The sequence below is a fragment of the Amaranthus tricolor genome, chromosome 1, assembly GCF_026212465.1.
Source record: "Amaranthus tricolor cultivar Red isolate AtriRed21 chromosome 1, ASM2621246v1, whole genome shotgun sequence".
Classification (NCBI taxonomy): Eukaryota; Viridiplantae; Streptophyta; class Magnoliopsida; order Caryophyllales; family Amaranthaceae; genus Amaranthus; species Amaranthus tricolor.
The window spans coordinates 8178450-8322628 of NC_080047.1; the positions used below are offsets into that span (position 1 = coordinate 8178450).

General features: G+C 31.6%; 12 protein-coding genes across 15 annotated transcripts; 7 read left to right on the forward strand and 5 right to left on the reverse strand.

The window, feature by feature from the left end:
* Positions 1–9415: 9415 nt before the first annotated feature.
* LOC130815602 (bifunctional dihydrofolate reductase-thymidylate synthase 1-like) lies at positions 9416–16917 on the reverse strand. Of its 2 annotated transcripts, XM_057682095.1 has the most exons (12): positions 16235–16917; positions 15887–16003; positions 15190–15641; positions 14284–14671; positions 14161–14205; positions 12738–12803; positions 12037–12098; positions 11879–11953; positions 11620–11785; positions 11429–11552; positions 11087–11193; positions 9416–10967 (listed from the first exon to the last, which is right to left on the reverse strand). In XM_057682095.1, the coding sequence occupies exons 3-12, from the start codon at positions 15612–15614 to the stop codon at positions 10857–10859; spliced, it is 1569 nt and encodes a 522-aa protein (XP_057538078.1). In that variant the 5' UTR covers positions 15615–15641; positions 15887–16003; positions 16235–16917; the 3' UTR covers positions 9416–10856. The 2 variants fall into 2 exon arrangements, with proteins under 2 accessions (XP_057538078.1, XP_057538082.1); XM_057682099.1 differs by having other exon boundaries at positions 15887–16917.
* An 835-nt stretch (positions 16918–17752) lies between these two features.
* LOC130815611 (diaminopimelate decarboxylase 2, chloroplastic-like) lies at positions 17753–22695 on the reverse strand. Its single transcript, XM_057682104.1, has 8 exons — positions 22096–22695; positions 20861–21035; positions 20543–20692; positions 20166–20327; positions 19518–19703; positions 19281–19403; positions 19099–19188; positions 17753–18118 (listed from the first exon to the last, which is right to left on the reverse strand). The coding sequence occupies exons 1-8, from the start codon at positions 22602–22604 to the stop codon at positions 18038–18040; spliced, it is 1476 nt and encodes a 491-aa protein (XP_057538087.1). The 5' UTR covers positions 22605–22695; the 3' UTR covers positions 17753–18037.
* A 17704-nt stretch (positions 22696–40399) lies between these two features.
* Positions 40400–47679, forward strand: LOC130814698 (phosphatidylinositol/phosphatidylcholine transfer protein SFH12-like). Its single transcript, XM_057681227.1, has 15 exons — positions 40400–40731; positions 41430–41511; positions 41942–42203; positions 42395–42494; positions 42881–43147; positions 43651–43728; positions 44224–44325; positions 44407–44456; positions 45122–45221; positions 45313–45408; positions 45502–45540; positions 45880–45994; positions 46323–46705; positions 47137–47211; positions 47305–47679. Exons 2-15 carry the CDS (start codon positions 41445–41447, stop codon positions 47314–47316), a joined length of 1746 nt encoding a protein of 581 aa, XP_057537210.1. The 5' UTR covers positions 40400–40731; positions 41430–41444; the 3' UTR covers positions 47317–47679.
* A 1887-nt stretch (positions 47680–49566) lies between these two features.
* On the reverse strand, positions 49567–56642 carry LOC130813413 (phosphatidylinositol/phosphatidylcholine transfer protein SFH6-like). 2 transcript variants are annotated; one of them, XM_057680178.1, is made up of 15 exons: positions 56105–56642; positions 55883–56014; positions 54174–54477; positions 53977–54076; positions 53573–53839; positions 53367–53444; positions 53182–53283; positions 53035–53084; positions 52804–52903; positions 52599–52697; positions 52405–52518; positions 51901–52033; positions 50946–51343; positions 49933–50007; positions 49567–49833 (listed from the first exon to the last, which is right to left on the reverse strand). In XM_057680178.1, the coding sequence occupies exons 2-15, from the start codon at positions 55914–55916 to the stop codon at positions 49813–49815; spliced, it is 1875 nt and encodes a 624-aa protein (XP_057536161.1). In that variant the 5' UTR covers positions 55917–56014; positions 56105–56642; the 3' UTR covers positions 49567–49812. The 2 variants fall into 2 exon arrangements, with proteins under 2 accessions (XP_057536161.1, XP_057535438.1); XM_057679455.1 differs by having other exon boundaries at positions 51883–52033; positions 56105–56470.
* Positions 56643–65643: 9001 nt separating this feature from the next.
* LOC130821751 (chaperone protein dnaJ 10-like) lies at positions 65644–72914 on the forward strand. The gene is made up of 10 exons (XM_057687535.1): positions 65644–65911; positions 66145–66246; positions 67899–67958; positions 68233–68315; positions 68460–68628; positions 68717–68846; positions 70575–70733; positions 70832–71004; positions 71818–71898; positions 72606–72914. The coding sequence occupies exons 2-10, from the start codon at positions 66160–66162 to the stop codon at positions 72690–72692; spliced, it is 1029 nt and encodes a 342-aa protein (XP_057543518.1). The 5' UTR covers positions 65644–65911; positions 66145–66159; the 3' UTR covers positions 72693–72914.
* Positions 72915–80485: 7571 nt separating this feature from the next.
* LOC130821111 (protein CASPARIAN STRIP INTEGRITY FACTOR 1) lies at positions 80486–84176 on the forward strand. The gene is made up of 3 exons (XM_057686753.1): positions 80486–80885; positions 81209–81267; positions 83760–84176. Exons 1-3 carry the CDS (start codon positions 80801–80803, stop codon positions 83898–83900), a joined length of 285 nt encoding a protein of 94 aa, XP_057542736.1. The 5' UTR covers positions 80486–80800; the 3' UTR covers positions 83901–84176.
* Positions 84177–98107: 13931 nt separating this feature from the next.
* Positions 98108–104280, forward strand: LOC130818888 (uncharacterized). 2 transcript variants are annotated; one of them, XM_057685141.1, is made up of 5 exons: positions 98108–98195; positions 99568–100015; positions 102125–102156; positions 102259–103254; positions 103723–104280. In XM_057685141.1, the coding sequence occupies exons 2-4, from the start codon at positions 99691–99693 to the stop codon at positions 103219–103221; spliced, it is 1320 nt and encodes a 439-aa protein (XP_057541124.1). In that variant the 5' UTR covers positions 98108–98195; positions 99568–99690; the 3' UTR covers positions 103222–103254; positions 103723–104280. The 2 variants fall into 2 exon arrangements, with proteins under 2 accessions (XP_057541124.1, XP_057541132.1); XM_057685149.1 differs by lacking the exon at positions 98108–98195 and adding an exon at positions 98263–98287.
* Positions 104281–104425: 145 nt separating this feature from the next.
* On the forward strand, positions 104426–107307 carry LOC130818901 (late embryogenesis abundant protein). Its single transcript, XM_057685162.1, has 2 exons — positions 104426–106098; positions 106385–107307. Exons 1-2 carry the CDS (start codon positions 105739–105741, stop codon positions 106637–106639), a joined length of 615 nt encoding a protein of 204 aa, XP_057541145.1. The 5' UTR covers positions 104426–105738; the 3' UTR covers positions 106640–107307.
* Positions 106974–113281, forward strand: LOC130823150 (bifunctional phosphatase IMPL2, chloroplastic). Its single transcript, XM_057687810.1, has 10 exons — positions 106974–106988; positions 107758–108214; positions 110791–110869; positions 111044–111138; positions 111222–111271; positions 111509–111633; positions 111714–111780; positions 112477–112566; positions 112657–112768; positions 112867–113281. Exons 1-10 carry the CDS (start codon positions 106974–106976, stop codon positions 112935–112937), a joined length of 1161 nt encoding a protein of 386 aa, XP_057543793.1. The 3' UTR covers positions 112938–113281.
* A 684-nt stretch (positions 113282–113965) lies between these two features.
* On the reverse strand, positions 113966–118971 carry LOC130818782 (26S proteasome regulatory subunit 10B homolog A-like). Its single transcript, XM_057684988.1, has 10 exons — positions 118641–118971; positions 117500–117619; positions 117188–117324; positions 116091–116252; positions 115882–115968; positions 115702–115788; positions 115463–115600; positions 115062–115253; positions 114878–114976; positions 113966–114227 (listed from the first exon to the last, which is right to left on the reverse strand). The coding sequence occupies exons 1-10, from the start codon at positions 118735–118737 to the stop codon at positions 114153–114155; spliced, it is 1194 nt and encodes a 397-aa protein (XP_057540971.1). The 5' UTR covers positions 118738–118971; the 3' UTR covers positions 113966–114152.
* A 4970-nt stretch (positions 118972–123941) lies between these two features.
* On the forward strand, positions 123942–127675 carry LOC130813297 (probable receptor-like protein kinase At4g39110). The gene is made up of 2 exons (XM_057679106.1): positions 123942–125844; positions 126427–127675. Exons 1-2 carry the CDS (start codon positions 124207–124209, stop codon positions 127378–127380), a joined length of 2592 nt encoding a protein of 863 aa, XP_057535089.1. The 5' UTR covers positions 123942–124206; the 3' UTR covers positions 127381–127675.
* Positions 127676–129124: 1449 nt separating this feature from the next.
* Positions 129125–140342, reverse strand: LOC130813306 (SUMO-activating enzyme subunit 2). The gene is made up of 11 exons (XM_057679116.1): positions 140074–140342; positions 139866–139955; positions 137952–138035; positions 137658–137876; positions 136123–136224; positions 135559–136008; positions 135246–135475; positions 134376–134469; positions 134098–134280; positions 133914–134011; positions 129125–129704 (listed from the first exon to the last, which is right to left on the reverse strand). The coding sequence occupies exons 1-11, from the start codon at positions 140104–140106 to the stop codon at positions 129410–129412; spliced, it is 1878 nt and encodes a 625-aa protein (XP_057535099.1). The 5' UTR covers positions 140107–140342; the 3' UTR covers positions 129125–129409.
* Between the last annotated feature and the right edge of the window lie 3837 nt (positions 140343–144179).

Genomic DNA, 144179 nt, shown 5'->3' on the forward strand with positions numbered 1-144179 from the left:
AACAAATTTTTGTTTTTAGGAGGTGATGGAGTTTATAATAAATTTTTGTAGTTAATATTTAGTTTTAGGTATGTGTTCTATTTACCATTATAGGTCAACAAATTTTTGTTTTAGTTGAAATCATTAATTTAATTTTTTAGTTGAGTTTTGATGTTTTAACATTAAATTTTGTTTATTAATTACAATATTTCTCTTTAAAGAACAATTTTAATAAAGACATTGAAAATATATAGCAAAAAGTTTAACTTTGTGTGAATTTTTATGTGTCAATCAAAACCTTATATTTAACCTTTTCTATTCTCATAAACAACCAATATTACAAGCCTTGTTATTTTGTTGTGGGATAAGAAAAGTTGTAATAGATATATTATTAAAAATTCCAATAAAAAAAATATAAAAGGACTTGGTGAAGATTGCATAAAAAATTTAAAAGCAAGTGATCCACTCGATCATAGATATGAGATTTAATGAGATATTAGAAATGTAGTACATGTTCTTCATTTTTTAGTTAAAAGGGTACATGTTCCTTATTCTATTCTAGTTTCTCTTAACAATTTAAGAAAAAATAAACAATTTAATAGAACATCTGCAGGTAAAGGAAGAACAAATTAATATTTCTTATAGGGATAATTAAACTCTTATTACAAACATATAAAGAAAAATCCTCCACCATTAGACAACTAACCCAAAATTCTGAAATTAATGTTTATTATAATGTAATATAGCATACATTCGACCTTTCAGTTTTTCTTTATGGTAATATCGAATATCTCCAATCACTCATATTCTACCAATTTAAAGCCCACTTAACATTAGACTAATTATGTGTAGTCAGAGATGAATTCAAATTACTAATATACTATGTGCATAGAATCAATTCGATTATCATTTTTTTTATTTTATTATAATTATACAATTCAACAATACATTAAAAAAATTTTAATCAAATAACTCATATCATAATCTAATCAGACCAGAACTCAAATTCCCCCGCAATATAGTAGTGTTTACACTTAAAATAATGAAAGTACTTTACAACCTTTATTTGCCTTTATATAGTGGATCACTCACTCCTTGAAGAAGCCAAGAAAAAAAGATTTTCTCATTTTTCTTCCCTCCTCTAACATCCAAACAATATCAAAAACTCAATGCTTTAATCAAAGTTTCAAAAACCCAATAATCTCTTTCAATTTTATTATAAAAAAATAAAGATCAAATTCTTGAATTACCCTTTTTCTTAACCAAATGAATCCATTAAACATAAACCACATCAAAGCAGAAAAAGCTAATACAATCAAACAAAGGTACAAAAACCTAAGAAAAATCACAAATTTTTTTAGAATATTTGAAATATTCCTAATATTTGCAGTAATTTCAAGGGTTTCCTTTGAATTACCGTTTTTAGAAATATTAAAATCATCAAATGAATATATCCACCATTTATCAATCTTCTTGGTTAGTCCAAGGTTCGTTTTCATACTCGGAAATGCCATCATAATCACTCTTTTCATGAATTCTAAACAATTTAACACCATTGAAAACACCATTGAAACACCAAAAACTCCTCCAAAAAGTGTAAAGAAAAGGAAAAATATTGAAGAAAATGTGATAATTTCGATGATATTTTCAACCCCAGAAGAACAAATTGGGAAAATTTATGAAAGAAGTAAATCTGAAAAGATGAAAAGATCAGAGAAAATTGGGTGTGATTTAAGAAGGTCAAAAACAGAAATTAAGAGTTTAAAAAGTTATTGTGAGTTCCCTGAAGATCATATGAGTGGTGAAGAGTTTAGGAAAACTGTTGAAGATTTTATTGCTAAGCAACAAAAGTTTTCGAGAGAAGAAGAATTTTGTGTATTTGAAGAGTATTAATTTTGAAGCATTAAACAAGTTACACAAATTCGTATTATGGTGAGACCGTCTCATACATAGGTTGAATGGTCCGGCTGATAAAATTATAAATTATTAGTATCAAACAAGTTTTTGTCACAAAGTTAATTCGATAATTATCTTTATGTGGATATTTAGGGAAGAAAATAATGAAGCTTAAATATTGTGAAATGAAAAGTCTACCATGACTAAGTCAACTGGTCAACCATGATTCTCTTAGCTTCTATAGTTTTTATATCAGGAAATTAAGTTTACTTGTTGTTTGCTATATTTAGCCTTTAAAGGTTAAAAATTTATATTTTAGTTTTACAAGTTTTTACTTTGAGAAATTTCCTGTATCATTTTTCAGCATTAAGATAAATATAAGTAATAAGTACATTCTCTGTTTTTTAAGTTGATATACTTCTATATTTTCACGTTATTTAATGTAAGATTTTAATTTTTAATATCTTTAATTTTATAACATTGTTATATCTCACTTGACTATGTTTATACATGAAGAAATATAAATAAAACAAGATTAGTTGATGAATAATAGTTGCTACGGAAACTTTAGCAACTATTAAAATTCAGAGGAAGAATGTTGCTTTAAAGTTTGGTTTTTCTTTTCACTGTTTAACTTATTAATTAATGATAAAAGTATTAAAAAAATAACAGACATCATCAAATTGTATGAATTCGATTAAAAGTGAAAAATAATAATATATATGTATGAATTCGAATTAAAAAAGTGATAAAGAGATTATTCAAAATAAAAATATTTTAAAAATAAAAATAGAGGAAGATAAAACAGAAAAATGATGGGTCAAACAAATGACAATTAGAAAAAATAAAGAAAATGGAGTATCTAAATATAAACAAATTTTATTACTTGGTATGAGGTCTAGAGGTGTTTAACTGGGCGGGTTGAGTTACATTTTAACGGGTTATTAGCGGGTCGGGTCAATAACAGGCCTTTGTGTGAGGGGTCGGGCCTAGCCGGATAATTATTGGAATTGGTTGTTAAAAATATTTTATAAATTTTTTTAATATATTTTTATGTGATATTATTATATACATAATTGAATTAACCCAACGGGTCATATAGTATAATAAAAAAAACTATTTTATGAACTTTTAAAAAATGGGTCAAAGTGGGTCGTATTTAAACGGGTTTGACCCGCCCTAACCCGTTTAACATTTGACATGACCCGTCCCGCCCGACCCGTTGAACACATGAAATAATATTCTCTTAAGGACAAGAGGTGAGGGAAATTGATCATATTTTAATTGGTTTGAAATTAAAATCAAACGTTTATGAATTATCATAAAGGTGAGAAGAAAAACATACAATTATTATCACAGTTTATGATTCTTTAACATAACTATTATTGAAAATATTATATCGGTAAAAATCAAAATTTTATCTCAATTGAAGCAATCGATTAAGCATCACTTTATCTAGTCTCAGATCAACTCTATGATAAATATATATAGTATATCACATAAGTTATAATTATCAATTTTTTCAAAAAACTATTTAGGATTTTGTAGATCTACTTAATTGATATGTGTGCATAGACAACAATTTAAATAGAAAACAATCAAAATTGCCCTTAGTTAATTAAGTTCGCACTGGTATAATGTCACTTTTTTGTCCTATTCAATTAGTTATATTTGAATTTTTATATTGCAATTTAAATAGAAAACAATTTAAATATTGCAAAATAAATAGAATAGAGTAGGTGGAATAAATCGCCCTTGGGCCATAAAAATATTATCAATTGAAACAGATAACATCTAAAAGAATATGTTTATACATGGATTAACAAAGGCCAATAATATTGAGTGTATGTACTTGCAATTGTTAATAATCTAAAAGTCATTAAGGAAATTTAACCAATCATCTTTGTAAGCCAATAATACTCACATTCTTTAAAAGATTGATAAGGCCTCGGATTACTATTCTGTTAATAATGACTGAGGGTCATTAGCAAAACAATTATCACTAAATCTTTGATTTAGTAGTTGTATTAATGATTGGTTGAAGTCCAAATCAATAAATTTCAATTTATTATGAGCTATGTCGGTGAGACCGTATCAACAACAATTTGTGTTTTATTATTCAAGTTAAGACTCGAATCTTACTCAGTGGCAACAAATATCATATTCTACATGCGAAATTTAAATTCGATTTTCATTAATCCCTTTTTGATCTACTCTATAATAAAACTAAATTATTCAAGTTGGCTTCATAAACTAATTATATTCACTTTCTAAGCTAGCATTATTTTCTTTTGTCTCACCTATCTAATTGATGTGTGAAAGGATGAGGCCATAAGAATCAAATGGTCCTAACGATTAAAGTGACAAACAAACGTTCATTTGTACCGTTTAAAACTTTGAATAAAGTGCAAGTAAAAGTCATAAACAATTCAAGACAATATCACTACACTATAGTCAATTAGTCGTTTAGGCTCATTTGTTTTTGACACAGAAACTAAGAAATTCAATGTTTATTTTTGGTTGAGTTACTACTTTAACATAATATCAGAAGTCAGTGTAACAGAAAGTCATGAATTCAAATCTTATTCACCTCATTTCATAGTGGAATACTGAGATAGCGTGTTAGAATATATAACATACTATAGTACCTCAGCCATTAAGAAATGTATAGATGCAAAACAACCCCGTCATATCTTACCCTTCTATCACATTGGCTCTAATATCATGGTAAGTAATCAATTAAACCAAAAATTTTAACTGATAGTTAAGACGCCATAATACATTATGTACTCTAACACTTATCCCGAATTCAAAAAAAAAATTAAGCATATATAATTGCTCTCATGAATGATATTTTCATAAAAGTCTATACTCCCTCAATTCCAGGGAAAAAATAAAGATACTTTGCATTGAGGTGTATGTGTTATGGGGCTAAAAATCTAAAATCTTAGGGAGAAGCGTGGAATTTGTGCTTATATTCTATTGCATATATGAATAATTGAATATATGATGCAATAATTATATTCTTTGAAGTTGAAAATTGTTCGGATTTTTGGTATCCAGCCAAATGATGCTGTAAAAGTAACAGACAATGAGAACTTAAACTGAAGAATATGAACATTTTTCTCATCCCCTGCTCAATGGTGGATGTTTGTTCATCATCTACTTGGCATTGAAAGAATTATTCTGGATGTTTCTAAAACGCAAACTCAAAAACACATATAATCTCAAAGATATAGAAAGAGTAGATTTTTATTGGACTGATTCATATATTAAAACTTCAACTAAGTTCAATTTTATATATCATTTCACTCTAAACATTTCTATTGTATAATAAATTTAATTCGAATAAACTTTAATTCAATTTTATTTTGTTCCGATAAATTAGAAAGAAAAACCCTAGTCTATACTTTATATAGTGAGTAGTTCCGTTATATGATATGATCACTCAATTCAAATGCACTTATGCTATGTTTGAGAAGACAATTTCATTTAGAAATTTAAAACTTGTTCAAATTTAGTGTTTGGCAAATTAAAAAACTTCAAAATTTAGATTTGAGTTAGTTTTATAATTGTTTCAAAACTAGTAGAAGTGGAGAATTTACAAACAACGTCCCGAATCTTTTCACTTTTAAATTGTTCATTCATAATTTCATAATTGAAATCTAAATTTTAAATGAAATACATATTTTCAAATACAATCTTAATAAATTGACTTCGTAACAAATACTCTTTATATGCCTTTGGATTTGCTACTGTACACCCATAAATTTTCACAATGTAGTAAAATCCAAAGAATGTAGAAGTATTTTTTATTGGTTGAAACTAAACTTTTATTTTTTACATCTACAGGCAAGAGGTTAAAGGTGGTGGAAATCAAAGTCAATCACAAAGTTATCTTGGAAAAATAATTTCGAATCACACTCGTGGTATACTAGTTAGAAATGTAATTTATTACGACTTATAAGAAGAAAAATTTATAATTTAGAGGATACACTCAACACAATTATTTTAGGACATTTACACTTAGATTACAACTTACACACTCAGTGACTAATACTCTCACTTTGCGTTTGTAACTCAATCTTAGTTGTGCCTCACTTAGACACACTACACACTAATTGACACTTCCTATTTATACTAGAGCTACGTGGGCTAAACTATGTTATCTAGACTACTCTACAAGCTCCTACATACATTTAACTAGAATAGTCCATAGCTCTAGAAAACTCTCTACATCAATTTGACTTCTAGAACTCATATTATACAAATGAACTTTTTAATTCATCTATTACTCTAGAACTTTCCTTATCATACTCCAAGTTTATATGTAGAATATTATCTTTAATAGATAAAAAGGAAAATATTTAACTTAGAGTCGCCTATAATTCTCAATTCATTGTACTTAAAAAAAGAGACTTAATATTCTTTTAGACATTACATTAGCTATGAAAATACATGACCCAAGGGACAACACCAGTCATAATCAATTTAGGATTTAGTAAAAGCAGCTTGATTACAATAGAAAGCAGTAATGTGAACTTCATGGAACCTTTGCACCTTCTTTTGTTCCTTATGAAGAGTGCCATAAGAGTTTGATACTTTTTTTGATAGGAAGAATTAGATACTTAGATGTAACTATGTGGTATGTTTATACTCATCCAGTGGAAGTATCTTGATAAAATGATTCTTTGATGTTAATTTCATCATAAATATGACTTTGATTCGAGCTATTGGTTGGATTTGATCAACTAATAATATTAATTGATGAATCAATTATTTAACCTAGAAATTTAGATCAGTTTTTACAAAAATGTTTGGTAAAAATTGATTATTGATTATTGGTTTTTGGCTATTTATTAGAAAAAAAATGTGGGTTAAAAAGAAAAAAATCAATGGAAAAAAAAACTTCATATAACTTTTTTGTTTTGATTACAAAATTAGTTTTTCAAATGGCTTAAAATCATTTACTAAACACTTTTTAAGTTATTTGATCAACTAAACAATAAAAAATCTACAAAAAAAAAAAAAATCAATAAAAAAGCTAATTGCCAAACATCCCGTCACAAATACTAAAATTGTTAAGACAGGAGTAGAATAGGTAGATTGCTAAATTTAATGGCTTAAGCTGAGTCCAAGATATGCAAGCTAGATTCAACCTCAAATGGGTTAGACCCATGAAACCTGAAAATTTGAAAAAATAAGATTATTTAACAACTTAATTTCAAAAATAAACTCCGTGAAAACTTATTTCCCAAAATAAGCGTCCGTACATCCAAGCCTAGCCTCGGAAAGAGTTCCTGTTAGTAACAGCGAAAGTGAAAAAAAAAAAATTAAAAGCCCAAAGTCACTGTTAGTAACAGCGACTTAAAAAAAAAAATTTAAAAACCTAAAGTCGTTGTTACTAACAGCGACTTAAAAAAAAAAAAATTCCAAATATTTTCATGGGCCAAGACTCACATAACAGCAAGCCCAAAGCCCATTCACTTTAACCTTCAAACAGTTATCTAATATCAGATGAACTAACTTTAAAAATTGTTATTGTTTGATTAATCTTCCGAAGTGGGTCGAAAAAATAGTACATCTTCATCAGTTGGGTCAGGCAAAAGTGCATCTTCCTCAGCCTCTGCAACCTCCTCAGCTTCTGGGTGGTGGCATAAGCTGCAAGGAAGTTACTGAGATAGGTTTCTCCTTCCCGAACTTATATGCATGGACAACAATACTAAAAAAAAACCATTTTTTTTCGATACTGCATTCTCTTTTTTTTTTCTTGTATCCAAGGTGAACTTAAATTGCTGAATTTTTAACTCTTTCTGAAGTTTAGGTGGAATACCTGGAATTGGGAAAACACAATTTGGGTATGAGGCTATATGTTTTTAGAATTTTGTTTTATAGTCTATTTAATTAGTACGCTTCATATTTATGGGATGCAAAAATCACAGGATTCAACTTGCTATAAATGTCCAAATTCCTGTTGACTTTGGTGGTCTTGGACGAAAAGCGGTGTATGTAGGTGAGTGATTTCTGTTTTCTGGATTACATATGTTTGTATCTAAGCTGTGTACATGCATGTTTAGATACAGAAGGCAGCTTCATGATCGAGCGTGCTTTACAAATGGCTGAAGGATGCATTGAGAATATAGAGAACGTTGATTACGCCAGGCCAAGAAATACTCGAGCATTTAAAGAGAAACTGCATCCAGAGGATTTCTTGGCTAACATATTCCATTTTAGGATCTGCAGTTACACAGAGCAAATTGCTATGATAAATCATCTGGATAAATGGGTTACTGAACATAAAGATGTAGGTATTAAATTTATGCACACTACTAGAATATTGAGTACGTCACTACTAGAATATTTGAAGTAGCGGTAATGGCAACGGAGGTACTGGTGGAGGGGTGTGCAAATTTTGAGTGTGAACTATGATGACGATTAATGTTTTGGAGAGGCTGAGGAAGATGCACTTTTGCCTGACCCAACTGATGAAGATGTACTATTTTTTCGACCCACAGTCCCACATTGGAATATTAATCAAACAATAACAAGTTTTTAAAGTTAGTTCATGTGATATTAGATAATTGTTTGAAGGTTAAAGTGAATGGGCAAAGGCTTGTTGTTATGTGAGTCTTAGCCCAGGAAAATATTTGGAATTTTTTTTTTTTTTAAGTCGCTGTTAGTAACAGCGACTTTGGGCTTTTAAATTTTTTTTTTAAGTCGCTGTTACTAACAGCGACTTTGGGCTTTTAATTTTTTTTTTTTTCACTTTCGCTGTTACTAACAGCGACTCTTCCCGAGGCTAGGCTTGAATGTACGGACGCTTATTTTGGGAAATAAGTTTCACGGAGCTTATTTTGGAATTAAGTTGTTAAATAATCTTATTTTTTTCAAAAATTTTCCATGAAACCTAGCTACTCCCTCTAACCATAGGGCCACAACGCATTGTGCTTCTTATGGTATTGACTCACATTCTTCGGACATAGGAAATGGCGTCTGGTGGTAATAGTTGTGCAACGGGCTGATGGCCTATTAGAGCCCTTATTCGACCTATTGTACAGGCCTACTTGTGGTTGTATGGTCTTGGCAATTGGTAAGGTAGTGTCAACTGTCAAATATGGTTTTCTGATGTAGCTAATAGCTATATAGTTTTTCGTCAACTTAAAAATTTAATATCTAGATTAATTTTCTTCTAAATAAGAAAGAAAAAAACAGCTTAAAAGCACAATCTGAAAATCTTTGAATTTTCGTCATCAACAATTATGGCATTATCAAATTATCACTACCGCTTCGATTTAGATGGGGTTTAAAAGTTGGGTGTACCAAGTAGCACAAACTTACTCTTGTAAAGAATAAAGAGGTTACTGATTCACCATTGATAGCATATGAAGGGTACATGATTGATAAGTCGTTATACTATAGTGCATTGCAATTTGTAACAAATAATTACAAATATTCAGTTCCATCAAGAATGAACACAAATTACTGTCATACTAACAAATTCAAATAAAGAAAGCACGGCCAAAAAATCACATACTCAAAAAGTAGCCAAGTAATTAAACATTTAATTGTATATAGATTGTGATGGAACAGATAAAATTGAACAGAGTCAATTTATGCTCTCACAGTTTGAAGAAATGAAAAAAATGGTGGAAGCAAAAAAGATCATTTTCTCTTAATTAACTCGTAGCCTTTTCATTTATTTAAGTGTTAAAACTAAACATAACCTAAGCAGACAAGCCGAACTCATTGCTAACTCTATCGGAGCTGTTAAAAATCATCTATCTACAGCATTTAGTGAAGCGACCATGGAAGATTTGTATCATAGGTTAAAGGTCGAGGAACATGGCTCACAAAGGAAGTGAATGCATAGATTTAGTTATCTCGGTGATTTAAGAGATGTTCCAGTAAGCAGTTACTTTGCTATAACCTTAAAAGGCAAGTGGTTTCAACCAAAGGCTGAATATCACATAATTTAAACCTACTCATGTTAGACCCTCAACACTTGAAAATACGTAGGACACTTGCATACTTCATTTTGAATCAAAAAACTAAACACGTACCCGTCTCAAATACAAATTACTAAGTTCGAGTAACATGTATTTGTACTATTAACAAATACAATTTAATTTGTGTTGCTCCAAGCTGATTTTTGGTATCTAAATGATATGATAGATCCTTAAAATGAGAGATTGCACACTGACACTAGACATCAAGACTGATAGAGGCACTGATGCTCAAGTATAGTGATCTTAAGAGAGCCTAAAGTGGGCAATTACTCTTATCCTCAACCTTGGAATAGCAGTTGTATTGGTAAAAGGCATAAATTTGCACCATGTTTGACATGATGCAGGTTTCTTACACATTCAAGACTATGTAATAATTTGTGCTAGCAAACAAATAGTTTGTGTGCATGACTATTCAGCAAGTGCAGCAGCAGATCAATGTGCACAAAATAGTACAGCAACAGCAGAACATTAAGGAAAGAACAGAAACAGAATTCAGAAGATTTGGCCTGCCAGCCTACCTTGCACGACACTTGGAGACCAAACCTGTGCACCAAGGACCAGGAAAACCCAAGGGATGGCATCTTTGTACATGGAACAAGAAGTCAAGGTCCAAAGGTAGTCCTAATAATCCATAGAGAACCCACAGGACCAGCATCAAGATCCCCTGGTCAATTTTTGTGCTACATTTGAGTTCTGTTCGTGTCTATTCCATTCCATTACATAATCAGTACTTGGGGGCAAATTAAGGTGTAAAAGCAACCCCTTAATTTGGTGCATAAAGTGTTGCAGAAAAGAATTGGGCTGGAAGGGAGAAATCACATAATCTATTCTATAAACCCAAAGGGACAATTTTCTAGTAAAAATTATCTATGTCAGTATAAAACCAAAGGCTCCAAGAAAAACTCTTGTGTACCAAATACAAATTTTTCTATTCTATAAACACTGCAGGATAACTTTCTACTAAGAGAAAGAGCTTTAAACAGCCATCTTCATTTCAATTTTCTGGTGAGGATCATAACCCACAAGCATAAAATCACTTACTACAAAAGAATCTATGTTCTTCTTGTCGGGGTTGATCTTCAAAACCTGTATAAGAACCAATTTAAATTTATTGGTGAAGATAAATCAAATACTGCTAAACAAGAAAAGATGAATTTCCTGCTTCCAGATCAAAGATAATCAGATCAAATTCATTTATTGCTTACAGGAAAAGGCTTAGGCAAATTCTGTAGTTGTTTTTCCAATGGCTCAATATGGTTGCGATAAACATGACTATCCCCAATGACATGAATAAAATCTCCAGGATGAAGATCTGCAAGAAGGAAAAATATTGTGAAGACATACAACTATATACAGAAATAACCTTTGAAAGAAAAAGGAGAAAACTCATGCCACAAAATGTAATCTATTGCAACTGAAAGCATAACCAATCAAGAGAAAAACCCATGTATCAAATATGACCCCATTGATCTCGCAAGGTGCAATAACCAGATGTTCATATATATTACAAAAAAATTAGTATTTTCAGAGATTCAAGAAATGCTTACCACAGACATGAGCAATCATGCGAGTCAAGAGAGCATAAGAAGCAATATTAAAAGGAACCCCTAACCCCATGTCTGCTGAACGCTGGTACATTTGACAGGATAACTCGCCATTTGCTACATAGAACTGTAACAGAGAAATTAAGCACCGAAAGAAAAATTACAGAAAAGACAATGTGTACCTCGAGATAAACCTGTGCAAACATATGGCATGGAGGCAGTGCCATTAACTTAAGATCAGAAGGATTCCAAGCTGAGAGGATAATACGTCTGTCATCTGGCTTATTTTTAATCTTGTGGATAACATCTAATAACTGATCAAATCCTTGCCCAGTGTAGTCAGCATGCATGTCAGTATATCTGTAGAAGTAACAAGTCGAATAACTAATAAGAACCTGCATCTGGCTTTTTTCATGCCAGCCAATAAAAAAATTCTCAGATATGTGAATTAACCTCGCCCCAAAGTGCCTCCACTGGAACCCATAAACAGGTCCCAAGTCGCCCTCTTCCCTATCTGACAGCCCAATGCTGTTCAAAGAACAAATTCATATTAAAATCTGTCAACATTCATTTATCAAAACAAAAAAGTTGAGCTGCAATCAATGGCTTACCTATCAAGATATATTCTAGATGCATTTCCATCCCATATATGTATACCTTTCTCCTGCAAGACCTAAAAATTTGGAAAAATGTGCCATTAAAATTACAAGTCAAGGAGCCAAAGGCCAAATCTCAGCAAAATCAAGACCTTTGAACACTGGTTGGAAAAAAAAATTCTTAATCCACAAATAAGTTAATTAAAATTAATATGCAACAGTATGTTCCTCTCATAAACACCAGATAGGGGTATATTATTACATATAAATACAGACTAACACATCTTGCTTGAGCGAGCATTCCCCCTTTAACTCTGGCAGGATAGCTTGCCTTACTGTTTTTACTGTTCTGCATACATTCCAATACTGAAAAAAGTGACCCTATTAATTCACCTTACCAGGCAAAAATATGTCTATAACAGCACTCAGAATTGTCCCTCATCAAATGGATCCCCCATTGGGAATATCAGTTTGAAGAGGTTGCAGAAAGAAGACTCAAAAGGCTAACTCATAGAAGTAATATACATAATAAGAAGTATCCACCAAATAAAAAGCATCATATTTCAAATCCCTTTCAGATTTCATGTTAATCCTACAGAGAAGCAACAACCTCATTCAGATAGAAACAATAAGAAAGCCAACTACAGATAAGGATGCTTAGAGTGATAATACTTTAAAAAGAAAAGCCATACAGTTAGATTTGTATAATTTAATACCTTAGCATTTGTTGAGCCACTGATAAACCAAAGTAATTCCTCTACAACACCTCGCCAAAATACCTTCTGAGAATTCATATAATAAAGCCACAAGTCAGCAAACACAATACCAGAATTGCAATCATTTTAAAACAGTAGTATCCATACTCTCAGGTTCAACTTCAATTGAAAATCTGAAATCTATGCCACCTGACTTGTCTTTGTTAGAAATATAGGTCTATTAAAGGTTTTCTCAAACTCTTCTTATGGCAACAATCATCGACACATATTAGTAATAATAATAAAACATTTGTATATGAGAAATGTGTTTAGAGTTGTGTTTAGCATGTGTTGGATATGAAAATGTAGTGTGACACAAACTTGTCGTTGCATTAAGAAAGCTATTTCCCGACTATCCTAATTGTAAATAGACGGGACTTTCCCAAGGTTAATACACCCACCAATAGCAATGTACACCCACTACTAAAGGTAAGGAGCAAATATCACTGTTGCACAAGTAAATAGAAGATGAAGAGAATATAAAACTCAAAAGTGTATATATCCAAAAGAATAAGAAACACCTATTTATAGGCCAATCTCAACAACTATATTTCCGCCCTCATAAACCATAGTCTAAGAGGTTAAAAGCACTTTAATATGATAAAATCACTACATGAATGAGAATAATTATGAATGGATTAAGAATTAATGACACAAAATTAAAGCTCCAATGGTAACTATGAGGAGTTCCCAACCTTTAACGGCCCGTTTGGTACATGGTATTAGAGGGCGGTAATGGTAATAAAATTAAGTAATAAAAAATTTGGTTATTTGGATGCCTTCAATGGTAATGGATGGTAATGAAATTACTAAAAAGTACCATTTTTATTACCATCAAACAACCTGGTATTAGGCTGTAATGGTAATGAAGTATTACTGTGGTAATAAAATAAGGTAATGTTGTTTCGAGCTGAAGAAAAAAAGGTAATGTATGTAATTATCCAAACAAATATTATTAAAAAAAGAATCATTAAATAGAATAATTTAGATACAATAATGCTTTTAGATACAAATATACAATAATAAAACTAAAAGTCATTACCATTTTTTATTACTAACAACCAAATGCAATCAATGGAATATTATCTTTCATTACCATTCTTTAGTCATGCACACCAAACAAAAGAATCTTCATCACCAATTCTCATATCCATTCCTTCATTACTATTGCCATTATAACATTTCATCCTCATTACTTCATTACCATCAACCAAACGGGCGTAAAGGTCCATTTATCCAACAGTCTTAGTCAACTCAGCAAACCAATTCACATTTACATAAATAGCTAAAATCCTCTAAAAAATCTTAAAGAGAATAGATGTAACGAAAAGTTGAAAAATAGTTAAGTATACTGTACGAGTAATCATAATCAGTCATCTCTTACCTTGGTTGTAAGAAGTGGGAAAGTTTTGCGTAAATTGAACCGCATCTGTGGACAACCAATCATCAGTAATTACAAACCCAAAAAATGTCAATTTTTTTAGTACAATCAGACTACTTGATGTACCTGACAACCAAATTTTGACAAGGTCCCAGTTCCGGTCCTATCATCCTTAAGATTCCCGCTCAATAAGATCTCATGAATAAGCTTAAGGTACAAATGCTCCTCATGTCTATCAAACACCTTCTGGGGCAAAAAGGAGAAATCTTGTACCTTGAACTTATCAGAATTTGACTTGGTAGCGTTCATCAGAGTACCAACATCATCGGCATTCCTCCTCACACGAGTGTATGTAACAAAAGAGAATCGTATATCATTCTCAACTACAGGGAAAGATGAATACCAAGGATGAAACAAGGAAGTGTCCACAGGAGGGATAAATGTATCACATTCTATATTGGTCTCAATCTCAGTGAGATGAATCGCATCACAATCTTGAGCATTAAGAGTTTCCCTGAATCCAAAAAAATTAAAAAAAAAAAGCTAAGCAACAAAATGAGGCTTTCACATTTTCCTTATGGATTAGGGGATACCTACAAACATGTCTTATTAAGGTTCAAAGGAATAACAAAATCAATTATACAGGGGCGTTTGATTCAAGGAAAAAACATTGTACTCAAGAACAAGTTTCCATTGTTTAATTTGACAAATAAATTAACATGGAATTTTGAAATGGAAAAAGATTTTCCCATCACTTTGCTAACATTTATAGAACAAAATTGGAAAGAAACAGAATTTCATCCAGTATTCCACTCCCAACACCTTCATTTCTCTACAGGTTTTCCATCAAACCAAACAATATAAATTAAAAATCATTTGAGTTTTCATGAAAAATTTATTTTACAAGAAAAACCTTTTCCAGTCAAATCAAATATCTCTATAGTAAACTACTGATAACAGTTCCTATCTACGCGATATAAAGATATTATGTGATTGCCATTTAAAATTCATAATATCAAAATGAATACCCACCTCAAAATTTGTCCGCCACCAATAACAAACACCTTTTCAATCAAAACATCATAAGGTGCCGTCGCTAACGATTCCAATGCCAAATCCATACTTCCATAAGTAACAACATCATCCACATTTCCAACACTAAACTTCGGTGAACGGGTGAGAATCACATTAAGCCTACCGGGTAAAGGCCGATACTTAAGGGGAATACTTTCCCATGTCTTTCTCCCCATAATTACAGCATTCTTTTTCTCAGAATGAGATGTTTGTAAAGTAACATCTTTGAAGAATTTAAGGTCAGTTGGTAATTTCCAAGGTAATTTCCCATCTTTACCAATACCCATTTCTTTAGTTGCAGCAACTACAACTTGGTAAGTTCTTTTCACCTCACTTTTCTCATCTATTTTTCCATTCGAAACGCTTCGAATTTCACTAGCCATGAAAACGGCAGAAATATTTATAAATGCCTGCGATTAATTCGACATCTTTCAGCAATTGAAGATAATTTTTTGAATAAATAAATAACAAAAAATTGACTTTAAATTAAGCAGAATTCGACATGTTCAGAACCATAAGTGTTAACTAATAATTTAATTAATTGAAAACAATTGCAAAAAAATTGAAATTTTAGGGTTTTGAGGATAAAAACTGTAATAAGCGATTAGTTACTGAAAAATTAAACTACAATTAGATAGAAAGAAACAACACTTACCGATCGTAGTTTGAAGGAAAAGATTGACTTGATTTGCTTTATATTTGCAGCAATTTTTGGGAGATTGAGTCGATTTGATGCGTCAAGAGAGTGGAGAAGAAAGCAGTCTAATTTACACTGAAACAAAGAAAGAGAAAGAGAGAATGTTTATATAAGTAAATGGCGCGCAAACTGGCGCCAAAATCTATGATAGTGTTTTTTTACCTTTTTGGTTGCGACTTTTCGACCATTTTGATGACCATTAAATAAATACAATTTTTTTAAGGTAAAATTATAAAAAACTATTAATTTCTCATTTCGTAAAATATTACCTTATCTTATATAATACAATTGTTTGCAAAACACTACCTTATAACGGTTTGTGACCTTTGACCGTTAAGTATAACCGTTGACCCTCATGTGACAGTCACGTGATTCATTAAACCCATCTTCTTGAGCTTCAACTTATCCAGAATCTTCAATGCGTCTTCATCTTCCCCAATTTCAAGCTTTTTCTGTAATAATTTCCACAGATTGTCCACAAACTCAGAATTTGATTCCATTAAGCGAGATAGTGGTGATTTTTCTTCATACCCAGCCTGAATTTCATTGGAGTTTTCAACTTTGTCTTCTTCTATTGTTGATTCTTACATAGTTGGTGTCAAAGGTTCCGCCTTTACGGCCATTTCCTTAAACTTGGAGGCAATTAAGGTAGCTTCCATTTGAGGGATTAATGTCGAAATTGCAGGAACTTTTAGCAGAAATGGAAATTCTGGAAGAGGGTTTTAGTTGGGTTTTTGAGGAGAAAGAAAATGAAGCAGTGGGAGGATGAATATTGTGGTTGGATTTGCGGGATAGAAGGGAAGCAGAGGAAATGGTCAAAGCAGAATCCATTTGAGGAATAAATTGAAGATTTCAAGAGATAAATGAAGAGAACAGAGAAAGATGAAGGTGAATGTGTAGAAGTTTCAAACTCTGAAGGTGTGATGGGAGCCAAAGAGGGCTATTAGCAGCAAGAAATGAACCCAAACACGCTGAAATGTAGAAGAAGATTTTTAGCCAGTTTAATGAATCACGTCACTGTCACATGAGGGTCAACGGTTATACTTAACGATCAAAGGTCATAAACCGTTATAAGTTAGTGTTTTGCAAACAATTGTATTATATAAGGTAGTTTTTTGCAAAAATTTTTACACAAGGTAGTTTTTTACAAAATGGAATATAAATTAGGTAGTTTTTTATAATTTTGCCTTTTCTTAATTTCAGGATAAAGTGAGAAAAGGGGAAGATCAAATGAAACTTGAATTTAAGATTTTACTTGAAAATAAATACTCTCCAATTAAGATAAAATCCACAAATAAATTTAACATAAACAAGATGATAAACTATTACTTAAAAAAGGTGATTCTAAGTACGCTAAAGCTAAAAAAAAATACTAATATTGTTAAACTTAGTGTATAAAATATTTTTTTAAAGACACATTAGACAACAAAATAAAGATAAACAATATCCATAACTTTAATAATGTAAAAATCTTTTTATAAAAAAAACGTCACTAAATTTCTTGCTTGTTGAAATTACAATCATAAATAATCTTTGTCTTTTACGAATTATATCCTTCAAAAATCAAAACACATTAGCATTGTTGTCGTGTAGTTAGATTCCACCAAAGATTCATCTGGACTCGAAACAAATCTGAAAATATGAATAAACTAAAACCGACTATGACCCAAGTGGATTTCAAAAAACACGAAACACGAAATACTTTGAGATACAATTTGACCCGACATATAAGAAAACCGAGAATCTATTAGCCAACCTGTAAGGGTGTAATTCATTTGAACTCGTCATGCAACTATCTATATTTCTGCTTAAAATGTGCATGTATTGGTGCAATCAGCAATACTAATTTTATTCGCCTTAAAGTAGACATCCAAATACGAGACTGGCAAAAGCCTTCGAATTACACAAGAATGCAGAAGAAGTGATCTGAAGAAGCTATCGACGAGGAAACAAGACTAAACACTTAAGAATAATTATACAAACCGCGCAACACACGTACGACGTGTAAACTCTAAGCGGCTTGCCTAAAATACATCATTTTCACTACATTAAGGCAAGTTCCTGAACTTCCTCGGGTTGGATGACAGCAACCTCATTTGCTGCGTACAATTACAGACCAGCAAAATATCTCAAATGGTCTTCGAATGTCTCACCATGTCGGATTTTGGCAACTGATCCATCTTCCTCGACCTAACAATAATATATATAAACAGTCACTGAGAGATTCATAAAAAAGGAAACTCAACTAAAATATGATGAACATCCCATTGAATTTCTCTGATATACACATCCATCAAATAGTCCTTGTAATTTAGTCTCTCGGTCAAGATTTTTACTAAGTGTACTGATTTCAAGACCTCGAGAAAGATGTCACATTGTCCAAACACACTGAGAAGTTTAAGTAGGGAGATAATATCTATGAACTATCTTATCTTACATCAAATAATTATAGGGGTATTTGGCAATTGGTTGTTGGCTTTTTTAGTTGGCTAGCTGAAAATGTTAGGCTGTTTTTGTTGGCATTTAAGCTAGCTGAAAAAGTTCCCTGTTTATGGAGATGTTTGGTGAGTTTAAGTATTGGATGTTGGTTGTTTATTTGGAAAAAAAAGGGGCCAACAACTCAAAAGCCAACAAAAAAAGCTAACTAAAGTAGCTTTTTTATTTTAGCTTAAAAGCCATTTACCAAACACTTTTATTGGCTATTTACCAACCAACAAGCCAAAAGTCAACCAAAAAGCCAATGTAAAAGCTAAGTACGAAACACCCTCATAGTCTTTATTATAGAGGGTTGGATGGTGTATGCGATGGCTATTTCTGAACAAAGGAAGATGAGGCAATACATTGGTCCGCTGCACATATATTAGTATGCCGTTATGCACTAAACCTAAGCAACAAGAACATGAATGAGTAAATGATATTTTCCTTGGATTATTTTTTCGGGGGTAGGCTAGAGAAGTTATACAGGCAAAAGGGATAGAGAATTAATCTGAGAGAATAGAATCAAACCCCTATAAGGGTGAAAGGGAAAAGCCTCAACTACTGGACTAATCCAAGATTCTCGATATTCCTTAGATTTGTTCACAAGCAAATAAGTAAAAATGACACTCCAGAACCAGATATTTGTCTGAAAATCAGGAAATTACGGAAACAGTTTATTAAAATTTTCATACCCAGTATTCGGGTGGGCGCATCTTAAGGTTGTAGGTGGAGGCCATGCTCATGCAGTAGGCACCTGCATCATGGACTACTAATCCAGCTCCCTACAAACCACAAACCTAGAGTTAATACCTGAATTGTTATTATCGTCACTAATAAAGCGTGAAATTAGCAGGAGGAATGACATTTTCATTACCCTCTGTGGTGTAGGGAGCTCACGCTCCTTGCCCAAGAAATCAGCGGACTCACAGACAGGGCCCACGACATCGAAAGTGGATATCTCTGCATCTGATGGGGCTGGAGAAACTAGCTCTATATGCTGCAGTTGTCATACGAGATAGTCAGTAAGCCATCCTGACAGGCGTGCGGTCTCAAAAGGAAAATGAGAAACTTTGTGGTTCAATTGATAAGAACTCCTAGGAAATTTACTTACTTGGTAAGCATCATAAAGACTCGGACGGATAAGTTCTGCCATGCTCCCATCAATAACGATGAAATTTTTTGTACCGTTAGTTTTAACACCCGTAACACGATTAACTAGGCAACAAGTATTTGCGATAAGTGATCTTCCGGGTTCAATGATAAGGTTGAGATCTCGTGACAGGACCAGCTCACGAACCTGCAATAAGATTAGATGGGTATAATACATAAGTGTAAGTCAGTTACCAGAGATCATTATTCAAATGCCATTAGGTGAATAAGCGTCAAAAAATGCTCTTGCTAGAACGACTAAAACACACCAGACTTGCATGTAGCACAAAACGTGACTAGATCCAAAGAACTCAATTCAAAGGACAATTATAAGTGAAAAGCTATTTTGACAAAGACATGTCATTGTCACGAGACCTTTACATCACAAATTCTAATGATAAGATCTAAACAATTCATATTATACTAATTTTCCGACCAATCATGTATTGATAACATTTTAAAACTTCTTAGCGTCAAAATCCAAGGATATATAACAGGCAAGCAGACCTGAATATGAAGTCCAATTCAGAACATAATACAAAATAATTTGCTTCCTCCAAAGGGATTGTCAATTATCATAGAACATGCCAGTAATTAGATAGGGGCTCACCGTATCAATAAGATCTCTGGGTGTGGGTAAAACAGCGCCAGTGTGATAGTAGTCTATTCCCAAACCACCTCCAATGTTCAAGTAACTAATCTCGAAACCTTGATCACGAATTTGGTCTACGAATTCGACCATAAGAACTGCAGCATCTCTGAATATATCAACCTGATCATGGATAAAGAAAAAGTGATAAGTTTTAAACTACTGAATGTCATGAACTGCCAGGCAAATTTAACATGCCGCACAAAAAAGTCTTGTAGATCAGTAAATCGCAGCAACTGCTTTGTTCAAATCTTCAGGAAGACATTATTGAACCAAAAGCAAAAGAAATGTAGAAACGACAAACCCATGAAATCAATTTTCGAAAATCCAGTAAGTACCTTGGTAATTGTCGACCCAAGATGGCAATGAGCTCCAACCAACTTCAGCTCATTAGGATGTGCTTTTACAGCATCTAGAAACCACTGCAATTTCTCATTTCTGATGCCAAATTTGGAGTTCTTGTTCCCTGTTGCAACATAAGGATGTACCTAGAAATGACGGACAAAAGATAAAGCATATCCATATACAAGAAAAACAAGATATGAACCAATACTTAGAAAGGATATCTATACAATCATTAACCATCCAACTTTAAAGTTGAGCTAATAAGTTTCAAAGAGTAACAACAAGAAAGGATATCGATTGAACAGACATACTTGAGGATCAACATCAGGGTTTATGCGAAGCAAAACGTTCACCCTTTTCCCAGTAATTCTAGAAGCAGATACAATGTTTTCCAAGTCAAACTCACTGTCAATGTTCACAAATACACCGCTCTCAGCGGCAAGAACCAAATCCTCCAATATCTTCCCGTTTCCGTTGAAGACACACCTACCAACAAGACATCAATTCAGTAAACAAGCTACATTTCAATAGTCTAATCAATTGAGAGATTTCGAATTTCACAAGTACCAGAGATAGAATTTCCTTTAAGCTTCACATCATACACAAGATGAGTTGCAGAGTTATTAGTTTTCTTCAAATTCAAATATTAAATATTATAAATTTTACAAGCATACAAATACATTCTTCAATCAAGAAAACGAAATGATTCATAACAGACAAAGATTAACACAACACAGATCTCGTCATCAGAGAGATTGTAAGGCATGAAGCTCAATTATATCATTCAAATACAAGTAAACCATTCAGAGCAACTACACAACTAAATTACTTACCAAAATAATTTTATTAATACCCATCAACAGGAATGACACATCAATAAACTTTTCAATGCCAGCATCTACTGATAAATGTGAATTCGCATAACTTAATCAATGAGTATCCTCTTGCTACTAACACTAGAACAAGCAAATTATACTCAATTGTTTATTATGCATTCTTTCTCGATTAGGAAATAGTGCAAGTATAGGTCATGGTCATGAGCACAATATCCCACACAAAGTAAGGGTCTGGGGGAGAAGTAGTGCAAGCATATGAAGTATAAACCCTTCATATCCCTATAATTCTACCAAACATCAAAAAGCCAGAACCCCATATTTTGCATTTCACCCCCCCCCCCCCCACACACACACACACACACAAAATACACTTCCACAAATAGCAAAAGGGACGGAAAATGCAGCAAATCAAGAATATAATCCATGTCCATACATTAGAGAAAAATATGTTGACAATTCCACCATGTATATCATCAAAATTTCAACTTCATACTACACAACCCAATTTTTATTCATCAAATGACCCTAAACTAATGATATGATCATCTCCAAGCATACAAAGGTCACAAAAATTTCAAACATCATTCTGCACACAACTTTGCAAACAAGTGACATTGAAATTAAAGCACAATGACATAAAACTAACCATTTCCTAGCAATTCTACATTCATCTAATTCACCAAAAGAAAAGGAAAACACAAAAGCCTTACTTGGTAGGATCAAAACCAGCAGCCAAAGCAAGCCTAAGCTCATTACCACTAACAAGAACAGCCCCACAACCCAACTTCCTTAAATGCTCCAAAATCTTCAAATTATTATTAGCCTTAATAGCATAACCAATAATTGATCTCAACCCTTGAAGAGCATCTAAATAAGCTTCAACATTCCTTGTAATTTGGGGTTTACTATACAAATAAAATGGTCGTTTCTCAACATTTTCCATAACTTCTTGCACTTTGAGCCCTTCACAATACAAATACCCATCTTTCGCTTTTGTGAAACAATGCTTGAAATCGGTGGTTACAGGCTCTAATGTTGCAGCCTTTGTTTTAAATTTGTTTTGCGAAAGAACTGATTTGAGGGTATTAAAGGGTTTTGGGGTAAAGGTTTTCGTGAAAGTAAACGATGGTTTTGGGAGAAATGGGGTATTAGGGTTTGAAGATAAGTTTAGGGTTTTAGGGAGAGTTGGAGATTGAGAGAGAATGTGGGCAGCCGCCATTGTTGCAGAGATGGGAGAGACAGAGCGAAGGAATTAGTGTAGGTCAGAACTTTGTATAGGTCCGTTGATGGGTACAAATGGCGGTTGATTGTTACCCGGGTCCGAATTAAACAAACATTAACCCAATTCTTATTTGTGGCCGCCTTTTTCATTTTATCACCACCCCCTTCCTAATAAAATTATAAATTTGCCTCTAGACTTTAAAAAATTACGAAATTGCCACTGTACTTAACATTTCTTATTTATAATAATAATACTAATAATAATAATTAATAATAAAAATATTTTAAAAAATAAATTAAATATAATAATTAAAACAAAAATAAAAATTTAATAATAATAATAACAATGACAATAATAATAATAATAATAATAATAATAATAATAATAACAATAATAATATGAATAAAATTAATAAAAATATTTTTATAAAAAAATAATACCAGTCGCACTTTTTGTGCGACTATAAATTTTTATTTTTTATTTTTTTTTTAATTTTTTTTTTGAATTTCGAATTATACAATTTCTTTTGTTTAACTAATTTATTTTTTAAGTTATTGTTATTTATATAATAATAATAATAATAATAATAATAATAATAATAATATTTTAAAAATTAAATTAAATATAATAATTAAAACAAAAATAAAAAATTAATAATAATAATAACAATGACAATAATAATAATAATAATAATAATAATAATAATAATAATAATAATAATAATAACAATAATATAAATAAAATTTAAAAAATTATTTTTTAAAAAAAAATAAATAAATTCCAATCGCACAAAAAGTGCGACTGGTATTATTATTTATTTATTTTTAATTTCGAATTATAAAATTTCTTTTGTTGAATTAATTAATTTTTTAAGTTATTGTTATTTAAATATAATAATAATAAAAATCACAATATCAATAATAATAATAATAATAATAATAACAATAATAATAATAATAATAATAATAATAATAATAATAATAATAATAATAATTACAATAATAATAATTACAATAATAATAATAATGACAAATTTGTAATTTTTTAAAATTTAAGGGCAAATTCTTAATTTCATTAGAAGGAGGGATGGTGATAAAATGAAAAGGGTGGCGACAAATAGTACTGCCCAACATTAATGTCAACAACATTATAATTCAACGGCCAGTACAGCTCCTTTATCAAGACACTTTTTATATTTCAATAAATATTATTAATCTCTCATCTTGAAAATTATCCATATAATTATTGCATTAATCTTTTAAAAAAAGTTTCATATTATCAATAAACATCATTAACATCTCTTTTTATATTATTAGTAGAAACACCGTGGATGCTTTTATGAAAGAATTCGATATTCAGCACAATCGTCTCTAAATTTTGTGATATTTTTGAGAAGGAAGAAGAAAGTTTAATATTTGGTTCTTGATTTTTTTTGAAATTAAACCCCCCAGTTATTATTTTGTTTTTTGAAATTGTTTTCTATAAAAGTTAATTGAAATAAAACCCCCTGTTGTTGTTGCAAGGAGGAAGAACACAATGACGTTGAACATGATGATGAGAATACAATATGTATTAAGTGTACTGTAAATTGGCATTAAGTCTGATGTAAGTAGTTATTAAGTGTGTTGTAAGTTGACATTAAGTATGATGTAAGTTGGCATTACGTTTTATGTAAGTAGGCAGTACGTCTGATGTAAGTTGGCACGTATTAAGTGTATGTATTATGTACTGTAAGTTGGTATTAAGTCTGGTGTAAGTAGATATTAAGTGTGTTGTAAGCTGGCATTAAGTATGATGTAAGTTGGTATTAATTTTGATGTAAATAGGCAATAAATCTGATATAAATTAGCATTGAGTATGATGTAATTTGGTGTTACGCCTGATATAAATTGGCATTAAGTCTAATGTAAATTGGCATTAAGTATGATGTAAATTGACATTACATCTGGTGTAAGTAGGTATTAAGTGTGCTGTAAGTTGGCATTAAATATGATGTAATTTGACATTAAGTTTGATGTAAGTAGGCAATAAAGTGTGCTGTAAATAGGTATTAGATATAATATAAATAGGTATTAAGTATGAAACGTAAATATAATATGAATTTACATTAAGATGTAGGTATTAAATGTACTATAAGTTGACATTAAATCTTATGTGAGTAGGTGTTAAGTGTGCTCTAAGTTGGAATTAAATCTAATGTACGTGAGCATTAAGTCTGATGTAAGTAGGCAATAAATGTGTTGTAAGTTGACATTAAGTCTGATGTAAGTTAGTATTATGTCTGATCACTTAGGCATTAAGTATATTATAAATAAGCATTAAGGATGATATAAGTAGGCATTAAAACACAAAATCCTTAAAATGTAAAAGGATTTAAAATACGCAAAATCTACGTCATAACCTATACAAATAATGACAATAAACGATTTCAGATAATTTAATAATCATAAATTTTCTTAATACACATAATTAAATTGTTTTTTATTCAATTCCCTACACACTACTTCTTCTTTGAGATGTATTTTTTCGCTCTGATTTTCTTCGAACCATTAACAACCATTGAAGCCTATTTGATTCACAGCAACAATTTGTGCAGATGTAAGCTTGATCTCTTCTTTACCATTACACAAAAAGAGATGTGGTTTGCAATTAGTATAGATGCCTTTGTCAACCATGTCTATACAAAACAATCATAAAAAAATAACATTAAATGACATAACAAATATTAACAAGAATAATCATAAATGTAATATTACAATATACTTAATGCCAACTCACAGTACGCTTAATATCTATTTATAGAAGGCTTAATTTCTACTTACAGGATACTTACATCATTCGCTATTGATATGGTTATTCTACAATTTCAGTTTAATTGTATTAAATGATAGTATTCTTAATGTCAGATTACATCAGACTTAATGTCAACATATATCAAACCTAATGCTAGCTTACATCAGACTTAATAACCACTTATATTAGCCTTCATTCCAATTTATCTCAGATTGAATACCACCTTTTATCAAACCCAATACCAACTTAGAATAGATATAAAGCCAATTACATTAGACCTAATGCCAATTTACATCAGTCTTGATGCCAACTTATAATATTTCTAATGCCAAATTAAATCATAATAATACCAACTTATATGTTATATAATGTCAAATTAAAACAAAAAAAAATCCCACTTAAAGCATATTAAATCCAATTTACACAAGATCTAGTGCCTATTTATATCAACTTAAAGCCAATTTATACTAAATCTAATGCATATTTATATAATGTCAACTTACACATACAGAAAAAAAAAACGACTTAAAATGTATTAAATGCCAATTTATAACAATATAATATCAAGTTACAATACACCTAATCCCAAACTTACAACAGAATAACCATCAACTTAAAACAAACATAAACCCAATTTCACACATATTAAATGCTAACTTATATTAGTCATAATGCCAACTTATAATATATTTAAAGCTAATTTTTAGACCTAATGAAAATTTAAACTAACAAACATGCAACATCTATCAGATTTAATGTCAACATCCAATAAATATAATCCCAATTTATATAATTATAAATGCCAACTTAGATAAGATCTATTACCAACTTGTATCATACTAAATAACGATTTACAATAAACAAAATACCAACAGATCTAATGTCAATTCACACAGAAACAACAACATTAGAATGAAATCAAAATTATTATGAACATTTTATTTACTTACGATTCTTCATCTGTTTCCAACTTGACATAACACAGTTTAGCCTTCTTCCGTTCAGGTTTGGGGCTTGAATCTTGGTCATCAACACTGATTTTCGGGTTTGAGATGAGTCTTTTCAAATTCTCCATGGCAAATGCTAAAGTTTGTATTAAATGAAGAGTAAATTTCGATTAGAATAAAAATAACAACTTGAAAATTAATATCAAACTAAGAAAAAAAACCTAAATGCGAATAAAAAAATAACTGAGTAAATGCACGAAACTGAGTAAAAATAACCTAAATTCTAAATATTTGTATTAAATGAAGAAACCGAGCAAGACTTTTGATTAAAAAAATAAATTCGACACTGGCAAGGATTAAGCAACAATGGTGAAAATGGAGAAACTGAGAAGAAAAGAATGAGTTTCTTATTAAATGGGAAATGAAATGAAGATCACTGAATATAAAAAGTTTTTTTTTTTTAATGATGATTAGTAGTTGAGAAATTAAATTGGTGTATTTTACAATGAGGCATTTAAAATGATGGGGATACAGTTTCCCAACTAATTAATTGTGCACATTAGATTAATATTTTTCTTTTATTTTAAGAAATTAGGCCGGTCCATTTAAGACAGCTTCTCAAAAAGCTTATCTTCCATAAGAATTTGTATTCTCGTTAAGTCTGAACTCTCAACGAGGGCAAATTAAATTTGTCATAGATAGTTGAATTAAATTGATTAAAATAGTTACTTTAATTTATAGTTGATGTCTCATTTGCTTTTTGTATGTTTGTCAATGCATTCATTCAATTTACAATCAGCTAGTGTTGTATGAAACCGTCTCACCATGAGACGGATCCATACAATCAAACTAATTCATATCTTTTTTTAAAAAAAAATAATTAACTGATTAAAAAATTGATTTTTTTTTTCTAGTTTTTTTTTAAACTAACAATGTTGGGCCAACCCATATAAGCCGTCTCACTGAGACAGCCTTAACAAAGAATTTGTCATTTATAATATCTCTAATTGTGTATAATTTATTTGATATTAATAACCTTCACATAAAAGGAATCAAACAAGATTTTATTTTAAAATATTTGAATTTGTAGATTAAGAATTAAATACAAATTAAGAGCGAATAGTATTTTAAAAGGCAAATGGACATTAACTCTTTTTTTGAAATCAATGGATATTAACTCTGAATTGGAGAAATATCTAATTTTGTAAATAAATTATAGTATTTTCTCCCTTTTGTTTTACTCGCACTCAAATATTTTTTTGCACATTTTAATGTTTTTTATCGAATTGTTTATATCTAATAATTATAAATAACTAAAATTTTGATATTATGAAACTATGCTACTAGATGAAAATAAATCAAAATCTTATATGATTATGTTTTTTCTCGTATGATAGCCATAATTTGTAAAATTTTATCAAATGATGAATCGTGCAAATGTTAATTTTGGTGAAAGTAATTAAGAACTAAGAAAGAATTTACTTTATTTCTCTAATACTTAACATTTTGGATAATAAAATTATCTTTTCAGTAAAAGAGCTATTCTGAATGTCAAAAATTATTTTCTATAACTTTTTTAAAGAAAATGATAATTTAGCGATCAGACAATTACAACTTAGATCATATTTGTATTGAAAGTACATATTATAGTGAAAATAAACGTCAAACTAAGATTATAAGATATTGGAATAGAAAATTAAGAGAATGTTTGTTGTATTTAAGTGTAAGAAACACCTTTAAGGTGTTGGAGAAAAAGATTTAGAATAATTACTAGTTTACTACCTTTATTTTGGAAGTAAATATTTACTTTAGTGTGATAAAGGAAAAATATTTCCTTCCTTCCCCCCAAAAATAAGGTAAATCATACATCTCCCCTTTTGAATTCACCCATACTAATCTTCATTTGTACAAGTTGACTTCTATTTCCCTATTAAATAATTATTCTCAATAAAGTATGTCAATGACCATTTTAATTACAAAGTGATAGTTTGCACAACAAATATTAAGTTATAATTTTCAATTTAAAATAGCAAATGATTAGTCTAAGTTTTTAACTAATCACTTTAAGTGATCGCATATTGATCAAAAATAATTATTTTAAGATTGTAAACGATCAAAAAGAATTTAAGTAATCATTTTAAAATTACAAGTGGTTATTTTAAAATCATAATAGTCATTTTAACATTGTAAGTGACAACTTTAAAGTTATAAAAGATCACTTTGACGTTATGAGTGATCACTTTAAGATTATAATTGATTAATTTGAGGTTATACTTGGTCACTTTAACATTGTAAGTGAACGCTTAAAATTATAACTTACAAATAACCACTTTAAGATTGTAAATGTATATTGGGTCAGCTAATGGAGATAATCTCACAATGACACCCTTTCTTTTGACAATCACAACTCACAAGTTCTTAAATAAGGGGTCTCACGTTGAGACCATATCTATTAGGCTAACCCAAGATACACTTTTGTCTTAAGATGATCACTTAGAACCTTAAAGTGATCAGTTCAATTTTAAAGTGATCACTTTATTGTCTCAAAGTGTTCACTTATAACCTTAAAGTATTGACTTGCAATCTTAATTATGTCAATTAGACTAATTATATGAGCTTATTTTATGATAAGTCGATTTCATACAAGATTTGTTGTTCACAAAAACTTGGACAAGATGGTCTCATTATGAGACCGTCAATTAGGGCGGCCCAATTCGCGCGTGTAACAACATTTTAATTTTTTGGGCATTTATCAATTTTGACCTTAAAAGTATCAATTTTGAAATTCATACCTTTATAATCAAAATTGAAAAATGCCCAGAAAATGAAAAAAATATCCAAGTTGTTACACGCGCGAATTAGACCGGCCCAAATTGACGGTTTTATTATGAGGCCGTCTCGTCTAAAACCGGCTGTTTGTTGTTTGACCATTTGTGCAAAATTAGTTGGTTTTGATGAGATGGGCCTTCATAGTTTAAGTCACCCAACTATCAAAATATTTTTTAAAGTCCAAACCCATCAGCATTCAAGAATCATTTGGTATGTAACCATGTATGGGATTCGCCTAGTTATTTAAGGCTAGGAGCATAGAACATACAAAAAATTTGAATAAATTAAACTTTTTTTTTGAAAAAATTTCAATGTAAGTTTTGAAAAATCTTAATTTTCAAAATAAGCGTCTTTAATTCCGAGTCTAAGTTTAAGGTTAGGACTAGTGAATAAATTAAAGGAAGACAATGTTATAAAGTTGAAAAGCACAAAAAACAAATACATGTTAATTCGAAGTTAATGATGAACCATAAAATGAATTATTTTTTTGTCCTTTTAAATGTTATAACATTATCTTTCGCTTGTTCGCTATTAGTAAGTAAAACAAGAAATTTTGACTTTTTTTGACCAATTTATTTATTTGCTGTTAGTAACAACGAACAACTATCTGACTTTAGCTTTGGCGATCGTTATTTTGAGAATTAAAATTTTTCGAAACTTATTTAAAATTTTTTTTTCTAAAAAAGCTTATTGTTCTCAATTTTTCATAAACCTTGTTCAGCCTTCAGATGTTTTAATTGCAAAATTTATATGGAATTTTGGTGTTTAATTTTTCATTTTGCAAATACTCATAAGAGACCGCCTCATTATGACCTTAAATGTATAAAATCTGATATTAAAGTGATTAATTTCAACTTAAAGTAAACCTTAAAAGAATCAATTAAAATCAAAAATTTTAATTTTTATCTAAAAGTGATCAATTCTAACATTAAAGGATCAGCTTCTACTTACAAGTTTATAACTTTAAATGTATCAATTATGGTCGTTTTAAAGTCTTCAATTTCGATAATAAAGTGATCAATTAAGACCTTAATGTGATCAATTATATATAAATTGATTAATCAAATAACCAGTTATAACTTTTAAAAGAAATTAATTTTGAGCTTAAAATGTATGAATTATTACCTTAAAATTATCAATTACTGATCACGTATTGCATTGTAAGAAAATTATAATTGGGCGGGTTGCACTATTGGTCTCACGATAAGACGGTTTCTTGCAAGATTTGTTGTTTTCTTTTATAGTTTGTTAAATAATAAAAAAAAATTACATGTTAGCAGCCCTTTTTTTTTATTATTTGTTGATTTGTTAGCTTATTTTTTTTCTAAAAAAGAAATAAACAGTCAAAGATCTAATTTACTAAACATTTTTATAAGCATCTAGGTCAATCATGTAACTTACAAGTAAATAAAAAAAATTAAAGTTATTATAGTTGATCAAATAAATCAACTGAATCAACCAACAACCAATAGTCATGCATCAAACAACTTTAAAATAAATTCACGATCATTTTCTAGTTTTTGTCTCAACTAATTTATTGTATTTTCTCACTTAAAATGTTCCCATCACTTAAAAATTTCTTGTTCATAAATTTCTTTTCTTTTTTATTAGTTGAAACAAATATTTGAATTCTTAATCTTAGAGGGTGATCAATTGTGGTTTATGATTTATTTTAACTTAATATAATTTAGTTTAATTCAATCATACAATTTTGTGCCATATTTAATACTTCACACACTTTTACACACGTAGACACAAAATTGATGTGAATAATTGGATTGGTGTTTTGTCAAGGCTTAAAATTTATGCTTCAAGTTACAATATGATGAGCTGATCCTCGAACTATTTAGGTTAGTTTACCAACCGAGGCTTCACTTTTCCCAACAACATATCCCTAGTGTTTAATTACTTTCTTTTCATTCTCATATTAATCATAAAAATTAATTTTTTAATAATTATTTATTTATAGGCGATTACTCTTATTCAAAATATTTTCTTCGTTTTATATATTTGTTATATATGACTTTTTATGCAATTTAATGTGTTCTTTTAATCATTTATATATTAAACTATACACATCTAAAAATTATAAAAAATTAATATTACGAAAATATGTGATTTAACTATTCAAACAAAATCCCACTTGACTATATATTCTCTTACACATTAATTGCAATATATAAAATAAGTTAGAATAATAAACAGTATAATAACCATAATATAACAAGTATTTCAAAACGAAAGTAATATAAATCACAATTTAAAGTTCCGAACTTTGTGCTTTTATGTTGCACCCATAACACACACACCAAATAATTGAATAAGATATCAATCTTGGGCTAATTTCTAATATCCACTACATTAATAGTATAACATTTCAAGAATCATGTCTTACCACAATTAAAAAGTAAATAGGACTTTTTATATAAGTTATATATTTAATTTTTATCTAATTTTTTTTGGTTCGGCTTTTATATATATATATATATTTTGGGTACTTTGCGCCTCTTGTTTGTATACAATTATGCAAGTCCTCTTCATTATTTAACCAAAATTACGGCAAAAACAATTATTGAAATCTTAAAATCTTAAACAAAAGTGGGTAGGTGGGAAGATTAGCAACAATAATAGAGTATTTAGTAGTGTTTAAATTACTTAATTATTTGTTAATAGTAATAATAATAATATCCGTGCAGGCAGGAGTATTAGTGTATTAGGATCTACAAGTGCATTTCCTTTGACTTAAAAAGCAGAAATACTCACCAATCACCAATTTAATTTTATTTAATAAAATTTAAAGAGAGTGACCCAGAAAAACATAGTGGAGCTCCTCAATTATACAAGGATTTGGAACATTTCTTTTGGATTTCATCAGCAAACTACCTTGTAATAAATATTGGCCGACTTTATTTTTATGTTTATCCCCAAAACATTACAACTTGGCCTCAACTATTGTTCATGTACTCGGTTTCCTTGCTGCTTTAATGATATGAATTTATGTATTGTTCAAAACACATTTCACCAATTCACATTTATTCCATCTTTTAAATAATTTTGATTTTTAGATTTTTTTTAAAAGCTCTGTAAAATTTTAAAAACTATGATATTTTTCTAATAACTTTTTATTTTAAACAATTTTAATATGTTACGTAATTTAATACTAAGACTTTTAGTTTTTTTGGGACCCTGTGTGGTCGAAAGTGTTAAACATGCTTAGAATATTCTATGAATTTTTTTACCTAGCTTCAGAATTGAATTTACAATTATACACAAGACTCGATTTTACCCCTAAGTTAAAATTGATATAAATGAACACATTTGGTCCCAAATATGTATTGCTATTTTGTTGTTCCAATGGTTGAAAGAAACCTAGTCAAGTTGAGAATGAAAAGTCTATATTAAGGCTTGAAAGTGAACTAAAGTATCATCCTTCTTTGCAATTAATTAATGGTAACATGTAATTATGTGGATTGGTGGGAGTTGCATGTTCATCACAAAATTTAATTAATGGGACAAAATTTAATTTGAATTTATTGAATTTCAATTTTTTAATCATTACAGTCAAGGAAATTTCAATCACAAAATTTACCTGCATGAGTAGTATTTAATCATTAGAGTTAAGGAAATTCCAATCCCTTCCATTAAGGAAATTTTCAAATATCTTGCTTAAGTATTTAACATTTAATGCATGGGTGCAATGGGGATGCAACAATGTGCTACAATGTAATGCACAATTGCACACTCTAGTAAAAAAGATATAAGTTTGCTTTTTTTTTTTTTTAAATCTAAAAACAAATTTCCTAGGTTTGGACAAATATATATTCTTTGCAACAAATATATATTCTTTGCATTTAATGACCTATGTTATCACTAAAAAGAGTGGGATCATTTTTTTACAAAAAAGAGTGGGATCATTTTTTTCTTTTTGACAATTAAGAGTAATATATTAACTCCAAGAAAAAAAACCCTTTTACAACCTTGGTTATAAAAGGAACACTCCCCACACACGAAATGGGAGTTACAAAGGGCCAATGCCGACAAACCAACAACCTGCACAAAACAAACCAAAGCCAAAAGAGACCAACAACCTCAAACAAACAGAGATGACACCAAGAGCCAATATCTAGCTGCAACAATGAAAAGAACGGTACGAACCAACTGTTGAGCAAATATTCTAGGTTCCCTAAAAACTCTAAGATTCCTTTGCAACCAAGTTTGATACAACATCACAATCCAAAGACTAACATGTATAAAAGCTCTACTCTTCCTCCTTTTGCACATTCTACTCATATCCTTCACAGCATCATCAAACGAACTTGACCAACGAAAATCAGGAACAAAAGAACTGATAAGCTGATGCATATTTTGAATGAAAGGACGGCTACTAAAGAGGTGATCCCTGGTTTCATCCTCTTGATGACAAAGCACACAAGTGGTACCACATTGAATGCCCCACTTAGATAGCCGATTCTTTGTAGGAAGCCTATTTTGAAAAATTTGTACTTCTTGGGGATGCTTTACCATTACACTAAAGCGCCTTCCAAGGTGGCTTAGGACCACAAGCAACCTTATGTAAATAAGCTTTTTGAACATGAAACCTCCCGTTCACCACTAGGTTGTTCATGTCATCCCACCCATTAAGCTGCTGTCACTAGTGGAAAAAAACGTATTTGCTGCGATTTTTGTATATACGCAGCAATAAATAGGAAAAAGAATTAGAAAAAAAAAACCATTAATTTCTGCGGTTTTAAGGTGTGACCGCAGCAAATACTCAGTAGCACAATTAATTGTTGCGGTTATGCTATGGCCTGCAACAAATAAGTGCATATTAAACTAAAAAAAAATAAATAAATAAAATATAAGCATTATTTGCTGCGGTTATTGAATAACCACAGCAAATAAGTATTAAAAAAAAGTGAATTTTTTTTTATGGCAAACAGACCCTACTTCGCGGCTCGCGGAGTGCAACCTGACCCAGCAAATTTTTTTTTTTTTAAAAAAAACTATTATTTGCTGCGGGCTTCTTTTAACCGCAGCAAATAATGGTCATTTGCTGTGGTTTTTTATAAAGCCCGCAGCAAATACTTGGTTCAAAAAATATACAAAACGCGTTTTGACGTTCAATTGCTTAAAACCCTAAAATAACTTTCTTCAAAAACCCACGACGACGACTGTCTTCTTCTTCAAACTCTTCAATTTTAGAAAATTTCTTCAAAAACTCACGAAAAATCTCTTCAAGTTCTTCAAGTTTTTCAAATCATATAACTCTACTGTGTTTTCTCTTCATTTTGTTCATCATCTTTCAAACCCAACGACTTTGTTTAAGTTGTTCAAGTTCCTGTGTTGTTGAGATTTGTTGCTTCAATAACCACCCAATGCACGAATTTCCTACTCCATCTTTGTTTAAGTTCTTCAACCCACCATTGTTGTTTTTCCTTCAAAAGCCACGAAATTAGGGCTAGTCTTGTTCTTTTTCAAGTCATTGTGTTTTAATAAAGATTTAGTCTTTTTTTTATACTAATTTTGATTTTGTTTTTCATTGTAGGTTACATAATCTTATTTTAGAAACAGAATTATCATATCTCATTACCAAGGTATGTATTTTATATTTGAATGTGAATAATTTACTTATGTATGTACTTGAATATTTAAATGTGAATAATTTTAATTAATTAGGATTTTTAGGGTAGATTAAATGTGAATAATTTAATTATGTATATATGTAGTTGTATATTTGAATGTCAATAATTACTTATGTATGTGGTATCAATGGTTCAATGGGTAGTTGTTCTTGTAAACGACATCATGTAAGATTATAATCATGTAATTTAATTATATTTGCTAGTATTAAACCTGCTTTGCTTTATTATCTGTGTGAAGAAATTTGGAAGTAGGATAGTGGCTTTTGCTTATCGAAAATCGGCTAAGAAACTGAAGAGATTTAAAGAACCTCAGAAAGAAATGAGAATTATATACATTACTTATAAAATACAAGAAGATATCTTTTAGCTAGTGAACAATTCTTTTAGCTTCAATCAGGTTCAAAAGGTTTTGTTGCTTTTGTGTGATTATTTTTATGTTTATAAAGATTTAAGATTGAACGTGCGATGTTTGTGAATGATCAAGTTCCTTGGTGATTGATTGTTGATAATGTATTATTCATTTTAAATTTTTAGGATTAAGTTGGTATTCTAATGTACTTCTAGGATGTTAATTAATTATGTTTTTGGATGAGTTTAATGCTTATTTGTGTTTCGTTGGATTTGCAGATTGATAGTTTGCCATGTCGATGTTTATTCGAAGGACAAAAATTCTCAAATCGTCGAATCCACTATTCACTTTCGCAAGTTGCTTTCTATATGAAACATGTAGGATTGAATCTCAAAAACCGAGAGCTTTTGATGTGTGACACTCTTTTTGGAGTCAAGTATTCATTATTTTTATGACTAGAGTAAGTTTAAAAGTAATTGTGTCAAGTTTAAAAGCACCTTTTGATTTATTAGGACTTTAATTTGTATATGATGTACATATTATTATATTATATATACGATCGAGAGTTTATAAAGAGATTATTGGTGATTATTGGAGTTAATTGGTGATTATCATTGGATTAATCATTGTTTATTACATTGTACATTATTGGATTATTTAATACTATTAAACGAAAACAGCAAAAAAATAAATAAAAATTAACAACTTCGCGGCTCGCGTAAAACTTTGCGGCTCGCGTAAAACTCCGTGGCACAAGGAGCACCTCCTGAAGCAGCAAAAACAAAAAAAAAATAAAAAAGTAACTATTTGCTGCGGTTTTGAGGCTGAACGCAATAAATACCCCTCTTTATTTGCTGCGGTTAAGGGTTGACCGCAGCAAATAATACCCTTTTTTGCTGCGGTTTTTAACCGCTGCATTTAAAATAGGCTATTTGCTGCTATCATTATTGCTTGGGGCCAAAACCGCAGCAAATAATGGCCAAAACACCGCAGCAAATCAGGTTTTTTCCACTAGTGTGTCTACTATCAAAGATTCTAGCTAACATCTACGAAGCAGTGCTAGGGACCCTAAACTGAAAAATATCAGTCCCTTTCAAGTAGTAATCATTAACCCACTTAATCCACAAACAATCCTTTTTCGAAGCTAAATCCCAGAGACTCTTAAGAAGAATCACCTCATTTCAGATACAAATGTTACAAATGTTAAGGCCATCATAGACTTTAGGCACACACAGCTTCCTCCACGAAATTCTAGACTTGAAACTAGTTTTCTTATCAAGAGCTTTCATTTACTACTTGCATTGAACAACACATGAAAGGCCTCACACCATTAATTAAACCTTGGTTAGAATCAGTGGCGAATTCAAAAAAAAAAAAAAAAAAAACAAAAAACGAGTGATGTAAATTTAAGTAGAACATGCCTATTGTATTTTTCTCTCTAGTTACATATGTTAAGTGATGTCAACTGAGCTCAGTGACATCACGCTAGGTCTGCCACTGGTTAGAATGTATTGGATACTCTTATTGTGTATTTAATGACTTGATCGTCAATTGCCAGAGGCATCCTTTGAGCCAGCTAATATTTGTTACTTGTGCTGTTAGTTATGGGAGATCTTATTGAAGGACAATTTAATAGCAAAGACAAATCCTTCAAACCAGCATTAATATACTAACCCTTTCATAAAACCTAGTGTAAACCAAATTTTGCACTAAACTAATTGTATGACATTGTATATATATGTAGTGTTTGACGAGATCAATCTATAATGTTTAGTGGTAATTGAATTAAGGTGATAGGACCTTTGCAACTTATTGCTTTGGAAACCCTCTATAATCTTTCTAAAACCTATGAAAACTCTATAACTAATCCATTTTTATTTAGAAGAGCCCTAACCTAGAGAATAAGAAAAGATTAAATTATTTTTTAACTTTGTAATAATAGTATAATCTATCACATAATTGTACATAATAATAATTGATAAATTTAACACCATTTATCCACAAAACTTTGGTGTCTATACTCAATTGTATTCGAGTATTACATAAAAATAAAAAAATGGAGAACCATTTAAATTGTGTAACTGATATTAAAAATGAATTATAATATGTGAATGAGTATAAAAGAAAATAGTAAAGAAATTTACATGAAAAAAATTATAAAATAAAAAATACAGAATAAAAAGACTAATGTGACAATCTCTTAAAGTGATAAGATGACTATACATTTTCTTACATAAAGAAATTGAAATATTAAATCACCTGTTATCTATACAAATTACAAATCAAACAAGATCAAGCTGTTACATGTTTTTCTAGCGTAAATTTAAAATGGACTTAGTCTATAGTAATGTGCACAATTTCTTAATTTTCCATTGACAACTTTGTATTCCTCGCTCTCTACTACACTTAATTTTACACTCTTACTCACACTCTTTGAATTTAAGGTTGATACATACTATTTTAGTGATGCATTAAATCCATACAAGACCAACACGTATTTCTAATTATCAACTTAACCTCTTTTTAATTCTCATACTTCTAATTTACATAATATTACATGTCATAATTACAAATATTTTTATTATCAATTATTAAATATATATATATATATATATATATATATATATATATATATATATATATGTATATATATATATATATATATATATATATAAAAGTGAATGTAAAATCTTGATAATTTGATAATTAAAAGGTTAAGCTAGAGTGAGAAACCATGAATAATGAATTTAGTAATTATGAGTCTATGATGTCTCCACGTGAGAATAACCAAAAATGAGCTTTCAAACATTTGGTATCTTCACACACTTAATTTGACTACACTTTTTGTTATTCGATGATTTGTATACTTCAACATATTATCATTTATCACAATTATGAACATATCAAAAACACTTTCAAAGACCGAAAGTATCAAATATAATGAACGAATTGCATCAATTCTTTTATTACCCTTCATTTATTACCAAAGAAAATATTAATATTCCTCCGATTCAAAGCAATTATTCCATTCGATTTTTTGACACTATTTATTAATCCCTTTTAATTTGCACTTTATTCTTAATTTAGATGTCAAAATATATAGTCAAGAAGGATTTTATTTGATTCGTCTCCATGTAAATTTTTATTAATATTATTTTTTTATAATTTTATGCACAATTAAATTAATAATATTCATAATTAAATTAGTATATTAAATAGTGTAAAAACAAATATAACAATTGATGTCAATTGATGGAGTACAATGCAGCAAATTCCAAAATTATAACCATGGAAATTCTTGATATTAAAATCATGGAGGGATCATGATTCATGACATTTTTAACATAACATAAATACATAATCAACATTTATACTGTATTATTTTTAAAGTTGTATTTACAAAACTAGTGTATAAACATGTGCAATGCGAGATATTTTTAGCATCGATATATACATAAATATATGATATTAAGAAAATAAAACGAAAGATATTATTAGGTAGTAGAAATCCTTAATTTTTTACAGTTATATGTATAAATTAACTCTATAATTTTAAAAATTGTCAATAATATATTATGCAGTATATTATATTCTCTAATTTACTTAATTTAAGTATAAAAAATATTAGTTAAAGATACTTTAATGATAGAGATTAGATACTGGTCAAATTCAAATATCAAGTCATTTTTTATCTAATAAATGAGTTTTATTTAATAAATTCTATTTAGTTGTGATACTTAAAATTTTCCAAACTTTTTAGTATGACGTATAATGATTATGGTGAGATCTAAGCATCCCAAACCCTAACAGCTGCTACTACTTGTACATGTATTATCTTTTTAATGTTGCTTAAAAATATAATATGATGTCAGAGATTGAAAATCATAAATTAGTTTAATGGTTAAAATTATTTTTTTTTTAACACGAAATGATTTTGATTGGCACCATCAATAGGATTGTTTAATTTCCTGTCCACTTGCATATAACCCTAGAATCAAAATGGTGTGGTTGAAATTGTAGTAATCAAATATGATCCTCCATTACTCCAAAATTAAATTCTTTTAAAATATGATTCTCCATTTGATTATCATACGATAATAATTTTAATTCCAAAAGCTAAAAAGGGAAATTCACTATAATACTCCCTCCTATTCAGCTTATGTGTCCCATTTGGCCATTTCCTTTTATGGTCAAGTCACCTTAATTGTCCCATTTCTATTTTTGGTATGGGTTTATGACTTTTATGCCCTTAGTAACTTTATCCTATTTTCAATTATACCCTCCATTACCCATACTAATTTTCCTTCCTTACATTTAAAAACCCATAATACCACTCTCTTTCCTACCCTTAGGGTCCCACTTTTGACTCTCCTTAAAATCCATAAAAAGTCAAATGGAACTCCTAAGGTGAATAGGAGGGAGTATTATCTAAAGTAGCCACCACCGTTGGTATTTGGTAAGATCTTAGAAGTTGGCGGGTAGAAAGACAAAGGAAACATGCAAAAGACAATTGACCATGTAATAACTTATAAACTTAACAGACAACAACTCAACAATTAACTAAAACTACCATTTAAAGTAGCTTATATTCGATTTGCTTCAAAATAAATTTAGTTATTATTTATTTTTAACTAACTCAATATATTTGGTATAATTGCTGAAATAAATACAATTATCATTTATTCTTAATTATTTAACTTACAAATAAATTTTGAATATGGTTAAAAATAATAGATGGGTTTATTTTTAGTAAATACATCTCATAAGCGAATTTAATTATTTTTAAAAAATAATAGTTAAATTTATTTTCAGCAAATAAAAAAATTATATTTTTTATTGGCTAGAGAATTCGTATAGCAAGGAGGGTAACGCATTAAAAATTCTCATAGGTAATACTCTCTCTATTTTTAAATATTCTTTCCATTCACTTTTTTTGTAGATTCTAATATAAAATTTGAAATAATAATTTTAATTGTGAGTTTTAAAAAATTCTAAAAAGTCAATATTTAGAAAGTAGTATATATTGAGAGTTGAGACGAATCTAATAAGATCCCTCATACATATGTTTTTTCTTATAGATCAATAAGAAATCGTAGTCAAAATTTAACACTAAAATTCGTAAATTTTATTTGACAAAACATATAAAAACGAAAGGAATATTAATCAAATTCCGTTTATAAAATAAAAGTAAAAATCTTCAACTAAGGGATAAAACCATAATTCTAAACACTGAAGCAACATAATAAATGCCAATGGACATAGTGGCTTGCATTTCTCCCACAGCCGTCTAACTCTATTCTTTCTTTGTCTTAATCTCTAATTTTGTCACTTAATTTTGTGACTTAATATACAGATTAAGACTCTGTCAATGGAATTATATGAAACAATATGTAACAATCAAAGAAGAAACTTTTTTTATAAAAATAAATAAAAAATAAAAGATATTGCTGTCTTGTAATCCTGGTTGTCTCCTAACTAATGTGAATAGTCTTTCATCTCTATAACTCCTTCCCAATTCTCTTTCCTTCCTTCATTTTTGGCTTTCCAAGCAATTTTGTTTACAGGTAATTAAATTTCCTCTTCCACCATTTTCTTTTTAAAAAATAAAAAACTTTGAATTAATACTTGATATTATGAAGCATTTCTTGTTATGCTTTTGAACAATCTTTTTGGTATGAGTTTGTTATGATTCTGGGATTTTAAGAGATTTTCTGGGGTTTATGAATTGGATTAAATGTTTTATGTATAAGGAAATTATTTTTATTTTAATACATATTGTTGTATGAGTTTAATGTAAGACATAAATCATGAAAATGTTTTTTGGTATTTATCAATGAATCCTTTTCTCCTCCTCATGTTAATCAAAATCTTCCTTGATCCGTATAACGGATTATATAAATAACTCGTCAAATTATATGCACTTTTATTTACGTAAACTTGCAGTCATTCGGAAATAACTTCTGTAAGGTTGTATATATCAGATTCTCAAACCCGTTTAGATGGGAGTCAATTAATGGCGTTAGTCATAAAATGTTGTAAAAATCTCGTTTCTCTTCTTAATGTGCATCAATTTATCAATATCTTATTGATCTTTGATAAAAATGGAACATAAATGGAACAAATTGACTAGAAAAATCAATCATATATAGTATTAAGTGCTATAAACAGCTATGTTTATCGTTGTTATTAATGTGTTATATTTATGAGATTTTTGGAAAATCAGCATTTGCGTAATGAATAATTAACCTTCATTCATTTGCAGGATTTTTTTTGCATTATGAGTGTACAAGCAATGGCTATGACTGATACCATGTCTGCACCTCTTGCACAACCCCTTAAACCAGGTAAGAATTCTGTTTAGTGACTATTTGTAAATGATGTATGGTCTTTCTGAGGATTTTTCCGAGGATCTTTTTCGAGTCGAGGGACTCTTTGACCGCATCCTCCTTTATATGTATGGGTTGCCTCATCCTTCCTTCTCCATACCCTAATCATAGTTTCTATGAGCGGGATATGTTGGGTACGATAATGATGGTGTAAATGATGTAAAGAGTTCGAGTTAGGGGTGGGCCCATGTGTCCTTCGACACCCGCGAGCACTAAGCTCCAAAATAGTTAAAAAAAAAATTATTCCATTAAACAATGACAAAATGTCAAAGTTTTGATCCTAAAAAATTTGGTTCAGTAGATGAACCAATAGATCAATTTCAGTAGACATCCACATAGATTCTGTAAAACTGATCATTTTTCGGGTTTTTTGTTGCTTCCTTCTTAGGGCTTGAGAAAGTTGAACTTGAGAACATTGATGATGATAAGAAAACAAAGATGGGTTCCTTCAAGAAGGCGGCTTTTAGCGTCTCGAGCAGGTTTAGGAATTCGCTAACGAAGAGAGGCAGAAGAAACAGCCGAGTCATGTCTGTCGCTTTTGAAGATGAACATGATGCAGAGGAAATGCAGGCTGTAGATGCATTTCGTCAGGCTCTCATCTTAGATGAATTACTGCCTTCTAAGCATGATGATTATCACATGCTTCTTAGGTAATAACACTATTTTCCTAGACGAGAATCATTGGATCGTCTAGTGGCTGGATACTTGCCTTTTAACTTTGCGACAAGGGCTCTATTTTCACCCCTTATACAAAAAAAAAAAAACGCTTTTGTCTTGGACAATTTATGTAGACGATTAAAATTTTGTTGAATTATCAACTGAAAATGTGTAATTTTTACAGATTTTTGAAGGCTAGGAAGTTTGATATTGAGAAATCCAAGCAAATGTGGTTTGACATGCTTCAATGGAGGAAGGAGTTTGGTGCTGACTCAATCATGGAGGTAATTACACATCAGTGGGGTCCCACCTAGTGATATCAAAAAGGGCATCTCCGATTGACTCGTAGTAATAATATCTACAATTTCATATAAATAAGAAATTCACGTGATTTAGTTAGTCATTTTAATATAGTCTATTATGATCTAAAACTAAAGAACTACGAATCAAAAATTTGGTCTATCTCAAATGTAGAGGAGTTCATTCGGGTTAGGTGTTTCGAGTCGGTTTAAAATTGGATTCTGTGTCCATATTGTTTTTTACATAATTGTAAATCATTTTTGAGGTCGGGTCAAATCGGGTTCGGTTACAAAGTCGGATAAATATCGAGTCTGTTTTGAACACCTTTGATCATATCGATGTTTACTCATTGTGTTTGCCTTTCTCTTAGGATTTCGAGTTCAAGGAAGTTGAAGAAGTTAAAAAATACTATCCACAAGGACACCATGGTGTTGACAAGGAAGGAAAACCTGTGTACATTGAAAAGTTGGGTCAGGTTGATCCAAACAAGCTGATGCAAGTTACCTCGATGGATCGATACGTTAAGTATCATGTTCAAGAGTTCGAGAGAACGTTTATCGACAAGTTTCCGGCTTGTTCCATTGCTGCTAAGAGACACATTGATCAAAGCACCACTATTTTGGATGTTCAAGGAGTGGTATGTATGATAACATAATCCCATTAGCTGTTATTTGAACTCCTCTAAAATCATTTTAGTCGGATATTGATCCTAAATTGATTGTCAGTTAGTGGTGGATCTACAGAGGGACTTGTGGACGCCATGGCACCACCAAAACAAGAAACAGCTATTCTTGGACGTGACGGCTTCATAATGAGAGCGTCAATTTGGGCTGGACTAATTCGTGCGTGTAACAATTTGGGCATTTTTTCATTTTCTGGGCATTTTTCAATTTTAATCTTAAAGGTATCAATTTTGTTAAAGTATCAATTTTCAAAATTGAGACCTTTAAAGGTCAAAATTGATAAATGCCCAGAAAATTGAAATATTATTACACGCGTGAATTGGGCCGGCCCAAATTGACGGTTTTATAATGAGATGGTCTCGTCCAAGTTTTTGTGAACAAAAAATATATTGAAAACTTTTTACCAAAGAAAACTAATAAGGATGAAATATTAATCTTTGGGATGTTTTATGTGCAGGGACTAAAGAACTTTAACAAGGCAGCAAGGGAACTTATCCAGCGCCTTCAGAAAATAGATGGTGACAACTACCCTGAGGTACGAATTCGCTTAAAAATACTCTAAAATAAGTTCAAAATCGACCATAATTTGCTTATTTTGATTCGTGATTCGCAAGGAAATTAGTGAATCATAACACAGTGAGTCCACTGTCCCACTAAATTTGCCCCAATCTTCTACTTTAGTCCGCCCCAATGAATTAGTTTCTATTATTGGACATAATCTCATCCCTTTTATACTATACATTCTCTTTTTTATTTCTAAATACTCCACTGCTTTAACTCTCTATACCCAATTTCTTAGCCTCCGAGCTAAAAACTAATAGGGCTAAATGGCTGGAACATAGGAGAATATGTTAAAACAATTCAGTATTGATAGAATTTGATATTAAATGAGACAATCCATGGGCTAGCGGGCTCGGACCTAAATTCCCCTATGTCTCTGTTATCCTGATCCATTTTATGACTGATTTTCAAGCTAAAAATCTTGAAAAATCTTTGCATTTTCTTTTATTTTTATTTGTGCTTTTTGTAGACCTTGTGTAGGATGTACATCATCAATGCAGGATCTGGCTTCAGGCTATTGTGGAGCACTGTTAAGTCTTTCCTTGATCCCAAGACCACTCAGAAAATTCATGTAAGAATTCAACAAATATGTTTTTTGGCTTTAGTATCACCATGTTTCATTAGAAGATTAACTTCTGGTTTTCTTGACTAGGTCTTGGGCAACAAGTACCAAAACAAGCTGCTTGAGATCATTGATGCAAGGTAACTATTCTTTTCTTCTACTTTTAATGAAACACCAAATCTTTTAGGATTAAGGCTCTAACATTATTATTGCTGTGTACTGCTAATGAAATTTTTCATTAACCTAAAGGTTGTGTATGGTTTGAAGATAAACATTTCAAATTTTATTTTATTTTAATTGTTAATCAGATTCCAAGCATCATTCCTGACCTTTAGGGATCTTAAATAAAAGTAACTGATAAAGAATCGGTCATATAAAAACATTCATACAATTCCAATCAGTCATAGTTTAGATAATTTTTAATTTAAAAATAAAAGGATTTTTCTTGTTACGTGGGCCCCATATTCTTCATAGGTAGACCGCCTCTTAGAACCGGCCTTGCAACAAAAAGTTAAAAGTAAATTCAATGAGATGAGAAGAGAACAAAACAAGGGATAGAGAAGAAAAATTAGAGTTTGTTTGACAAATGGTTATTGGTTAGAGTTGTTAGCTGATTAGACCAGCTGAAAGTTGGTTGAGAAGACAAGGGATGGTTCATCCTTCCAAACTTTTTTCCCTTTTGAAAACAAGTAAAGAAAAATGTATTCCTACCTATCCAAAGTCCAAACACAACATAACTCTAGCTAGAAAATCACATTGTTTAGAGAAACAATAAATCCTAATTTCAATATGTTTGTACTACCAGTGAATTACCAGAGTTTTTGGGTGGTACCTGCACTTGTGCTGATAAAGGTGGCTGCATGAATTCTGACAAAGGACCATGGAATGATCCTGAGATAATGAAGGTTTGTTTTTGTGCAGAAAATTTGTATCTTCATGTTTTCACTGAATCAATCCTCCATGTTTTAACCATTTCTTCCATTACTTGTTCTGCAGATGGTTCGTAATGGCGAGGCCAAATGTGCCACAAGGGGTCCCTTCCCTGTAATTGATGAGAAAACCATAGGTGAAGATGAGATGGCAAAACCGAAGGTATCTAATTTCTATATGAACTAAATTTTCATGTAGGATACTTTTTTTTAGTGTTTGTACTAATTTCATCATGTTTTTTCGTATTACATGAAGGCGTTCGAGCCCGAGGATTATCAATTTTATGCTGTCAAAGTAAGTGTTTAAAAATAGTTTGTTGTTATTAAACATCTTCATAACATATGCTTAAACAGCTAACAAATCAGTCAATACTTTTAGCTCGTCAAACCTGCAAGAATTCCAAAAAAGCATCATTTGTCAAACAAACACTAAATGTAAAGTGTTTCATGCAACATAATCTACATAAATACCCTTCATAGTTTGATATTTATATCCCTTAGAGTAAGACATCAATGAAAGTTTAATTATAAACCTTACTATTTTTAGAAATGTGACAACTTTTTTGAACATTATAAAATAGTAATCTATATCTAAGATAACAAGAAAGGAGTAACTAACATAAGAGTTTTACAGGAATACAAAGATGTACCAAGTACCTTCCAGTATGACAACTTCATCCCTATGGTAGATAAGGACATGGATAAAATGTGGATCAAACCTGTTCAAAATAATACAGATTTGTCCAAAGGTATGATATGCTGCTTATAGCATCTTTTTTACCCTCTTTCTGTAATTGTAACTAAGTTTTATTAGGTACAAGAGGAAATCACACGAACTACCTATAAATTTTCAATTAGACTTGTCTAAACAGTCAGTCGGGCAGATCGGTGGGTTTCGGGTCGGATTATTTTTGGTTGAATCATTTTTGATCAATTAGGGTCGCATTTGAACCCATTTTTCAGTTCTTTTCGATTGCGGGTTAGATTTTCGGGTTATAACCCACTAGCTTTCGAGTCAGATTAAAAATCGACAAGTCTACTTCTGAATGTTACTAATATTACTTCTTGAAAATGCAGGGTGTTTCCCATTAAAAAACAGTTTCAAGGGTTCTAATCAGAAACTCAACAACCCTCTTATGACCGGTCTCATGTCCGTTGTGATGGGTATTGTAACGATGATCAGATTGACTCGAAACGTGCCCAAGAAACTCACTGATGCAACCTTATATTCCACCCCATCTTATTGTGATGACTCCTCCGCCAACTCGCACAAATTGCCAGAACATGTGATCTCCGAGGAAGAGTATTTTTCGATGATGAAGCGCATGGGAGAATTGGAAGGAAAGGTGATTGCTCTTAGCGCAAAACCAGCAACCATGCCCCCCGAGAAAGAGGAAATGCTCAACGATGCACTGAACCGCGTAGATGTGCTTGAGCAACAACTCTCTTCAACCAAGAAGGTAGTTTCTAACAAACTTTGTGCATTATGAACTAGTAAACATTAGGATCATTGACATAAATCCTGTCTAAACTTCTAGGTCTGAGAAATTATTGCATAAATAAACCTAAAGATTGTGTACCTAACCAAAACAACCTAATCTACATCACTTGTTGATGGAGTATATAACATACTGGTCACAATCATCAACTTAAGTTTTTGGTTAAGAAGATTCCTTAACATGGTATTAAAATTTAAAAGCCATCATGATGGAAGGTCATTGGTTTGAATCTTATCCACTCGCTAGGTATGAGAAGGGTTTGTGCTGCACCGACACTTCTACCCCACAGCCGTTGCATGAAACAGATCTTTGTACTACAATTATCAGCTTAAGCTCTTAGTTATCGTTTCCTTGACACTTATTAACCCCATAATCTATATGATTTGTTGCAGCTTCTCGAAGAGGCAATGCAAAGACAGGAGGAGCTTCTAGCATTCATCGAAAAGAAGAAGAAAAAGAAGAAGATGGTATGCTATTTCTCTTAATTTACTTCCTTTCTGTTCACCATTTCAAAGTTTTAAAGCCTACACTCAAAATTTTCTTCTTGTTTGCCATTGCAGTTCCTGTTTTAAGTGCAGATCATTTCATCCGGTCAGAGATAGTAGGCGACTAGGCGTGAGATGTCTGTGTACTGCTTGCTGTAATGTAAGGCGGAAAAGTCTCTAACATGGTGGCGGTTGTGAGTTTTAGCCCTCGCTATCCCCCCCTCGAGGCCACAAAGATTGTTAATCTGTATATTACTACTACTACCACCACCGCATTTTTTTTTTTTTTTTTTTTTTGTGTCATTCTTCTAATTGTATTGCGAAAACTATGTAAATCCTATGAACAAAACTGAAACCTCAGTCTACCATTGATGTCAGTGAGAGTATGCACCATTGTGTTTTGTGACAAAAATTGAATGAGATGACCTGTGAACTGTGAAGCTTCTCCTATTGTTGGCTCCAAGAAATGTTTTCATATAAAGAAAATCGCAAAAAAAAAAAAAAGCGGGCTCGTGTTTTCAAATTCCCAACATTTCATTACTCTAATTAAAAATGATTTTTAATTTGCAACTTTACATAAATAGAATGTACACAGTACCAAAACAGTTTTAAATACAAGTATCAAAGCTATGTGTGTACCTTTTATCGACTTTATCTACTTCTTTCATCTGCAAATTTATTGTATTCTTTCGATCTATTTTACTACACACAACAATCAGCCAATTTGGCTGAGGGTAATACTTTGTTACAATATAAAGATCAAAGGAAGTATTTGATTTAAAACTGGCAGTTTAAGATTTTTTTTATGACACGGTAAACTAAAGGGAGGGAAAATGCAGGAGGGGCAACGAGAATTAAAACTAGGCTCCTGCTTAAAAAAGACACATATAAATAAATCCTATTCTCGCAGATATAAAAATTAAAAACACTATTTATGATTCACTAAAAAAAATTTCGCACCCATGCCACCAAGTAGTTATTTTTTGTTTGTTTGCTCTTGAATTTTAAATTATATGACAAAGTGCTGAATTGTTGATATTGTGATCAAAAAATATATTTTTTTTTAATTAATCAATGAATAACCCAAAGTAGGGACTATATATAGTAACCAATTAAACAGACAGAAAATAGCTTGACTTTTCAACATTAAGAATGCTCAATGCATACAACTCCAACTTCTGTAACAAAATGTCCAAATTTTAAATCCTAATAATATAAAATACATCACATTATTCCACATACAACCGATTTCAATTTTCGTTTTCAACAGGGGAGATACTGATAATAAAGCTACTAATAATATCCAGTTTGGTATAGATATCATAAGGGTAGGATTAAAGGAAAACGGTTAGGCATTTCCCTTCATGTTTGTTATGTATTTTGGTAACCATTTTCATTTCTAAAGGGCTAAAAAAAAAATTCCCTTATTTGTTACCACTTGAAAATCTCCTTTAATCGATTCCTTTCCAAGCTTGGCCATTTGCATTTTCCCTCTCTTATTTTCATTCTATTATAGAACATATGATAGAATTTACCCAAAAGACTAATTAAGTAAGAGACCTCAATTACCCTATAAACCCTACATTAGTTGCTCGTACAATCAATGTGCAACAAAGTCCTATTACCTTGTAATAACCTCAAGTAAGGCCCAAATTCCTCATTGGTCACAGTTGGCCTAACCCAGGCCACCACTCCAAGTTGGATCCTCGTTGGTCATGGCTATGTGCCTACATTGGTCACAACTGGCTTAAACTAGGCCACCATTCTAAGTCAACTCTGATACCATAGTTATAGAACAAACGAGAAAATTCACTTAAAAGACTAGCCTTAATAGGCCTATTTACTCTAAAGGTCCCACATTTCTTGCCCATAAAACAAATGTGAGACAAAACCCCGTAACCTTGAAATCACCTCTAAATTCATTCCAATACATCCTTGTTATTAAATCTCCACCCTCCTGTTTTCACTCTATCCATAATACTAATTAATAAACTCATGAGTTCTCCCTTTCTTCACCAATCTCTTTCCTGGACATTTTTTCTTCTTTTGAATTTATCTATTCAGTATTTCCCTTAACCTATTGATGCCAAACAATCAATAAAAAGACTTATCAATACCATTTCTCTTTACATTTTTCATTTCATTTCCTTTTATTGACAAGAGGACATTTATAGGCTGGCTTAACAAATGATAGGGTCATATATCACTATATTAGTACACTTTATATTGCATATCAATGGACCTTATAGTTTTAGATTATAACATAAACATCATAATATCAAAAAATTTAAGAAATGTAAGTGTCCAATCAAAGGAAAAAGTACCAAACCACACAGGTTTCCAGAAGATATAAAATTTTATAATTTTTCTTCTACCCACCCCTTAAATTGAAATTGGGAGGGTTTTAAAAATAAACATCACAGTTTTACTGCATCTCTTTACATCATTGCGAGCAGTAGCTCTTTTGACGAAAAAAAAAGTAGATTTAGACTGACATGGAATGCTTGCATATGGAAAAGACGGTTTCGCCTCAACTCTCAGTATCGTCGAACATCCAGACTCTTACGCTTCCGATTAATCCGCTCACCAGCAAAATTTCTTCTTCTGTTAGGCAACAGCAGTAGAACACAAGGGTCAGTAAAAACAAGGGAAATGATTTCACATATTAGTCGAGTGAATCCATTCTATTTATTCAGTGCTTACCCGATATTTGGCGTTTTCTTGACGGTCAATATAAGCAAGCAGCTCTTCCTGCCTCATCAAAGCTTCATGGAGAGCCTGCATAGGAGAACTCAATATGTAACCATTGACTTGCATAAACACTCTAAATAGCAAACAATTATATATACTAGTATTTCTTTGTTGCCAATGAGCACAAAACTCTAATGGCATGTTTGGCAACTTGATATTCATTTCCAAATGCTGAATTGGCCAAAATACTATGTTTGACAAATCTTTAATTTTGGGCCAAGTATCAAAATTTGAAATACCAAGTATATAGATGTCATTTACAATTCTTGAATTTGAATGACAAAATCAAATTTCCTATTTTCAAATGAATTCTACGTTAACAAACACTATCTAAAAGGAATCATATAAAAACACCATGAAACATGGTACCTGTTTACAACTCTAAATTACACATAAAGGGCACTAGAAGTTATTATCACCAAATACCAATCCATGTTTAGAAACCTAGACCCATCAGAACCGGCAAGTTTGAGTCCAGGTTCAGATATGGTCCACCAACAACTAATGGGTTTTGGTCCTTGTTTAGTTCGACTCAAACCATGACCATCCTTAAATTTGCAATCAATAACAAAACAGAGTAACAAGAAATTTGAACAAAATATTAGGTGAGACATAAATTCTATTAGCAATTATATATCTTACCTAATGTTAGGGAAACAACAAACAATTATTCCATAATCAAAAAATTGAAAATTATGATGGAAAAATAAGGTGCGGCATAGCAGCAGGTCAGTTCTACGAATAGTGACACTGCATAGTGCTGTATGATATTACGACTTAGTATCAATGAAAAAGAAGCAAACAAGGACATTGAAAAGAAGAATCGAAGGAAGAAAACATTGGGAAGTGATAGCACAAAAGTATCAAAAAAATAATATGCAATGAGATCAACAAAAAAAAAAATCGACCATCATGAAAGCCTTCGCTCCTGTAAAAACAAAGACCATCAAATTAAGCAGTTTTACCTTTTTGGTTGCAATTAACTCCGCCTCCAACGCATCCACACGACATACAGCGGCATTCAACAACTCCTCCTTCTCAAACGGCATTTCAGAAGGTTTTGATTGAAGTGAATCAACTTTCTCCTCAAGCTCACCCAGCCTCTTCAGTACATTGGACAAGAGGTTTGCTTCCATGAATGCTGGAGGCGGTGAAGGAGGACGAGATTCTTGGGGAACTATATTTGGGGTAGCATCAGTAATAGACTCACGTCTTGGAGATACAACAGGTAATATTTTGATCACACGGCCTGCCAATGAGCGGAAAAGTGCAAGCACGGCCATGACAAATGTCATAATCATCATCACGAAACGAGCTCGAACTCCTTCAGGACTCTTCTTTGTATCCGGAGCTTGAAGTGTCCCTGTATTGAGAAGTTTTAACATTTCGGAGATATATACTGGAGGAAAACCAATGCCTGATTCGAAATTAAATTTAGCTTAGCTTTCTTATGGCCTCCGGCTTTCAAAAAAAAATTACAATCACTAAAGGTCTCTTCAAAGACAGGCCAAACTAGCAAAAACAGCTTAAACACTAAAGCAACAAAAAGATCGACAATGCACATCAGTGAGTCAAAAACAACCTATCTTATGGCTGCATTCAAATTAGAGTAATATTTCAGACTAGAATAGAACTGGTCACTAAATTTGTACGACATCAAATCAGACAAGTCAAAAATGTAATACAAAAATAAGATTCCAACAATAGCGGCAGGGCAATAAAGTGAACTGAGAGGTCAAGTTGATGTACAAGCTAGATGACAACGCAAAATTCTGGTTTACACTTGGCATATAGTAAGATCATAGTGAATCACTGAAGGGATGCAATAATACCATATAGTTAATGTCCATCGAAGTACACTAATAAAATAATAGATAGAAGAAGCACTGTCCTAAATATTACCAAAGCAAACTTGCTCACTTTTTGAAGAATAAGACCTTTGAACAGATGATGGCTTCTTCCAGCAAGCATCAACAGGCTTGTCGACCATGGGAACATACTCATCATAGCCTGAATAGCTACCAGTAAAGCCAGTTTTTCCAGGTACCTTAACCTACATGGCCACAACAAAAAAGACATGGGTATTATTTTCACCTTCATGTTCCAAGATCATTCAAAACATGAACGATGTATATTTTATAGTACTAAACTTGCTGTAAATACTTCCTCCATTTTTTACAAAATATACCACTTCACCTTGTCACACTTGCAAATACACATATATCTTCAATAAACTAAATTTCATTGATAGAAGTTATTATAGTATAAAGTTAGACGAATTAAACAAAATTCCGCATGACCATATTTCTCCTAACATATAGAGTACACAAATTTGAGTACAGGGGAAATTGTGAATAGTGCCAAAAAGATAAACAGTGCACTACAAAAACTAAGGAAGTACTAAAACAAAAGCTAAGATTCTACCTCTTCGCGGACAGGAGTCAATTTCAAATGTGAGTAATTCATTGCTGCCTTAGGTGAAGCAATATCTTCAGCTTCAGATCCGGACTCGGCAGTAGATGTGTCACTACCTTTCAGCTGTTTAACAGTATGTCATGAACTAAAAATAACATCTCAGAAGTTTAGAATAAATCATCTCAAGCACAGAACAGTCATACCATTGGAAATTGAGGCTTAGCATAAGCAATAACCTTTCCATCACTACTCAAAACTTTAACAACTTGTCTAGCACGCCGTGGTTCTCCATTAACAACCATCTTCAGAAAAATGAAAATGCAAAAGGTGATTATTCAAAGCATTCTACAACATTTGAACTTTTGTCTACAAAGCAGAGAGAAGGGAATTATGGAAAGAAAGACATACCTTATAGATCTCAGGATTTTTCCAAGGTCCCTTGTCAGAGAGCATACATCCACCTTGATCGGCACAGGAGCAACGCCCACCAAGGAACTCTGGTAACTCACTGCATATGTGGTTAGTCGTAACCCACATTACGAGTAACAGTGCTGTTAATGAACATTCTAAATACTCAAAAGGAAGCTTCTTACTACACCAAAGGATGAACAGGGCGAATAGATGAGGACATGAGACTACCTGGCATCGATAACTTCAAGTAATTTGCTCTGGAACTTGTTGCCAAGAACCTACAAATACAACTTCCATTAGCACAGCAATTTTTAACCTCAAACCAAAAGAATAGAACAAAGATATCTTAACAAAGGAAGCTGTGATTCATCATACATGAATCTTTGAGGTGGTTTTTGGATCTAGGAAAGACTTGACAGTGTTCCACAAAAGCCTAAATCCCGGACCAGCATTAACAATGAACATCTGATAAAGGGTCTGCACAAGTGTAACCACTATAGTTAGAATTGTCTCTGATCTAAAGAAGTGTGTTTTTGGATAATTAAAATAGAAGTACATACCTCAGGATAATTGTCACCGTCAATCTTCTGCAATCGTGTTATAAGTTCCCTAGCAGACTTGGTGAAATTTTTCAACCCCTAGATTTGTCCAGAACAAAACTTCAAAACCAAGGGATATCTCTATACAAAATTTTACCACAAAATATGGAAACAAAATTTTAACAAAATATTGAAACACAAAATTGCAACGTTTGTAAACAACATACCACACCCTGAACATCTAAGATTGTAGTGCTTGAATCTATGTGCCGTTTTGCAGCAATGGTGCAAGCTGGGAACTTAATTGCAAAAGCTTTTTCAAATTCTCGAACGTGGTATTTTATATATCGATCCATAGTAGTTACTTGCATAAGTTTGTTCGGATCAACTTTTCCCAATCTTTCAATGTAAATAGGTCTACCCTCTTTGTCCACACCGTGATAGCCATGGGGATAGTAATTCAAGACATCCTCTATCTCCTTAAACTCAAATTCCTGTTAGCATTAATAAATCATCATAGAAGACAAAACAAAACTGAAAACTTATGACAAGAGAAGAAACATTCTTCTACAAAACTATAAAGAAACATGAGTTTATTAAAAAAGTTAGCAAGGTTAGAGAAAACTATTACCTGTACAATAGAATCAACATTGAATTCCTTCCTCCACTGAATCATATCAGCCCACATGCTCTTCGCCTTTTCAATATCAAACTTTCTTGCTTTAAGAAACCTGCACAAAAAGATGTTAGAAGTACTTTAGCCAACTTTGAAGTTGACAAAAAAACCGAAAACAAAAATAATAGAAGACACCAATGACCCAGACCTACCTCAACATCATGTGATAATCATCGTGGTCATCAGGTAAAAGTTCGTCCAAAATCAAGGCCTGCCTAAATGCATCAACAGCCCGTAACTCTTCTACATCTCGAATATCCTCTATAGAAACTGAGCTGACACGTCCATCACTTTTCCTTCTGCTACTCTTTTTCTTAAGAGAATGCTTTAATTTGGTTGATGCATTTATTGCTTTCTTCTTCAAAGACCAATTTTTTGACCTTCTCTCATCCTCTGAGTTCTCAAAATCAGACTTTCTTTCCCTTCTTTCGTCATGTACAGAGAATCCCTCAAAACCTGTGAAGTTTGAATAAAAACTACATCACTGTAAAATAATAAGAGCAGCAAAAAGTCATTTGACCACAATTAAATTACATGTGACTTCAAACTCATGTCTCATAATGCCAAAATTAACAAAATATATATATATATATATATATATATATATATATATATATATATACAACAAAATGAAGAAACTTAATTTAAAAAATTACACATAAGGTCAACCAAAGAGCTCGAAATTAGAAACAATTAGGGAAAAAGATGAACACCATCTCTAGTGTGAAGAAATTCAAATTCACAAATAATGCAAAATAAGAATTGAGTTAGTTCTTTGATGAAAACAGCATCGCTCCATAGGGTAAATTCAGAAAAATAAACAAAACGGTGGTTCGTTGTTCAACACAAATACTAGTCAATAATGTATATCACATTCGAATAAATACCTAAACAAAGCTTGTAATCCATTAGACTAACACCACCAGCAATAAAATAACAAACATCATAGGCTAACAATGCCATCCAACACCAACCAAAACTGAGCTTATCAACATGACGGCATACTAGAAAGTTCAATCTAGAACAATCGACAGACTAAAGCATGCTCAGACCAAGTGACCAATTTCATTATTTCCAAAATGCAACTTCTGGTCCTTTTTTGACTCAACGCTAGGGCCGTTCCTAACCCTAGGCTAGGTAGACATCTGCCTAGGGCCCAGAGCTAGAATGGGGTCAATACCTCAATTCATCAATGTTGTCATGTAGAGCATAAAACGTTGTTTGTAAAATTGTAACTATATTTTTGCCAAACACCCATTAAGACCAAAATCGACCCTATATAGAAAGGGCTCATTTCTTTCATTTTTCTTAGGGCCATAAATGTCAGGAACGACATTGATCGGGGTACACTAGAGAACCCATATAGACAAGGGAAGAGGGAATTTTAGCACTGACAGAACGACACACAATTCTCTCCCAGGCTCACAATATTGTCACGGGAGTGCAAAACACATAGTATGAGTCTTTTAAGGCCCGTTCATTTTACACTTTTACTTTTGTCATAAGCCACCTTCACAGAACAATGAAACACATTTTCACAAGCAAACCCTAGTTTCCATCTCCTGTGAATAAAATAGGAAAAAATACTAAAGCCCTATTTTCTGCATTTCACAATAGCCACCAAAAATAGAACAGTAAAATACAGCAAAACATCCATAATTTAGAATTTTCACAGGGATACTAGGGTTTACTAATTTTGGGAATCTAATGTCATAGCACCAACCAAAAATTAGCTACAAAATCAAGAAATGAGCGAAGAAAACAAATAAAAACACTGGAATACAGTCATATGAAATTCACCCAACAAAAATACCAAAAAACAAAAAACATTATATTTCTATCAAAGAAGTAAAGAACTTACAAGGTCGAGCAAATCGATCAAGAGGTCCCGACATTTCCTTAATATATTATTAATTAAAATTTACGAGCAATCCAGCATCACCAGAACGCTCTAAGAGCAAACGATCCTCCTTTACTTTCACTTCTCTTCCGCCTGCATTTCAATTGCAAATTTAAAAACCCACGTAAAATTCCGAAACCCTAAATTACAAATAAACCATTTAAAAAAATCAAAAGCCTATACCTCAAAAAAGCTGGAACTGTAGATCACGAAAAAACGGAGATAAATCCCAAGTGATCTAAATTGTCGGTGCTAATTTAAGGAAGAAAGAGAAGAAAAAAAATCCCAAATATTAAGGAAAGCTGAATTTTTCAGAGGATAAATAACAATGGAATTTCAATTCTACAAAAACAATGATGATGTTTTTCAGATGCAGTCAAAATAATTTAAGAATATTAATTGAAACTCTCGTTGTAGGAATATTAATTTAGGATGGAATTAAATTAAAATCCTCCCGAATTTGACGGCGATTTTAGGGTTGGGGAGAGAAAGAGGAGAATTTGAAGAGAGAGAAAGAGAGGGGAGCAGGAGGAGGAAAGGGTAGTAGATGGGAAAATGATTTGGAATGGTAAGAGGGTAAATAGGTGGGACCTACTAGAATGGGTCCCACCGGAGATTAATTTGTCTTAATAGCCACGTGGCGGTATAGTTGGTAGAGGAGTGGGACGAGACGAAAAGGAGTACCACTGCAGATGAGCCTGTAAGTTGCAGCTACTTTAGCTTCATGCTTTAGTCGTCTACAGAAAATAGCGGTAAAATAACGATATTTTGGTAATGTAGTTTTTGTTTCGGAAAGATTTGGTACATTATGATCACTCATATAATTTATTTTTTAAATTTATTTTATATATTATGGCTAATATGTATTTATGTAAATTGTTTAATTAGATATTTTTATAATATTAATTTTTTTAATTTTTAGGTGTAAATAATCATAATAGTACATTAAATTGTGTAAAAAGTCAAAAACAACAAGTATAATGAAACTGAGGAAGTAGTAAAAAAATTGACTTGAATAGTCTCCTCCTTCTTAGTTCTTACATCTATTTTATTTTGCATTGTTTTTATTTTAAAACGTTATATTCATATTCTACTATTTCTGTAATTAATTTACGACCTTGAAATTTCACCTATATATTTTAGTTTTTTTAATATTATTTACATATTTTTATTATTCTTCACATGATGTAACTTCTCTTAAAAGACATTATCTTAAAAAAATTAATTTATTTGCAAATAATGCAAATTCAAAGGGACATTACCATAATCATCCTATGTTTCCAAATTTTCACTAACTTTATTACTAAAAATTTAGCTCTATCTTCACATAGCAGCTAAATAACAAAGACAAAACACAAATACACGATATTATATACAATTATAACAAAAAACATTGACATAATCCCCTTGGTTTTATTATGAAGTATTTGCTACACTTATTTAAATTATTTCTAATTACTTGCTATATTATTGATTTGGTAAAAAATAATTATATAAATATTTACTTTATTTTTATTTTTCCCTTTTACACCTCATTTGTTTTTTCTTGGCGTGCTTATTAATTTATAGAGCTGTAATGCTTTTTTAAACATAAAGATAAAAGTATTAATTTCTTAATTTGTATGTAAAAACTTTACATAGCAACTAAAATATAACAGAGAATGTTCTATATACTCTTTTATCCTATAAATTTTATTACACTTTTTTAGTCTGTCTAATTATGTTTACTTTATTTTTATTTTGATTATAACCCTCATTATTTTTTTATTTTCATTTACGCTATTTTCATCTCTACACAATTCTCCAAATTTTTTATGAAATACTTTTTTGTCCATTTTCAAAATGTCTACACCATTTACCACTTGGGGTAAATTGATAAGTCAAAAAAGTAGAATTCAGTCAAACACCTAAATCAATCAATAAGTTCAACCCCTCAAATCAACTAATATTACTTCTACTGTTTTATTTTTTTATTTTTTCATATTCGTACAAATTTAAAAGTAAAATAATTGTAATTATGAGTTTTAAAAATTTTTAAAAATTGATATTTAAAAAGTATATATTGAGACAAACCGATTAAAATTCCATATGATATGTTTTTCAATATAGATCAATAAGAAATTATAGTCAAAATTTGACGCTACAATTTATATTTTCTTCTCCCTGTGTTTCATTTCAAATGTCATTTGCTTCTTGCATGTTTGACAATGCACTAGTTTAATACATAATATCGATAATTGTGTATAATTAAAAATTTTTAAAAGTAGATATTAATAAACATTATGTTGAGACAAATCAAATAATATTTTACTTGATTATGTTTTGATACGTGAATAAGAATAAATACAAATCAAGAATGATTGATAATAATAACTCAAAACAAATAAGACATTTGAAATGAAACGGAAAGAGCATTTGAGAATAACATATTTCTTTCGTTTCATAGTACTCGCTACATTTCAATAGTAGCACTTTTCATCTTCAATGTTGTTTTGATAATTCCAATTCATGCAAAACAAATAATATAATCTCATGAGATCTTTTTTTTTCATCATAAAATCTAGTATTTTAATATTTAATTTTTATAATTATTCTTTCAATAAAAGTAAAAATATTTAACATCAAAATATATATTAAATTAGGTAAAAAAAATATGCTTCCTTCGTTCTTATTTACTTGCACCATTTGCGTTTTTACACTCAACAATGTACGAATTAATAGTTAATATCTCTAATTATACATATCAAAAATTTTAAAAACTCTAAATTAATAAACTTTGAATCGTGTCAATTCAAATAAGATATTATATAATTATGTTTTAATTTATAAATTCAATTTACTTGATAAATATTACTGAAATCAATTATATTGCAAGTAAAAAAAAACGGGTGGAAGTAGTAAGTATCGGCTAACAGAGGAGTATGAAAGTAGAGTGAGTATTTAACCAACAACTTGAATCCAACAATTAACGGACACCAAAATGTTATAGTGGCAACTGCAACTCCCCATAAAAGTAGTTTTCCTAGGAATATGTGATAGTGTGATGTGACAGGCCCGGTAACTGCAAATCTACAAAATATGTTTCACCAGTCACTTGTCATTGTCACGCCAATACAAGCTTAAAATAGCACACCAGATATACTTTTCCTCTTTATGATTATTGATTTTCTACTTCTAGAAGTATGGAGTTATTTAAAAAAAAATAAAAAATAGATATTAATAATAAATAAAGAGAAAGAATAAATTATATAGATGAAATTAAAGAAGAGTAAAAATCTACTCCCTTTATTTCTTAATAAAGTTTCACAAGGACTATTAACGAAAATTAAGAAAAATAAAATCTTTTAAATAGTAAATGTATTATTTTATTGAATATCCCCTTCGTTTTTATATATTCTTTACAAATAGAATTATGAACTTTAGTGTCAAACAGTGACTATGATTTCTCATCAATTTATATGATTAAACATATTTATGTGGGATCTTGATGGATTTGTCTGAACATATATTTTCTAAATATCAACTTTTTAGAACTTTTAAAACTTACAATTAAAATTCTTTGACTTTTAAATTTGCATTGGATCTGCGTAAAAAATGAATGGGAAAACAAATGAATATAGAAGGGGTTAATAAATTTGATGGAGAAAAAGTGAAGACTACCAAAATAAAAAAAATGTTAAAAAAAGTTAGTAGAAAAAATATGGAAAATAAAAAACATTTTTATAAAGTTAATGAGAAGCATTTGCAGACCATAAGAAATATAAAATGTTATAATAAAGTTAATGAAAAATATGTAAAGACCATAAACATTATTTAAACATTAAAACAAGGACGAACAAGATTATTTTCGTCCAAAATTTATGAGATAAATAGAAATATTTTTTATAGGAATAACAAATGAAAGACCAAAAATCACACGTAAGAATTCAACGGATAGAATATAAAAGAAAATGATGAACATTATATAAAATAAAAATAATGCAAAATGAATAAAATGGACAGAAATAATACTCCTACTGTTTCTTTTTGTTTGTCCATTTTAATTTTTTCACATTATGAGAGAGAAATTTAAATTTGATTTTTGAAGTATATATTCAATACAAAATATATTCATGTGGCACCTTGTTATATTCGTCTTGATGCAAAGAATTTTAATTTATAATTTTTACAACTTTTTATTATGCGTAATATGAGATATCGAGATTCAAAATTTGCTTTAAAATATATAAAAAAGTAAATTTTATAAACAAAAAGAAACGAAGAAAATAATTAGTGTAAAAATAAATGAGAAGAATAATTTTAAAGGATAAAAAAAGTTACAATGTTGATAGAGTACACAATGATGAAGTACGAGTAGACAATAAGACTACTTTACGTGCATACAAAGATTTTTTTTGCCTGCTTTTTAACCCCACTTTATTTGCCACTTTTGTTGCTATGTTATCTCTAATCAATTTCTCCATTACTAGTAGTTAATGCCTTTTGACAACTCATGAAATTTGGTCGACAACCCCATTATCCTTTGACGAGACCAACTCCTGTTTTGAAGCCCATTTTTGAACATGGGTTATCATTACTAGGGAACACATCACTTTATTTTAGAAGTACTCCTAGTTCTTATTATTAGCATGTGACTTATTTTACAATCACACTTTGTAAACTTGAGGGATACTCTATTTTTACTTTTGAGTCTTTGAGGTGTTAGTGATGTTGTGATAGTAATATATTGTGAGAGAAAAAATATCGTTATTAGTATTATTCTCAATAGGACTGAAAAATATCTTATTCTATCAATTGGTTTTTAGTAGTGAACTTCCTTTTGGTTTATAAGCGTGTTACCTTTCCTCTTAACTCCCTTTTTTTTGGGATGTTGTTAATATTTAGAATGTGAGAGATATACACACACAAAGAAGGAAACAAAAACTCTCCTCAAAGATGATAGGGAATAATATTCACCTCCTGAATTCTTGGACAACTTTCTTAAGGATTGTGGAAGCCATTTCTTGAAAATAGCAAACCAAACAGGCTTATCTTGGCCACAATTCTGTGGTCTACAGACCTGGCGCATATGTGGTGGGTCTGCAAAGTAGCAGCTAAGATTTCTCATGTTTGAAGGTAACAAAACCAAAACTAAAAAACACCAACAATCAATTATTCCAATTTGGGCACCGACAATAAATTGCAAAACGCAATCAAGATTCATGAAAGCCCATGTGTAGTACAATGACTACACTTCAACAAAGAGAAATCACTTCAATTTCTCAATCAAATGGGTTATACCCTCAAAACTTGAAAATCAATTAATAGCAATTTTAATTGCTTCTTCAAAATGTGTGAATCTGTAGCCACACAAATATCAACAAAGTGTTAATCTGTAGTCACACAAACATCAACAAAGTGTGAATCTGTAGTCACACAAACAATTCATCAAGCACCTTGTGTGCATGAATGAAAAATGGGTAAAAACCCTAAAAATCAAAATGAATCAATTTGGATTGAAAATTACAGCAATTAGTAGGTAAAATCTTCTACTTAATTGCAGTAACAAAGAACTAAAAAAGATTCAATCAAACTCATAAGAAAAATAATTAAACCTTAATACATCTTCTTGACTTTTTCAAGAAAACAAGAAAACCAGTGGTCAATTATAATGGCAGAATACCAGGTTCATTGGCATCATATTGGTCCTGTACAATTGAACCTTAAGCCTCTAACCTGTCTTCCATTCTTATTAATTTTCAATAGGCCGCCAAATGCTCACAGACTTTATTCTTTTACGTGTTTCCGCAATCAACAACCTTTTTTTAATGGCGGACAAGGAGTAATAACGCCATCTGTGAGAACATTTCTAGCGAACAACTTGGAGAAAAATTTAAAAAAATTGAGCAATGTTAGGTCTTAATCCTGCTCTGATACCATATTAATATTTGGAATGTAAGAGATACACACATAAAGAAGAAGGAAACAAAAACTCTCATATATTGATCATGAAGAGAAACAGATACATATATATAAGGAGGCTAATCAAGAAAGCTAATGACACACATTAACTAACTAACTAACTGCAGTAAAGGATTAACTTGTTGTGGTTAACCATTACAATCTTAAGTGCCAATAGTTGCCTATACCCAATTTCATAGATTCTACACACTGGTAACACAATTATTATTATTAACTAAGTTCTATAATACCTGCACCATTTTGATTTATCATAAGTATTAAGGAAATGATTAATGGATAACAAAATTACCATTATTATCCTTACATAGTGACAACAGTGTAAAAGATAATGAGATATGAAATCATATACATATTATAATCCAGGAAATTTTATGCCATGTGATATTCATACAACACAATTTGCCGCTCAAATCTATACAATTTCATTTTCATATGTTTTTTTTGCATTGAAACTCTTAAATATCAATTAAATTTAATTATATCAAAAACTCTTGGTCTTCATCAATTTTATTCATCTTTCTATGTATCATATGCTAGATAATAAAACTCTTTGTCTTCTAAATTTAATTATACTGAAGATGAAAAGACAAACTTTTAAGATTCTTTGTTAGTGCCACATACATAGCTTGCCTTATTGGGTTTTTGTTTTGTTGCTATGTGAATATGCAATTGTATCTCATAAATTTTATGGATGTAGATATGGGATAAAATAAGGTTTATAAATTGAGTTCAAATTTAAAGAGTTGAGTGGAGATGAAATGGAAGCAAAGAGAAAGAAGATATTGATGAAGATGATGTTTAATTTGTTTTCATGTTGACATGTTGTATAGTTATGGATATCATAATAATCAAATATATGTTGTTTTGATGAAGATCAAGTTTAGTAAGCATATGAGTAACTTATGTTTTAAATATTACTTCTTTCAAAGGGTTAGTAAATATTTTTGATTAATTATACTAATATTAGGTTATTTGATAAACTTAACACAAATTGAAGATATTGTATTATAGTTAGTTGATATTTTTTGGTTATGTTCAAATTTTATGGATATAATTGTTTAAAATAACATTTGTATCAATTTAACAACAATGTCTAAATTAATATCACTTTTTTTATATAAAATAGTTCTATAATCACGTGCATAGTACGACTAAATACCTAGTATGAATATAATAGGGGTAAATTAAACAATTTATAAGTTACTTTATGACATATTATATAAAAGCACTACCATGTCCCTTTGAGTTGCTATTGATAGTGATATTTTATAAGGTACAATGTGTTACTAATAGTAGCAATCTCAAAGGGCATAGGGAGTACTCTACTCTTCTATCCTCGAGGGATTGCTCTTGAGTCTTGACATAAAGACTACAAAAATAGGAAAATAAGTATGTAGCAATAAGGTATTGTAAATTGGATTATATTCTTTAGTGGAGTAATTATAAGTTTTAATCTAAGAAATTGAAAAAATTAGACTCTGATTTTAGTGGAAAATTATATGTAGGGTTATGCTTAAAAATTAGTAATTGGATAAATTTAGTGAGACAAACTAAGTTAGCATCTTGGAAAAATTAGGAACACAAAAGGATTAATCCCTCTATTCCTTTGAAATTAAAAACATCATTCTTTAAAAGTTGTTTTATTATTTTGCGGTTTGTGTATAAGATAAAAAAAAGTGAATAAAATAAATAGTTGAATGAAATTAAGAGAGAAAAATATTATGGATGAGATTAAATTTTTTTAAATAAAGATTAATTTAAATAAAGGGAGTAAAGTAAGTGTGAAATACTAAAATCAAAAGAGTTGAAAAATCATGGGGAAATAGAAATGAGTAGGATGAAACTGTATGTTCTAGTGGAAGTTATATTTCTATTCTCTTTGTTCTTTTGAATTTGCAATACGAGAGTTGACACATAATAAATTTATGGAGAACATTTGATTTGTTGATTATATGAAAAGAAAGATGGGAACTACGGTAAATGGTGAAGATATTTCCTTAAATTGATGTGTTACATACAAAACAAAAAAACAAACATATGATATAAGTATGGTGATTTCAAAGACCGAGTTGGAGTAATTTATAGTAACAAAATAAGATAATACACAAATAAATGAAATAACAAGTGGAATACTTAAAAAAGAAAGAAAAAGTATGTTGAAGAGATTAAGAAATACGAGTGAAGACCAAAGCTAAAAGAATGTGCATAGTAAATGAGATATACTTGAAATAAAAATATGTGCAATTTTATAGAGATGGCATTTGTGCATAAGACAACATTCTTTACACTTTGCATTTGTGCATTTAGTAGTACCAACTTTTATTTGTTTGCATTATTTATATAATCATATATTTTTCTTTGATCATGGCTATGATCAGTTTTAACTCATATCTCGTTGATTAACGCATATCCATATATTTTTTACAACTTTCAATAAAGTATACATTTTTCCAACCCTTCAAAAACACTCACTTTTATACTTGTAACAGTTTCTTATGCGAGTCAAGAGAGTATAAATTAATGGCCTTAGTCTTCTTTGTCATAAACACTCACTTTTATATCCATACGTTTCCGTGGTGAAGTCATGCGTTTTACACGACTATACCGCGGTCCGATCGCGCGTTTTACGGGGTATGTCGGTCTGGTCGTTCATGACTAGATGCTAAAATTCACTGTAAACTTTAAATGGTCGTCATTTCTCGATCAGTTGTTGGAATCGAGCATATATTATGTCATTGGAAAACTCTTGAAGTCTAGTTACTAATGTCGCAAACCTTGGATTAATACGATTTTTGTATAAAAACTTATGCCCAAAAAATTGAACATATATCAAATTTCAGCACAAACAAACTTTAAACGATTGTCATTTCTTGCTCGATTATCCGAATTGGGCATATAATATATATCATTGGAAAGATCTTGAAGTCTAGGTTCTAATGTCGCTAACATTGCAATTATGTAATTTTCATATCAAAGTTATAGCCAAAAGAGTAAACATGTATCAAATTTCAATACAAGCAATTTTTGAAATTAACGATTGTTATCGATGTTTACCCAATCATTTTGGTGATTATTTTAATTTGTCATAGTGTTTCGATATTGAATGTTTAGTTTAGAGAGTTTTTTTAGAGAGGAGTTAAAGAGATAAAATCATAAAATTTCATTAAAGGCAATATTAGAATTTCATATATAAGGAGTGGCGATATAATAAAAATATGGCGACGTATAATAATGCCTAATTTTTTTGTAAGTAAAAAATTTAAAATTAAGATCAACTGTCAACACAGTATTAAAAAAACGGCACCTCTCCTAAGAGAGAGTCTTTATAAGAGACGGCTCTCCAGGCTCAGGCCCAATAATTTTAAAAAAAGAAGAAAAAATCTAAAAACTGACGCGCACGATTGAGCCTGTTTGGAGTTGGTGTTATAACTAATTGAAGTTGGTGTTATAACCTATTAAAGTTGGTATTTGGAGTTGGTGTTATAAACAATTAAAATTAGTATTATAACCTATTTGGAGATACCAACTATAAGGCTATAATACCAACTTCAATAGTTTATTACACCAACTCTAAATAGGATTATGCAGCACGCATTTTTTTATAGATTTTTTTCTAAGTAATAATAGGCCGACCTATTTGAAACACGTCCCTTGTAGAAACGGTGTCAAGTAAGAATTTATGTAAAAAAAAATAGTCCACCATGTAGAAAAACAAAAACTCATGGGTCGACTCGCATCAAATTTCCCTAAATTTTTATTTCTTTCAGGAGAACTCACGGTCAACGGAACCTTCGATTTAGTCCAGACAAAAGAATTTAAAAATAAATTGAAAATGAGAAAAATGAGAGTATGAGATCTATCCCACGTTCAGGAGGAGCTAGCAGCAGATAGCATCAATTCGATCCATTCTTCCTTAATTTCCACACCATTAATCACAATCTTTATTTTAGTCATCTTCATTGAATCTCGAAATTCCAATCATTGGAACCAATTTTTACAATCTTTCCTCTTTTCCTTTTCAGATTTTTGGTAAGGTTTTCGTTTTTTCGCCATTATATCTTTCTGATTAAAGAAAGAAATTTAATTGCTACTCGATTTGAATGATTGTTCGAGGCTAATTTTCTATTATTCTTTGAATTTGATTGATTTATGATCGTTTTGTAATTATTAATTTGTAATATGATATGTTGTGTTATTAGCTGAGATTGTTGGTTTGAAATTGAATGTAAAGACACACTCAGGATTCTTATTTTTTGTTGTAGGAAAATTGGTAGAAAATGGTGAAAGAAACGGGGTACTATGATTTACTAGGAGTAAGTGTTGATGCTTCGCCAACGGATATTAAGAAGGCTTACTATGTCAAGGCAAGATCCTTAAATTTCCTTCTTGAGTAGTTACTTTGAATATGCATAATTGTTATTGAATTTAAGAATATTACTTAGGCTTAACTGCTATACTGTTGGAGATCTGAATTGCTCTTGCAAGTTATTGCAAACTTATAAATAGTTGGCAACGAATTCATGATAATGATAATAATATAAGTTGGGTCGAACAATCACTCTACTGTATTATACCTTAAATGCTATATAATTTAATATTAATAGGTTTTATAATCAAATGACCTAGGTCATGGCCTAGGAAGGCCCAAGCCTAGAGATTGTTCATATAGGTATTAATCAATCAACGAAGTCAAGTTTCCCTAAACTTAACATGGTATGTGTTTTGTGATTGTTGATTATACATATGCATGTTATGGGTAGCGAGGGATATTCGTTTGGTGAAATCTTAATGAGGGTTGAGGGTGTTTGAAGGTTGGCATAGCCGCACAGGTAGTTTTGATTAGAATGGGTCGACTTAGCTAAGAAAGATGGTAAGCATGGGATTTAGTTACGCAGTTGGAGGTTGATTTTTAGGCTAACAACTTTAAGGTCTAATTTGATTCTAGTAAGTCAGGATTATCCACTTGAGGGAGTCTTCTCTGGGATGATGAGCCATGAATCATGATCATTATATAATTTTAGAAACTTGTTGTGTGTTGTTGTTTTTGAGATTGGGTACTTATGCTAGGCATAGGTACATATGTCCAAGTGTTTTTCTTTGCTATATTGTGAAAATTTTCCACTTCTTTTGGTCTAAGGTGAAGTATTTAGTGTTCATAATCATACCCATATGGAAAAATTGAGGATTTGGGAAAAGTACGTAGGTGAATTTTAGAGTATAGGTTGCATAGATTGTATTTTTGGGATATAAAGTGGGAGTTTTAGTTCATTGAATCATGTAGTATTATTATATCTAATTTTTAAGCACTAAGTGGGCTGGTAAATTTGTGCTTGATGAGATGAGTATCACCTCACTTATTGTGGTCCTTCTCTTGATAATTTATCTTTGCATGTCATGTTAGTAAATCTAGACTTGTTAAATGGATCTGGGCAGTAAAGATGACCTATTTCTTCGAGTGGCATTTATCAAGAAGTGTAAGTATAATGCACCGATTGTCTTTTAAGGATTCCTTGCTGTGGATATTTTGTATTATGTAGAGCGTAGAGATGATCTTTGTATTGTATTTAATGTTTTCCCTTTATGTTCGTTGTAACAATGGTACTTTAATTGCTTAATTTAATGCACTTACATAGGAGATTACTGATACCATAGTCAGGTTTTTCCATACTAGTACATTTTCCTACTTGCTACCTCCTGGGCTCTAATGATGATGTTGCTGATTGTTGGACTGCTAGTCATTAAGATTTGCAAGTTGCAACCATTTTTTTTGCTTGTCTTTAAATTTTTCTGCAAGTCAGTTGATTATTTCTTGGTAATGCACTAATGCCTATTTGTTTAAGACTTAATAATGTCTATAGTTTCAAAAGTAGGACGGACTAAACTAATCAACTGGAAAATTGTTCAAAATTCAGATTGATATTCTTCAGTTTGATATTCTTTAGCTAAATGAGTCTCATGGCCGAATCAATTTCCAAAGCTATATATGTTTGCATTAATCTTATTTTGTTTCCCTCAGGCAAGGATTGTTCATCCTGATAAAAATCCTGGAGATCCTCAAGCTGCGCAAAAGTTTCAGGTAGGATACTTGCTGTTGCTGATGTATCTTTTTTTTGGTCTTGACGAGTAACTGGTCTTAAAGGAAATTATCAAAATAGACAAAGTGAATTTCTACTTATGTTAAAAATTCCAAATCGCAATTAGAAGTTATTAAGATTCTTTATATTAAGTACTAAGGGCAACAATGCTAGCATGTGTTGAGCTAGTATTAAAAATTTTCAAGGTCTTAATTCTCTTTTTAATCTTGATGGGTTTGGAGCATGTTCTCACTAACGCTCTTTTGTGGAAACAAGGAACTTGGTGAGGCTTATCAAGTATTAAGTGATCCTGAAAAACGAGAGGCATATGACAAGTTTGGAAGGACAGGTGTGCCACAGTAAGTGTTTTCAATGGCAAGGAAGATGTTGATAAAGAAGAGGCTGCAAATGCTTCAATATATGTTTTAGATAGAGTAATCTATTCAACTCTCAGCACTCATACTACTGCTATTTGCTCACTGCTCTTTCACTATCTTTGTTAGGGATTCCATGGTAGATCCAGCAGCAGTATTTGGAATGCTTTTTGGAAGTGACTATTTTGAAGATTATATTGGCCAACTTGCATTAGCATCTATAGCAGCTTTTGAGTATGAAGAAGACACTCAGCTACCTCCGGAACTTGTGAAGCAGAAAATACAGGAAAAGATGAAGGTATTGCATTCTATTGTTGTAATATTGCAGCTCATCGTTAATCATTCAATTTTTTGAGAGAACTCACTTTGCCAACTTTACCTCACAGACGATGCAGCAGGAAAGGCAGGAAAAACTCATAGGGACCCTAAAAGATCGTCTTCAACCATATGTTGATGGTCGTATCGATGAGTTTGTGGATTGGGCAAAATCAGAAGCTTCTAATCTCTCCAAAGCTGGTATACTTGTTATAATTTTGGCTCTAGCAGTGTTACTAATTGACGTTTTTTACCATGGCATAAGTTTTGAATTAACTGAGTTTCATGCCAAAGGCATAGCCGCATAGGGGTAATGTTAGATGTTTCTATTTGTGACAATGACTGGTTTGTTTAATGAGCCTGTTGAACTTTGTGTGAGAAATATTAAAAGTTAATTCAGCACATGCTTCAATGCTTATTGTTACTAGTGGAGGCAGACTAAAACTAAAACTTTCAGCTTAAAATCTGAATAATGCTTAATTTAGTTATAGAAGAAAGGTCTTTAATGAGTTTGTGTGGTAAAATTCAGCTAGCTGACCGTACATATGAAATGCCCTTCTTTAATCTGCGTGTTGAATTGTTAAATGTGCACTTGTCTCGCTCTCCTCCACCCCTCTCCCCTTATACATGCTTCTCACGTGTGTATATTTCTTGTTGAGCTGCATCTCTGCCTCTTTTTTTTAAATAATTGCTTTGGGGTTCTGTAATTTACGTGTTTCCTCCTTGGCTCCAACATTACATCTCTCATGCTTCCATGTAATGAACTGGGGTCAGTTGTAGTGTTGAATGGGTTTTTTAAGGGTGTTAGTAAGGGTGGAGGGAGGGGTTGGTTATGGACATTACACAGGATACTGATCTTGTAATAGAGGTATAGTAATGTATAGCAGAATGTATAGGAGGATAGTTATTACGTAGAAATGATAGTGGAGTATTTCGAGTGTACACTAGATTCCACAAGAGAGCTATCTTATTACAATTCTCTACATACTATTCCTTCCCCCATCCCTTGCTTGTATACTACTACCTAGCATAACCATAAAGATTCTCTGCTAACAAACTACTAGAATAACACACTAAGCAAATAACAGAAAATATACAGTTCTTGAAGCTTGTTTAATATTTTGGACGAAACTGCCCTTTTCTTGTTACTATACTTTATCTTCGACTCACCCCATTCATCACATTCCATTTTGTTAATGATTTAGCCTTTTAGTATTTCTAATGCTTTCAGAATTTTTTTTCCTCTTTTGTTTCATTAATTTTCTTTTAGAAAGAAAAAAGGCACTCTGCTAGTGGCTTCAAATAATCTTGACCGCTTTGGCAGGATATATACTGGATGTTGTCGGTGGCCAGTTATTTATTTCCATTGCCTGTCCATGTGGGTTGGAATGGAAAATTGATTATCAACATAGATGGCCATGCTAGGTGGCACTAGCTAGGGCCGTGAAAAAAGATATAATTATGACATACTCTTATCTGAACTACATTCCCATAGATATTTATTGTTCTACGGGAGTCTGTAGCGTCTGCAGGATGAGAGATGTAAAAACATTAGACGAGCAGGACTTTGTTAAATACTCCACAACTGAATATTAAATGGAAATTTTATTTTTGATGAGTTGAGAAAGATGCGGAGGATATAAACCTATGAAATTTCACTCACCCGTCTAATAGTATCATTCCCTGAAACATTGATGCCTTGCTTGTTACTTCTATAGTCTTGTTTTCTCAACAGGGTTGTATCTGACTTGTGCAAACGAGTTGCAGACTTGCAGCTAATATTATCCTCATCACTGCTTGTTTAAAGTTTGAACTTACTCTATATTATGTAAAATACACTGAAGTTTCGTCTTGTCTCTACTTGCCTCAATCTAATTGCTAAATTGTATGCAGTTTTGTAATTCTCAATCAATTTTTCACCTTTTACAGTTTTTGGTGAGGCCATGCTGCACACAATCGGTTACATTTATACAAGACAAGCTGCCAAAGAACTTGGAAAGGACAAAAAATTCTTCAAAGTACCCTTTTTAGCTGAATGGGTGCGTGACAAAGGACACCAGATAAAGTCACAAGTAATGGCAGCTTCGGGTAAATGTGGTTCTAGAATTTGAAATTTGGAGGATTTATTTTTTCCTTTTTATTATCTGACATTTAGATATATTGGATTTGATCATTTTGGCAAACAGGAGCTGTGTCATTAATTCAAATACAAGAGGATATAAAGCGGTTGAGTCAAGGAGAAAACAAAGAAGAAACCTTGATGAAAGCCATGGAAGAGAAGAAAGATGCCATGCTTCATTCCCTATGGCAGCTCAATGTCATTGATATAGAGACAACCTTATCACGTGTTTGCCAAGCAGTAAGTATATACTTCCATGGTTCTTACTATTTGCCAGATCCACAAGGCATTTTTTAGCGCATTGGCATCTTGTTGAAAAATTAATATGCATTAGCAAAAAGTAACAAAAGTGAAGTTTTCTCAAAAGAATATTTTGAGACGTTTATAGCAAAGGCCTCGTGTAATCTTTTTGGTGCACATATGAGTTTTTGTGAAATTAGAAGAGGTGTCAAGTGTGTGTCCCGTCAAATGCTACATCATACATTCCAGCCATTTTAATTTTTAGTCTATACATCTACATTTTTTCCTAAGCTAACCTGGGTGCTGAACTATTTGAGTGATCCTTTCAACATAGTCACTCCTGTTCAAATGTATTTGAAATTACGAACACCATTGCTAGATCTACTACTTTTACCGGGAAAGAATGTTGTGATTCCTATTTTAGGCTGTCATAAGAAGTTTTCATTTTCAGTGAAATAGTACAAATAGATTACTCTCGTGACTCCTGTACTGCTCCAGCTTTTGCCAAATAGCCAAGGAACGTTTTAGTATCTAGAGTTAGTGTCAAAACTTTTATAGGGAGGAAGTCACCCCGAAACTTTCTTCCTAATGTAATATGTGTATGACACTTTTGAATATTGTATAATAATGGTTGTCTTAGTGGTAAAGATTTTTTTTTTTGCAACTAAGAGGTAACAAGTTCAAACCTTTGCTCCCTTAATTTGTCACCCAAGTTTCGCCACTATATGGAGTATAGTTTTGGTGGTAGACACTAATTGGGTGAAAACCTTACAGATATACCTAGTGGAACTTATTTTGTGATTGTACTCATAGGTTCTCAAGGATAATACTGTTTCCAAGGATGTTCTCAAGTCACGTGCCAAGGCATTGAAGAAACTTGGAACCATATTTCAAGTAAGTTTATTGTGATACCCATATAGTAAATCCTGTTTCATCTTCTGATTAATGGTTTGGTTTATGTTTTTGCTTTACCATATAAAGAAGTGGTAGTTCTCCATAATTTTTATATTATGCGATGTGCTAATCATCCATGGAAGGCTGAGTGTTGCTACTAAAGCATTAGCATAAACACGACTGTCAAGATCACTTCAATGAGCTATCATACTCAAGTTGTTAAGTTTGAGCATTTGTTATTTTTATGATAAAATCCTCACCTACTTGATAGAATTTTGGTTTTCATCAACTGATTCTGAGCACGTTACATGTATTTGAATCTCTCATGTTCAGCATATTGGCCTGTTGAGCATGTTCAGATTGTAGCTTGCTCACCATCTCATCTGAAAAAAAAAATCTGTAAATCCGAAAAAAGAACAAATAATTATGCATCGCTTGTTTTGTTTCCTTAGAATCCCAGAAAATTTCCGAACTCCATTTCTCGAAAATTTACCAAGTTTATTGGACATTTTGTTGAGCTTTTTGTACTGTACAGAACTTCAAAAGCTTGAGATTGGTATGTGTGGTTGACTTATCTCATTTAGATTCATAATCTAGTTCCTCCAAGTTGGTTGATATAGTGAGTTATACCTCGTTTAGTCGTTTGAGTTCAAGTACTTCCAGCATTAGGTTCATAAACAAATCCCCAAAACATTACTTTGTTTCAGGGTGCCAAGGCTCTGTACAAGAGAGAAAACAGCCTCCGGTGTGAAGGTTTTACCACCGCAGATACATCAGGGTCGAAGCAATCTTGAATATCAATCGACGCTTCTAGTTTGTTGTGTATGTTGATATGATATCGTGAACTATTTGGCATTTTTACTCAACCATGTTTACATAGCAGTTTACTGTATTCCGATTGACGTGATTCTTTCACGGTTGTAGTGTTGTAATTTTTCGCCTTCAATTTGGTGTTGTTTACCAATTACCGCCTTATAACTCTTGCAGTATTGAAATAATATGCATTGACATGAAAAGTGCCCTTTGCCTTTGTAATTTACAGGTTTCTTGTTCATGATTTTGTCTATTTGATTTCGGAGTCATCACGATTTATGAACCACCATCATCACGATTCATAATTGTCTGTTTGATCGCGAGCTTTTACACATCCAATATTACCGACTTTTGTTCCGTAAGGCGTCTGCTCGATTTTGTTCTATCGTGCTACCATAGTGCTATTACTCATACTTTCACTACTTTTCAGTTCAATTCAGATCAAAATGGTTGCTTTTGAATCTATTTGCATAATGTCAAACTTGAAAGTTCACCATCCAACAAATGAAGTGTGGGACAAAGTCAACGTTGTAGTTGGTAAGAATTTTGGCTAGCAAAAACCTTAAAGTCAACGGCTTTTAACATCTTTTCTTTTTGGTGTAGAAAATTGTCAACAACATTTGTTTCATCCCTACATCTTTAGAAAATCTATAGATGGTTAAACAATTAACTAATGTAAATGACAATTTAGTATTACCCCAGTTTGAGAAACAAGTAAAACATTTCAAGAAAGGTTTATGGGTAAAATTCTCACATAATATTTTTTCTAGAGCTTTCTATGTAATAAAAAAAGTAATGTAAATTCCTTCTATATCAAATTTATATTTAACGTTGTATTAATTTCGTATCAATCATAACTAATGTTTCACTAGCTATTAAGATTAAATATTTGAGTTTTCAATAAAATGATTGAATGTTAATAGAGAATTTTTGTTCTTTGCACTTTGATTTTTATAATCAGACTTTATAAATTTTAACCTTTAATATTTTGAAATATATTATAATCTGTTTTATAATTTTGAAATATATTATAATCTGTTTTATAAAGATGTTATTGACTGATTTATATCAAAACATATTTTATAAAGGTAACTTTTATAAACAAATAATGACAAGAAGTCCAAAGTTTCAAAATTTTAACTTAAGAAATCAAAATTTAAAGAATAAAAAAACAATAACATACTTCTTTGTTTGCTCTTTCCACCTTTTAAGAGCATTGTTGGGAAATCAAACTACAATAATTTGTTTTTATTTAGGGATCATAATACATTTTAAAAATATTTCATATTCTATTATATAATATAATAATATTTTTATCAGTTTAATTCATTATTACGTGTCAATTAAAACAAATTAATTGTAAATCCAATTATTTCTGTATTGATGGTGTTATTTAGGTATGTTTTAACTTTAATTTTATTACATAATAAAAATTTACCAAAGTAGTAAATTGTTTTTTTATTTTCTATTGTGTATGTATCTAAATATAATTATTCTTTTTGAGCATACTTGAATTGATTCATTGCACATAGTTTTTCTACATACATAAACAAGGCCAATGAATGTTGGTATCCACAACCTCCATTAATGGACTCAACCCTTGCTCAAATTTAGTATTTACCCCTCACACAAAAATACGAATGAACACGTATTAGAAAGTGAAAGAGTATCAGTAATCTAAAACATGGATAAGGCGCCTCCAATTACCCCTATCCCTGGTCAGGTCTTCAAAGAGGTGTAGGTCATGTAAATCATTCTTATTTGTTTCTCCCACATTCTCCTAGATCTTTCTCGACTTCTCTTACCCTCCATTATGATGTTTTCGATTTGTCTCACGGGAGCATCAGAAGTATTTCTCTACACGTGACCAAATCATCTCAATATATTTTCACGCATTTTTACAGAAATATTATATTGACAAATTTGACAAAACAAATAAAATTAATACAATAAATGGGAGGAATATAAATTTTTAAGATGATTATGTTAATGTTTCTAGGGTAGGGAAAGCAAGCATGTAAGTGCTCGTGGTACGGTCATTGTTGGCCATAAACAGACGTAAAAAGCCATGATTCCAAAAAGCAGAAGCAAAGTGTCAAATTTTAGGGATGAATATACGCAATTCAAAAGTAGTCCTTCTACTTGTTTTATATTTTGTGCTTTTAAGAGATAATGCTTTCCTAGTTAGCTTAAACAATAGTCTTTATAAATTAATTTTATTTAATATTGATATAAAGATTAAAAAGTTAAATATAGATATATAATGAGTTAAAGCAATCGGCATATTTTAGAAATAAAATACAGTAATATAGTCATATAACATATTCAAAAATACAAATAATACAAATTCATTAAAACAACTAAAATGAATAATGAACAAACTCATTGACACAGAGAAGTAATATTACTATGTCTATAATGAACAACATCATAAGCAAGGAAAGATTTATATCATCAATGTCACCATATATCTAGGATTGGATAAGAGGGACGGTTTTTTTAAAATTAATATGTGCATTATTCTTAATGATTTTACATCTAAAAATTATGTATATAATTTATTTTGTCCAAACTAATACTTTTTATATGAAATTTGATACATTAAATAATTATATTACATGTTGATCCGTATAAATAATAACAAAAAAATCGATAACCATTTTACTTTTGTATACCCTTTAACTTAAGGCCTTAATATATTTTAATCCAATTTAATTACGTATTATTAATGTTGAAACATATAATAAAATCGCTTTTAAACCATCAAATCTTATAAACGGGTCTGATTTTCAATTTAATAATAATATATATTGATCAAGATTCATCGAATTAAAAAGAACCTTAATAAATTAAAATTAGTCATAATATAATTAAATTACCAAAGATAGATTAAGATAATAAGCATTAGTGGCTTCTCTTTAATGTCCACAAGACCACAACAGTCCTATCAAATGTAATGTGGTATTTGGTAGGTTGTCTTCTTGTGAAAGCTTTAAGGATTATTGGAAGCACTAGTCGTCTTCTTCTTATCTACATTATTAATTTATACTACCTATTTTGGCCTAATCTAACACAACACACATAAATATCTTAGTCTATTAGCTCTTTAATATCTTATCGATGGGCATAGTTTACATTAAATTAATTTAATAATCGGGATGAATTTCAAACATTTGCATTAAAATCTGAACTATGCTTGTCAAAATCGCGATCTGAATCGTAGGATTGGTAATCGACAAGATCGTGCATAGGATCGGTGGGATCGGTTAGGATGGGTGAAGATCGTTGGTGGGATCGGTTAGGATGGGTGAAGATCGTTGGTGGGATCGGCTAGGATTGTTAGGATCAGCTAGGATAGATAGGATCGGTCAAAACTACTAATTTAAATTTTTTTTGCTTGTATCTTTGTTCTTTTTTGGTTACTATGCTTTATTATTATATCCTTGTGTATATGTGCTATAAATATATTATGTATAGTACATATCTTATACATTTTGTCATTTTATTAAGAATATAGAAAAAACGACATTAAAAAAGCAAAATATGTATGTATTTTAAAATTAAAGCAAAATTTTAAGAAAATGTGTTAGTTCTTAATACTTTTTTAAATTGAAAATGAACAAACAATAAACATAAACGTTATACAACTTATATATTCTGCAAATTTGTAGTATCGTCCGATCCTACAATCCGATCCTACGATCCGATCCCACCGGTTGATTTCGATCCTACGTAGAATTCCGATCATGACAACCTTGTTCTGAACTAACTTAATTATCAATTTTCTATGTTATATGTTATACAAATTTATATTATTAGGATTTTGACCTAGATAGGCTCAGGTTGACAATGTAAGTTGCCTGGAATTTATCGAAAGAAAAGAGTGCGACCAACACTATACACACTTGTAAATTATTTTATATATATATATATATATATATATATATATATATATATTAAACCAACTAAAAAGAGCGATAAAATTAGGAACATTAGAGCAAATAATGATATATACAACTCATAAAGATGTATATATAAAGATAAATGTATAAAAGTATTCAATGAAAAGAAAAGCAAGTATCAAGTTTATTATTATTTATGATTTATCTTAAAATTATAAAACAATTATTATTTTAGAAAGTAAATTTAATTGATTCTTTTAGTGCTGTATATATATTTTCCTATTATGTTTGGAGTGTTTATCTCATTCGCAATCAAAATTTATTAAAGTAACAATAAAGTTAACCAAAATCTGACTTTCGGGTCACTAAAGTACAGGTTTGGTCACAACACAGTTAATATGGGCTCGGACTACTAGTCGAAATTGAGAAGCATTATATTCTTTGTCAACACTTTTAGCTTATAAAAAAAATTAATTTTCCTCCACTAAAACAAATAGAATTGTCAATAATATTAGCGATTCTACTTAAGTAACAACTGCTAACATTGTTTGCGTATCCATTTGTTATTAAAATATGCTTTTCTATACGGTAAAGGACACCTCCAGTATCCTGCATAAGGCAGGTTTTGGTGGGAGTTTTCTTTTTCTTGAAAAATGCGGATAAATTATACCCGTTCTCCTAAGGAGGTAATAAAGAGAGATGCGCGTAATCGAGAAACCCCCCAATTGATATTTGTGCTCAGTAAGGTTGAACCCCAAACCTTCTGCTCTACATGCAGATGCTTTATCTATTGAGCCACAAGTGCTTTTAATACAATAAATAAAATAAATTGTTGACAATATTCATGATTTTCATGTTTTTGTTTAAACTATGACTTTTTAATACTATTAACATTATCAGTGATTTTACTTTGTAAAACTACATATATACAATATTAACAATTTTATATGTTCTTTTTTTCATTAAATCACAATCTTATATGTACCGTAAAGTGGAAAGTAATTATTTTTTTTGCTTGAGAAAAAAAATATTATATAATTTAAAAAATTCTTACATATTTAATTTACATATATTTTTTAGAGGGAGTGAGGGAATATAATTTTAGTGACTAAACACTATTTTATGCAATATTTCATGTGGTAGGTTAGTTAAAGTCTAACGAATGAATGAAAATGGGGGTATTGGGTAAAGCAAGCTGACACGAGTCAGCTCAAAGTCAAATGTCCGACTTGGATCTCCATTCTCAAGTCTCATTAGTCAACACATGAATAGTTCAATACCAAATTGGTAAAGTTGCAACTATTATTGGTTAGAATTGCCGCTAATTGTTGCATCACCTCTCTTTCTAAGTTGCTGTTAAAATTGATATTTTTTTTTTAAAATTTATTATTTTTAGTAGTAAATTTAAAGGAACAGTAGAATACCTTTAAATTTAGTTCCTTTGGCTTGTGCTTATAGCCTTTTACTATCCACATTGCATGCATCACATAACACAAATAACTAAATATCTATGGATTTTTATTTAGCAAAATATTTGAGAATATTATCAAAGATACTTAAAAGCTCTATTCCTTTGAATTAGCATCAAAAAGAAGAGAATAAAGTGTTTTTAAAGGAAAATGTAGAGATTTTGTAATAAATGAAGATTGTAAATTAGGTAGATGAATTAAAAAATATTTAAAATGCACGAATGAACTCAAAAGAAAATAAAAAGTCAATGTTCAAAAATATAAATAATACAAAATGAATGAGATAGACAAAAATAAAAAATAATGTTGAATGAGTGGGACGAAGGAAGTATGTCTTCACATTTTCATTACAAAATAACTTGGACGAAATCTCACATATTTACTGGGAGTATTTATTAAGGAATCTTCATTTATTTACTAGATAATATTCGTGCAATGCATAACTTTATTTATTTTTTACTACAACATTAATAAGGTAAGAAATTATTTTAACAAATAAATTTTATGTAGTTTAATTCTTTTTCATTTAACAAAATTATATGTATAGTATTATATTTTTCATCTAGCAGTTAATTATGAAAATTTAGTCATATGGAATTTTTCATACCAATGGATTAAAAGTTTGATTACTTATTAACTATGATCATATTATTTTTTATTTTTAATAGAGGGAAAATGGTTACCTATACAATTCACATCTATGAGTTTTTTTGATAAAAAGGACTTATTGATTTTGCAAAATATTTTTAGTATATGTGTGTAGGTATATATATGTTTATATATGTGTATATGTATATAGGTGTGTGCCTTTATTTGTACTACTTTGTTCTTTAAAATTTGCCCCTTCTAACTATTTTAGATGCGAAAGCTTTTTGGGTTAAATAGGGCAAATTCTAAAGAATAGATGTAAAGTTTAATAGTAAAATTAATATACACTACAAAAAAACTCTATACACTGACGGAAATCACCGACTAACATCAAACTGTTAAATTTTTCGACTGATTCTCCAACCAAATTAAATTAGTCAGAATTTTCGACTAAATTCCTAATATATTTGATCTGTTGGTCAGAAAATTCCTACTGAATTGCCTAATATACCTCGTGTCAGTCGAACTTTTTTTTTTGCTATTGTTGGTCATTACATTATAATGTTTCTAGTGTTGTAGTCATCCCACTTAAGTTTTTTCACATGGTATGGATAACTTGAGCGTGAGTTATTCGATTATAATTTTTTACTGGTGTACATAGAGCTACAAAAAATTTAATTTAAATTGTAAATAAAACCAAATTTAGTTGTTTTGTTCGATTTACGGTCTCAAATAATTGGTCAGACTTTTTTCTTAAACGGTAATTAGTTTTCCTGTTTGATCTGATTTTTAAAAAATTTAGACCAAACCAAACCATAAATTGTTTATGCGGATTGTATCGACTTATTCAATCGTTTCGATGTTAACTATTCTAGTTTTATGCTAAATGTCATATGTTTCAATATACATATACTTTGTTAAACGTCTAAAAAAATTTGACTTTTAAACATGAAAGTGAATGTCATATAGTTTTCATGCTTATTAAATAGTACTTCCACTGTTGAAAATTTCTTCTAAGTCATTATTGAATTTCAAAATTACGTGGATTGAATAGTTACGTACAATACAGAATATGACATGCATTAGTTCATGAAAAGTTATTTTATTTTAGTAATTTTCCTCTTCTAGGTCTTATTTTGTTATTTTATTTTTTTTAAATCATTTTAGACCCGTTCAATCTAATTTATTAGATGGCTAAAACATTTCGGTCTAGTCTGGAAAATTATTTTAGCCTGTAATTACTGGTAGGGTTTAATTTTTGTGTAATGCCAGACCAATTCGGACTATGTGCAAACCTTAAGTGTGTCGATTATCCGACTATAATTTGTAGCTAGTCAGTCGATCACCCAACCACAATTTTTTTGCTAAGATATGTTATATATATCAAATATGTCTAATCGTATCTGGCGCTAAGTATTCCACTTTTAAAATAGGGTGCTTGAGGTTTGAACCCGTGATATTTTATCATGTTAATTCTGATATCATGTCAAGGAAATAACTAAACCAAAAGCTTAGGCTGATGGTTCATCGTCATCATACTCAGTGTATTCTACCCATAGGAACTATGATCAGGGTATGAGGAGGAAAGAAAAGCGAGCTTCCTATACCCATTGAAAAAAATACAACATGCATTAAGCTGATGGTTGAAATCCTAAAATATATTATACTAAAATCTGTCTTTCAAGTTTCAACTAAATTATTTGGCTCTCCAAGGTAAAATTTGCCCCTCCATCCACCCATGCTTGTCATGAAACCAGCTAAGTAGAAAGTAGAATTGCTCGTATTAGGAACATAAAAAGTGGTAACCAAATATTCTTCTCCTTGTCATAACAATCTTGCCAACCTAATTCCCCTATTAAATTCCCACTAACTAAATGCATAGACTTGATTTTATACCCCAACAACATCAAAGTGGTCTCCTATCCCAATTACAATATTTTAACCTAAAAGATAAATCATTATCAAATAATTTCTTTTCTTATAAATAATTAATAATTGTTATCTTTATCTAGCTAGAAATGCCACTTCCAGGGTAAAGTTCATGTCTTTTGCATCATAACAAGAACCACCATCTTCTAGCTTGTACTTCCTTTAGAACAAAACAAGAAAAATAAGCTAAGAAGCCCATAAATGGAGTTTTCCTTACCATCTAAGAAACTTATTGTTCTTATTTTCCTCATTGTGTGGGGTTCACTTATATCGACTTCTATGGCAGGTAATGTAAGGGTTTATTTTTTCGGGTTTGGTTTGAATTTTTCCATATGCGATCCTGTTTATCAATAACTCTATTATCATCTTATTTCTTAATTGAAATTTAAAAAGGGTTGATTTCTTCGATTATGATTTAAGTTGAGGCCCTGCCTATGAACAACTTTGTTATTGTCTCATCGTTTGTAATAAAAATAAGAGTTAGATTTTTTCGGGTTTAATTTGGGATTTTTTAGTTCTGAATCTGCCTATGAATACATCTGTTGTTGTGAAGTATTATAAGATGAAAATAGGAAAAAACTAGCTTAAAATTTCTTTTAAATTTTGTAGGTCGTCATTCCAAGTTCACTAAAAGCTTAGATAAGGAGAATTTTGTTGAAGCTTATGAGGTAAACAAAACTAGTTATATATACACTCTATATTAGGAAGAAACCTACTAAGATTATACGTCTATGGATGTTATATTGTTTAAATCGTTAGTGTTTATTAAAAGAATTTGGAATATGTTTGTGATATATATAGAAGATTTAAGGGTGTTTGGCTAATGACTATTAAAATTAATAATTTGAATAGTTCGTTTTAAACACATCATGAGCAACTTGTTCAAAAGTAGCTAAATAATGATAATAAGCTTTTTCAACTTGCTTCCAAACACCAGTATTATTATGTGGTTTGATCACCCAAAAATTTATTTGTATCAATTAAAATATGCTAAAATTGTCTTATAAACTATTTTGTCAATATTTCATTAATTCATGCATAAATTATAATCAATGTATAAATGGAAAAGGATTATGTTATTTAGTATGCATGTGGTTTCCTATAAATAGTAATTCACATTCTCACACGCAAGGTTTTTTTAGAAGCAATAGAATTATTGCTTACTAAATTTGTAGGTTGAGAATTGATATGTTGTCATTTATAGTTTTTTGTTATTGGTTCATTTTGAATGTTTGAAATCAGAATATGGAAGTGTTGTTACAGCTTATCCTGTCTAAAAATAATAATAAAATTTTTGTTATTAATGATGTTAATTATGAGCAGTTATATGTCCATAATTGTTATTTAGGCACTATTTATCTTTCATATATTCACATTCCATTAACCGTAATTTAAACTTTTATTATCTTTTATCTTTTTTAAAGGGTAAATAATGCATAATAGTTACTACTACTAGTTCTTTCCCTTGAGTTTTTAACCAAAAGTTTCAATATTTGTCACAAATATTTAGGAGTTGTTAAGTTGTTAGAAAATAACGACAAAAAGTTTAATAGAGTAGACAAATATAAGCAAGAATTATATAATCATTAAAATCTTGTAAATTACATAGAGCAAATATTAAAAAAAAAAAAAAAACTGATAAAAATTTTTAAAAAAATAGCAAATATGAACAGTAAGGAGATGGATTTAAGAACTGTTCGAGGGCTACTCGCCAGGCTTGACCCACCGGGCTCGAAAAACGAGCGACTTTGGACAACCTTTTTCAAAAAAAAATTAAATTAGAACGGGATTACCCGTCCGCCAAGATAAATGGGCGGGTAGCGACGCCAAAAAATACCCGCGCGTATACCTGCCCGCCCACTAAGTTTAATATACTCCCTCCTATTCATCCTAAGTGTCTCATTTCCTTATTTGGTTAAATCACCCTAAATGTCTCATTTCTATTTTGGGTATATTACCTTCACTAATTTACCCCTACTAAACTTAGCTTTTTCATACCTTTATACATACTAACCCTACTTTACCCCTATAAAAATTTAAAAAACACTATATTTTTTTCTTTTACATGTGGTCTCATTTGACCACCTAAAAAATGGTGAAAAGTCAAATGGGACACATTGGGTGAATAAGAGGGAGTATTAATTATTAATTAATTAATTCTATGATTATGAATCTAGTAGTCTACTGTCTAGTACTACTAGTCTACTACATACCCAACTTTAGTAATTAGTAATTAGAATTAATTTATACCCACTTTAATAATTTTTAAAATTTATTATGATTGGAGAGATATGTTTTTGGACTTCGTACTCCGTAGTAAGATAAATCGACGATGCAATACTTTTGTTGAATTATCCAACGTAATGTTTATATTGATGTAATTTGAGTATTTTGAGACTTTTTATATATTTGGAGTATTTTGGACAATGTATTGTATTTTAATTGTTATTAAAACTTAACTTTATAATTTGTATTATATTTTAATTTTTATATAATAAATATCTGTCTACCCGCAGGTTCCACCCGCTTTAAATATAGGCAGGTAGCGACAAAAAAAATATGCCCACAAACGCGAACGGACTTTTGAATATTTGAGTCCGCAGATAAATTTTTTTAGGCACTATTCGATCCGCTACCCGCCCATAAACACTTCTAAGTGATGGAAGAGTATTTGTTATTGTATTCGATAACTATTAATCATGGTTGCTTTTAAATTAATTATTCAATCTATATTATTAAATGAATTATTAAAGCATTAAAGCACATCGTACATTAAATTTATACAAACCTCAAGCTATTTAAATCATAAAAAGATAAAAGAAACATCATTGCCTCAAATTATTTTGATGGGATACTTAAATAATATTATTATTATATAGTTCAGTAAACATGTCAATTCACTTACTCAAACTTTAATATCTCTAATTAATTTAATGGAATATAATAAATAAAAAATTAAATTTTTACATTGAGACGATTCAACCAAAATTTCATTTGCCTATATTTTAATTCATAAATTAAGATTAAAATATAAATAAAAAATGATTGATAAATAGTATTAAAAATGAACACACGGGGTAGATTGAATTATTCGGCTTCGTATTGGATTTTTTTTATATTTACTGGTAATTTGTACTCTCACCGACATTTTTTAATGCAGGAATCAAACTTTAAAAGAGACGTAAAGGAAGAGATGATAATTCATGAGAGGATGTTAAGAAGGGTGAACACTAATGACTATGGAAGATATGATCAATCCCCATCTCTTCCAAGGCCACGCCACAAACTCATTCCCAATTAGTTTAATATATGTGTTTGGCTTTGCATGAGGTTTTGCTTTACTAAAATAAATAAATTTACATATATATTATATATATAACTAGCTAGCTAGCTAGGGTATTATATTAAGTTTAAATATATACTTATTTGTCTTTTTAGTGTTTTTTTAACTAAAAAAATTTTTATATAAAATGATCAAAGAGTAAAATTAAAAGGACAGAGTAGTATATTTGTATTTATTGTATGTGTATGTATACAACACTATGTGCTTGATGTTTGTCTTTTAATATATGCTATATACGATAATATGTATCCTATGAATTATATTTTTAAGTCGTTGTCTATTAAATTTTGCGATATATTTGTTTTAATTTCTATTGTTGTATATATGTGAATTATCCTGTATTTTAAAAATAAGAAAAGAATAAATATTATTTTATAATTTGAGGAGTAATTTTTACTATTGCCAATTAAATTGATTTTAGTAGTGAACATCCTTTGAGTTTTATTGTGGTTGATCTATTCTTTTTTTTATTTGAATCCTCTTGATCCATTTCTTAATATTAACAATATTAGGCTAATTTTCAAAGAAACATAGACTTTCAAATGAGACGGTATCATGGTAAGACTACTGGCCCAATGTTTACAAGTTTCTAGGTTTTTAATCTTTACTCTTAATTACAAATAATCATGAATAATGTATATGTACATCAAGCTACCTAGGGTTACTTAAAATAAGAGATTACACAATATGTAAGTTTCCCTAATTAAAAATATTCTATATATTCTAGTTTTCATAATCTAACATTCCCCCTTAAGTTGGGTCGTAGGGTCGCTGACACCCAACTTGCACAAAACTTCTTCAAAGAATTGCATCCCTACTGCCTTCGTGAGGATACCTGCTAGCTGGTTCTTAGACTTCACATGAGGGAGCTTGATCACATTCGCTTCCAATTTTTGTTTTATGAAATGTCTATCGATTTCGACATGTTTCGTCTGATCATACTGAATCGGATTCTCAGAAATATTGATGGCAGCTTCATTATCACAATACAGTTCACAACTCTCTTTAGGAGTAAATCCAAGTTCTGTTAATAACTTTCTAAGCCATAGGATCTCAGTGATTCCCTTTGCAACTCCTCTGAACTCTACTTCTGCACTAAATAAAGTGACAACTTTCTGTTTCTTGCATCTCCATGTTACTAAGTTACCTCCTACAAGAGTAAAGTATCCTGAAGTTAACTTTCTGTCATATCTGTCACCTGCCCAGTCCGCATCTGTGTAAGCAATGAGTTTTAGGTGACCATTCTTTTGGTATAAGACTCCTTTTCCAGGGGATCCTTTGAGATATCTCAAGATTTGAAACACTACTTCCATATGCATTGTGGTTTGTGTATAAATCGACTGACAACTCCTACTGCATACGCGATGTCAAGTCTCGTATGAGCTAAGTAAATCAACTTCCCTACCAATCGCTGGTACTGCATAAGGTCTGCTAGTTCCCTTCCTTCAAGCATCTATAATCCGTGATTCATCATCATTGGTGTCTCGATAGGTTTACAATCTAACATTCTTGTTTCAGCTAGCAAGTCCAGAACATATTTCTTTTGGGATATGAAGATTCCTCTGCTTGATCTAGGAACTTCAATACCTAAGAAATATTTAAGTCTTCCAAGATCTTTCATTTCAAATTCCTGGAACAATTTGCTTTTGAGATTCTCTATTTCTACTTTGTCATCTCCGGTACTAATCATGTCATCAACATAGATTATAAGACATGTTATTTTCCCTCCTCTTCTTTTAAGGAGTAAAGTATGATCGGAGTTGCTTTGTCTGTAGCCAAATCTTCTCATAGTAGATGTAAACCTTCCAAACCATGCCTTAGTAGACTGTTTCAAACCATACAGTGCCTTCTTTAGTCTACATCCTTCGTTTTCTAAGAACTCTGAAGTGAACCCTGGTGGTGCTTCCATGTAAACCTCTTCCTGTAACTCCTCATGAAGGAAGGCATTCTTCACATCAAACTGATGGAGTGGCCAATCCAAATTTTTTGTTATACTGAACAAAACTCGGATTGTATCAATTGTGCCATCTGCCTTGTATTTGATTGTGAACACCCATTTGCACCCAACGACTTTCTTTGTACATGGTAAACCACATTTTTCCCACGTGCCATACTTCTTGAGGGCACTTATTTCTTCTTCCATTGCCTTTCGCCAATGATCAGTTGCTAGGGCCTCTTTAACAGTATCTGGGAGTTTGGTGTCGTACAATGCTGCATTGAACGCCAAGGCACTTTGTAACATATTCCCTTCATTTGATGTTTCAACAGGATTTCTCGATCGTCTAGTCTGATAATCTGGATCATACCTCTTTGGAGGGATACCTCGTGTGGTTCGAGTTGGTAGCATATATGATGCTTTCTCATTATCCTGGCATTCATGATTATTTGTTTCTATACTGTCCTCTGCAACTTCATTCTCAGTTAAAGAATCAACATCATTATTATCAACAATTTCAAGTTCACTTTCTAAATTTCTTACCTAATGATCAGACAGGACTGGTAGAGGTGGGAACTGAACAGCTTGATGAGATACTTGTTCTTTTTGGTCTAAGTTAGACAAGACTGGATTAGTTAGCCATTCGAGATCGTCATCTTTCTTCTCCCCCTGACATCGAGAATGGTGGTAGTAGAGCTCATACTCAATGAACTCACAATCCATAGTAGTATATACCCTTTGAGTCTGAGGATCATAACATCTGTACCTCTTTTGATTCCTTTCATAACCCACAAAAACACACTTCGCTGCTCTTGGTTCCAACTTATTTTGCATTCTTTTGGAATAATGGACAAAGACTATGCAACCAAAAATTCTAGGGGATAAAGAATGCGCAAAAGGTAATAAGTTGTGATTTTTTAGAGTATCCAGGGGTATATAATAGTTAAGACTTTTTGTGGGAAGACGGTTGGTGAGATAGTTTGTTGTGGCAGCAACCAGGTTTCATGAGAACAGTACAATTAAGATCCTTCGTAAGTTGACTGACAGACAACAATTTATGAGAAAGATCGGGAACAAATAAACAATTCTTTAAAGTGAGTTTTTTAGCGAATGAGATAATCTCGGCTCCTTCCACTTTAATTTCCTCCCAACTGGCAGTTTTAATAATATTTTTCATCTGTTTATCATGAGTCACAAAGTCATTAGGGTCATAAGACATGGTGTCTGTGGCCCCGCAATCAAAGATCCAACCACTATTGAAAATAGATAATGCAGTACCACAAGGAGGAGAAAAGTCACCCTTTTTAAAGGACACGTGACACCCCCCCCCCCCCCCCCCCTTATTTAAAATGTGTCATCCTAAATGCTTTGGGTTCCCACAGAACTCTAATGCCCCTTTCTCCTTTGATGCGCTGTTTATGAGAGATAATCTCTCTCTTTCTCTCTCTTTGTTACCTGTTGTACTGTTTAGGGCTACTCCTTCTTCCCTTTCTTCTTCACTGATGACATCTCCAATTTTGCTCAGCCCTATGGCTGCTCTGCCGATTCTGTTGTCGGAAAATTTTTGAGATTCTTTGGTCCCCTTTTTCTTCGTGTTCGGCCACCACTCTGGATAGCCCACTAGTTTAAAGCATTCATTCGTAGTGTGTCTTGTACCACCACAGTGAGTGCATCGAAGGTGGCTTTTGTCATCATTTCTCTGGTACGGTTTTCCTTTGACGACAAAGCCTCCTCCTATGCCCGATGATTCGATCTCTGATGAGGGCTCCTTCTTCATGATTCGATCTCTTCTATCTTTGTCAAAGGATTCATCAATCCCTGCTAAAAATTGATACAACCTGTTTTGTTGTGTAATTTGGTTCTAAATGATGATATCATTCGGATCTTTCATAGGGTTTGGTTGTCTTCTGTCTATTTCCTTCCACAGCGTGATTAATTTGCTGTAGTAGGTTTCAATGGGGTCATTCCCTTGCTGGATTTTGTTTGTTTTGACCGTAAGATCAAAGATTTGTAGGCCATCTCTCCCGCTATTGTACAACGTCTCAGTCCCTGACCTCTGGTCTTGGCTATTGTAAAATCAAGAAATTAATTAACCAAGTCAATGTCTATGTTCTCCGATATCCACGAAATGACAATCGAGTCATATCGAGTCCATTGGTTGTACTCTGGGTGGTTTTTGGTTGGTGGATCAGCAATGATGTGTTTGAGCCGTCCACGACCACTAATGGCTAAGTGCATCAGCCTGGACCATTTGGTATAGTTCTGGTTTGTCAATTTTTCGGATATTATGGGGGTTTGGGTGTTGGTTACAAGTTTAGTGGGTTGTTTGTTGGGATTTAACTGTTGAAATAGTTGCAACAACTGTCCCATTATTACAGGATGATCTGGTGCTATGATGGTTCTGGATTCATTCTCCATTTTTGGTTTCTTGATTTTCTGTCACATGTAGGTTTAAGGTATACGGTGAAGCTGCAAAAACGATTCAGAATCGTTGCTGCTCTGATACCATGATTTCGAGTAAAAACGCAGTTTCTAGGGTTTTTAATCTTTACTCTTAATTACAAATAGTCATGAATAATGTATATATACATCAAGCTACCTAGGGTTACTTAAAATAAGAGATTACACAATATGTAAGTTTTCCTAATTACAAATATTCTAAATATTCTAGTTTTTATATTCTAACAATTTTTAATGTCTAGTTACAATATTTTAAAAAATATATTATTGGTCGTCCCAATTAGAGATGGTGTTTCAAAGAGACCATCTCTCACAAGGATTTGTGTTTGGAATCAGCTTGGTTTTTGAAATCATTTGACTTTTCGATGTCTTTGCTTGAACTAAATAAATTAAGTTCTTGGAGTATAAACATCTAGCCCATCTCAACTTTGTAATTAGGTTGGGCTTTGGAAGAGCATTTGTAGTGAGGTTAGGAGAGCAACAAAGATTGAGATTTAGTGAGAACTACACTAGAAATCTTTGAGCATTGTAAGTGAATTTGTTAGAGATTGTTAGAAGTGTGATGTCTTATGAATAGGAGAAAACATCAATATAAATGATTTTTTCTATTTTGGTGAGTTTTATAAATTTTAATTTTAATACTTAAAGGATCTTCCCACCTCTCAAAATTGATTATTTATGTGTCAACATTGTTGTGGGTAAGCAAATTCCAAGTTAGCCACAATCCTAACAACACCAAACCAAATAAAAAAAATTATTATTTGTATTTTTAAATAAATAGATATTTTTGGCCGAAAATATTTTTCTGCAAACCAAACACATGTTTAAGTTAACTATTACCAACTGAATCAAGTTGGAGTGTGAAACTCACCTTTTTAGGTAAGGTCTTGTGATCGATCATCATTTAACTCTTTCATTCTCTCAACCTACCCTATAATAATTTGTATGGGTATTTGGGTATAGTACGTCTTGTAAGTGATCAGTTTAACCTCGTAAGTGATTACTTTGTGATTATAAGTAATCAGTCACTTAAAGATTATAAGTGATCATTTTAAAGTATAAGTGATCACTTTAAGATTATAAGTGGTCAATTTAAGACAGTGAGTGTACATTGGATTAACACATTAGAGTTATAGAGATAGTCTTACCTTAAGACCCTCTTATTTGAGAATTTATGATGATATAACACAAATTCTTGTATGAGACAGTCTCATTATAAAAAGCCCATCTAAAACAAATTATCAACCTGTGAGCTTCTTATTTTGGAATTGTCTCACCGAAAAATAGTCTCTCAAAAGTCGCAAGAGTAGCTCATTGGTAAAAATATTCAAAGTAGACTTTATGTAAGGAAGTTTAAGCCCAAACAAAATCAAGCTAGCCCAGTGTAAGAAGAATGACTATACCGAACTATAAGCCCAGCCCAAACAAAGTTTCTCATCTTCCACTGTCCAGGCTTTTTCAACTACTACTACTCCAATGAAACACCTACTAGTAATAGTAAATCATTATATTTGACTCTTCCCATCTAATCCATTATTGAAATAATACTCTCTATGACTCTGTGAGCTTTATCCTTAAAAAATTGGAACAATATGATATTGTATGCATATTAAAAAAATGCTAGGGACAATTAAATTTTGTAGATAAAATTAAAAGTAAGAAATAATTGAAGAAGAATTGTAAATAAAAATATAAAAAACGATGGATAAAAATGTAGCAAAGTTAAAAGTGATAGACTTAAAAAATACTGCAATATCTTATGAATATATAGAGTAATTAATAGTAATTTATAATATGGGAAATTAGGAGGCATAAAACTTCAAAATTAGTCAACAATCCACCTAAATTAAATGTATGAAGGTTTGAAAATTAGTGTAATGACATTGTAATTATCTAGAATTAAGTCACCCTAATCTCATAAGAAACTGTCTAAAATAGACAAAAAAAAATATTATTAATGTTTTCTACAGGGACATGTTATCTTTCATTGAACTGAGTTATAAAGAAATTATTAGTGTTAAATTTAAAAACTGACACTACACAAACGATATATTTGGTAGTTGGTATTAAATAATGAAATTATAATGAAAATTTAGTATAATTTTAGTGGAAAAATTAATGTTTATACTTATTCTACTTTAATCATCTCATTTACTTCACAAAACTTATTCCAATATATTACCATTTCAAGAAATGGTGTTAGGTAGTATTGAAAAATCATGGAAAAAACTTACTAATGATTTCATATGATATGACATGATACATTTCGTAAAAATTTTCGCTGCAAATTATTCTCATTACTACTATTTAATACTAAAAGCAAATAGGCCGTAAGAGTTTGTTTGATAAAATAGCTTTTGGTTTAACTTTTTGGTTGATTTTTTTTTTGATAAATGAGAAATTTTTGGTTGGTTGTAAAAGCCAAAAAAAATTAGTACATGACTTTTTCTGTCTGTTGAAAAATTTATTTTTTAAGTTAAATAAAAAAGCTAACTTTGTTACCTTTTTAAATGGCTTTTTATCCATCTTTTCTTTAATAGTTAATAACTAATTTTACTAAATTAAATATCCTTCTAAACAACGAACTTAATTGAATAGTTTAAAAACCAATAAAAACATTCAATCCTTTTAATTGGCCAAACAAACTAATTAGAAAACTAACAGGGAACAACTATTAGCCATTTGACATTTTCTAAACAAGCCTTAGCGTTTTTGTCTTCTTACACAAGTTAGTTTGAAGCATTGAAGCTACTCAAATCAAATTTCCATTAATTATATCATTAAAAATTATTATTATTGTTGATTTAGCTCATGTCTAAATGTAATTCTAAGATTGGACTCTTTGAGTTAGTGGTGAACTTATATTAGTATAGGATGAGTTAAATATTTATTTTTATATATGTGTTGAACTAACTTAATTATTTCATATATTCAATTAATGAGAACTAGACGTCTAAGCCTAGATTTTGGGCTTTGGATTCAATTATTTCGTGTTTCAAAATAAGTAATTATATTTAAATTGTAAATTTTAATTATAAAATTATTAATAATGAATTTGATAATGACAATATTAGAAAATTATTTTCGAATTCTCACATTTAAATACATTAAAAATAATGGTGAAATGATTTATATCTAAAATCATTTTTTTTTTATATATGCTAAACATTAAATATGAGCAAATTTTAATTTTTTCATAAACTAAATTACTCATTCCCCAAATATGGCATTAAATCATTATCAAATCATAGTTATTATAAGATTGAGTATGGGACTATATAAAACCTAAAGTTTGTCGGTAGTTAGTCTAAAATTGATTGGTAAGTCAAAATCATTAAAAACAGATGTATAATATTATCATTGGATAAGGGTATAATAGGATAAAATTGTAATTGATAGGATTATAAGAGAAAATAAATTTTATTTATTCGTTACGAGGAATCTCATTTATTGATTATTTTCAAATAATTTTATTTTTAATATATATTTGTTCCTATCACACCCGATGTGAGAAGGAAGAGTGGAATTATGGTGGTTTAGACTAGTAGATATAATTTGGAGCAAATATATAGTATAGATTTGATTATTATATAATAATACAAATATGAGGTTATTTGCACTGATTATTTTTCACAATTTTTTCAAAGACAAATCTAACTCTACTTTCTCAAAAGGGTCTACGTGTATTTTCTTTACAATATTGCCCTCCAAATGTGTACCAAGTTATGAAGCCAACAAAAAAGGTTAAGGGATAAAATTGTACTTACAAGAAAAGGGTTTTGTTTGTCAACTTGGTTTGACATTGAAAAGTACTTGTATAATAATACAAAATTAAAAATGAGGTTGAACCGTAGCATCCACCAAAGTGTATTTTATTATTTTATATTAGTATAAAGTATAATATAATGATCACTTCATTGTCATTCTTTAAATCAATTACGTGAACAATTTGTACTTTTCTTTTGTTTTTGAACATAAGGGTTACCTTATTTTTATGTGATAAAAGAATTCTGGGTTAAGTCTGTGGTGAAATTTTTTTTATAAATTGTGGAAGTTTGAAGTTTACTACATATAAAAAATAGAAAAATTGATTAATAATAATATAATTTTTTCTTATTTTTCTATAATAATATTAATTTTTTATTAAATATGAATAATACCAATTTCAGAGGTGTTTCCCTAGAAAATCTCTAACATGTTAAAATGAAACTATAAGATATTATATGACAAAAAAAAGGTAAATTAGCTAATAAACTAATGTTGGTATTATTCTAGAAAAACACTTTAATTTGGTATTATTTATGATTAATTAAAAATTGGTATTATTGTAGAATAATTAATGTACTTATGGTAATTTTTTCAAAAAATATTATTTTGGGAAAAGTGTCAGAAAGTACCTAATAAATTTTTTTTTTGTTAAATTGAAAAAAAAATCAAATTGTTGATGGCGAAGAAGAGTTTTCGATTTTTGACTCAATATCGAAATCGAAAAGAAATTGAAAATGAGGAAGAAGAATTTTCGATTTTGACTATTCAACCGTTATATTTGACGCTCAACTAAAAGAAAACGTTACTTGGTAATCTTTGAAAAAGAAAAGATTTTATTAGGTATTTTTTGACAAAACTTTTTTTGTTAGGTACTTTTTGGAAAATTTTCTTTTTATTCGGTACTTTTTAACAATTTTTCCTATTATTTTTATCGTTTTTATTCTTTAATCTACTATCTAAATTCTATTAAAAAATAAATAACATAATAAAAAAATTTGAGTTCCTAATTATGTCAATTTAAACACGTCTTTGTCTAGGGCTTAAATGTTTACACATAAATTGCATTATAAACAATTTATAGAATTCAAGAATGTTCATTATCAATTTGCCTTTAATTTGGATACAATGACTAGCGTAACATAATGAAATATCAATTACAGGTGATGTTTTAACTCTAAACTTAAGTTATAAATAAAAAGTACAAATAACCTATTAGTTATAATAAAAAAATACTTAATTTTTTAAGAAACTACAATTATATGTATTAAAAGGAAAAAGGGTGACCTTTCATTAGAGTTAATTTAAGTAAATAACGGTGATTTATAATATTGATAAATCACCATTATATGTAAGAATTTCATAGGATTAAACCTTTTGAATTTATATTTATCTTTTTTTGTTTTGTTTATTTTATTGGTATTTGATTTGTCTTTTTGTGGTGATTTACAAATCACGGTAATTGATTAGGAACTTTTGTTTCATTAATGGCTGTCTGGTGCACCTACATGAACGCATGAAGTGTCATAATGTCAAAAAATCAACTCAATAAAAAATTTAAGGTGATAATTAATGTCCCAAAATATACTATATACTCTAACACATAATCTCCCAAAATTTTAAAAAATACTGATATTCCTAAGGGAAAAGAGGGAAAAAAAATGAAAGGATAAAGTGAAATGCCTTACTAATAGAAGTCATGATTTTATACAGAAAAATAATACAATACAGAAGTTAAGAGTACTTAACAATAAATCTGTACATACCTTGTCATTATAAGAATTTTGAATCCACCTCAAGCTCATCCTACAACAAATTAGGATGGATTTTTATACATTATGCTCGATTTTGTTTTTCACAATTTACACTACTTTTTATTTTTAATTATCTTATTTATTTTGCACTTTTTCATCTTTTGATAATGGTCTTATTCTCTTTTTTTAATCTTATTTATAAACTTATTATTTATTTCTCTATCTTAACTATTCCTTTCTATTATCTACTTATTTTTTATTTCTTATTTTCTAATATAATTTTTTTTTCACTAAATTTCATCCAAAAATTATTAAGCATATTTAAAGAGGTATAGATGGAGCTAGTAATTATTATATAGCATATTTGTTAAATTAATGTATAACCATATTAAAATTTTTGGTTAACGCAGTACTTTGTATTTGTATTTACAACATTATTATATTGTATATAACTTTTCAAGGCAATCAAAGCTCAAATTTGTGATAGTGTCTCCTAAGAACTAGTCCCTCCGTTTTTTTTTTCTCAAATTTATCTATTTCACTATTTTTAAAGCAAATTTTAAGCTTAATATCTAGATAATGCTCGTCAATATATAGCATTACTAAATTTCTGACATATTTACATAAACAAAGATTTTATAATCATTTAATATATAAAATTGAAAAGATTTTATAAATAATTGAAAAAAAATTAAATACATGGTTTTTTAATACATAAATGATATGACCTAAAAAATAAAAAATCAATCAATATGAATAATATTATAGTCATAATTAGTAAATAATTAAATCAAAGATATAAATATTAGTCATAATAACACTGATATTATCATTAAGTTTTAAAGGGAAAATATTTGTTAAGGTGGTGACTAGGGGTGTAAGTAATTTGGTGAAAAATCGAACACCGAACCAAACCAAATTAACCAAATAGAATAAGTAATTTGGTTTGACTATATTTTAAATTTGGTTTAGTTTGGACTGAATTTTAATTATAATTTGGTGTTCGGTTTGGACTCGGTCTTCCAACAAAACCGAAAAACTGAAATGTTAAAGGCATGTTATATTTTCCATTTGATTTGTTTGAATTTTTGCCCTTATTTTTAGATTTTTGTTAAAAGTTTTTTACTTGTTCAAATTAAAAACCCTAAAATTATTAATATTTATTTAAGAGCTTTAGAAAGAATAAGTTTGAAACAATACATGCATATTTGATTTTCAGTGCAATTCGGTCTATTCAGTTCAATTTGGATTGATATTTTAAAATTCGTTTCGATTCAATTTGGATTATAAATATTATGATTTGGATTTTGATTGAAAATATCAAAACCAGATTATAAATATTACAAATAACCGTTATTTACTAAGACGTTCTCGATAAATTATAGATTGAGCTCCATTTTCAATGTACCAATTACTTTTTTTTTGGTTTCTATGTGCGTGTCATTTTTTAAACATCTTATTTTGCTCATAAACATTAATTTAAACATTAAAGTAGAATGTATTTTAAATTTTAAATTAAATAATCATTAATCATATTATGTAGTATGTTATAAAAAATGATATTTATCACCAACTTATATGGTAAAATATATTATGTTATTTTTATCTTTTATTTTGTATTTTTTACTCTTTTGAATATATTATATTATATTATTATTCTTGTTGAGAAACACATTCGGCGCGTTCTTCAGTTTTTTCCTTATTGTAATTAACAAATAATTTACTATAAGCGGAATATAAACGCACTGAAACAACTAAACAAGGAATATTGAGAGATTTGATAAACTAATCACACACCACAAAATATTACTTTCTTGAAAGGTAAATAAAGCATAGGCCATAGATTGCGTTTCATGCACTTCGAGTGCCATTCAAGGAGGAGTTAAGTTGCCTTTTTCACTATCCTTTCAAAAATTCCGCAACCCTTCCAAAACAACCTAAGATAAAACCACAACAACCAATAGGATAATATTCGAAAAATATAAAAATAAATAAAAATGAATACAAGTTAAAATGAGTTATGCAATGTGGTAGATAATTATAATGAGGTTATAAATTGGTTTTACCTAAAATAGAGGTGGACCCATAAGTAAAAGAACATGGTTAAAAAATACGCACTTTAATGATAAGAATAGTGATGGAGCAGGTTTTCAACCGTTAATTAAAATTTTTGGTTTAGTTGCTTAATTGTATGGGATCAATAGCTAACGTAACAGAATCTCATTTAGTCATTCTCCTCTTTATTTGTAGTAGAATATTTAGTGTAGTGTATAGGGATGACGTTTGTTGCATCAATAGCTAATTTTCTAATGAAAAGTTAGTATAATTTGGTAAGAAAATCTCTTCATAAGTATATTGATCATGTGCTAACTACTTTAATCATCTCATATTTTAACCTTTTTTAACTTTTTTTTACAAAATTTATGCCAATGCATTATCAGTTTACCTAAGTAATATTAAGTGATAATGAAAAATTGTAGTAAAAAATAAACTTTTATCATCAAAATTTCATCAACAAGCGAATATCTTGGTATATGAATTGAAAATTTATACTATAAACCATTTTCATCACAATTATACAGTACCAACAATTAAACATATATTAAACTTTGTCCTACATAAAGGCTAGTGTTTATTTTAATGTGTGTTCAAGGACTTGAACTCAAAGCTAACTATTAAAGGTATTACAATGGTGGAGCATAAACTAAGGAACATGAACAATAGAGACTTTAGCTAAAGCTACCAAGCATACAAAGTCATGTATTTGACATAGTCCTCGGATCTAGTGGTAAAGGTCATGCTTCTTAGGTCGAAACTCACAATCACGAATCTTATTTGATACAATGTTATTTAATTTAATTATTTTAAGTCATTTTAAATAATATTTTTAAAAGCAGACATTTAAGTTAGCTTTTAATTTTCTTTTTCTTTTTGTTACGTAAAAGCTTATTATAAAATTATTTTGTTGTGAATAAATAATACAAGGAAGAAAACTGAAAACAAGAAGGGGCTAGAGCCGCTCATTCAAGCATGCTCAAGGTAGAACCTTCAATCTTTCAATCTTGGTTTCCCTCATTGCTTGTACGAGTATATTGCATACTTGTTAGCTTTCAATCTTTGACTAATTGCATATCATTTCCAAATATTCCAACACCCGGTAAATTGCACCAATTTAGCATAATATTGCACGGATACTCTTCCTTACCATATTTCAATCATCATAAATTATAAATTTCGATAAAAATGTTAAAAAATAATAAATTTGATTTTTAAGAGCTTTAATAAGTTTAATTATTTTAGTGGATGATAATTGATTACTAAATAATATTTATTCAAATAGAATGTGATATTATTTTTATATAAAATTAGAGTTAAACTTTGTAAAATATTTATATTATTTATTATAGCAATTTTGTTTATCTAAATTAGGATATGAAATGTTCAATTAAATGAAAAAATTATAATTTCAATAAATTTAAATAGAAGTGCTAAAAATAGATCCGATGACCATTAATTTACTCGACATTATAACGGAATCCAATTTAATCCGACTTCAAAAATATTTTACAATTATGTAAAAAACAATACAGACACAAACCCGATTTCAAATCGATCGATAATATCTAATTTAAAATCAATCTAATAACCCAAATAAACTCATATATATATATATATATATATATATATATATATATATATATATATATATATTTGTATCATTAGTTGAATTATTTTATATATGTATATATATATTACACTTATAAATTCGTTAATATCATATTTAGGAACGATGATTTTATTTGTAAATTTGAAATTAGCTTAAATTTATTATTTGACAACTTAAAAATTTTCAAATTCAAATTTGGATTAATTCCATTGTTTATAAAGTACTAAAAGTTAAGAATTTAAAAATTACTTTACAAATCATATTATTTTCAAATTTTTTATTTATGATTTCATAATTAAAATTCATATTTTCAAATAAAATACCTATTTTCAAAGAGGACCATTTCTTTTGATAATTTATAGAGTATAAAAATAAAGAAAATAACTTTTCGAAAAGCAAATTTCCAAATCCGCCAAACTAACCAAAAAGCGGTCACATTCTTAACGCCGTGATAACTTTTAAATAACAGTGAGGAAGTTAGTTTGAGAGTGTGAACGAAGTTAACTATGCGGAGAAATACACTTTTAACGTCGTTAAATATTTACCGTTAAAAGCGACTTATCACTAAAAACTAAGAATCAGAATCTCTCTCTTCTTCTTTCCCTTTTCCCTTTCTCACAATTTCTCTCTCCTCTTGTGGCGCCTTCTCAGTTGCAGTTTCAGACTTTCAGGTCATTTCTCTCTCCTTATTTTTTCGAATGAATAAAAATTAATTATTTAGTATGCAAAGATCATTTGTTAGATGTGATGAGCAAGATTTTTGGTAACTAAATCTTGTGATAATTTAGCTGTCGTATTTCTAAAATTTATTTTGATCTATTTTGTAATTTGGGTACTTTTTGTTCGATCATACAAATCGTGACCTAATTTGAATCAAATTTTCCTTTATTTTAAATCTTCAGTGTTCTGTATTCTTTTCCTTTTTGGTTTATAGCCATTGTTTTCGCATCATCTGAACTTAATTTTTATGGGATTTATCGTAAATGGGGTTTTAGTTATCAATCTTAATTTTTTAATTAATTAAATATTTTTTGGTTTTTTTGTTTATTATGTTTACGCTCACTGTTGCTTCTTTATTCTTCACACTTCTTGCTGCTTCTTTCCTTCCAGGTTTTATGCTTGCTTTTGTTATTTTTAGGGTTTTTTTTTTTTTGGATTTCTAAGAAGCTTGGAGATTGGAACTGTTATATTGAGGTCTTTTGAGATTAATTTGTGCATGGGTTTTGATTATGTTGCTGGGATGATCATATGTTTATGTGGGAGATCACGGCCAAGTAAAAATACACAATAATTCTTGAAGCGTTCTTTATTTTGCATTTTTTTGGAATTGTTTAGCCTAAAAAAAAAGTAATTGAACAACAGTAAAGTAAATAAATTGGTCATATACCTTGCGCATGCTCAACTCCACACCCGTGGGAAATATTGCTGAGTAATATTTATCCAACAGACAATTACTGTGGTGTTTGAGTGAAAAGAACTATTATTGGATTTTTAACATTGGTTGTATGATTGAGAAATTATTGATTATTTATGAGTTAGATAATGGGCTGTCTGAATTTCTGCATATTAATCATAGGGTTTTTCCCCTGCATTTGATTTCTTGGACTTGATCTTTAAATTTTTGTAAGTACAGATTTGGGTGTTATGTCTGAAGGTTAATGATAAATGTTGAGGTTCATGTACTATGATTGATGAATTAATGTCACTGCTTTAATTAAAGTGAATTTGTGTTGTACTGTTGTTTGCTATTGTCATTATATCTTTTATTTTTTTTGGGAATATTGTCATTTGTTTCTTCTATTGCCAATACCTTCTTTGAAGTCCTCATAGTAGTTTGAGTTTATGGATTCGATTTGTTGCCTGAAAATGTTGTGGCAAAATGTGATTGTTTGGTATATGTAGTTACTGCTTAATAGTATTGAGTTAATACATTATTGAGTGTGGATTTGGTAAATGTGGAATTTTCCTGGTTATATGAGTATATTTTTTAATGTACTTCACTTAGATGTCTAAGTTTATTAATTGTATTTCTTTACTTTGCAGAAACACGTACAATATTTGGTAGGATGTGGTTGATTCTGTTGGCAGTATAAATTGTAATTAAGGGGTGGCAACTTGAACTATAGCTGTTAGATTTTAAGCTGGTGTACCTGTGTATGAGCAAATATGGGAGCTGCTTGTTGTGTTGCTGCTAGGGACAAAACTTTACAGCATGGATCTAGTGGTGAGTTTTTGCATAGAAATTTCAGGCACTCTCCAACATGGAGTTTCCGATGGGATAGTAGAGTCGGGGTAGCTGGTGAAGAAGCTTCAGTAGGTTGGTTGTCTGATGTAACGAGTAGAAATGATGCGTTGGACGTAAAATCTGCAACTGATGTATCAGCGCAGGTTTCAGATGGTGGTAGTTCATTGGAAAGCTACCGAACAGGTGCATGGCGTAAGACTCCGATAAATCACGAACTTAATAAGAGCCAGAAATCAGCTGCCTCAGGTAAATAAATGTTTTTTTTATATGGCCAAAAATACTCTAATTGATTGCTCAGTATTTATGTAAGATTGGGAAACCTCCGATTTATTCTTTTTCTTTTATGTTGGGAATAAGATTCATCTCTCATGTTGAATTGTTTTGGTATATATATAGGCGGTAAGTGACCCCATACGTAGGGATTAAAGAATTGGCATTGTTGATTCTTTTCTTTTGATGCCTTTATGTACAGTCGTATTTATTTGCGCATTAGTGTTGTGTACCACATCATCAATTTATACTCAATTTTGGCTGCCATTGTATATTTTCTTAAAAAATTTGGATCATTTTCAAAAATATGTTCAGTTTTAAATCAATAACACTTGTGACACTTTATGTCTTTAAATAAGAGTAGTGAAGCTGGATGGAAAAGTTGAGAGCTAGCATGATGTCCAATTTTGAATTATATTTTGTTCATTTAATTACATTGCTGATTACAGGTTAATTTCATCTGGCATGCATATTAGAATTTTAGCTCATTGCATTTCCTACAGGAGTTTAAAGTTACCTAAATTCCATGATAGATTCATCTATTAGTAACTATCCGTCTATTATAACGGATCATTGCTTTAGTGGTGCCATTAGTGTACAAATTGTTGTTTTGTATAGTCAAATAGTTGTTCTGATTTTCTATGTATTCCCTTAGTCCTTTCTTTGTTCATTTGATTTTGCTTTTGCTTTTGAAAGTGATATTTTCCTGCACTTAGTAGCAATTTCGAAGGGACATGGTATTGAATATGATTTTAATATATATATATATATATATATATATATATATATATATATATATGAAGTTCTGACAGTATTTAATCACTGGGCTCTGGATTAATGGCTGGTTGTAGTAATACAACTCATTCATGTTGAGTTTGGACTTTTGCTCATACAAGATTTTCTGGATGATGGATTTGAGTTTTGGAAGATAAAAATTTCCTTCAACAATCAACATTGTGCTTGTATAACTATTTGGTTGTTTTATTTTTAACCCTGAGCATCCATCTATGGTATCTGTGTTGGTTGGTGGCATAAAACGGATAAATACTATACAAGGTTCATAAAACGGATAAATACTATGTGAGGTTGAGTAGAATGTCTCTTTCTTCTTTCATTACCGATATATGTTGCCTTGAACTATTTGTAGATTTTTCTCTTTTTCTTATTTTTGGGAGGGGGTGTTGTGGTTGAAAAAGAGTGTAGGGTGGAGGCGGGGACACTCATTTTTTGGATTCCATTTTTAGAAACTGCATTGATTGTTTTTTTATTTCAATTTATTAAAGATAAAGTAAATTACAAATACACCCTAACTCAGGGCTACATTGCCACTAAGATGAGTGCAGGTCTGGACCTTGGCTACCCTCATAAAAGATGAGTTATGATACCAATGGACCAAAGGTTACATGGCACTACTTTGATTCATTAGCCACTAAGATTTATCTTTATAATTCAAAGTACCTAATATAGAACCTGATTGTATAGCTCATTTGAGGGATATCTTGATCTTTGTATTGTCACATAATAGTTTCTTTTTGTAAAGAAGTTGTCACATTTTGATTTTCACTGATTATTTTAGAATTATTGTCATTTTAATTTTAACTGGCTCTCAGATTGTCACCCTACTTGACCTTCTAAAAATTGCCCGTTAAATGTTGGATCCACTGTGGGAAAATGAAAATAATGTTTGGTTGTGATTTGTTTCCGACAGTTCAAGATTTGGGTAGTCCATGTGACTTGTGTGCCTCCAGCTTTGATCTATGAATATTGCTCCCTTTTTGTAGAACAGTATTATACTAGTTTTCTGTTATCTTCTGCTCTGCAGTAGGTTTCTAGGCGTGTAAATTGTGGCAACTTTAATCTTAGTGGAGTTGTACGTTCATACCTTCTTTTTGCGGTATCTCAGTTCATGTTGATCTCTGTTATATAGCTTTATTGAATACTCTGCTGCATAGGTAGCCTCTTGGAGTCTTGATTTCGTTTTCTACCTTAAACTGCTGCGTCAACACCCCCTGTTTCTCTGCTTTCCCCTGAAAAATATTCATACAAGAATGTAATTTCAATTCTTTCCCTTTGTTGATATGGCAGGTCTATTAGGTGCAAGGAATTCATGTATAGAGGTATGTATAGAATGTTTTGTATTCTCTAGCAATAATGATTTTTTGTTTCACCATCGAACATTCAAATGACTTATTGTATTTCATTATCTGGTGGTGTTAAAGATCAAGCAACATCCAGAATCTCCGCAAGTTTCAGATGCTGCTGTCAAATTATCACCCTCAATTCATACAGTTTCTTCGTTAAGCATGTCACCTCTCTCATCCCAAAGTCATCCACCTCCGCCCTCACCGACCCCATCTGGGTGGACTCAGGGTTCGCCAGCTCATCAACTTGGCCATCAGGCATCCGATATCCTGAGTTCTGGGAGGAATTCACCTAGTATTAATTCTGTATCTGAAGAAGGCCAGGTCCCTTATGGGAACTCTGTTGCAAGCAATTTGTCAACTCGGGGTTCCTATGGCAGGTCCTCGGATGGTTGGTCAGCTCATGCCTTCTCTGAACTCATGTCAGCATCTCAGAGAGGCAGGTGGTCATTTGATAGTGACTCTTTAAACTTTGCTCGTGACAAATTGAGTAGAACAAGTGGTCATAATTCCCGTTCAGTTTCTGTTGATTTTCAAACATGTGGTATTTGCTCCAAGCTCCTGACAGAGAAATCAGTTTGGAGCTCTCAGAAAATTGTTATGTCTAACGAACTATCTGTAGTTGCTGTTTTGATATGTGGGCATGTTTATCACGCTGAGTGCTTGGAGACCATAACCCCTGAAATCAACAAATACGATCCTGCTTGCCCAGTTTGTATGCTTGGGGAGAAGCAAACGTTGAAACTGACTGGGAAAATGCTCAAGGCCGAAAAAGATTTTAAAGCTAAAAGCAGCAAGAAGTCAAGGAATCGGGTTGGGGATACCCATGCGTCTTTCGATTTTGATTATTGGAAGAGAAGCGCTAGTGCACATGAAGGCAAGACTCTGAAGCTTGGCAACAGCTCTAGCTTGAAGATTTCTGCCGCAAAGCCTTTTCTAAAGCGGCATTTCTCTTTCGGGTCAAGAGGCAACAAGTCTGCTTCAGAATGCCCATCAATTAGGAAAAAAGGGTTGTTCTGGGCAAAGTCTAGCAGGGAATGACCTCCTCCTGTAGCTTAGTTTCAGATCATGCAGGTGAGCTCTTAAAAAGTTACGTTTGCGTAAGATTGCTACTATATCGGTCCTTTTGTTATTTAAGTGCGGATCAAGAAGCAATAACGTCGAGACATCAATTTTTGCAACTCTAAAGTTTTTGACCTTTATTGTGACGCTTTTAGGCTTGTGCAAAAATGAATTCTAACTTGAAATTAGTTTATTTTATTTGTGGAAACGGGAATGTAGATTCTCACTCTGTTGAGTCATTATGTGTTGTTTTTCGGGGTAAATTAGGACCACTTTGTCCTAAGCCATATTTAATCAATAACCCTATTTTTCTTGAATTGTGTTACATCTAAAACAAACGAGTGGTGGCCAAGTTAGTTCAACACACATATGGAGTTGAGTGCACGATGCACCTTATATTAGTATTCTGTATTTAGTCCTGTTTATGCTACACGAAGAAGCTTTGCAAATTCACTTCCAACTTCACTCCTACTTTTGCAGGTTGTCTGTGCGATGTTGGATTTGGCAACACACAATACAAGACGGAAGTTGAATATGGCTCGGTTAGTTTCGAATTGATTTGGTATAAACTTCTCTGATATAAAATGGTTTAGCAGGTGATAAGACACTGTAAAGAAGGAATTATAGGTGATATAATTATAATAGCAAGTCATACGTAGGTAAATCAAGCAAGCCAGTGATTTATCAGGGTTTAATCTTTATTCATGTCATGTACATTTAAATTGTTTGAAGCAACAATTCAAGTAGTTTTATGTTTTGAAAGCAATGTTCTCTTTCATTTGTCCACCCACTAGTGGACTTGTTATATACAATTTGGTCCAAGCCAAACAAGATTCGGGTGCATATGTTCTCTCTGATGCTGCACTGATCATTTCGTGTCATTATTGTATTAGTCAAGAAACACTTGGTTGATCTCATCGATCAATGGAACGATACTATCGGAAAATGGAAACTCCGACTAATCTTGGATTCATCTTTGATTTTAGGGTTTGTGTTTTCCTATTTACTCTAAATTATTATGTTAAGTTCTTTACATTACTTTTGCTTGTACATTTGGTAATTTTTTCAGTTCATTTTCTTTGCCAATGATTTTTTATGTCACGGACTCACGGCGAGTTGATAGAGAAGCTCTTTGAAGATCCAAAAGACAAATGAATATTAAGATAATTTGGAAGGAAATTAACACGGGAGGCCATACATAACGTCATAAGGGAAGAAGCATTAAATGCAACTTGTGTAATTAGGCATAACGTAGCCTTCAACACTTACTATTCTGGTGCATCAGATTTTGGTTGTGCTCAACAACCTCATATTCCAAGCTTTAATTTCTAAATGCTTGCATTGAAATCTCTTCCCATTTAAACAAGAAAATGTTCAAGTGTAATATTTCTTATATTCGGTAGACTTAAGGAAGGAGAATAATTAAGTGAGAATTGAATTCTGAACTTTTTTCAAAGTTATATATGCTCTCCAACTGAGATAAGATTTAATTCTCATCAACAGTGTCAATTGCTGTCTGTACTATTTTATAAAAGTGTTTAAGTTAGACATTGTTCTATTGACTGGAGCAAGGTCTTAGTTGGTCCGATTATTCAGTTTTGACGAAATCGACCAATTTTGACCCTTGACCAGCTCTTGTTGAGACCTAAAAGTTATATCTTCTCTCCCAATGAAATTAATTCAGGTTAGCGATTCTTGACTGGTTTGATTAGTTCCAAGACTACTGCTGTACTATCTCTATTCGTCTCAAAAATTGGTTTAGTTTATGCAGTATGCTTGAACCAAATTTTTGCTTTGAACTAGATCTAAACTGACCCATTGAAATGCCCTCATATGTTAAGCCTGGAGGAGATGTTGATCACCTAATGGCTCATAATAGACATGCACCATAGAGGAAAGTGATAAGAATGCATTAGGGTTGAGTGGCAAAATGATATGCATCAAAGAGAATCAAACAGAGGCCCTAGAACAGGTTTCTTGTGCTCGTTTTTTAATTTGCCTTATTCGAGAACCAATCACAAATGTGAACTAAAACCCACTTTCAAATTTTAGTAATTTTAGATTATATATAAGCCGAGAAAAAAGATAAATCATGTAAGAATCAAATAAATGACTTTTTATTTTAAAAGTTTTTCTTATTCTTCCCTTATCTTTTCAAACCCTAACTTGTGCGGTATATTTGATTGATGCTTTAACTCGAAACATTATAGAAAACAAAATATTGGGCAGCCCAAAACATCGAAAGGACAAGAGCCACACGTCGTACTCCACAATCAGACACCTGCGAAAACCTTGTTGCAAACGTGTACATCTAACGTAACTCATCAAACAGGATAAGTGTCCTAAACTCTGCTCCATCCTTTCTCAATACACCAACACACCACCTCCCTTTCTTACCCATTTTATAATCTCTTTCATATATCATCAATCATCATCCATAAAGAAAATACTGTATTTGGACATTTCACTTATATTCATAGAATCAAAAGAATAATAATGGAAGCACATTTAAGGGATTCGCATGGGCAACCAGTAGAGTTAACAGATGAGCTTGGTCGTCCTGTTAAGCTAACTGATGAACATGGTCAGCCAGTACATCTTACTGGTGTTGCATTTCCATCATCTGATACTACCGCACCTGTCCCGGCGCCGTCTTTTGGAACCGGGCATACGACGCTTGGGGAGGCCATGGAAGCACCATCGGCCGTTGGTGGGACCACGACCATTGGAGATGTTTTGGAAGGCGGGCAGTATCAGCCTAGGAGAGGAGATCAGACTGAGGAGTTGAGTTTTGGTGGTGGTGTAGCATCTGGAGAGATTCAACGTAGTGGTTATTCGAGCTCTGGCTCATCTGAGGTGAGTGTTGTAATTCGAGCAACTCGTGTATAAGATATTCCATTAATTTAAGAAGTTAACGGAGATGTTTTAATTAATTTATTCAGCTATTCTGGTCCAAGTTATTTCAAGAAATCAACTAAACTACTAATGATTGAGAACCTAAATTATCTTATATGAAATTTCTCCACAAGTATCCTTTGGACTAGAATCGTGAATGTAATACTCTTTGTTTTGCCCCTGATATCTATGCAAATTTTCTTGTTAAGCTACTTATATGAAATTTCTTTTCTTTAATTTGTTATAGGGCGAGGGCTTAGGTGAAGGACATGAACATGAAGGTGGGAGGAGGAAGAAGAAAGGATTTGGAGAAAAGATAAAGGAGAAGTTGATGGGAGGGAAGCACAAGGATACCAAGGAAAATAAGGATATGTATCAAACTTCGAGCACCACCGTAACCACCACCACTACAACTACACTCGAACATCACGAGGACGAGCACGAGAAAAAGGGTATCATGGACAAGATCAAAGAAAAATTGCCCGGCACTGGCCACCACTGATTACTTTTACCCATGTGTATCATCGTCATGTTGTGCCTTAACGAAAACTCTTGCTGGGAAAAAACTTGTACAGACTTGGATGATTTTGTTTTAGGTTCTGTTTGGGGTTTGTGTGTTGTGCTTCATGAATCATGACAATTTAATTAATTAGGTGTGTTTTTCTTGTCTTGTGTGAACTTGTCCAAGAGGATTTTGTATGTTGTATGCATGATGAATAATGTTTTGCTTGATTGTTGAAGTTATATTTGTCTGGGCCTTCTTGTATACTCTCTCACCGTGAGACGAGTTCATACAAAAGGTTCACCGTGAGACGAGTTCATACAAAAGGTTCACTATGTTAAAAGTTAAGGTGTCTCACAGTGAGACTGTCTCATAAAAAATATGTAATTATTGTCTGCGTCTGAATTGTCCGCATAAGAGAAAGGAGAAAAGAGTCTTATAATAAGTTAAGATCACCCAAAAGAGTAGTCTAGTAGGAAAAGAACTCATTTGTCTATAAATCTGGTACAATTGCAAGTACAATTGATGTGAGATATCTTTTGTCATATTAATCGAATTTATGTGAGATAAGTCTTTTGTCATATTAATCGAATTTAAAAGAAAAGGGAAAGTTAAAGAGATGTGGTACTAAGAAAAGTGATAATTTTTATTTGGATTAATTTGTTATAATAGAGGTTGAAAAGTAGTAGGTATTTTAGTTAAAAAAAACAATATAGAGATTGAGCTTTTATGAAATAAATGAAATATTAAATCTTTAAAAGATACTCATTAGTCATTTAAAGATCAAATCTTTAAAGATTAAATAAATTTGAGTTGTTTGTCTATTTGCTGTCTTTATCCCATAGTTTCTCCATTCCTTTTTCATTCCAATTTCCATTTAATTTCCAAACAACTCTTAAATTCTCATTTTCGGATTATTATTTATGACCATTTTCATTGTCAAACAATCCTTAACCTCTTATTTTTGAGCTATGATTTATGGGTATGATTAGGATTATAAATTTATAAATAAGATAATATTATGGTAAAATTACTTCCATTTGTTGACCTATATAAATTTAATTATTAAAGTGATTATTTATAATTTTAAAATAATTAATTAATCGATCAACTCGAAGGAATATATACTTGTTGATGAATTAAAACACGAGTACACAACCCTTGTTCTCACATCATTTAGATTCTCTCTACTCTTCCCCGCCCCTCAATTCTCTCTCTATTCAGCGCAAATGCTTTCGCAAACTAATTTTCTCTCGCAATCTTCTCCATTTCCTTCTCTCTCCTCAAATTCTTCCCCCAATTTTCATCACACTCGTTTGCTTCACTTCTCTTCCACTTCTGTTTTCTCCTCGCCGCGCATTTCTATCTCTTATCGGAAATACCTTACGTCGATTTCAATGGCGTCGTCGAATTCAGACCTCGCAAACAATCAAACTGAAGTACTACAGTCAGGTTTAAACAATGGCGACATTGAACGGTTTTCTGATGTTGCGAATAGTCTCGCGGATGCTTCTGGAAAAGTCATTCGGAGTTTCTTTCGAAAGAACTTTGAAATTCTTGACAAAGATGATTTAAGTGAGTTTTTTTTTTGTTATTCCGCAATTTATACTTCTAATTTGATGCATTTCACTCTTTCTTCGGATTTGATCAGGAATTTTTGATTTCTTTTAGGTTAGAAGTCTTTTAATTGCTACTTCATGAGAATCCTTTTTACGTATTATTGGTATTCGTTTTACTTGTTATGATAACTGGCTAACGGCTAGGTTAATGGCTAAAAGTATCATTAATTATTGAAAAAATTAGCAAGTAATAATGACCGTAATTTGAACGAAAGTTTGCTTTTTCGTACAATCTCTGCTTCAATTAGCTTCAATATTCAACGTTTTAGGCGCCTTCATCTGTTTATCATTGATTAATATGTAATCATTTTTTCAATAGCACGCAGAGTGGATTAATCTTTGTTACTCGGATAATTATCACTGACTCGTTATTGTAGTATTACCGCTTCGTTTGATTGATTAGGCGCCATTTATTTTTATATTTCCTTTCGAAATGAGGCCCTTTATTGATAGTTAAAACATAAAGTTTCTTCTACTTGAAAAATACTTAACACATAATGTGTTACTGAATTGCATTCTTAAATTACTAAACTATAAAAAGGTTTCCAACAATTCACATTTTAAGTAGTGTTATTTTCTAATGTTGTAAGCATAATTAACCGGCTACATTATCTACCCTCCTATGTCTATTATTGTCCTATTTGCATTTTAACACTATTCATCGATAAGTGGAATCTTTTTTGATTTGTCTTAATGTAAATTTTATTAATATTAACTTATAATTTTTACTAAGTACAATGAGATATTTAGGATTAAAATAGTGCATTAGAAACGTGTTAAAACCAAATATGACAATAATAGTGAATAAAAGGAAGTATTTAAATCAACTCCTTCCATAATATCACTATCAATCACCATTGAAGTAAAACCATTAAAAAAATTCTTGGTAAATGTAGTGTATATATGCAGACCAACAACACATCGTTGGGCCCGCTATCCATGAATGATCCGCATCAGTATGATATTGTTTGCTTCGAGCTGAGCCTGCACGGATTTGTTTTTGGCACTTTTCGAAAGGTCTCATAATTAACATGGTCGTCTCATAAATTTTGGGGACCCTGTGCCAAATTTATGTTATAGACCTTACAGAAAAAAAAAATCAAAATACTAGTATATATGATAAATCTCTCTATTGATTACACTAATATTTGGTCCTTATTACTTGGTTGCTCTCGTGTAAAATAGTATACATGTGTGCGGTAATTGAAAAAATAAATCAAATACTATAAAAATGGATTTTATGTTGTGGTAGAGGTCCTGGAAAGCCCACCATAGAAGAAGGTGGTCAGGAAAGATATAGTAGATTCAACCTTGTATCTTGTGGGATCCAAAATGATGCATCGACAGCCATGGTGGTCTCTAGTGGGTAGTGGAAAACCACCGGTCAATGGTTTGTGAAAATTAAAAGGTCGAGAAATTTGCTGTAGATGCCCAGATGTGATGAGAATTCGAGGAGGTGAAGGAATTGGCGGTGATCATGGAAATTTCTTGGGGAGGTGGTTAGTGAAAATGACATTAAAGATGACAACATCATTAGACTAAAGAAAAAAGGAAAGGCGATGAAGAAACGAACGACATAATTTTTTTCTTTATTCATTTCTTTAGTTTGAATGTAAGATAATAATATAAGGAGAGATGGATTATATTTTGAAGTCGGTGATAATTTGGAATTAAATGTTGAGTGGTAAGAATATTCAAAGTAGTAGAGGTTTGAACTGATAAGGGAGAACAAAGACTCAAGGGGAGACACACCCACCAAATGCTCTCACATACTCCTATTCAAGGAGACTTGCTTTACCCATGTCAGTCATGCTTCTACAATTTTTAAGGTATCACAATAGATGGCAATTGAGACGAGGACATACTTAAGTCAAGCATGCTACTAATAATTTGTAAGTCTACATGCATACACTACTTTTTTCCTTAAGAGCTGTATTGTGAAGAAAAGCTAAGTCTGTAAATAGGGCAACATAGTGAACATGCATGCCATGCCAAGCATTAATTTTAGCCTGCTATTACTCTTACCTTTTTGCTATTTAGCTTTAGGACAATGTGGAACTTTAAGGGGTCCGTAATGTATTAATTAGTTTGTTGATATAGGAAAAGGTAAACTAGTATGAATAAGAAAGCTTTGGTTGATAACGATATAAGAATATTTTGTATATATTTTAGGTTGGGTTTTAATTATCATTTTGGAAGTGTTGCAAGTCTTTCGAATGCTTGTATACTATCAATCTACATTGTAGTTCTTGAATCACATTTATATAATCTCTTTATACTTTACACTGTCATGGTCTCATGGATATCAATGGACTATTCCAGTTCATTACAACTAATGAGTTTAGAATCAACCTAAAATACATACAAAATATTCTGATATCTTTATCTACTTGAGCATCTTTATTTACACTAGTTTCCCTTCCCCTATACAAATTAACTAATTAAAACTAAAATATCTAACATACCCTTCTATCCCATATATGATTGAGAGAATCACTTTCCTTGATTTTGACATTATTATGTGAATTTTAGGTCCTGTTACTATTGCTGATCGAACTGCAGAGGAAGCCATGGTTTCTATTCTTATGGAAAATTTTCCATCTCATGCAATGTAAGTTTAATCTTTTGAGCTTGGATTCTGATTATGTTGTTTTGAAATTATGAGTGCGTTTTCTCCATCCACAAACCTGGTTTTCCTCACTACTTAAAGCTCAAAGATATTAAAATTTTTTGAGGTGTCAAAGATATTAATTTTATTTCTTAAGAACTTGTTCATTTTTTGCAGTTTTGGGGAAGAAAATGGCTGGAGGTGTAAAGAAAAGCATTCAGATTATGTATGGGTTTTAGACCCTATTGATGGCACAAAGAGCTTTATTACTGGTATTTTTGTTATTAAAGATTAAAGATAGAATGATGTGATTATTAAGTATCAAGACTTATTTTTTTTTGTTACTCGTCTCCAGGAAAACCATTGTTTGGTACTCTGATAGCTCTTCTGTACAAGGGTAAGCCGGTACGATTAAATTGTATTCATGTAAATCTAATATGACTAATTCCATAGACTGCTCACCATTGACATTTTGTGAAAAACCACCTGAAGAGAGATGAACTATGCTGTTTAGCTTGATATCCCTAATGTTTTATGAGTTATGATTTAAAATTCTCTCCAGGAAAACCATTGTTTGATACTCTGATAGCTCTTTCTTTTTTATTTTTTGATTTTTAACTAGAGTAATATTGGAGTTTGCAGATTCTGGGCATAATTGATCAACCTATTTTAAGAGAGAGATGGATTGGTGTTAGTGGGATGAAAACTACATTGAACGGGAAGGAAGTATCAACACGAAACTGTAAAGATCTATCACAAGTGTATTTGTACGTCTTCTTATTGCTCTTATTACAATAAGTTGGCTTGATCAATATTTTATGATGTATCTCTGCTTTGCCTGCTTAAGGTACACTACAAGTCCCCATCTTTTTGCTGGAGCTGCTGAAGATGCATTCATTCGTGTTAGGAATAAGGTATGTTCGTATCCATGTCCGAATAGAACTTGCCACATCACATCTCTATTTAAGTTTGTCCCAAAACAATAGACTACTTTTTTTGTTGGATTATAGAGTAAGCTAAGGGAAGGGGAGGGCTAGGTGAGGTTCAATCCCATGACCTTGCCTAGGAAAGATGATACTTGCTCCAGCTGAGACAACACCCTAACTTATTTTTTAACTTTCGTCATCTTGACTATCTATAAAAATCTAAGAGTAAGTGGTAATCTAGGAAGGATACTAGAGAAGTAGAGATGTAAACAGTTCTGAAAGTGAAGGGGTGTTGTCGGTGTGCTCCCTCTTGTTTTTTTCTTTTTTTTTTTTTTTTTTTTTTTTTTTTTTTTTTTTTTGCTACACATTCCAATCAGGTTGTCCTTTTGATTTGCTACATTTTTTTGTCTACAATTCTTCTGCAATTTCTCTTTTAATTTCATTCAGTCATTTTTTATCTTCATCTCATTCACTTATTTATCCTATGCATTTGGTTGTCATATTTCCAACCAAATATTAAAAACTTTGCCCTATTGTAGCAAAATCAAAGGGATAGAGGGAGTATAATCTACTTCAACTCTGGTTAAGATAGTAATACCACTTGTTTAAAGGGAAGTCTTACTTTGCGTTTCGTTAAATTCAACATCTTGCAAGTAGCAATCTAATATGTGCCTGTGGAAACAGGTTAAAGTACCTCTCTATGGTTGTGACTGCTATGCTTATGCTCTTCTAGCTTCCGGGTTTGTTGATCTTGTCATTGAATCAGGCTTGAAGGTAAACTCCAGATCAGTTTCATTATCTTGAGGCTGTCACTGTGTTACAATGTTTCCCTCTTTAATTTATCCACATTCTTGTTGGTTTCAGCCATACGACTTCCTTGCATTGATTCCGGTTATCAAAGGTGCTGGAGGAACTATAACTGATTGGGAAGGCAAAGAACTTCACTGGGAAGCTTCACCAGAATCACGCGCAACAGGTGCTAAGTGTTCCGATTTCCGACTAGTTCATATTTTTGTAAGTTAATTTCCCGCTATGCATCAAATTCTAATTAGTTTTATTTCATTGTATTGCAAGGTTTTAATGTGGTAGCAGCAGGAGATTCAAAAGTTCACCAAGAAGCTGTCTTGTCCCTAGAATGGAAGTAACTACATTGGTTCATGCCTTTTGCAGCTTCGTCGTTAACTTATTTTAGCTATGCTTATGCAGTCATCATCATCAACTGTTTAGTACATTATTTATCCTAGGACTGTAGTTAATGAAATGTTTTGTTGCGGTTTCAAAGAAGACAAGCGAATTTTTGCAACAATCCAAATTTGAGCATTGCTTGAGTCAAATGAATAAATGATGTTGATTGTTCAATTTTTAAAATTATGAAAGGCAATCTCACAAATTCAGAACTGTTGTGAGCACTCTGGAAAAATTTTAAAAAAAATAGAGAAAACTGAAAAGTGTAGCAAAGTAAAAGAAATAAATAAAATATTTTGGTGTACATATAGTTTTTGTTGGAACGTGACAAATATATTCATATATTTACTATATTCATTTTTATAATTGCTATACTCCTCTTAAAAAGCCTTAATATGAAAAAGAAATGTGTAACAATTAAGAGAATGGTATTTAGATCGAATGGTATTTAGATCATTTGATATTTTATCAATGCAAAGCATAATACTCCTTTATCCCGCTATATTTGCTACATTTGACCTAAAAAACTCAATATAAAATTACCAATATGAGATAAATGAGTATGTAGCGAGTGAACCTAAGTCCAAAAAAAGCTCCATTTAGGCTTGCATCAGACGATATAGAAGGAAAAAACTGACACTGATTAAAACTTAAAAAGTGATAGAAAATGAAGAATAACATAGCCTTCAACATTTAGTATTCTGGAGCATCCGATTCCAAGCTTCAATTTCTCAATGCTTGCATTAAAATCTATTACCATTTAACAAGAAAAGTATGCAAGTGCATTGTTTTTTATTACAAGATAGAAAAAAACTAGGTAAGAATGGAACCTGAATTTTTTCTAGAAAATGGCATTAACTTTTTACTTTTCATAATTCTTCAATATGGACATTTAAGATATTTAAAATTAAATTAATATATTGATAGTTGCTCAGAACTAAAGGAAATATTTAAGCTGAATTAGTATAAGAAAAAGATGGTTTCCCCATTGAAGTTGAAAAATGAAATTGATACTAGTTTGGCAAGGTTTCATATTCCACAAATAAGCCAGCTGAAATCCAACATATAATGAAATTGGGAGGTGCTGTAGAATGTTAAAATTTTTAGTAAACTACAAAGGCAGCAATGCAAAACATAAATCGTAAAAAGACAACCGTTCAGGTTCTTCTACTGATTCAGTCCTTTCCGAAATCTGCGCTATAGTGAGCACTAGACTCTAATTTCTTTGCCTCGTTCAACTTCCTTACAGCCTGCAACATAAGAAATAGCACACGAAATTTGAACACCGCAAAGTACTTTTCATCACACCATGCACGTAGAAACTACGCCCATAATTGAAATCAACAAGTACATGTCATAATGCTCAAAAAGTAGCCCAATCAAAAAGAGTTCCCTATCTAAAAATAACTCATTATTGCATTTGACATGATTTTTGTTGGATTTGGATATCATTTAAAAGGCTGGGTGCCTGGGTTTCGTTTCCAACAATCTTGTTGTTACATGTTATTTAAGAATGTTTTTTTTTCATAGAAAAAGCAAACTACTTAAACTCATTGGAAAACCCAAAAGCTTCCGAATCTTGAACAAGTACTGCTTGACCCAAACCCAAAACCCCAATCCCCAACCCCATTATTTTGTTTGACGGATTCATCAAGAAGTAAAAGTTTACAACTCATGGTCTTCACTAGTTCAAGGCTCTAAGGTTTCTTCTTTCCATCACAGAAAATATTTTCTTATAATAAGGAGCTATAGAATAAGTTCACATGATTCTGTTGGTCAAAATGGACAACTAATAAAATTTCAAGAAAGTACAAATAGAGCCAACAGATTTAATATAAGATTATTATAGAGTGGCTGATAGTTTCCAGGTAAAGGAATGCCTGAGGAATTGTAACTTTACCTTCATAAAGTCTTCATGAATCACATAATCTCTCTCAGCACGTATAGCTGACATGCCAGCTTCAGTGCAAATGTTACGCAGATCAGCCCCATTGAATCCCTTGAGAAAAAGCAATAATTTAAACACCTAAGATAGACAAGAAAGCATAAAACAATAAACAAGTCACAATACATTAGTTGCTCACCTCTGCAAGCTTAACGACGGCTTCGTAGTCGATATCGCCATGTTTGGCGATTCCCGCAGCATGGATTTTGAGAATTTCCATTCTTGACTGTTCATTTGGTAAAGGAATCTCTATTTTTCTATCCAGACGCCCTGGACGAAGAAGAGCAGGGTCCAAAACATCAGGTCGGTTTGTCGCCATAATCATCTTGACCTGCACACCAAAAACATGTCGACTTTTAGATGCATTATACAAAGTGCCCATGTGTGGTTCATATTTACTCTTCCTAATCCTTAGGGATTTTTTGCCCAAAATTTAAGTTCTTTTTGTTACGTTTGGATGGTAATCATTGTGACTAAATCAGTGGAAGTATAAGACAAATTTACTTCATACTGAGTTTTTGAGTCATAAATTCAATATACCTTTCCCAGTTGATCAAATCCATCTAGCTGGTTCAGTAGCTCCATTAGGGTTCTTTGGATTTCACGATCAGCACTTGTCCCCTCACTGAATCGGCGACCTCCAATGGCATCAATCTCATCCATAAAGATGATGCATGGCTGAAAACAGGAAAATTATTTATAAGGAACCAATACACATAAACCAGTATCCTATACATAATACATAAAGATTCTACATTTGATATATGCTAACATCTAACCTGATGTTCTCTAGCATAACTAAACATTTCACGGATCAGTCTCGCACTTTCACCAATGTACTTGTCTATGATGGCGCTTGATACAACCTAAAATAACACAAGAAATCACTGTTATTTATAGGCGTGTGTAATAATAACTTTGGAGCAAACGCAGCAGATTGCAAATGTATACTCTCATACCTTAAGGAAATTGGCATCTATATTGCTTGCTATAGCTCGTGCTAACAAGGTCTTTCCGGTCCCAGGTGGGCCATAAAGAAGAACACCCTGAAAACACATAACAGAGAATTCTCGCATCACGACAGATATCCACAAGAGCAACAAATTGTGAAACGCAATAAGTCAATCAGAAAAACAGCAAATAACATAGCAATCCACACATGTCTAACCTTTGGAGGTTTGATTCCCACACGCAAGAAAAGCTCAGGATTCATTAGTGGAAGCTCAATAGATTCCCTAAGTTCTCGAATTTGATCAGAAAGCCCTCCCACAGCAGAATAGCTAATATTTCCAGGATCTTCATGGAGCATATTGTAGACAACTGGATCAACCTGCAAATTGAAACAAAATAAGGACACAATACAATTTCTCCAAGAGTCAAAGCAAACAATTTGGTAGTCTTCCAAGAGTGATCAGCCAAAAACTGCCTCCAACCATGAACTACTTCATTGCCACGTTCAGTCCAATTGGTACATAATCACAACATTCTATCACCCTAGTGTCATTAAGTGATCAGCCAAAAAATGCCTCCAACCATGAACTACTTCATTGCCACGTTCAGCCCAATTGGCATATAATCACAACATTCTATCGCCCTAGTGCCATTAAGTGGCTCTAACCTCGGTAGGGTCAAACGTATGCGACCTTACCTTTAAATGTAAAGAATTGTTTCAGCGTTGTTTCCAAACTGCTGTGCAGCATGAACACCATATTTTTGCAACACATCAAAACATTGAGATACTTTACGTGGCATTCATGGTGTGGAATTTCAAAAGTGGCACAAGAGGGCAAGTAGAGGAAGCAAAATAGAATCGTAAAAAAAGCCTGTCATGTATGTTTAAACATTTTCACATACTACAATAAAGAAGGTTACCAAAAAGGAATGGAGGAGACAGCCTAGAACAGACAGATAAGGAGGATTAAGACCGATAATCTCATGAGCTAATTTGTTTTGGTGCATGAAACTAATTTGACCCCATCAGAAGTAAAGCTTTTGCATTGTTGTTATATATATGCTATAAGATCACATGTAAACCAACTGAGGTGAACAAGATTCTCCTCCCTATCTAGGCAGAAAAGCAAAATTTATTGTGAACACCGAGATAATATTGTGTTCTTTAGATGCATAGGCTTGCATATTAATAACATAACTTTATTATCCAGTTCACTATTCACTTCAACCCATCAAAACAAAACTCTAGCAAAAGCAAACAGAAGTACAGAAGCATAAAAAGAGAGAACATATCAGAAGAGAGAAGAAACATACTTCACGAGGAAGAGCCCGCATTATAGTGAGGGTCGTCATATCAAGAACTACTCGCGTTCCAGAAGTCAATTTCTCCTTGTCCACTTTGTTCCTGCAACCAACCACATACCTCGGTCCACTACTTGCTTTCACAATTACTGATACAAATAAACAAATTACTCAGTGAGAGATATGATTAAATCTAATACAAATTAGACGATCAAACAAAAATGGAGTCTTTTCCCATTATCAAGAAAGAAATCAACGATCTAAGACAACAATATTACTTCACAAAAGCAAAGTTAAAACAGACAAGAGGGAGAGATAAATTACATCGTTCATTATCAAGAGGCCTAAGCACTTCTCCAATTATCTGGCCCACACTTTGGAGGGACTTCAGATCATCCTCAGTTTTAGCGAACTCCTTTTTAGCCGTTCTCAACTCCTCCTTCACTGAAAATATGAATTTCCAAATTGTTAGCTAGAGCCAAAAAAACCAGGTGTAGAAATAATGTAACAAAATGACGCCTGGACATACAGATTACAAAAAACAAGATACAATAAGTAATACTTTACAGAAAACCACTCTCTTTCTAAAGAGACGAGGACAACTGAGACCCTCCAATTTGTTTGGAGGCATCCATAATGGTATTGCTATTCATAGATATAGTTGATAAGCTAAAATTCATAAATCTCAAATAAGCCTTTGGCAGAAGGAGAAAACAAACCGTTCAAACAAGTGGATAATCTACTACTTTATACTGTCACTGATTAAACCTGGGGTTTCTCCACAATGTCCTTTCTCAATATTTCCAATAAGCATTGATTTTCATTTCGATACAAAGTCGCAAGCACTCTAAGAAGGACATTATATAAAACTATACAATGTAGAGAAAGCATACTCCAAAATAAAGGGTGCAACCATGTTCCTCAATTGATCTGAGTTTTGTTAAAATCTTTATTTGATGCGAATTGTTGTTCAAATATTCACTTCAAATTCAATCCGCCTAAGCTTTGAGTCACGCAATTTTTTAGCACGTTCATTTGAGAGGGTAGCAAGGAATAAACAGAAAAACGCACTGTTCTAACTGCAATTGTGCTTACACACAACTTAACTAATACCTAAATAAAGCTAGTAAGTCAACTAGCCGAGTTTATGCAAACTTAGATCACTCTCTGGACTCTGTAGGCATCTTTAACCTTTGTTCCCTCATTTATGCCACTAAAACCAATTCAATTCTTAATGCAACTAATCATGTAATGAACCTGAAATTCAACTGATTCAAATCATATCAAACTAGCATTATCAAATTCCAAATCCTTATCCTTGTCAAATCCATTGACAACTAATCATGAGCATATAATCAAACTCCAATCTACAAAATAGGAGAAATAGAAGCACTTTCAAAACCCTAGTAATCTGAAATCTCAAAAATGAAAAAAAAAATGCAAATTAGGGTTAAATGTGAAACACCTTTTCTGCTGCGAGATTCTAACTCACGATGCTGAAGTAGCTTCTTATTGTATTCAGCACTGGCGGCCTTACGTCTCACATCTTCTTCCGTGGCCATGAGAAGTGAGTTGAACTTCAATCGAAGTTTCGAGAATTTCAAGAAAATTTGGGGAGAAGATCGATTGAATTTGTACCGAAACTAGTTTGATTTTGAGTGAGTTTATAGGATTTAAGAAACGAAATTCCTAGAACTGGTCTCTTCTGAAGGTATAATTAGGTTTGTTCTTGCTCGAAGAAACCAAACCAAGTAAAGAAAAACACTTTGGATTTTGATATTTCTTGATGCACAATACAACTCTTTTTTTCGATTTTTTCCATCCCACTAAATTACTATCTTGTCCTCTCGTTGTCTTTATCTACACCATCATCGTCATCCTACCCAGTGTATTCTGCTCATAAAAAAAAACTATAGACAGAGTTTGGGGAGGAACGGACGGCGGCAACTCACGCCCATAAAAGGAGAGCGCGGCCAAAGAAGTCCCCAACTTGAGAAAGATAAAGAAACGTAACTATACAGGAAAGATAAATTAAAAGCCTATAAATAAAATAAATAAGTAGAACCAACTACAAAATAAAAGAAAACAAAAGGCTAATAATAAAAGAAACGAAAAAAGTAAGATGGCAAGAACACCAAAAGGTAATCTAAAAGGACATCAGTAGTCTAAAATACGGATATGGCGCTTCCAACTACTTCTATCACTAGTCAGCCCCTCAGAGAGATTTAACTCATGTAAGTCAACTTTTATTTGCTCATCTCAAGTTCTCCTGGGTCTTCCTTTGACTCCTCCTACCCTCTACTATAATGCCTGCTCACAGAGGCGGCGAAAGTCTTTCTCTACACATGTCAAACCACCTCAATCTATTTTCGCACATTTTTCTAGAAATAGGGGCTACCCCTAATTTGTCCCTAAACTCTTGGTTTCTAATTCGATCCATCAATGTGTGCCCACACATCCACCTCAGCATACGCATTTTTGTAATTTTTATCTTATGTTCAAAATTTTTCTTTACAGGCCAACATTCGGTCCCATATAACAGAGCAGGTCTGATTGTCGCCCGGTAGAATTTTCCTTTTAACTTGCTTAGGAATTTCCTATAACAACCATAACCATAACCATTATTATCAATTTATTTATAAATTTGTTATTATTATACTCTTCACAAATTTTAAAATAAAACAGTCTCATTCAATACGAATTGATTATATTATTATTTGGCATTAGGTTTTTAATTTTGACATTTTGTGGCCTATCTTTTTTTACTTTTTTTTTGTCATTAAATTGTATCTTACTAACATCTTTCTAACATTTCTTTAACATAAATTCTTTCAAACTTATTGAATTAATTATTTGATCTCATTGACCATTGTACTTAAAAAGAATTAATAACATTAATAATATAAATAAATTAATGTTAAATAATAAAAAAATGTAATATTGCCCCTTTTTCAATTAAATCAAAATTAATCGATCGATACCTTAGATTTATGTCTATGTTGCGTTTAATTAATTAAAATGAAATATTTTTTTATTTTTTGAAACCAAAATTTGATTGACATTTTAGATTTGCATCTACTTGTGTTTACGTCAATAAAATTAATTAAAACGGAATCTATTTGTGTTCCGTTTAGCGTAGATAAGTGTTGAATGTGTGAGATTTAGAGAAATAAGAAAACTAAAATTAAAAAATTTCATGAGAAAAGGGTAATGATACAATGAAAAAAAAGGCAACAAATAAGAATTAAATTGTTTTTCGGGCTAAAAATGTTCTTAAACATTCAAAATACGCTAAGATTGCATTTGGATTATGACCTATACACAATTTGAGTACTTTTAGGTTCAAGATACACCATAACATATGCTAAAAAAATTGCATGAGCCAAGTCATCACGTAGTTGGCATGGTCATGACTCTATCGGTCCATTTAGTAGGTGGTAATAGGAATGAAAAACTAGTGTAATTTTGATTAAAAAATCTCTTAGTTACTCTGATGGTCATGTGTCTCCAACTTTAATCATCTCATTTTCTTTATCAAATTTATTCAAATGCATTACCATTAGGAGAGCTAGTAATAGGTGGTAATGGAAATTTGTAAACAAAAAACTTTTTTGTGATTAAAGTTTCATTACCATGAGAATGATATAGAACTTTTGATGAAATTTTACTCTACAAATCATTCTCATCACTACCATTTAATACCACTAATAGGTGGTAATGGAACTTTTTTGTGCCTTATACGTGTTGCGTTTACAATTTCTAACTAAATAAAAAATGTTGGTTCAATGTTTCGTGGATTGCTAGAGGTCTAGCTTTTCGTGTAGCAGCCATGCCCCGAGCCATGCCCATCTTTACAAGATACTAATGCATATTGTATGTCCGGGTCTCCGGGACATATATTATTTTTTATAATATGTCATTTTTAAAGACTTTTTTTTATCATATTTAACACAAAGCAAAGATTAAACACAAATCACTGTAAGAAACGATCTTTTCGAGAGACACATTAAATTTATGAATATAGGCTATATGTTATTAATACATGTATATACAAACATCATCACTTGATTAATATATATAACATGTATTGATGTATAATATTAGTTGTATACTTGCATGCCACACCAAAGAGCCTATAACGTAAATTGTTGGACTCAAAAAGATAGACCAAGTTGTGGAAAATTTGAAAAAAAAAAGATTATTTAACAACTTTATTTCAAAAACAAGCTTCGTTCAAACTTTATTCCCAAAATAAGCGTCTTTGTCTCCAAACCTAGGCTTGGTGTAAACTCGCTCTTACTAACAGCGAATTAAAACAAATGGTCAAAAACTTAGTAAAGGGCCAATTGATCGAGGCTGTAGGCGCACCTACTTCGGCGGATTACATGCCGGGGTTCCTCTCCATCACTCGTCGATGGATGACACCACGAGGTATCATCGCGGCAACCCAGTACGCTCCCGCAGCACCGATGATGACACACTTTGTAAGTATTCTTCAACGTTGATTATTATCCATAGAACTTACATGTTATACACTTCATTAATACTTCAGTCTTAATACAGGCACAGGGCATTGCATCTGTCATCAGCTCCACCCAAGAGTAGCCTGTACGGGAGATTGCCCAAGGCATACTCCTAGGGACACAGTTTCAGCACTTCATTCCAGAAGTCGTTGTGCCCGACACCACTATGGACGAGCAGGGGTCATCTCCTCATCATGCCGACGTTCATCTTGAGGAGGTAGACTTAACGTGCCCCGACTATGGTGCTGGGTCCTCACAGGGGGCTGGATCATCACATTATCAATCACCTCCCCTACGAGCGTCATGCGACGGCCTCTTACTATCGTAGAAGGCGTCGTAAACCGTCACCGTTAGACAGGGTACAGGAGGAGGATTAGCATTAGTATATTGTTTGTATATATTGAACATTAGTGACATTTCGTATATATTGAACATTTGTACATATTCAATATTTGTAACATTTGGACTTTTGTGTATAATTTGTAATATATATGTAGATATATATTTTTTATCGTAATATCACACGTTTATTATGAATGAAATGATGTTAAGTACTCAGAGTTTTCGGTGATGAATCATTCCGCCAAAAATGCAGTATGAATTTAATCAAAAACAAACAGACAATCATATTCAAATAGGGAAAATGCTCTCGAAAATTCAACACAATTTCATTCATGTTCAACGAATCCATATCAAATTACATAGTTCATTCGTTAAGTTAAACCACCGTCGCTTACTAAGATTGCTTCTTAAACTTTCTCATAATCATTTCAGTCTCTTCCTTCCTATGTGCCATATCATTTATTTGTCTCTTGAGATTAAATACATCATCTTTAAGCTCTTGTTTTTCTTTGTCAAGCCGTATTATTAAGTCTCTCTGTCATTTGATACCATCCGGAGCAATCCATCTAAAGTATGTGCAACCTAATCCTTCAACCAAGTAGAAAGGACAAGCAACAAAATCACGTTCAGGTCGAAGTCGCTCCAATCTGTATTAATCTCAACTTCATAACCACAATCACGAAGCTCTTCAATAGAATGCTCCTGTGACATCTATGGAACACATATGATATGGTAACATAAGTAAACATTCAAAAATAATATTTATGAATTGAGAATAACACTAACATAATACTTTATGTTACCTTTAAAAATTGATAAACTAGAACAAGAATGATGGAGACTGGATACAATAAAGTAGGAAAATGATGGAGTTATTTATAGAGCATAATAACAACGACTATTTTTAACTTCATAACGGCTATTTTTCAATTTAACAACGGCTAGTTTAATTCATACAAGAAAGTCAATAAAAGTCAAACCAGTCAAGCCTCAAATCGCTGTTACTAACAGCGACTAGAGACTTGACTCAAATTTTGACCATTTATTTTAATTCGCTGTTATTAAGAGCGAGTATACACCAAGCCTAGCTTCAGAGACAAGAACGCTTATTTTGGGAATAATTTTTCAAAGCTTATTTTTTGAATAAAGTTGTTAAATTATCTTATTTTTTTCAAATTTTCCCAAGTTGTGTTAGTTGAATGAAAAAATCACTTTGAATGATTAACCTCTAGTATGTTCCATTAATTTATTTTCTTTTTCTTTTTAAAAATGACTCACATATTTCTCTTATTTCCATCCATGCATTTAATTTACTATTTCATTTTATCTAAACATTCATCCCACTTTCCCATAAAACAAACTTTTTTTTTTTTTTTTTTACTATCTTAGTCATTTTTAGTCATTTTAACAAAGTATAAAAACCCACTCTATACAACATAAATATATCAATATCAAATATAACCATATAAAAATGATATCAAGCTTTATCAATTGTAATTTAGAATACACAAGTCACGTAATTATCATAAAACACAAATGACAAATATACTTAGAGGTGTTTGGCACGTGGGATTTAAGGAAGGAAATGAGATTTTGTCTCAAAAAAAATATCCAAGTTCTTGTTTGTCTTAAGAAAATGGAAATAGGAAATGAGACTAAAAATGATTAAAATCCCCAAGAAAAATATTATGGGAGAGGGTGGGCATTTTGGTTGAAACTTTTATCTTTTTCTTCCAAGTCGCTCATATGCCAAACAAGGGATGAGACTTTTTAATCTTTAAAGTCTCATCTTAAAATCTCACAAATCTCATTCTTTTGTGCCAAAACACCAAGTTATTATCATCAACAAATCCTTTTCTAAAATAAGCTCCTTCTAATTTACGTTCCATAATAGAAAAACTATCTAAAAAAAGCATCATCAACCCACCAAAATTGGCACAAATTTTGTACATTCAATCCACCTTACCTCCACCACCCATCAAAAATACACACGTACACACAAAAAACTACCAACATCTTCCTATAATCCAACATTAACAACAACAAACCAAAAAAACAGCAACAATCTAATGTTTTTGCCTTACAATTTCCCGAAATTCATTGACATTAATCAAAATTTTCTCCATTCCTGATTCTTACACTCAACCCATTCCTGGGTAAGGAGGAATGATGATGGACAACAACATAAAAAAACCAGTAATTATTCACACCCTTCATTCCTCCTCCCTAATCTCACCATTTCCATCATCTTCCATGGCTTCCTTCATCCCTTTCCTCTTTTCTCTCATCTTAATCTTCACCATCTCCATCTCCGCAGCGCCGATCAGCTTCAACCCAAAAGATAGTTTCTACATTGCTTGTGGAAGCAATCAAAAAATCACCACCCCAGATGGTAAAACTTACCAATCAGATCAAGATGCTCATGGGTTTCTTGCGGCTGAAGATAAGTACTTAGTATCCGACCCGAATGCAAATGGACCCTCCAGAATCTATAACTCTGCAAGGGTTTTCTTGAAAGATGCTACCTATACGTTTACATTACAGGATTCGGGTTGGCATTGGGTCAGGCTCCATTTTCTACCCATTAAAACTGATATATTCAAGCTTGAAACCGCCAATTTTAATGTTTTTACTGATGAAGCTACGTTACTTCATAGTTTTAGTGCTAATAATTTAACGAAAAAGGAATACCTAATTCATGTTAAATCGCAACGGTTCAACATAAAATTTGAACCCCAGAAAAATTCTGCTGCTTTTATTAATGCCCTTGAAGTTTCTACTGCTCCTGAGAAATTGATTGGTGAAACGGGTCAGAAATTGTACCCGGTGGGTCAATTTGATGGGTTGAACCAGAAATCATTTCAAACTGTTTATAGGATTAATGTAGGTGGGGATTTGATCACATCTGAGAATGATACTTTGGGTAGAATGTGGGTCCCAGATGAGGAATATCTCAAGACAAAAAATATGGCAAAAAATATGAATGTTCAAACAAATGTGATCAAATACCCAGAACTTGTTCCATCATATATGGCCCCACAAAAGGTTTATGCTACTGCTGCAGAAATGGCGGATTCAAATACCATCCAGCAAATCTTCAATATAACATGGGAATTTGGAGTTGAAAAGAGTTATCCATATTTTGTAAGGTTACATTTTTGTGACATTGTTAGTAAAGCTTTAAATGAGTTATATTTTAATGTATATATCAATGGAAAATCAGCTATTTCTGGGTTTGATTTATCATCAATAACAGGGAATTTAGCAACCCCGAATTACCAAGATATTGTAGTGGATTCGAGTTTGATTGATCAAGATAAAATCGTGGTTCAAATTGGGCCAGCTCAAGTCGAGTCTGGCCCAAAAAACGCGATCTTAAATGGGGTTGAAGTGTTTAAGATGAATAATATTGTGGGTAGTTTGGATGGAGAATTTGGTCCAGATGGGAAAGCAATTCCTCAAGAGGGTCATAAGAAGATGGTTGCAGCAGTTGGGTTTGCTATGATGTTTGGAGCCTTTGTTGGGTTAGGTGCAATGGTGGTAAAATGGCATAAAAGGCCTCAAGATTGGCAAAGAAGAAACAGTTTTTCATCTTGGTTACTTCCTCTTCATGTAGGGGATTCTGCTATTTTTGGAAAGAGTAATTATGGGTCTCATAGAAGTAGTGTGTTCTCTACTGGTGGGTTTGGTCGTAGGTTTACTTTTGAGGAGATTAAGGAGTGTACCAAGAACTTTGAGGCTAGTGGTATTATTGGTGTTGGAGGGTTTGGTAATGTCTATATTGGAACATTGGATGGCACTCAGGTTAACTTAATAACTACCTCCTATTTAAGTTTTCGGTTATTAATATTTCTAGTTCTCCGAATTTGCACCCTATAATTCAAAAAGCTCGAATGTTTGAGTTTTAAGGTAGAAATTCAGAGGGGCAGAGTGAGTTTTTATTAGTGTAATGGTAAGTATGTTGTGTTAAAAGAGTCCTAGCATGATAAAATCTAGGAAAGTATACTCATTTAACATAACTCTAGGGTTTATTTGGCGAATGGTTGTTAAATAGAGTTGTTTGTTGGTTTGACAAGTTCAAAGTATTGGTTGTATGTCAACTATTTAAGCTTAATAAAGTGAGTCAAAAGCCAATGAAAAAGCTACTTATAATAACCACGTTACTTCAGTTTAAGAGCATCTACCAAGCACTTTTTTGACTGTTTGACAGACTAAAAAGTCAAATGTCAAAAGTAAATCAAAGTACAAGCAAAAAGTCAAATACCAAATACCCCTTCATAGATTTCAGAGAATCAGACTAAAGTGTAATTAGACAATGGTCAATTCAATTATCTTAAACTGAATTGGACTGTGTTTCGACTGATCAAAACTGACCTTTAATGACAGGTAGCGGTCAAGCGAGGTAACCCTCAGTCGGAGCAAGGGATAAACGAGTTCATGACCGAGATACAAATGTTATCCAAGCTTCGTCACAAACACTTGGTATCTTTAATAGGATACTGTGACGAAAATAATGAGATGATTCTAGTGTACGAGTTCATGTCTAATGGACCATTGCGCGACCACCTCTATGGCAAGAATATGGCCCCATTGTCTTGGAAACAAAGACTCGAGATCAGCATAGGAGCAGCTCGTGGACTTCACTACCTACACACGGGATCAGCCCAAGGAATCATTCACCGAGATGTCAAGACAACGAATATCCTTCTTGATGACAATTTCATTGCAAAGATGGCAGACTTTGGACTCTCCAAAGACGGTCCAGGCCAACAAGCCGACCATGTTAGTACAGCAGTTAAGGGTAGTTTTGGGTATCTTGATCCAGAGTACTTCAGAAAACAGCAACTGACAGACAAATCAGATGTGTATTCTTTTGGTGTGGTTCTACTCGAGGTTTTATGTGCTCGTCCTGCCATCAACCCAGCCTTAACTAGAGAGCAAGTAAACCTTGCAGAATTTGCAATGAACTGGAAAAGGAAAGGAATGCTCGATAAAATCATCGATCCAGTCTTAGTTGGGTCAATAAACCCTGAATCTATGAAAAAATTTGCTGAGGCAGCCGAGAAATGCTTAGCAGAGTATGGAAGTGATAGGCCGACAATGGGTGATGTATTATGGAACTTAGAGTATGCTTTACAACTTCAAGAAGCCTCGGTTCAAGGAAAGACCAAAGATATTTCAACTCCAGGCACAAATTCGACTGCAACTTCTCCGACTGCAGCAGTTGAATCAGCTCCACAGCCTCGCCCCAATGCCATCATTCCTGAACAGACACAAGGTCTTGATGACAAGTCTGGAACTGCTTTGCTTGCACAATTCAGTAATCTAAGTGGAAGATAATGAAAAAAAAAGAAAAAAATTCTTTTTTCTGGATAATTGGAATCCAAAGCTCGTGTACAGAAGCGTTTGATCATGATTTTTTATGATCAATGTTGGCAGTGGTGGTGGAGATGGTGATGATTTTGTTTTCACTGCGTTTTTCATGTCAAAAAACAATTCAATGGTGTTATTTAGTGATGTTTATAGATTGTTTATGTATAAAAAATTGCTTCTTTGGTTCTGGGCAGTGTATAACTTACTACATGGTGAAATTTTATTATGCATATTTGTGTACTTGTGTTAATAATTGATCATGTATGTAGCAGAGATGAGAAGCAATAAATAGTTTTGTGCTGATATAATCTCCATGCAAATTTATAGGTTTTTTTGTTATGATTCAATTAGAGATATTAGAATTAGAGTGGTTTATTTTTGCACTTTCTAGTGAGTATTCAATTACTATTTTTGGAAATCACCTAAAATATCCCACTAAAACCTACTCTTTGTTTCAACTTAGTAGTTACAACTTGACCAAAAATGTGAGTTTTTGTTAATCTTGGCATCAATGACTTACCCAAACCGAAGATTCGACTCCTCACTTGAGCAAACTAATGCTAACCCAAAACCAGACTACCCAATACAACCAAACCCAGTTCCAAAACTCCATTGATAAAATGATGCAACAACCGAAAAAGTTCATGAGACTAAATAGCTACTTCAAATATTTGAAGATTAAAAATGGGATCTTAAGGCTGTTTTGAATATGGATGATGAAATGAGACTACAACAAAGGAGTATCTAAATGCATGTAGATAAGATATTAGACCCAACTTTTTAACTGGAACAAATCCAATATGATGGTTTGCGATTGCGAGAACATTTCTCCTATGATTTCCACAAGATTCAGCATTCAATTACGCGATTGTGGCCCCTTGTGCTAACAATGGTTCGGTGTGCAAGACTGCTCAGTGCAACCAATGCATAATATAGGCGAGTGTTCAATCTTCAATGCAAATAGAGGAAAGTTTGTAGAACTAACGACACTATTAGAACAAATTTCAGAACCAGTACATCGAAACTCGCAAGGTTTAAGGGAAATAGATCTTATAACATTAGTTACTTAAAAGCCTCTTATTACCTGTGAACTCTGGAGCTAGTTCACTAGACTACAAACGACAAATGAAAGGGTAACAAGATTAAATGCACAAATTGGCTCGGGTGCAGGTAAGATTTTCATTCAGCAAGTTTAAGAAGTTAAATTGGACTGAGGGCTATGTTGAATCACAATGGGCTAAGCCATTAACCCTTTGCTAGCTCAATTTCTCACTGTACCAGTCCACAAAACTGTTAAGTATAGGTGCAGAAGGATATCACTTTACCATGGAGGGAAAAGTTTCAGGATATATTTACTCATGCTAAAAAAATCCTTTTTCTCAAAATTTATACGTACAACCTTAATCCAAAGCAAAACCGATCGATAAAGCAAAGATTACCGAAGCCATGCACAAACAAAATGAAGCAGCAGCAACCAACAGCAACCAGCAGCTATGTTCCTACAGATAAAAAAACCTCGAGTCCAAGGGAAAAGTTGTTAGTAATCTGCATGACACAACTTCCGGATATACAAAATATCAATCAAGACAAAAGAAAGAAAGCTGGAGCAGCATTGCAACTGAAACTTACCAGTTCACCAATGATCAACACGGCAATTGATAGCTGACAAAAATTGAAAATCTTAAGACTAAACTTTATAACAGGTCGATAATAGACATTAAAACTAGCAAAAATTCAAGCATCGACTTATACAAGATTCCAACAGATTCAGACAGTAGCAATGCCAATGAGCATCAGCCAATAATTTACAGAGCAACAATATACTAAATTCATTCTACGTTTTCAGCCTTGGAAAACAATGAAACAAAAGTTAACTTTTTTAAGAGTCAAAAGCTAGAACATGTCTAACTTGGTTAAATGCTAGGAAAATCTACCAAGAACTCTAATGATGCAAAATCAAGATAAAATAGTTTTGGATGAATTAGTCCAAAACGATTTATACCACTCTTTGCTTCTTGGCCATTTCAGAAGGCAAATGGTCTAGCACGGTTAAGTCATCTTCATCATCGTCCAAAATTACCTCTTTCATTTTGCCTTTAACATCATTTTCACAAGGATTAGGACTCGAGGAATTTGCAAGTTCAGGTGATTTTCTTTTCTTGGACGCTGGATTACCTTCACCTGACGTGCTCGCGCCATTCTGAACAGACTCCTTTTCTTCAACCCTTGATGCTTGCGACCATCCAATAAGAACCATTCCATCGGGCTCTTTCTCCTCATCAAACTCCTCTCTGCACAATAGTTGAATAGCATTCACAAGTCAGGGATAACTGGCTGCATAAAGTCCCCAGTCAATCTTAACTTACGTTTAAGCTCAACGAGACATACAAGGAACTAGGAAGACAACATAAATTTTCAATAAAAAAAACACTTAAAATCACATGACTTCTAGTTTCTAAAGACAAAAATCTGAAACAAAAATTGACCCGAAGTATCATAAATTGAATTATGCATACAAAGATAACAAGCTGCATAGAAGGCATGCAAGCCAGTTGGCAAAGATTCAACTATAGCAGAAGAGATAGAAGGAAAGGGACACCACATCATTTCCAAAATTCCTTTTTCCATTTTGAATATAATTCAACATTTCTAGCTATGTACCATTAACAAATATCGCCCACCAAATTTATTTTCCTTAAACAAAGAAATTATCTAACATACGGATTTTATATGTTCTTGGGACCTATAATATAATATCACCTCGCAATACCAAACTCCAGGCCCAGCGAAAATATAAAAATCTGTTTCTCACCATCAGTCCCTTACAATTTACATATCACTTGCATATTTGTAAACCACAATACCATATCTCATCAGGTTTCAGAAAATCGGCACACAATGTTATAAAGCAACTGTAAATGAAAGGCTAGTTCTACATAACAGATAGCACTCCTATAATCTCAACAACGATATTCAGTAGACAAGACTCATTAACATTGATTTGATACTCCAGAAATCAAGTTTAAATTCAACAAAAATATAACCATCATACATTACCACCATTGAGTGATCAGTCATGGGGTCGTTTTGTGAAAATAAAATATTAAAATTAAATTCCCTTTATCCCTGTGAGTTCCCAACCTCTAAAAACAGGTTTGGCAACTATTTCAGGACAAAGGGTGATAATGCCTAAGGTATATCCAGAGCCCAAACAAACTTAATATCAAGCTTGCGGTGTCGTAGATGTTCCCAAGCTCTTAACAAATTAACCTTAATGACAAGAACTGCATTTACAATAGTTAAGAATGGATTATTTGCAATACACTTCAAGCCTCACAGTCAATTTACACCTAGGATTATAGTAAAATGACTTTTTTGATCATGTAAACTTCTTGTCCATGTAATGTTTTAGATGAAATGTGCTATAAAGGGTAAATCAAAAACAAACTCTTTATTCTTAGTAGGTTGCGCTAATACGACCCTTACATCATTGCCTAGGTGGAAGCCATTTAACGGCAATGGATTAATGAAATACAACTGCAGCGGTGAATGTGGTGTGTGGGTGCCCATTCAGGCTACACTAATAGGCAGCAAAACAGCCAGTGAAATGAAAATTGAGAAAAAATAAAGAGAGAAAGCCAGCATATTTAAATTCGTATACCAGCACCTTATGCAATGTCTAAGACAGTCAAGTTCAAGACTTCAGACATTGGAGAAAAGAGAGATTTATATCATCACAGAGATAAGAAGAGTAGCATAACAAGAATAATAGGAAATAATGTTTCTAATAGGCTGAACTTTGGTCAATCCAACATTTTTTCCATGCACAACTTAACAAATTAAATCCACTGGGATAAATTTTGAGGTCATTTTGTTTTCATTGAAAATTTGGACATACGACAGGAACAAGTTATTTTTAAATTACAAATGATATGACATTAAGAGAAAAAGGAAAGCTACAAAAAAAGTAAAGAGAAATAAAAATAAAATAAAAAACAATACAACCAAAAGCCCCACGAAGTCATTCCCCTTTCATTCTCCATAACTTTACCTTACTTATCCTCTAATCCAATCTTTCAATCTGCGACCTTCTTCCATCACAGTACAAAAACACAAACCCACCCCCACCCCCACCCCCTGCCCTTTCAGTCTTCGACCTTCCTGAACGCCAGCCCTGACATCCAACAGCCCTAACTACCCCCACGAGACAATGAATGAAGGAAGAGCGTTAAGCTAACCAGTGAGAGGCAGGCTGACCTGAGACAGTAATGAAGGAAAGAGCAGCTGTGGAGGATATGAAAGGTACGGGTGTGGACAATAATGGAATTTCGAGGTTATGGAAGGATAAGGCTTAACAAAAATGGAGTTTGGAGGATATGAAAAAAACTTTGGCCAGCAATGGAGTTTGGAGTATATGGAAGAAGCTTCTGAAAGTAATGGACTTTGGAGGATAAGATAGGAGGAGCTTAGACAATTTAGGAGTTTGGAGCTTAGTTTTAAAAAGCAAAAGGCGCACTGAGGCGCTAAAGGCCCTTAGAGCCTAGAAGCAAAGCGTAGGGTGAAGACGCAAGCTTTTTGTATGCGAGGCGCAATTTTTCGCTAAAGATTAAAATTCAATTTTAATACATATATAAATCCTTCAAAAAACATGATATTCATATTGTACTATCAACAACCTTGAAAATATTTATTTTTATTGCGTCAAACGTTACTTTAGCACAAAACTATTATAATGAGAATACGAAGAATTCTCAAAGTTATTTTCTTCTTCACATGCCTTTTGTTTTTCTCAAAGAAGGAACGATTTTTTGAACTCCATATTCAAGTAAATTTGAGTTTTAAGTTTTACTTCTTTTTCGAACAAACAAGGATAAGTAATTACCCAACCCAATAAGGAGGCGCACGAGACGCGAAGCGCAATGAGGCACTCAAGGTGCACGCCTCTTGTAGTGGGCTTTGCCTCACCCAACAGAGGCTTTTTCAGCCGAGCCTAAGCTCGAGGCGCAAAGCGAGGCGCGCTTTTTAAAAATAAGGTTTGGAGGATATGGAAGAAGAGGTTTGGACATGGAATTTGTAATATATGGAAGGAGAAGGTTGGATGGTAATGGAGTTTGAAGGATATGGAAAGAAAAGGTTTGGATAGTTATGGAGTTTGGAGGATATTTTAGGAGAAGCTTTAGACAACAATGAAGTTCAGAGAAAATAAAAGAAGCATTGGACAGGAAGTTTGCAATACATGGAAGAAGGTTGGGACGGTAATGGGGTTTGGAGGATATGAAAGAAGCTTTGGACATGAAGTTTGCAATATATAGAAGGTTGGGCTAATGGAGTTAGGAGAATATGAAAGGAGAATGTTCGGATAGTAATGGAGTTTTGGACAGCATCGGGAGCTGTCGGAATGAAGGTCGGTTGTTGGGTGACTGGCGTCTTGGCAGTGGAAGGGAATCAGGGGAGTGTTGCCGGTAGGGAAGAAAAGTGGGCTGAGGTGTGGTCTGTTTTTTATGATTATCATTATTATCATTAATATTTAAGATAAAAATATAAAATTGTGACTTATAATAAATAACATATAACATATAACATAAAATAAATGAGTTACTAAAAATAAATCTAAAATAATTTTAAATTATGTCACATGTAATGCCACATGTACTACCACATTATGGGCCCATTATTTGCCAAATCAGCACAGTCACATGTATTGAGGCTAACCAATAGGTCAATTACCAATGGAAACAAACCGACTTCGACCCAGCAAATGCAATTAGTTACATTGAGCCAGACAAAAGTTCTGCCTGAAAGAAACATTTTTTTTTCAAAATAATAGAGAATCTACATTTTTAAACCTACAATAAATTAAATAAGATAAATCCAGTGTTCCCTGAACAAAAAGGGTGTCTAAGAGATGTCCCAAATACACGCGGCTATGAAATGAAGGGTAAAGAAACAGAGCAGCATTTTACTTGACTATTCCCATGCAAATTTCATCAAAAGGCTTGTTTGTGTCCCAAATTGCTATTTCAAGGGCACTATAGAGCATTATCAACAGCGTTAAACAGTTCGACTAGGAAATTAAGATTGAAGAAGAAATAAAAGAAAACTAGAAAACAAGAAAATATTAATCCTTGTAAAAATATTGTGAAAGAAAACCTTTTTCAAACAAAGCTCTTCAAACCTCCTACACTCCTACAGAACTTTTTTTAGAAAGTATCGCTGATAGTAATTTCAAAATAACTCAAACATGCCTTCCTTTGCTCTAAATCCAGAAGCACCACTAATAAAAGACTTCTTTCAAATAATATGAAGTAGCCTCAACTAATGTCCTATAGGAAGTATCAAAAAGATTCCAAATAAGTTACTGGCATTTCAATGAAGCAGGAAAATATGACAAAAGAAACAGACTAACGCAGCAAGAAAGCCAACAAATGAATAAAAATTGATTATTAAACAAGTGCAATTAGATCTAAAACTTAGGCATATTAAGCAGAAAACATAAGAACCTTTGCTTTATGTTAATATGGCAGGACAATTCTTGCTGAAGATCCTGGACTTCAATGACAGTACCACCAGTGACTGGAGCTGGAAGCTCAGAAAGCACCTGGAGTTGATAACTACAAGTATGAGATCTTCACAAGTCATAATATGCAAATTGATCATTTTCAAATGAAAAAGGGAAGCAACCACCTTCTCAAGATTAGCTTCATAAATTCTAATTTCATCTTCATCAAGGTCATCCCCAAACTCATATATCAAGGAATTACCGTTTGTCACCATTGGTAAGTGCATCCCCAGCTTTGCCCGAACTATTTTCTCAATGAAGTCCCGAAACTTTGTGCGAAAGGCATTAACTTCAAGTGTCAATGGGGTCTACAAGAAAAGCAACATTAACCAAGAGAAAAAGTCACTGAAAGAACTTCAACAGCAGTTTGAGTTAAGTACTCTAGGAAAAAAAGAACTTTTACCTTAGAACAGACAAAGCATGCATTGTTAGGTTCAAGTGGCTCAGTTGGAATAAGAAGCTTCTTTCCAGATGGATACTCAACACAGTACGTCATCCTAAATTTTATAATTCAGGAACAAATATATTAATAAGCTTGCAAAAAAAGACACACTACACTCCATTCAAGTAATTGTTACGCATTTTTAATAAATGGCACCAAAATATGGACTTTTAAGTGAAGGTGGACTACAATGTTACAGGGGCCCCATCTTCATTCTCAAAGAATAAGAATAGTTGTTTGTTAGTGGAAAGGAGGTGAAAAAGAAGATATGGTATTTAAATAAGAGTTATGACATACGTAGCCTATAAGCATCAAGCACATTTTCCTAAGAATAAAATCAAAATAAAAATTAATGACAAATTGCGCATCAATCTAATTATTTAAAGCATACTAATTCCCCTTTTAGATTATAAATATAGCATTTTTAAGGGAATCTCAAAAGTACAGAAACATTTTCCGTTCAAAAATAAAGCTACCTAGAAATAAAAGTAAGAACTATTTTTTAGGGAATCTCAAAAGTACATGAATTTGAACAGATGAATAAGCAGGTATTAAACTGATAAGAAAAAAACGTTTCGTGAGTAGAACGGTACAAAACTTATCAAATATTTTACTAAAAACATTATACTATCAGCTCTTCTTTCTTCGTGAGATTTCACCACGTGAATAGTGCACTAAATCTTTGCACAATTTCATCCAATTCCAACTTTATTCACGGTTCACCAAAAATTAAGTTTGATATCTTAGGTTCAGAATTTCCCCTTGATGACCATGCTCTGAGTCCTGATTTTTGGAATATAAAAAAATTGACCAAGAAGATCCAAGACTGACCTCAAATTTTCCATGGTCTTATTTAGCAGCTTAATGGTCTCAATCACAATCAAACCAGCAACTATAGCATTTGTTGTTGCCACAGCATGAACAATATTACCAGCAATGCCTTTTGCTTCAAATAGACTATGCATAGGAATTCCAAAAGAGGCAGCTCGTATATTTGCAGCAGCAGTAACAAACTCAACAGCTAGCTGATCATCTTTATCAAATATCACACTCCCAATTTCCTGTTCGAGATAATAACTACATAAGTATACTCCAAAGCCAGTAAAAATGACTAACAAAAAAGCTGATAGGGATACAGCAAAACCTTTTCTCTCTTCAAGAAAAATAGTTTAAGCGCCTCTAAGAAAACTTTAGAGTAGTCCACTAGGCTCCAGACATCTTGTGGATTCTTCAACCCAAGTGGTGGCATTGCTGAGATGGAAGATAAATCACAACTGGCACCATTGTCCACATTTCCATTAGACTGATTATCAGATAAAACATCTTTCAAATATATTGGTTTTGGTCTGGTACGATTTTTCCATGTTTCATCATTAGACAAAGCTAATTCAATGTTGTAGCCAAAAACGTGATCGTATATTCTTCTTCCATAACACTCAACATCTTCACCATTTTTACGCTCAAACACATCATCGGAAGGTTCTGAGGAGCTAGCACCGTCACTAGAACGCACATTGAGATCATTTTCCTTATTCTTATCACCAAACAACTTCGCAAAGAGCAAATCCTTGGCCCAAACAATACAGTGAACAAACTGCAAGGTGAAGGTAAAACAAATATATTGAAAAAGCAATCTCAAGTGAAATGCAACATGCAGGCAATACAGAATTATAGATGCAGGAAATAGTTGGCAAGAAAAAATAACTACCTTTGATGGTGTACTAGTAATTGTACATACAGGATATGTTTTTGGGGCTGGCTTAGGATGGCATTCATAACATTGAGTTATGTTCTTCACATGCACATCTACCTGGTTTAACCACAAACCGAATATAAAGAGAACTTTCAGATAAGGAAGCTATCTTTGCAAATCAGAAGAAATAAAAGATCAGTAAAAAAAGAACAATCTATCTTGGCTTCACTGAATGCAAAAGTTGTTGGAAAAAATATGATCTCACATCATTAGAGAAAGGTTGACTAACAAAAAAGTTCTATGGGCTATTCCTCTTGTTACCAATTGATGTTATGATGGAACCTCATCGTGTGCAACCAACTCTCTTGTTTACAAGCCCAGTAATAAAATTATCAAAAGCATGATTCCGTTTTAATAAAATCAATCATACACAATAACTAAGAAAGAAAGATACTTGACAATTGTCAACTTCTTATTAAAAAAAATTTCAATCCATTTTAAGGGTTAAATGGGAAATGAAATTGTAAGATATCAATACATACTTGGAATATGTTAGCTAATAATTGCATTTATGATTTTCCTACCCAAATTACAATATATAAAATTTGGCATATCTTAAAAACGATATGGTTAATCAATTATTTGATTTGGAAAGTTTGATATAACAACAAAAAAATTAATAAAAGTTACAACACTAATATATATCAGATAATAACTTCTCTAATAACAAACATTAAATAATAAGTTAAAAAGACACTTTTGACTTCCTTAAAATAAAAATTAAAGGCCCATGAATGTTAATATTTTGAAGTGTATAAATGGCTAAAATACCTAGTTTTGTAACATACAAAGAAGTTACAAAATAAGGACAAAACAACAATATAAATTAATACTACATAATATGTTAAGATTTGAAAATATACATGAGAAAGTAAAATATTTTTGAGTTATATGTGCTTACCATCAATATGCTATATTTAAAAAAAACATTAATATGTTATGAGCCAAATTCAATATAAATCATTAAAATATATTATGCTAACAATTAATATGTTGGATCGTTGTGAAAAAAATTGCTTCCTTTTTCAATTTCTTTTTTTCAATTTTATTCATTTGATGCAACTTTCAAAGATGATAGTAATACTTTAGCTTTAATGGAGCAAGAAATGACCAACTAAATTGATGCTCTAAAATTCAAATCATTATTCTATGTTATTTTTATGCATGCGATGTTTTCCAGCTATAGCTGGATATTAGTACCTTCGGAACATAAACAATTGACAGTGAAGAATATACTAAAACATGAGCCATTTTTATTTTCTACTCAAAAAGGAAAATAATACTAAAGCATGGCTAATATTTTAAAAACATTAAACAAGCTATTGTCACAAGACATACGCCACTTATTCAAATTTCTCGCCAAGCTAATTATAATTACCAATATTGAAATGAATCTGATAAAAAAGATGTGATAGACACAAAGGGAAGTGGAGAGGAGAAAGAATCATGTATAAAACATAAATTTTATCACAAGATCAGGAAAAACACACCTGTCCCAAGAATCCAGTTGTCCCACTCTCTACCAAGGGAACATCAGCTGCCAAGCAAATGCGGTTTACATGACGCCTAGCATCAAGATTATCAAGACCATTCAATACAACATTGAACTGCTTGAAGAAGTCCATCTTAAACTCAGAACTCTTAACATTAGCATGATAAGCTGTAATATTTATATGAGGTCTGAACTTTAAGACAGCATCACGAGCAACCTAGAAGAGATTAAAAATGATATCAGTGCCTTGAAAGTCGGACATAAACCACTGGGCAAAAGCCAAAGTACATACTTTTGCCTTTGATTGTCCGACATGAGATTTTCGGAATAAAAATTGCCTGTTCAAATTGCTGACTTCTATTGTGTCCATGTCAATCTGCAAGTGCATATGAGAAAGTAATTGAATATTTAGCCACTAGAAAACGTCGTTGCAATGTCCAGATGCAAATTGATGAATACTATAAGAAATTCTTTTCTGAATCTCCAATAACAAATGAGGAGGGAAAGAAACAACAAAAGCAAAGCAGCAATACTGACATTCTAGAACAGGTATTACTTTCCAAGACAAAAAAAGGTAATGACCATTTCTCACAAATACATCGAACTAAACAATTATTGTATTAGACTATTAGTTTTACAAACCAGGGTTAACACTAAAAGCATAGTAAAGACAAAAGTCAACTGGACATGTTCTGACTTCTGACATTGCTAAATAAACTCAAGACTTTGTGCTTATTACCTCTAGTATTGTGCATCTACAGGATCCCAAATGTAGTACGATCATTCAACTCCACAAACCTTTTCAGTTAATCTTTAATGTTTATCAAATAGATAATTCATCCTTTTGAAACTCCTAATCAAATAAAGGCATACCTGAGAAATAGTGATTGTTATGGACAAATTGATTTTTTTCGTCAAATCCTAATCAAGTAGTAAATCTAGTCACTCCAAAACACATACATGTACAAGACCAAACTTAATTTGTTCCAAACAGAGGTTTAAAAGGCTGATGGAATGGGAAAGGTTTCTGATTATCTTAGGGCAAACCAAACAACAAAAACGTGCTAAATAATGTGGCTAAGGTGCTCCATTCCTCATCACAATGCCTATCAAAACTTTTAAGTCTAAGAAATAATCTACAGCACTTCACATTAGAGGAAAGCTTAAAATATATATCTATAAATGTCTGATAACAGTATTAGAACACTTGTGACCTGTTTGATAGGAGGTAGTAAATGACACTAATGGCTGTTTGATAGGAGGTAGTAAATGACACTAATGGTAAAAAGTGATATGTACCAGGATCTAAAGGTTGAGGACTAAGTAGCCAGTACACTAGCAAAATAATTATAGTAATGAAACACTAGCAAAATAATCATAAAATAAAAATAAATTAAAGTCGTTTGTTACAAAATACTATAAGATATATCAAATTTTCTGTTGCATAAAGATTAGAACCACATAACACGAGTTTGATTATTACTACTTTGACTGGTAAATCTTACTTGATTTTGTACTATTGAATCAGCCCTTAAAAGTGAAAATTTAAAATTAAAATTAAATAAAGGAATTTAACTAAAAAATTAGGATGCATAGTTGGACAAGAAGGGTAGGGCCTCTCCTTGCACTCCATATGGCTTCATAACTTTCCACGACAATAGAATTTAATCACGAATAAGAACTTTTGTTCAATATTTCCATTCCTAAAATTATAAGGTTGGTTTAAAAGTTTATAACAAAGGAAAATACATTTTCTTTATCCAAACCACCATTTTAAATCTTCCTACACATTAAAGTGAGTGAACAGACAGCAAAGTCATGAAGTAATGAAAAACTAGTCTATATCATGATATCAAACAACACAATTACAAACAATCTCTGCACCACCAAAAAATTTAACTTAAATTAGCTTGAGCTAAAAAGATCATCTCTCTGATCAACAAACACTCACATATTGTAACTAGTTCTCCAACTTCCCCTGTACTAATTTTCGCCACACTTGAACAATTAGCATCAACAAATACAGAGAATATCAAAAACCACCAGAAAATCCACTATTCATTCCGCATTCATTGCAAGAAAACAACTAAAACCCACCCAACTACAACATTTTAACACACTTGAGTAAACCCTAAACCACCAAAACCCTTCAAAACTCAACTTTTGAAGAAGTTAACATTAAATAAAGAGAACAGAGAAAGCTCACTATGTGAATGTCTTGAAATCCAGAAAGAGCGAGGGTTTTCAGTAGTTCACACCCAATTCCACCAGCACCAACCATGAGAATTTTAGCGCCCTAACAAAACAAAATCAAAACACGTAATCCACTGCGATATAAATCAGAACAGTAAAACCCTGCAATTTATCAAATTAGGGCTTGACATGCAAAACAAATCAAATCTTGTATGATTTACCTTAATGGCGTCCAAGTGTTGCTGGGAAGCCATTTGAATATGAAAGAAGAAAATGAATTGGGAAAATTGAAAGAGTAAAACCGAGAATTTATGGTTTTTGAGAGGGAAATAAAGGTTTGAGTGAATTTACGGAGCTCGATTTGGGCTTACGCTCCAGAAAACACTCGCTTTCTTTCTCTACTTGTCTCTCTGAATGCCGGTAGACGGGAAGTTGACGGGCGCCAATAAGACTAATTGGTGAGAGCGTGTAGTCTACTCTACTTACGTACTCGGTACTCCAGGTCTTCATTAAAATTTTGATATAAATAGATGGTTGAACCTTGAGGGGTTAATTCATTGAATGTTTAGTAAATTAGTTATTTAAAACAGCTTATTATTTTGAATAAGTTAATTATGAATAAATTATTCATAGTAGCGTATTTAAAATCAGTTGGTCAAATCAACTAGTTAAATTAGTTAATTCAATAAGCTATCAATTATCAGCTATTAACTATCAACTATTAGTCATTTATTAAATATTTTCTATGACTTGAGTTTAGTGGGTTGAAGTTGTAGACCATTTAATATAAGAGAATCATACCATTTAATCAATTTTTTAAAAATTTTATATGTTATCTATAAAAAATTGTCACTTCAAATGGAATGATTTTATTTGACATCGAGTTACTTGACAATTAAACTTTACCATCACACTGTTTTCCACCCAAAAATATTGATAATATGTAATCTAAAGATTCTCTAATGTGCTTTATTATAACATAAATTAATATAAATATTGAAGGTTATGAAAATAAATTCACTTAATATTTTCTTATATTACTATTAATTTTCTACCGATATTACAATATGATAAATTATAAGATAAAAAATTAAAATTCACACTCATTTTGATGTGTGATGTGTAATATAAAATTATATTGAATTATTATTTTAAACAAGGAATGTTAAAATAGTACTCCATATTCCAAAGGGAATATGTATTATTGATTGTTGTAAAGTTTATTCTCTTTTGTTTTTAAGTGATACTTTTTTATATATATATTTTTTTTATGAATCCTTAAAAAAAACTATGAATAGTGTCCATTTAAATAGGTAGATCTTTCCGTATTTTTAAAACAGCTAAAACAATAAGTACATCACATAATATAATTAACTTTCAACTTTCATTAATGTATATTTCATTAATACCTTTGATATTTGCTACTTATAGTGATATATTGATATAATTATTAAGAACAATATCATTAACATTATCAATCTCAAATGGACAAAAAATCATATAATTTATTAATTTTGATGTATAATAACAAGTGGTAGACTTAGGATATATAGTTGCATTTTGCCATTTGTTATTTTTTTTAGTTGGATTAAAAAAATGTCTACATTGTAATTTTTTAATTAAAAAAATAATTAATGATTATATCAATTATATATTTACACAATTTAATCATATCCATTTATAATACTGAATCTCAAGGTAAAAATAAAAACAATTAAAGAATACTAAAAATTAGTCACTACAAACAATCAAGTTAACCACCACCGATGACGTATCTCACATTGGATGAACTTCGCAAGTCTCTTGAGTTTTTGTTTATTGCTTTATTTCTTATTGATTTTCATCAAAGTACATAGTTGCTGGGTATTATAAGGTTAAAGTTTGAATCTTTATACCCTAAAGTAAGGATGACAATGGATCTTGGACTCGGATCCGTTTTAGCGAGTTTGGGTATTAAAAATTTTGGATCCGCCGGATTCGGGACGGATCTGGATCCGTTTGAATTTTACAGATTTGGATATAAATCTAAAAAAATACCCAAATTTGAACCCATCACTCAAAATTAATCATATCTAGATACCCTGCATAAATTAATCACTGGTATTTGGCCAAGCTTTTGCAACTTTTGTAATAGAAAAATCAAAATTTGGCCAAATACTGTGTTTTTTAAAAGTTAGAACAATTTTAAAAAAGCTAAAAACAACTTCTATAAGAGTCAAGAGGAAAAAATACAAATTGTAACTTCTCCTCCCAACTTCTCAAAGAGCTCCATACTTTTCTCATTTTATGGTAAAAAAATACCTATATTTTCTCCAACTAACTATGAAAATCTTTTTCATTTCTTTTTTTCTTTTTTCATATCTTTCTCAAAAATTCAAAATTTTCTACTTCATTGCATAATTATTTATTTGTTATCACAACCAACATCCCAATTATTTTAAGTAATTCTACGCTTATTGAATATTATGCGATCAAATTACATCAAAATTTCATATGTTTTATCTTTAAATTTATTAACACATTTAAATATGTTTTTCTATATAGTAAATTGTCAAATTTGGGATTTATTTTTATTTTCAATTACTTTAGTGTATTTAAATTTTTTTTTCTAACATTACAGTGATTATTTTTTAGTGTATACTATATGTTTTTGGGTGTTTCTCTTATAATCGATGCTTTGTGATTTAACTCCACTATTTTTTAGTGTATACTATATGTTTTTCCATCATATAACAACAGTAACTTTAAGTAAACATAGAAAATAAAAGGTCAAACACACAAATTGTTTTTGTTTTCCAATAACTCTTTTTAAAAATATGAGGCCAAACACATTAATTTATAAAAAGTGTTTCCCTAGAAAAAATTTCTACATAATTACTTTTAGAAAATAAAAATTAATTTCCAAACAATTAATGGTTAATGAAAGGAAGTCCCAAGTCAGATTAAGTAACAAGGGAAGTAATATCCCAGGAAGTACAATTTTCCATGGGAATTTTTTCCCCACTGAATTAAACTAGCTCAAGGTATATAATCTTTTAATAGCTAGCTTATTATGTATTATTATCATTAATCAATGAATATAGTTTTATCGCAATTTCAATAAAATCCAAAATTACCTAAAATTAAGCTAAATCCGTTTTGGACACGGATCCAATACTAAATTCGGATATGGATCCTGAAAATTTAGACCCGTGGATCCAAATCCGGATATGGGTTTTCCCTGTAAAAACGAATCTAGATTCGGGTTCACCTGGACCCGGTCCAAATACGCTCTGTGTTATTAGGAAAATGAAACGATTGTAAATGATATTTTGTAACGTAGTGTCGTATAGATTGTCAATACAAGTATATTATAACATCAAAAGTTCATTATTGCTTTTAACTAGAATTTAATTTTGACAATCATTTTTGGAAATTTAATTGTAATTACTCGGATAGTCATTCACCAAAAAATTTTGCTATATAACCAAAATCTACGAATGAACAACATAGATCTACAGGATTTTACCCAAATTTTCATCCTTTTTTTTTCATAATTGCTATTTTATCTACCACAAATGTATCGTGTACATGTAGATGTGACTCGAACACACAAAAGCTAATGTAAATATTTTTACCTAATTTTAAAAGTCACACAGTGAGAATATTAATAAAATGTAGTTGGTTGTATAACTAACAGTTAACCAATGCAGATTAAATGATATAACTGTAAAATATAATAATAAAGAAGTTTAGGGTATTGAGAATTACCCATTCTCATATGAATATCAAATTTTATCTATATAAAGTTAGATTTATAGACGGATCAAAACAAATCTTATTAATCTCAAATTAATTATTTTGATTAATTATTGAGTTAGGAGTTAACACGTTAATAATTCAATACACAAGCTCTTGTTCTTTTGGTTCAATTAATAGAAATGTAAGCTAAAAAATATTTATTAAACTTGTATAAATCCTAGTATAGACTTTTATTAAGCTCCTTTATCAATAGACAATTCATGCAACTTACTAATTCTTGAAGTGGGATCAAACCCTCTACCCTAGAAACTATTCTACTTACTAATCATATATGCAGACATGAAAATTGTAAATAAAATTTAAAACACGCTTTTTAACAACTAAAATAGAAAGAATGGAAATTAAAAACAACTAATGATAGTAATGAAATGAAGAATAATAATTGAACATAAAAAGTCCAAATAAATGCGCGTCCAAAAATTATATCCTGAAGAAAGCAACGATTCATCGCTAGGGATGACAATGGATCTTGGATCCGAACCGAACCGCAGATGTAGATTCGTTTTTTCAGGTCTAGGTTCTAAAA

What these genes read in the sequence shown, in the direction of transcription:
- LOC130815602 (XM_057682095.1), bottom strand. Translation starts at nt 15,614, where the DNA reads ATGGCTAGTGAAATTCGAAGCGTTTCGAATGGAAAAATAGATGAGAAA. An exon ending in GGTGGCGGACAAATTTTGAG is followed by an intron (nt 14,672 to 15,189) that starts GTGGGTATTCAT and finishes TTTTGGATTCAG; the next exon opens with GGAAACTCTTAATGCTCAAG. An exon ending in ATTTGCCTAAGCCTTTTCCT is followed by an intron (nt 10,968 to 11,086) that starts GTAAGCAATAAA and finishes GTTCTTATACAG; the next exon opens with GTTTTGAAGATCAACCCCGA.
- LOC130815611 (XM_057682104.1), bottom strand. Translation starts at nt 22,604, where the DNA reads ATGGCGGCTGCCCACATTCTCTCTCAATCTCCAACTCTCCCTAAAACC. An exon ending in ACCCTGATGTTGATCCTCAA is followed by an intron (nt 20,693 to 20,860) that starts GTATGTCTGTTC and finishes CGTCATTTCTAG; the next exon opens with GTACATCCTTATGTTGCAAC. An exon ending in GTCTTTATGATGCTTACCAA is followed by an intron (nt 19,404 to 19,517) that starts GTAAGTAAATTT and finishes TGACAACTGCAG; the next exon opens with CATATAGAGCTAGTTTCTCC.
- LOC130814698 (XM_057681227.1), top strand. Translation starts at nt 41,445, where the DNA reads ATGAGTGTACAAGCAATGGCTATGACTGATACCATGTCTGCACCTCTT. An exon ending in GATTATCACATGCTTCTTAG is followed by an intron (nt 42,204 to 42,394) that starts GTAATAACACTA and finishes TAATTTTTACAG; the next exon opens with ATTTTTGAAGGCTAGGAAGT. An exon ending in GTGCTGACTCAATCATGGAG is followed by an intron (nt 42,495 to 42,880) that starts GTAATTACACAT and finishes CCTTTCTCTTAG; the next exon opens with GATTTCGAGTTCAAGGAAGT.
- LOC130813413 (XM_057679455.1), bottom strand. Translation starts at nt 55,916, where the DNA reads ATGTCGGGACCTCTTGATCGATTTGCTCGACCTT. An exon ending in CTTGAAGTTATCGATGCCAG is followed by an intron (nt 52,904 to 53,034) that starts GTAGTCTCATGT and finishes CCACATATGCAG; the next exon opens with TGAGTTACCAGAGTTCCTTG. An exon ending in AAGAAAACGCCAAATATCGG is followed by an intron (nt 49,834 to 49,932) that starts GTAAGCACTGAA and finishes GTTGCCTAACAG; the next exon opens with AAGAAGAAATTTTGCTGGTG.
- LOC130821751 (XM_057687535.1), top strand. Translation starts at nt 66,160, where the DNA reads ATGGTGAAAGAAACGGGGTACTATGATTTACTAGGAGTAAGTGTTGAT. An exon ending in AGAAGGCTTACTATGTCAAG is followed by an intron (nt 66,247 to 67,898) that starts GCAAGATCCTTA and finishes TGTTTCCCTCAG; the next exon opens with GCAAGGATTGTTCATCCTGA. An exon ending in ACAAGTAATGGCAGCTTCGG is followed by an intron (nt 70,734 to 70,831) that starts GTAAATGTGGTT and finishes TTTGGCAAACAG; the next exon opens with GAGCTGTGTCATTAATTCAA.
- LOC130821111 (XM_057686753.1), top strand. Translation starts at nt 80,801, where the DNA reads ATGGAGTTTTCCTTACCATCTAAGAAACTTATTGTTCTTATTTTCCTC. An exon ending in TATATCGACTTCTATGGCAG is followed by an intron (nt 80,886 to 81,208) that starts GTAATGTAAGGG and finishes TAAATTTTGTAG; the next exon opens with GTCGTCATTCCAAGTTCACT. An exon ending in ATTTTGTTGAAGCTTATGAG is followed by an intron (nt 81,268 to 83,759) that starts GTAAACAAAACT and finishes TTTTTAATGCAG; the next exon opens with GAATCAAACTTTAAAAGAGA.
- LOC130818888 (XM_057685141.1), top strand. Translation starts at nt 99,691, where the DNA reads ATGGGAGCTGCTTGTTGTGTTGCTGCTAGGGACAAAACTTTACAGCAT. An exon ending in CCAGAAATCAGCTGCCTCAG is followed by an intron (nt 100,016 to 102,124) that starts GTAAATAAATGT and finishes TTGATATGGCAG; the next exon opens with GTCTATTAGGTGCAAGGAAT. An exon ending in CAAGGAATTCATGTATAGAG is followed by an intron (nt 102,157 to 102,258) that starts GTATGTATAGAA and finishes GTGGTGTTAAAG; the next exon opens with ATCAAGCAACATCCAGAATC.
- LOC130818901 (XM_057685162.1), top strand. Translation starts at nt 105,739, where the DNA reads ATGGAAGCACATTTAAGGGATTCGCATGGGCAACCAGTAGAGTTAACA. An exon ending in CGAGCTCTGGCTCATCTGAG is followed by an intron (nt 106,099 to 106,384) that starts GTGAGTGTTGTA and finishes AATTTGTTATAG; the next exon opens with GGCGAGGGCTTAGGTGAAGG.
- LOC130823150 (XM_057687810.1), top strand. An exon ending in AATTTTCCATCTCATGCAAT is followed by an intron (nt 110,870 to 111,043) that starts GTAAGTTTAATC and finishes CATTTTTTGCAG; the next exon opens with TTTTGGGGAAGAAAATGGCT. An exon ending in TCATTGAATCAGGCTTGAAG is followed by an intron (nt 112,567 to 112,656) that starts GTAAACTCCAGA and finishes TGTTGGTTTCAG; the next exon opens with CCATACGACTTCCTTGCATT.
- LOC130818782 (XM_057684988.1), bottom strand. Translation starts at nt 118,737, where the DNA reads ATGGCCACGGAAGAAGATGTGAGACGTAAGGCCGCCAGTGCTGAATAC. An exon ending in TGCGGGCTCTTCCTCGTGAA is followed by an intron (nt 116,253 to 117,187) that starts GTATGTTTCTTC and finishes TTCAATTTGCAG; the next exon opens with GTTGATCCAGTTGTCTACAA. An exon ending in TGGGAATCAAACCTCCAAAG is followed by an intron (nt 115,969 to 116,090) that starts GTTAGACATGTG and finishes ATGTGTTTTCAG; the next exon opens with GGTGTTCTTCTTTATGGCCC.
- LOC130813297 (XM_057679106.1), top strand. Translation starts at nt 124,207, where the DNA reads ATGATGATGGACAACAACATAAAAAAACCAGTAATTATTCACACCCTT. An exon ending in GAACATTGGATGGCACTCAG is followed by an intron (nt 125,845 to 126,426) that starts GTTAACTTAATA and finishes CTTTAATGACAG; the next exon opens with GTAGCGGTCAAGCGAGGTAA.
- LOC130813306 (XM_057679116.1), bottom strand. Translation starts at nt 140,106, where the DNA reads ATGGCTTCCCAGCAACACTTGGACGCCATTAAG. An exon ending in TCGGACAATCAAAGGCAAAA is followed by an intron (nt 137,877 to 137,951) that starts GTATGTACTTTG and finishes AATCTCTTCTAG; the next exon opens with GTTGCTCGTGATGCTGTCTT. An exon ending in AAGACCATGGAAAATTTGAG is followed by an intron (nt 134,470 to 135,245) that starts GTCAGTCTTGGA and finishes TATAAAATTTAG; the next exon opens with GATGACGTACTGTGTTGAGT.